This window comes from Cervus elaphus, chromosome 22, assembly GCF_910594005.1.
Source record: "Cervus elaphus chromosome 22, mCerEla1.1, whole genome shotgun sequence".
Classification (NCBI taxonomy): domain Eukaryota; kingdom Metazoa; phylum Chordata; class Mammalia; order Artiodactyla; family Cervidae; genus Cervus; species Cervus elaphus.
Window position 1 is genome coordinate 16,303,195 of NC_057836.1, and position 131,122 is coordinate 16,434,316.

General features: G+C 50.6%; 8 protein-coding genes, 2 non-coding genes and 1 pseudogene across 14 annotated transcripts; 8 read left to right on the top strand and 3 right to left on the bottom strand.

Annotated features, from left to right (window-relative positions):
* The first annotated feature begins 5,045 nt into the window (after positions 1–5,045).
* On the top strand, positions 5,046–12,660 carry LRRC23 (leucine rich repeat containing 23). The gene is made up of 8 exons (XM_043880925.1): positions 5,046–5,268; positions 5,762–5,934; positions 6,019–6,128; positions 6,575–6,828; positions 7,638–7,768; positions 9,299–9,435; positions 11,394–11,691; positions 12,208–12,660. Exons 2-7 carry the CDS (start codon positions 5,812–5,814, stop codon positions 11,665–11,667), a joined length of 1,029 nt encoding a protein of 342 aa, XP_043736860.1. The 5' UTR covers positions 5,046–5,268; positions 5,762–5,811; the 3' UTR covers positions 11,668–11,691; positions 12,208–12,660.
* Positions 12,661–12,785: 125 nt separating this feature from the next.
* Positions 12,786–27,231, top strand: ENO2 (enolase 2). 2 transcript variants are annotated; one of them, XR_006336601.1, is made up of 13 exons: positions 12,786–13,000; positions 14,139–14,238; positions 14,737–14,832; positions 14,964–15,022; positions 15,317–15,386; positions 15,822–15,955; positions 16,178–16,400; positions 17,250–17,447; positions 19,039–19,240; positions 19,502–19,610; positions 19,768–19,826; positions 20,118–20,496; positions 27,219–27,231. XR_006336601.1 is itself a non-coding variant. In XM_043880924.1 (12 exons), exons 1-12 carry the CDS (start codon positions 12,827–12,829, stop codon positions 20,185–20,187), a joined length of 1,494 nt encoding a protein of 497 aa, XP_043736859.1. In that variant the 5' UTR covers positions 12,786–12,826; the 3' UTR covers positions 20,188–20,981. The 2 variants fall into 2 exon arrangements, 1 of the variants encoding a protein (XP_043736859.1); XM_043880924.1 differs by lacking the exon at positions 27,219–27,231 and having other exon boundaries at positions 20,118–20,981.
* ATN1 (atrophin 1) lies at positions 25,169–38,079 on the top strand. Of its 2 annotated transcripts, none has more exons than XM_043880922.1 (10): positions 25,169–25,876; positions 30,812–31,000; positions 31,254–31,391; positions 31,536–31,649; positions 32,350–34,340; positions 34,506–34,728; positions 35,106–35,802; positions 36,682–36,825; positions 37,137–37,317; positions 37,494–38,079. In XM_043880922.1, the coding sequence occupies exons 2-10, from the start codon at positions 30,974–30,976 to the stop codon at positions 37,525–37,527; spliced, it is 3,549 nt and encodes a 1,182-aa protein (XP_043736857.1). In that variant the 5' UTR covers positions 25,169–25,876; positions 30,812–30,973; the 3' UTR covers positions 37,528–38,079. The 2 variants fall into 2 exon arrangements, with proteins under 2 accessions (XP_043736857.1, XP_043736858.1); XM_043880923.1 differs by having other exon boundaries at positions 25,170–25,876; positions 32,353–34,340; positions 37,494–37,671.
* An 830-nt stretch (positions 38,080–38,909) lies between these two features.
* Positions 38,910–38,971, top strand: LOC122680901. Its single transcript, XR_006336817.1, has one exon. It is a non-coding gene; the product is annotated as a U7 small nuclear RNA (small nuclear RNA).
* On the top strand, positions 38,911–40,782 carry C22H12orf57 (chromosome 22 C12orf57 homolog). The gene is made up of 3 exons (XM_043880926.1): positions 38,911–39,296; positions 39,576–39,752; positions 40,552–40,782. Exons 1-3 carry the CDS (start codon positions 39,245–39,247, stop codon positions 40,701–40,703), a joined length of 381 nt encoding a protein of 126 aa, XP_043736861.1. The 5' UTR covers positions 38,911–39,244; the 3' UTR covers positions 40,704–40,782.
* A 415-nt stretch (positions 40,783–41,197) lies between these two features.
* PTPN6 (protein tyrosine phosphatase non-receptor type 6) lies at positions 41,198–57,120 on the top strand. Of its 2 annotated transcripts, none has more exons than XM_043882119.1 (16): positions 41,198–41,492; positions 47,818–47,940; positions 48,122–48,316; positions 50,825–51,014; positions 51,163–51,279; positions 51,365–51,478; positions 51,634–51,730; positions 52,075–52,154; positions 52,319–52,468; positions 53,460–53,591; positions 53,711–53,865; positions 55,765–55,832; positions 55,947–56,098; positions 56,197–56,288; positions 56,609–56,749; positions 56,918–57,120. In XM_043882119.1, the coding sequence occupies exons 1-15, from the start codon at positions 41,479–41,481 to the stop codon at positions 56,721–56,723; spliced, it is 1,794 nt and encodes a 597-aa protein (XP_043738054.1). In that variant the 5' UTR covers positions 41,198–41,478; the 3' UTR covers positions 56,724–56,749; positions 56,918–57,120. The 2 variants fall into 2 exon arrangements, with proteins under 2 accessions (XP_043738054.1, XP_043738055.1); XM_043882120.1 differs by lacking the exon at positions 41,198–41,492 and adding an exon at positions 47,514–47,733.
* A 4,808-nt stretch (positions 57,121–61,928) lies between these two features.
* Positions 61,929–66,538, bottom strand: PHB2 (prohibitin 2). The gene is made up of 10 exons (XM_043881187.1): positions 66,243–66,538; positions 65,994–66,078; positions 65,606–65,685; positions 64,553–64,737; positions 64,004–64,133; positions 63,807–63,910; positions 63,328–63,405; positions 62,945–63,021; positions 62,446–62,451; positions 61,929–62,274 (listed from the first exon to the last, which is right to left on the bottom strand). Exons 1-10 carry the CDS (start codon positions 66,367–66,369, stop codon positions 62,247–62,249), a joined length of 900 nt encoding a protein of 299 aa, XP_043737122.1. The 5' UTR covers positions 66,370–66,538; the 3' UTR covers positions 61,929–62,246.
* Positions 63,497–63,739, bottom strand: LOC122680922. Its single transcript, XR_006336834.1, has one exon. It is a non-coding gene; the product is annotated as a small nucleolar RNA U89 (small nucleolar RNA).
* Positions 66,539–66,591: 53 nt separating the features above from the next.
* EMG1 (EMG1 N1-specific pseudouridine methyltransferase) lies at positions 66,592–72,399 on the top strand. Of its 2 annotated transcripts, XM_043881188.1 has the most exons (6): positions 66,592–66,917; positions 70,828–70,929; positions 71,042–71,183; positions 71,524–71,582; positions 71,666–71,815; positions 72,131–72,399. In XM_043881188.1, the coding sequence occupies exons 1-6, from the start codon at positions 66,750–66,752 to the stop codon at positions 72,242–72,244; spliced, it is 735 nt and encodes a 244-aa protein (XP_043737123.1). In that variant the 5' UTR covers positions 66,592–66,749; the 3' UTR covers positions 72,245–72,399. The 2 variants fall into 2 exon arrangements, with proteins under 2 accessions (XP_043737123.1, XP_043737124.1); XM_043881189.1 differs by lacking the exon at positions 70,828–70,929 and having other exon boundaries at positions 66,605–66,917.
* Positions 72,400–72,595: 196 nt separating this feature from the next.
* On the bottom strand, positions 72,596–105,939 carry LPCAT3 (lysophosphatidylcholine acyltransferase 3). Its single transcript, XM_043881186.1, has 13 exons — positions 105,693–105,939; positions 78,504–78,611; positions 77,634–77,740; positions 76,865–76,958; positions 76,707–76,744; positions 76,154–76,332; positions 75,241–75,349; positions 74,603–74,689; positions 74,280–74,446; positions 73,714–73,861; positions 73,478–73,636; positions 73,241–73,363; positions 72,596–73,000 (listed from the first exon to the last, which is right to left on the bottom strand). The coding sequence occupies exons 1-12, from the start codon at positions 105,835–105,837 to the stop codon at positions 73,247–73,249; spliced, it is 1,458 nt and encodes a 485-aa protein (XP_043737121.1). The 5' UTR covers positions 105,838–105,939; the 3' UTR covers positions 72,596–73,000; positions 73,241–73,246.
* On the top strand, positions 87,476–87,574 carry LOC122680888 (annotated as a pseudogene).
* Positions 105,940–131,122: the final 25,183 nt, after the last annotated feature.

A 131,122-nucleotide genomic window follows, 5' to 3' on the forward strand; every position in this document is an offset into this window, starting at 1 on the left:
GTCTTCCATGGTGATCTTGTTACTAAAACTCTGTGCTCCTAATTCAGGGGGCCCAAATTCAATTCCTGGCCAGGAAACCAGATTCCACATGCTGCAACTGAGAGTTTGCATGGCTCAAATAAAGATCTTGTATCCCCCAGCGAAGATGGAAGATCCTGCCTACCACCACCAAGACCTGGCTTATCCAAATAAATAAATATAAATAAATATTTAAAAAATAAGTCTGGAGATACACAGTTCAAAGCTGGTATGATAGCTTCATAATATTTTCAGTATTATAGTCTGCTTTCCACTTTTGCAGAAGATGCTTAACATCTTTAGTCATCAGGGAAATGCAAATCAAAACCACAATGAAATACCACTTCACATCCACTAGGATAGCTATAATCAAAAACAAATAATAACAAATGTTGGCCAGGATATGGAGAAATTAGAACCCTCAAAAACTGCTGGTGGAAATGTAATGTAGGGCAGCTACTTTGGAAAAAGCTTGGCAAGTTCCTCAAAAGGTTAAATATAGAGTTAACATAAGATCCAGTTACAATTCCACTTATAGGGAAAAAGCTGCCAACAAACTGAGCTAAAATATCTGAGGTCCAGTTCTATTTGTAATAGATTTTTTAAAAGAAAATAGTTTCTTCCTAAGCACTCAATATATATAGTTGAATAAATGAATGAATATATTGAAACTATAAATATTTTTAAAAATTTTAATTATTTATTATTGGCCTCACTAGGTCCTTCTTGTTGCACTCAGACTTTCTCTAGTTGTGGCAAGTGGGGCTGCTCTCTTGTCATGGCTCTCCAGTTCTAGAGCATGAGCTCAGTAGTCGTGGTGCATGGGCTTAGTTGCCCAGCAGCACGTGGAATCTTCCTGGACTAGGGATTGAACCCATGTCCCTTGCATTGGCAGGCAGATTCTTCACCCGTGGACCACCAGGAAAGTCCAAAACTGTAAATATTTAATGAATGAATATTTAATGTGGCAAAGAATCATGTCCTCCTCTTGAATCCACCAATTAAAGCATCAGTTCAGTTCAGTCACTCAGTCGTGTCCGACTCTTTGAGACCCCATGGACTGCAGCACACCAGGCCTCCCTGTCCATCACCAACTCCCAGAGTTTACTCAAACTCATGTCCATTGTGTCAGTGATGCCATCCTACCATCTCATCCTCTGTTTTCCCCTTCTCCTCCCACCTTCAATCTTTCCCAGCATCAACGTCTTTTCAAATGAGTCAGTTCTTTGCATCAGGTGGCCAAAGTATTGGAGTTTCAGCTTCAGCATCAGTCCTTCCAAAGAATATTCAGGACTGATTTCCTTTAGGATGGACTGGTTGCATCTCCTTGCAGTCTAAGGGACTCTCAAGAGTCTTCTCCAATACCACAGCTCAAAAGCATCAATTCTGCAGTGCTCAGCTTTCTTTATAGTCCAATTCTCACATCCATAGAGTTCAATATTTTGATACTCAGTATTATTTTTGTATTGGTATATTTAGGTATATAACTAAGAGAAATGGAAATATACAGCTACACAAAAACTTCTACATGAATGTTCATAGTAGCACTATTCATAATGGCCAAAAAATGGAAAGAACATGTCTATCAACTGATGAATGAAGAAATACAATAAAATCTGGTGTAAACCAGATATACAATGGAATACTGTTCAGCAATCAAAAGGGTTGAAGTACTGATATGAGCTATAATACAGATGAACCTTGAAAACATGAATGAAAGAAGCCAAACGCAAAGAACTACGTGTTGTAAAACTTCATTTATATAAACTATTTAAGAATAGTTCTCTTTTTTTTTTAATGTTGCTCTGATGTTTTATTAGTGGCAGTAAATTGTAACTTATTTCAGCAAGATTTATCATTAATGACAACCATATTACCTAAATATTCTGGATTGAAACAATATTTAAATAATTAAGTTATGTGCTTCATATCTGCACACATTAAAAAGCATTTTATATGATTAAATACAAAAAGACTAAAACAATTTTTCCAGTCAATTTTAAGTAAAGAGACATCATGAGAGCTGAAGAGTTACATATTTTTCCATAGGTAAGACTATTTTTCAATGACCAAGTATTTCTATAAGTTAGGCATGCGTGCTCAGTCACTAAGTTGTATCTGACTCTTTGTGACCCCATGGATGGTAGTGGGTTGCCCTTTCCTTCTCCATAAGAACAGTTCTGTTAGTAAGAAAGAAGGGAAGAATGCATATCAGGTAAGCAACTGTCAGTTTCTACCACAATTAATATTAAAATCATAAAAAGCTCCTACAAAGCAATTTTAAAAATTAGTGAATGACTCAGGAGCATGAGAAAGGACATGAAAAAGCATTTTGTAAAATAAATACAAACAAGGACATAAACATATTAATAAAAAGAAACAACCTCACTGGCAATCAAAAATTCAAATTAAAATAATAATTTTATGGCTATTTGATAATGGCTATTATCAAAAAGGGTCTTCCATGGTGACTCAGTGGTAAAGAACCTACCTGCCAATGCAGGAGACACAGGTTTCATCCCTGGGTCTGGAAGATCACCTGAAGAAGGAAATGGCAACCCACTCCAGTATTCTTCCCTGGGAAATCCCATGGACAGAGTAACCTGGAGGGTTACAGTCCATGGGATCGTAAAGAGTCTGACATGATTGAGCAACTAAACAGCAGCGCTCCTTGGGGGTGGACATGTTTATCCTTATTTCATAAATGTGAAAATGAAATCTCAGTAAAATGATATAATGTGCCGAGGCACCCAGCTATTGAGTGGTAGAGTAAGTTAGGAACCTGGTGTCTCTGACTTTAAAACCTTGCTAGTGCCATGATCATGGCAAACTGTGGAAAGCTCTTAGAGAGATGGGAATACCAGACCATCTTACCTGTCTCCTGAGAAACCTGTATGCGGGTCAAGAAGCAACAGTTAGAACCCTAAATGGAGCAAGTGATTGGTTCAAGATCGAGAAAGGAGTACGTCAGGGCTGTCTGCTGTCACCCTGTTTGTTTAACCTATATGCTGAGCACATTGTGAGAAATGCTGGCCTGGATGAGTTACAAGCTGGAATCAAGATAGGTGGGAGAAACATCAACAACCCCAGATAGGCAGATGATACAACTCTAATGCTACAAAGTGAAGAAGAACTAAAGAGCCTCTTGATGAGAGGGAAGGAGGAAAGTGAAAAAGCTGGCTTAAGACTAAATATTAAAGAAACTAAGATCATGGCATCCGGCCCCATTACTTCATGGCAGATAGAAGGGGAAAAGGTGGAAGTAGTGACAGATTTCCTCTCCTTGGGCTCCGAAATCTCTGCAGTCGGTGACTGCAGCCATGAAATCAGAAGATGATTGCTTCTTGGCAGGAAAGCGATGACAAACGTAGACAGTATGTTGAAAAGCAGACATATTATTCTGCCAACAAAGGTCCAGATAGTCAAGGCTATGGTCTTCCCAGTGGTCATGTACAGTTTTGAGAGCTGGACCATAAAGAAGGAAGAATGCCAAAGAATTGATGCCTTCAAACTGTGGTGCTGGAAAAGACTCTTGAAAGTCCCTTGGACAGCAGGGCGATCAAACCAGTCAATCTTAAGGGAGATCAACCCTGAATACTCACTGGGAGGACTGATGCTGAAGCTGAAGCTCCAGTATTTTGGCCATAGGATGTGCACAGATGACTCACTGGTAAAGTCCCTGAGGCTGGGAACGATGCAGGGCAGGAGAAGAGGGCATCAGAGGATGAAATGATTGGATGGCAACACTGATGCCATGAACATGGACATGGGCAAACTCTGGGAGATGGTGAGGGACAGGGAGGCCTGGCGTGCTGCAGTCCACGGGGTCGCAAAGAGTTGGACAACAACAACAAGGAGTACCATGATACTAAGTGAACAAGACAGGGCAGGAGCTGATATTTCCTGATTTTCAACTCACCACAATCTCCATCAGACTGCTTCTCCTGTTACATAGTCTGTAAGTTAGCAATCACATGATATCTTACCTTGTGACCTTGCCATATCTACATCAGATGCAACAGGATTGATAACATTCCCCCTCCCCCAGGTAGGAATTGTGTCATAAATATTAATCTCCCTGAGCCTTAGTCTCCGTTTCTCCCAAGCAGCTATCTCACAGGACTGGGGTGGAGATTCAGTAGCACTTGCAAAGGCATCTCACGTGATGCCTGGCACAAACGCTCCAGAAATATTTTTTGCATCTCAAGCTCTCTTTGCAATCTCCTTCAACAAGTCACACAGATTTGAGTGGCTGGGTGTGGCTGTATTGGTTCTTGTCAATGATGATTATGATGTTGATAATCTTAGTTCCTGGACCAGGGATCAAACCTGTGCCCCTTGCAGTGGAAGTGCAGAGTCTTAACCACTGAACCACCAGGGAACTCTCTCGATTATTATTTATGTGACTGTGTTGGAAGAGGATTATTATCCTAGGCTCCTGTTGGATTTTCTCTCTTCACATATCACACAAAAGGTTTGCATCAAAGGATGAGAATGGAATGGTCCCACGCTGGATTCAGCAATCCATAGAGCGCTTCAGCATAAGTCATATTCTTACTCCATCTCTGTCGGTTGGTACCCTTAAGCCTATTTTACAGATGGGAAAGTGGAGTCTTAGATAAATTGCTGGTAGGTAAATTGCTAGTAAATTGCAGATCTGTCAAGACTCCAACGCAGGGCTTTAGATAACATTGGGCCTGGGCTCCTTCCATTCCTTGAAGCCACCAGCCAAAAGTCTACTTGAAAATAATCAATGGGTGGGACCTATGAGAAGGTGGGGGAACCAGACCTTGGTATTTCTAGCTCTTGGTATTTCTCCACCTTTTGCTTCAGGGAATGAGTTGCTTTTGAATTCACAGTACTCCTGCTTTGAGGTAGTCTTAATTCCTTAAGGTCTCAGGTGACTTACTGGCTAGCCCCGCCCTCTGCCCCTCCCCTCAGTGTACTAAGTAAGCCACGCCCACTGGCTTTTTAGCCCTGGGCCAATTACCGCGCCCCATCCGGGTTCCTAGGACTAGAAACCTGGGCTTGTCACCAGGCAACTACTGGCCTACTGGCTTCGCGGCGGATTTTCAGTTCGGTTATTCGCAGCTCCCCTCAACGGCTGCCAGCTGCGGGAGCCTAGTGCCCGGTACCCCGTTGCCATAACAGCAGTATACAACGCCTCCTTCTCCCTTGCCCTCTACAAGACAGCCCTTCTCTCTCGGGGTCAGATCTCTCCACGACAGCTTCTGGTTGAGCAGAACCAGGGTCTGTGTCCCTTCTGCCAAAGAGGATTGAGTGGGAGGGTTGGAGCCTGCGTGACCGGCTGGTGTCCAGGAGGGGACAGGGAAACGTGGGATGGGAGAGTTAGAAGAAAGGACTGGAGCAGGGGTCAGGGATGGAAAGGGAGGGGAGGTGTCTGTAGGGGATTCTGGAGAAGAACTTCCAGGCAGAAGTGGGAAGAACTGGCGAAAGGGGAGCCCAGGAAGCTGGACAACTAGCTGCTGGAGGAGTTGGAGCCACTGAGAAGGGCTGAGAAGGGCAGAAAAGGTCGTGGGGGGTCTGGGAAAGCATCCAAGGGGAAGGGATCCTTGGTGGGAAGTATGAAGTGGAGGTTGGGAGTCAAAATGCGATGTTCACAGGGATGAGGTAAGAAGCATGGCCGGCAGGAGATCTGGGGGGTGATAGGGTGATGGGAGGGGTACCCATTAATGGAGGTGAGGGAGGGAGCATTGGCTAAGACTGAGATCATCTCTCTCAGAGTGGGGACTCAGCCTGCTCTGACTCCAGAGCCTTCAGCAGGGAAGACAAATGTCAGATGAAGATGACCTGGAAGACTTCGAGCCAGACCAGGATGATCTGGAAAGGGAAGATGATGAGAAGGATACGGAGGAGTGGGAGGACTACAGGAAAGAGGGAGAAGAGTCCGAGGATGTGAGAACTTGGAAGCGGAGGGGTCTGGGGTTAAGGGCTGGGGTTGGGCTGGAAAGGCATGCCTGAGTCCACTTCCTCCTGCAGTGGATATCCACACCCCTCACAGAGGACATGATGAAGGAAGGGCTTTCTCTGCTCTGCAAGACGGGTAATGGACTGGCACATGCTTATGTCAAGCTGGAGATTAAAGACAGGTATGTTTATGGGGGACCAGAAGCGGGCCGAGGTGGTGGGACCTGGTCTCCTTTCTCACCCTCCATCCTGGGTGTTTTGGCTGAGTTTGGATCTCTGTCATCCTGGGCCAGCTAGGAGGGGGAAGGATAGAGTCTACTTCTCAGGACGCTGTGACCCCCTGCATCAGAGCTGGCCTGCGGCATTGGAGGCCGTAAGGGGATAGGGTTGGGTGGAGATTCCAGATGGACTCCCTTACTTGTCCTTCAGAGTGCTGGTTCTCAGCCCTTCACAGACATAAGGTCCTGCTCACTGTTGAGAACCCACCTGCCTTCTCCTTCCCCTCCCGGACTCACCCATCTGTCAGTCACTCTCCGCTCTAAGCCATCTTCACACTGCCCTCTGCTTTAGCACCTCTGACAGCCCTTGCTGGATTCTTAACCCTGACCTGGCCTCTACCACCTCCTAGGGATCTGACAGACATCCAGCTGTTGCGTTCCTACATCCATCTGCGCTACGTGGATGTTTCCGAAAACCACTTGACAGACTTGTCCCCACTCAATTACCTCACCCACCTGCTCTGGCTCAAGGCCGATGGCAACCAGCTGCGGAGTGCCCGGCTGAACGAACTGCCCTACCTGCAAATCGCCAGCTTTGCCTACAACCAGATCACCAACACGGAGGGCATCTCTCATCCTCGTCTGGCCAGCCTGGATCTCAAAGGTGGGGACTTAGGATGGGCCACGCACAATTCCTTCCTCACCTGGGGCCAGTAGCAGTGGGCAGCATGGCCCTTGGCTGTGCGACACAGCAGCCTACATTCATTCACTCATTCTTTCAGACACCCGTGGCAGTTCACGACGACAGTTCTATGTGCTGGAGATGTAGGAGTGAACCAAAGAAATTCCCTATTCTTGTATAGCTTACGTTCTAGTCAGGGAAGGCAGGCAATCATCAATGATCACAATATTTAATTTTATTTACTTTTTGGCTGCGCCATGCAGCATTCAGGATCATAGTTCCCCAAGTAGGGATCAAACCAGTGCCCCTGAGTAGAAGTGTGGAGTCTTAACCGTTGAACCACCAGGGAAGTCCCAACGATCACAAAAAATAAGTAAATTTTTATAAAGCATGTTAAAAGGAGATAAGCGCTAAAAAACAGAACAAAAAAAGAAAAGTAAAATGAAAAAATAGATCGGGGTAAAGGAAATGGGTGGAAGGAGGTGGTGATTTCAAACAGGTTGGCTAGGACAAATGTCATTGGGAAGTTAACACCTGAGCGAAGACTTGAAGGAGGAAAGGGAGTTAGCTGCATGGATTGTGGGGCACCCCTCATTCATGCCTCAAAGACTTAGGTGGGCACATCCCTTGCGCCCTTGGACTACCAGACCATCGCCCCAAGGCCCCGCGGGTGTTACATCTGGAGCTGGCCCTCCTGGTATCCACCTGGCATTAGAGAGGATGATGCAGAGGCGCTATTGCTGAACACTCGGGGTGGCCCTCTGAACCCTTAACACCCTCCTTCTCCTCAGGGAACCGCATCCACATGGTGACAGGTTTGGATCCCCAAAAACTGATCAGCCTGCACACGCTGGAGCTTCGGGGGAACCAGCTGAACAGCACCCTGGGAATCAACCTCCCTAAGCTGAAGAACCTCTTCTTGGTAGCATCCTGGGTCACAGGGTGGTGGGCGCTGAAAAGGGGGCACTGTCCTGGGGGCCAGGATGCCAGCTTCTAGTAGACGGTGGTTTAGTCGCCAAGTCGTGTCTGACTCTTGCAATCCTATGGACAGAGGAATCCCCCAGGCTTCTCTGTTCATGGGATTTTCCAGGTAAGAATATTGGAGTGGGTTGCCATATCCTCTTCCAGGGGATATGTCCTCCTTCCCGACCCAGGGATCAAACCCTCTTTTGCACTGCAGGTGGATTCTTTACCACTGAGTCACCAGGGAATCCTGGCTTCTAGTGGACTCACCTACTAACTTCATCATCCTTATGATAATTGGCATTATTTCCAAACACTGAGCATTTGCTTGGTGCTCAATGCTGTGAGGATGCAAAATCCAAATAGACAACGTGTTTACCAACTAACAGGGCTAATAATACACAGCGTGTGGATGACATAGAGACAGTTTGCTTTGATATAGGTTGGGACACCATGTGCATAACTGAGGTACAGACATCAGGCTAAGGAGGCCACGTAGGTGTCTAGTCTTTTAATTTTTTTTTTTTTTTGGCTGGGCCATGCGGCATGTGGGATCTTAGTTCCCCAAACTGGGCTTGAACCCATGTTCCCTGCGCTGGAAGTCTTAACCATTGGACCACCAGGGTAGGTCCTGTGTCTAGTCTTTTAGGCCCCTGAGATTCTTCATTCCAAGATGCTGCTGAGGCCATGTCTCCTTGGTGGAGCAGTGAGGCTCTTGGGCTGGGGGGTAGTGGGGGTGGGTTGAAGCATCTCCTTAATCAGAGGTGGCTGTGGTGGGCTGGATAGTAGGGTTTACTGCTAATCTTTGTCTTGGTTGAAAGCTTCTCCTGGATTCTTTATTATCTACATGGATCTCTACTCACCTCCGCTCCCCTTTCGCACCCTCTCTTCCTCTTAGATTTGCTCTTTTGCAAATCTAAGTAAAGAATCTGCCTGCAATGTGGGAAACCTGGGTTTGATCCCTGGGTGGGGAAGATACCCTGAAGAAGGGCATGGCAACCTACTCCAGTATTCTTGCCTGGAGAATCCCTATGGACAGAGGAGCCAGGCGGGCTACAGTCCATGGGGTCTCAAAGAGTCAGACACAACTGAGTGACTAGCACACACATACACATACATATATATAATTCATTATTGGCTGTGCTGGGTCTTCATTGCTTTACTCCAGTTGCGGCGAGCAGGGGCTACTCTCTAGTTGTGGTGCAAGGGCTTCTCACTGTGGTGGTTTCTCTTGTCGTGGAGCACAGGCTCTCGGGTGCCTGGGCTCAGTCGTGGGTCCCAGGCTCTAGAGCACAGACTCAGTAGCTGTGGTAGGTGGGCTTAGTTGCTCTGCGGCATGTGGGGTCTTCCCTGATCTATGTCTCCTGCACTGGCAGGCAGATTCTTTACCACTGAGCTACCAGGGAAGCCCTGCCACATCTCTTTCTGATTTCTCTTCCTTCTCCCCCCGACCCCCTTTCCCCATCTATCTACTGTATCCTGGGTCTAGGCCCAGAACATGTTGAAGAAGGTGGAAGGCTTGGAGAACCTAAGCAATCTCACTACCTTGCATCTTCGAGACAACCAGATTGAGACTCTGAGTGGTTTCTCCAAGGAAATGAAATCATTGCAGTACCTCAACCTAAGGTATGCATCCCTCCAGGCCCACCTCACCCTTACCCCTGACCAGGAGCCACCTTGGACCCTGTGTTCCTCTCTGGTCCCAGTCCCCCAGTTCCAGCCCACTCACAGATTCTCCCCTCATCCTCCGTCCTCACCCCTCCTTTCCTGACTGTCTTCTGCATCAGTCCTAATTGCATGCAGCACTGGAACCTTTGTAGCCTGAGACTCCTGAATCCTATTCATTCCACTCACATACTGAGAACACGCTATGTGCCAGGCCTTGTGCTGTGCTGGGAACCATCTGAAGGAATCAGAGATGGTTCCTGTTCTCAAGGGACTCACAGTCTGGCTCCATCCCATATAAATTTCCACTGCTCTTCTCCATCTCCTGGGCCCCAATTCCCCTTCCAATTTCCAGCCTCTCTTCTCCTGAGTCTCCCCTGTAAGGGATGGCCCCATACTGATTTCAAACACAAGGTGTGCTCAGATATGAGGCAAGGGGAGTCATTAGAAGAAAATCTCTAGATGGAAAGGCACTAAAGATCACGCGAGACTTTCCTGCAGCAGCTCCTGTCTGATGGGGGATTTTATGTGTGTATCTTTAAGCAAAGATGTAAGGAAATTGCCTGCTTAGTCACCAAGGCCAAATCCTCTTCAAGGACGGCAATGGAAAGAGAGTCTCCGAGTAAGGAGTGGTGGTTGTACCTTGAAGCCCAGAGTCCTGCCCTCACTCTTGGATTTAGCTCTGCCACCTTGGTCTGGTACAGTGGAGGGTGTATTGTTTTCCTGTCAATGGTATGCATGCTAAGTTGGTTCAGCTGAGACCCCATGGACTATAGTTTGCTAGGCTCCTCTGTCCATGGGATTTCCCAGGCAAGAATACTGAAGTGGGTTGCCATTTCCTTCTCTAGTTAATGGTATAGATAGGGATAATGGACCTTCCTCAGTGGATATTAACCAGGGGTGTTTGGAAGTAAGTGTAGGAGGGAGGGTTTGTCTCAGTGACTGGGAGGTGCCTCTGGGGCCAGAGACCTGAAAACAAGGACAGTCCAGCATGCAGTGCATGTTGCACTCCCCACGAGAAACACCATGCGTGGTTCAGCCCCTCCCTTGAGATAGGGCTGAAACATTCGAGCCTGATTTCACAAAGCTGTGAGCCAAGAGCATGAAAATAAACACAGAGGACCATACAATGGGGGCTTCCCCAGTGGCTCAGTGGTAAAGAATCTGCACAGGTTCGATACCTGGGTTGGGAAGATCCCCTGGAGAAGGGCATGGCAATCCACTCCAGTATTCGTGCCTGGGAAATCCCATGGATAGAGGAGACTGGTGGGCTACAGTTCATGGGGTCGCAAAGAGTCAGACACAACTGAGTGACTAACACACACTTGAGTTTCCTATAAAATGAAGCTGAGGTTAGGACCTACCCCTCAGGGTTATCGTGAAAATGTCTGTAGCTGAAACAGGGATGGCGGACCACTGAGGGGTGAATAGCTGAAGCAACTGAGCAACGCATGCATGCACAGTACCATGAGGCGCTTTGGGGGGAGCTTACTCTTTGGGCTTCTTCCTGAGGGAGTACCCAGATAGCACCGTCTCCATGAGCTTAGAGTCCAGTTCCGTCTCTGCTGGCTCTGGTCCCACTGTCTAATCTCTCTGGTTAGACAGAAGCCTGTCCTTGTAAGGGAGATTCCTCCCTTGTCCCCAGCTACAAGACAGGGTTGAGACCTAGCTTTGCTGTTCCAGAAGGAGACACACGACACGTTACAGAATAGACCATGGCCCTGAGGGTTCCCCAGGGTGGAACTGATTGGAGCAGGGTTGCCCAGCACTTCTGTCTGCAGCAAATCCAGCCAGTCCATGGAGGCTATGTTTCTAGAGGAACCGGAGTCCCGTGGGAGATTCCCCCGCGGGCCCCAGGCCTGGCAGCTGGCCTCTGACACCCGCATTCCCTGGTGAACCCCTCCTGCCCGCACCGGCAGGGGCAACATGGTGGCCGACCTGGGGGAGCTCGCCAAGCTGCGGGACCTGCCCAGGCTGAGAGCCTTGGTGCTGCTGGACAACCCGTGCACCGATGAGAACGACTACCGCCAGGAGGCCCTGGTGCAGATTGCTCATCTGGAGCGCCTGGACAAGGACTTCTATGAGGAGGAGGAGCGGGCTGAGGCTGAGGAGATCCGGCAGAGGATGAGGGAGGAGCAGGAGCAGGAGCCTGAAGCAGAACCTGAGTCAGAACTGGACCAGTCGTCCACCTAGCAGTTCCCCTGGCCTCCAAAGACAGTAAGGAAGGGGGCGGGGAGGCAGGAAGACTGGCTGAAGAGCTGCTGTAGGGAGGAGGTGGGTGGGGAAGTCAGGGGCAAGGAGAAGACTTGGGGGCACCTGGGTTAGGAGTCACGGGTGTCTCACGGGGAGAAGAAAGAACCAGAAGGGCCTGGGAGGAGCTGAGAGGCAGAGGTGATATATCAGAAAGCCCGAGGAGTAAGCCCCAAGAATGGTGTGGCAGGCAGAGATGAGGGTGTGGCTGGGCAACCACACCTGATGGAAAGGCTGGGTCAGGGGCTTTGGTGGGGTGGAGGCAGCGCCTGAGGACTGGGCCTAGGGAAGAAGGCGGGAGAGGAAAATCCTGCACTAAAGAGCCGAGGCTAAAAATGCCAGGACAGGGGCAGAAGGAGGGCAGAATGAGGCGGAAAGAGACAGAGGCTGTGAGCCCAGGGAAGGGTGGCAGGTGGCACTTCAGTGGGGCAGAGGAGGGGGGTGCGGGTGGCCAGAGGCTCAGCTTCTACCTTCTTCCTCCAGGCGATCAGGGGGATGCTGGCCCCCAAAACTGAGAAGACCCCAGTCAGGGGGTGCCCCACACTTATACCCCACCCTCATCCGGAGACAGAAGATGCCCACTCTTGTCCCAGACCTGCGAATTCATCACAGCGTGCCGCCCAGGCTACTCACAGGCATCTGGGCAGTGATGACTAGGGGGCAAGCAGCCCCCAGGGCAGGTCTGGAGGGAGCCAGGCCTGGATGGGCCCCAGGTGCTGCGTGAGGCATCTGCGGAGGAGCTGTGGAGGCGGTAGCATGGGTGTGAGGAACAGTTCGCCTTTCCAATAAAGAGACATTGGGAAAAAAAAAAGAGAGAGAGACATTGGGATACTTTGGTGTCTGATTCGGTTTGTGAGACCCTTGAGTCCTTCGTGGGCTTTCCTGGCTGATCACTGGCTTGAGACTGACTGTTACTTTCCAGGGGGGTCTGGGTGTGGGTCTGAGCGCGCGTGGGCGGTGGGGGGCCAGGTCCTGGGTGGTCCCCAGCCCCTCCCACGTTGCTCTCCTCTAGCCCTCCCCGCCCCATCCCATCGGCCCCCCATGCGTGCTCCTGCGTGCGCCTCCGCCGGCGGCTCCTGACTCATCGGGGGCTCCGGGTCACATGCGCCCTCCCGGCCCTATCGGCGCCTCCCCCCGCCGCCCGCCGCCCGCCGCCGCCTGCCGCCCGCCGCCCGGGAGCAGCAGCCGCCTTCGCCACTCCCGCTCTCTCTGCGCCGCTGCCACCACCACTGCCAGCCCCGCCGCCACCGCCACCGGCTGGGTCCGCAGCCCCGAGGTGAAGCCCCTCCGGCCCCCTCCCCTCGCCGCTGCGCCCCCGCTTTCTCTCCCCGGGCCTCGCGCATCCCTCGCCCCGCCGCTCTGCGCACCTGCTCCACCACCCGCGCCTCCCCGGCACCTCCCTTCTCGGCCTCCCCGGGCCGCTGCTCTCGGTCTGAGGCCGTCGCCCCGTGGTCATTCGGGCGCCAGGCCTCTCCGCACCTGCGTGTGTCTGACTGCGCCTTTCTCTACCCTTGCGGGCCCCCTCCCTGTATCCCTCTGCCCCTCCGGTTCCGTCGAAGATAAGCGTTCGGGGTCTCCCGGGACTGTGCGTTTCTACCCTGGCACGTCCGTAGACGTGCATCGGGGAGATGTCTTCCCTCACCCTTTCTCAGCATCCCCAGACTTCCTCGAGACCACCGCGGCCCCTCCTCCCCTGCATCGCCCTCTCCCGTTACCGCGCCGCTCTCCGCCGCACGGGGAGGGGTGCTTGGAGCGGAGAGTCTGTCCAGGGCCCGAGGGAGGACCGGCCCAGCTTTGCCCCTCCCCACCGTCTCCCCTCCTTCTCCCTGCCCATGGCAACCCCGAAGACGGAGGATCCTCGCTCCGGACTCGTCTCCCATCTCTCGGGAAGAGGCGGGACACACATTTGGAGGGAGATTGGGACCTCGGAGTGGTGGGAGGGATGTTAGCTTGGGTGGGATGGGGGCTCTGGAGGAAAGGCCCCCCTCCGCTGCCCAGACGACCCGTGCTCTTCTTGACGCCAAAGGAGAAGTGCAAGCCTGGCGGCCGTACCACCCCTAGGAGAGCTGGGGGCACCCCTCCAGCCGGCGGCCGAACTGCTGAGGGGGCGAGGGAGTCACTGCCGCGCCCCTCCTCTCCTCCCTGCAGTGTCCTCCCATCTCGTCGTTTGATCGTACCCCGCCCCCCACTGCAGTGACCTCCCCTTCCTCACTGCATTGACCTTCTCCTCTCCCTACGGGCGGGGGGATCCCTTCTACGGCCGGCGACTGCACCCAGCTCCTCCCAACCCCCCACCCACTGCAGTAACCTCTTTCCTGTCGCTCCCAGCCTCCCAGCCTCTGGCCCCTCCCACTGATCTCAGGCTCCACCCCTCTAAGCCTCTTATCTTTCTCCTTCCTTCCCTGCCACCCAAGGAGATCCTAGGCATCATGTCCATAGAGAAAATTTGGGCCCGGGAGATCCTGGACTCCCGTGGGAATCCCACGGTGGAGGTGGATCTCCACACTGCCAAAGGTAATGGGCACCTTCCCACAGCCCCGGGGCTGGGTGTACCTACCGGCCTGGAATGGGAGGATTCCCAGTGGGGGTGCCCTGCTGGGCCAGGCTCAGGAGCCTGCAGTCGGGGAGTAGACCTTCCTTGTCCAGGGGTGCCGTGATAGGCCAGTCTCTGTGTGCTAGTTTAGTGTGTGTGCTCTGTGTGTGCGCACTGTGTGTGTGTGTGCACCGTGTGTGTGTACCGTGTGTGTGCACTGTGTGTGCTGCCTGCAAAGCTCCATTTCTCTGGTATCCTCCTTGTGTGTGTGGGACCTCAACTGGGTGGATGAGGAGGCCACCGCTTGTGTATCTGCTGCCTTGTGTGTGTGTGTGTGTGTGTGTGTGTGTGTGTATGTGTGTGAAGCAGTGTGGGGAGCAAGCTGGATGTGCCACAGGAGTGCAGAGCTGCAAGGCTGAAGGAATCCCGGGTCCCTGTGCTATCCTCTCCATTCTCTTTCCGCGGCCTTCCCCTCCCAGGTCTTTTCCGGGCTGCGGTGCCCAGTGGAGCTTCCACCGGTATCTACGAGGCCCTGGAGCTAAGGGATGGGGACAAACAGCGTTACTTGGGCAAAGGTGAGGCCTTTTGTCTTTTCCGGGTTCCCTGTCCCTCCGCTGGGGGGAGGGACATGCCCATCCCCAGCCCTCTTCCTGCATGCCTTCCCCTACCTGGTCCCTCCTGGCCTGACCTCTCCGCCTCTCCCCAGGTGTCCTGAAGGCGGTGGAACACATCAACACCACCATTGCCCCGGCCCTCATCAGCTCAGTGAGGCCTGCTCTTTGCTGGGGGTGGGGACAGGGTCCTGGAGGGAGCCCTGGATTAGGGGAGGGGGAAGAGGAGGGAGAAAGGGCCACCTCTGGGGAGTCATGGTTACTGAGGGAAGGGGGCCCCGTTGTTACGGGGGCTGAGTCCCCTAATTCAGACAGGCCACTATCAGAGGAACCTGGGGGAACCCTGGTGGACGTGAGCCTGTGTGTGGATGGGGGAGGGGTGCCTGTCTTAGGTGTCTTAAGGTCCAGCCTCCATCCCGGCTCCCGGTGATGGGGCCTCTGCTATCAGGGTGTGTCTGTGGTGGAGCAAGAGAAGCTGGACAACCTGATGTTGGACTTGGATGGGACTGAGAACAAGTGTAAGCAGGGGCTGGGAGACAGTGGGCGTGTGGGGGGCCGGGGGCGGGGCACGTGGAACAGACTGAGAAATGAAGGAAGGAAGGACAGCTGAGGACTAGCCCTTCTCGTAGCCTCCTCCAGTGGGAGGGAGTGACATGAGACAGAAGGGAGAACTCTGCAGCATAAGGAGGGGGGAGTTGGTGGCAGAGAGTCTGTGGTCTCAGGGATGTTTGCAAGAAGTGAAGCTCACTGCCCTTTCTGATCACACCCCGCCCCCTGCTATTTGCAGGATAGGATGGATGAGGTGTTGCTGGATTGGGGGGGGTCACACGTGTAAAGTGTTTAGGTGACATCGTTAGCCTTCAATAAATGCCAGCTATTAAAAAAAAAAATAGGTGAGGGCTGGAAGGGGAAGAGGACATGTTTGATCAGTGCCTTCCTCTATAATCTCTCAGCCAAGTTTGGGGCCAATGCCATCCTGGGTGTGTCCCTGGCCGTGTGTAAGGCAGGGGCTGCCGAGCAGGAACTGCCTCTTTACCGACACATTGCCCAGCTGGCCGGGAACTCAGACCTCATCCTGCCTGTGCCGGTGAGCACCGTGCCTCTTCCAGGGGTGGGTGGGGAGGAAGCATGAAGCCTTGGGAGACTGATGGGAGAAGAGTGATTGGGGCAGCTCTAGGGAGAGGACAGGGGCCATGGGATGGAGGGTTCTGAGTCTGGAAGCTGGGGGAAGTTTGGGCCCTTGGTTGGCACTCCTGGGGGTGGAGAGGGAAGAGCTCTGTGACTTTTTCTGTCCTCCCGTGGCTCCCAGGCCTTCAATGTGATCAACGGTGGCTCTCACGCTGGGAACAAGCTGGCCATGCAGGAGTTCATGATCCTCCCGGTGGGGGCCGAGAGCTTCCGGGATGCCATGCGACTTGGGGCGGAGGTCTACCACACACTCAAGGGCGTCATCAAGGACAAATACGGCAAGGATGCCACCAACGTGGGGGATGAAGGTGGCTTTGCCCCCAACATCCTGGAGAACAGTGAGGGTGAGACCAAGACCCTACTTCCAGCTCGGTCTTGCTCCATTCCGGGACATCAGGAAGGGCCACATGCTTCACTGGGTCCCCAGGAGGCTGCGTGAGTGTCCTTGAGCTACGAGGTCCCAGTCCTCGGAGTGGGTACCAGAGGGCCTCACAAATTCATGTGCAGGCCTAAGAGGACCACCTTTACCTGTCCAGCCAGATGTGTCAGTATCTGCAAGTTCCCACGGAGCCCTAAAGGATTTGGGGAGGTGGTCCACGTGACCCGTGGGATCCATTCTCACCATGGATTCTAGTTTGATGAGATACCCCGAACTCTAAATCTATCCCATCTCCACCCCAACCTCTTAGGCCTCTAGGATCCCTAATTTTTTTCCCTGCCCTGGCAGAAACCTTAGCGTGAAGAGAAACTATACAGGCAGGTAGTGGCTGAGAGTTAACTTTTGGGGGCCAAATTGCCTGGATGTGAACTTTGACTTGAAGAGTTACTGGCTGGTGATCTTGCTCACTGAACAGTCTCTGTGCTTGTCTTTCTTATCTGTAAAACAAGAATAACAACAGTGTCTACCTCTTAGCATTATTGTGAGGATTAAGTTAGATCATAGGTGTAAAGTGCTGAGGTGACATAGTTAGCCCTCAATAAATGAAAACAACAAACTGTTATTAACAGAATTCCATTCCCCTGCCTTCCTCGAAGGTGGCCTGCTTATCGCAGTCCTGGGAATAACCCCAAAACAACCTTAAGCAGAACTCTCCCCAGCAACAGCCCTCCACCTCTGCTCTGAATTACTTTCTTCCTCTCATTCCTCCTTGGCCACCCTTCCTGCTGATGACCTCACTGTATTCCATCCCCAGCCTTGGAACTGGTGAAGGAAGCCATTGACAAGGCTGGCTACACAGAGAAGATTGTCATTGGCATGGATGTTGCCGCCTCGGAGTTTTACCGCGATGGCAAATATGACTTGGATTTCAAGTCTCCCGCTGATCCTTCCCGATACATCACCGGGGACCAGCTGGGGGCCCTCTACCAGGACTTTGTCAGGGACTATCCTGGTGAGAGCAAGGGCTGTGGCCGGGGGAGGGCAGGCGGCAGGCGGGGGTGTCTTGGGGGCAACTCTGGACCTGGTGAATGCTGACCCAGATGCTAGGTAGAGATGTCCTGAGAAGTGCCTGAGAACCAGGGATGGGGTGAAGGGGTCTCCTGCAGAGGCTGGGCTTTGGGTGTCCTGTGAATGGGCAGGAACCCGTGATGAATCTGTTCCAACTGCTTTGGATCCTGATTAAGGTCACCATCTCTGAAGCTGCTGGGGTCATGGGGCGGGTTTGGAAGGACCGGGGCACAGTAAGGCTTCCCTGGTGGCTCAGTCGGTAAAGAATCTGCCTGCAATGTGGGAGACCTGGGTCCGATCCCTGGATTGGGAAGATCCCCTGGAGGAGAACGTGGCCACCCACCCCAGTATTCTTGCGTGGAGAATTCCAGGGACAGAGGAACCTGGGGGGCTGCAGTCCTTGGGGTCACAAAGAGTCGGATACGACTGAGCAACTAAACACAGCACAGCAGAGGCGCGGTGAGAGGCTAAGACTGGAAGCATCGCAGTTCAGGGTGTTCAGTTGATAAACCGGATGCTGGGGAATTCCCTGGTGGCCCAGTGGTTAGGGCTCTGTGCTTTCACTACCTAGGGCACGGGTTCAACCCCTGGTTCAGGAACTAAGATCCCACAAGTCACCAGCTCAGCAAAAAAAAAAAGAAAGAAAACAAAACTGATGCTGAACGGGGCTGGGCTGTTGTATGGGTGAGGAGGAGCTGAAGTACCTTTCGCAGGCCTCCCAGTGACTCTTATCCCTGGAATGGAAGCAGTTGGTTTCCATTTCCTGAGACACAGCAAGAGAAAATAGGCATAAACTGCAGAATGAAAGGTTTCCAATAGCCATGAGGAGGGTTTCCTGGTAGAAAATAGGAAAATGCAAAGAAAGGTTGTGAGAAAGTTTCTGAACCCTTGTTTTCTTTGAAAGGTTTTGTGAAAAAATCAAGATAAGAATGAGTCAGGGGGAACTTCCCTAGTGATCCAGTGGCTAAGACGAGGTGTTCCCAATGCAGGGGGCCCAACCAAGACCTAGCGCAGCCAAATGAATAAAAAATAAATGTAAATGAAATATTAAGGGGTGGGATGGGGAGGAAGGTGGGAGGGAGGTTCAAGAGGGAGGGGGCGTAGGTATACCTATGGCTGATTCATGTTGATGTTTGGCAGAAACCAATACAATATTATAGAGCAGTGTGTATTAGTCCTTCAGTTGTGTCGAACTCTGTGACCCCATGAACTGCAGCCCGCCAGGCTCCTCCATGTAATTCTCCAGCAAGAATACTGGAGTGGGTGCCATTTCCTTCTCCAGGGGATCTTCCTGACCCAGGGATGGAGCCTGGGTCTTCTGCATTGCAGGCAGATTCTTCATTGTTTGAGCTATCCTTCAATTAAAAATAAATAAATTTAATTATAAAAAATATTAAATAAAAAGAATGGGTCAGGGGAGGCTTATATCAGAGGGGAGGAGGCTGAATTGGCCAGGGAATCTGATCTGTCCATGCAAGGACTCTAAGCGGGGCGTTCTCGCCTGATGCAGAGCCCCCTCACCGTTCTCCCAACAGTGGTCTCCATTGAGGACCCCTTTGACCAGGACGATTGGGCCGCCTGGTCCAAGTTCACAGCCAACGTGGGGATCCAGATTGTGGGTGATGACCTGACAGTGACCAACCCCAAGCGAATCGAGCGGGCGGTGGAGGAGAAGGCCTGCAACTGTCTGCTGCTGAAGGTCAACCAGATCGGTTCGGTCACTGAAGCCATCCAAGCGTGAGTGCCTCTGGGCCCTCCCCCACTCAACCCGTTTCTGCAGGACGCCTCCTGCCAGTGCCCCAGCCCAGCCTTGCCCACAAGTGCAGAAGGAGGCAGGGAGCCCCGAGTCACCTTCATGGCTCTCCTGGTTCTCCTCCCTCCATGCCCCCCGATTCTCTTTCCCCCTCCTGGACAGCTTCCCTCCAGGTGTTTCTTGATCAATGTCAGGGCTGGGGAGAGCATGTGGGCTGGGCTTCACTGCTGCTGCACCAAATGCAGGTGCAAGCTGGCCCAGGAGAACGGCTGGGGGGTCATGGTGAGTCACCGCTCCGGAGAGACTGAGGACACGTTCATCGCTGACCTGGTGGTGGGGCTGTGCACAGGCCAGGTGAGCCCAGGGAGCCCGTTGTGCAATTGGGGGGTTCTAGGCTCAGGTCGCTCTCCTTCCAGGTGTTTGTGGGCATCATGGCAATTTCGAGGGAGTGTAAGTTCTTCATGGGGTGAAAGGGTGGCCACTGAGCTGTTTGTCTTTTGGGATATTTCAGATCAAGACTGGCGCCCCGTGCCGTTCTGAGCGTCTGGCTAAGTACAACCAGCTCATGAGGTAAGGGAGCCCAGGGAATGGAAACCCAGGGCTCCAAGGGTTACAAGCTATGTGTGTCCACCATTTTGTCTCCAGTGCCCAGGGCCTGGAGGACAGTAGATATCCAGAAAGTATTTAGTTTTGAATGATGGCCTGATTGATGACCCATGGAAAGCCAGGGAATGCCCTCACTCAGGCCAGGCCCCAGGAGCACGTGGTGCAAGGGGCTTGGAGGATGTAGTGGGGGAACTCCTGGGAAGAGAAGCAGGGTCCTTCTGCTTGGCCGTTTCCTTTCTGACTCGTCTCTCTCAGAATCGAAGAAGAACTAGGGGATGAAGCTCGCTTCGCGGGACATAACTTCCGCAACCCCAGTGTGCTGTGAGTTCCTCCCTGCCTGGAGACCTGGAACCCCCTCACTCCGTCCTCTTCCTGGATCCTCTTCTTTCCGGTCCTGCTCGAAATTTCCACCCTGACACCGGCTCACCCTCCGCGCTGCGCCTTGGCTGGTCTAGCCTTGCCGTCTCTGCGCTCCCACCCTCTGGGTTCCGCGCTCTCCGCTTCTCCCTCCTTCCTCTTCTCTGTCCTTGAAAACTGGCCATGGACTGAGGACCGTAAGGGCATCCGCAGAAGACCCATTGGGGTCCCTGTGGAGCGTCTGGGTTGGTTGTCGAGGTGTGTAGAGGGGCCGTGTGTGCTTTGCGCTGAGTCCACGTGTTTCCAGGCTGCATATGAAGCAGGAACTGGGCAGTGCTGAGTGTGAGTACTGGGGAGGGCTGGCTGCCTGCTCAGGCCTGGTCTAAGGCTCCACTGTATTATTTATTCATTTATTTATTTTTCATTCATCTTGTTAATCAATCACTTCGCCATTACTCCGGGGCCTGAAAACTGGCCTGACTGGAGTGGGGACCATGTGTCTGTATTTCACGTGACTGTAGGTTCTGAGATGGCCTGGGGTGGGGGTCCTGCTGGAACTGGAAGGGCAGCAGAAAGGGGCCTCAGTGACGGCTCCTGGGCCAGAGGTGGGGCTGTGCGCCTGGGGACTTGTCCCCTGTCCCTCTCCCCCCAGCCCTAGCTTCCCCGTTCTTCCTCCAGCTGCACCCGTGCCATGTTTCACAGCTGCCAGCACCTCTGTGGCGCTGAAATGAACACTTCCATTAAAGTCTGAGTCACCGTGCATTCCTGTGTCTGAGGAGTCTTACTCTAGTCTACATGCGGGGAGAGAAGATGGAGCTCCTAGAAGTGGGGAAAACTGGATAGCAAAGATGACAGGTGGGCTTCCCTGGTGGTTCAGTAGTAAAGAATCCACCTGCCAATGAAGGAGACACGGGTTTGATCCTTGATCCGGGAAGATGCCACATGCCACAGAGCAACTAAGCCCAGTGTACCACAACTACTGAGCCTGTGCTCGAGAACCTGGGAACCGAAACTATTGAAGCTTGCACGCCTCCCTAGAGCCTGTGCTCTGCAACAAGGGAAGCCCACACACCACAAGCAGAGAGTAGCCCCCCAAAAGCCCAAGCAGCAATGAAGACTCAGCACAGCCAACAAAAAAAAAAAAGAAAAAAAAAGCTGGGGAGGGCACAGAAAGAGGAAGCAATCCAACAAATAAGGTCAGGAGGATGGCACTGCCTACACTTCCCTGGCCAGGTGGGGAGCTTGTTGGCCTGCCTTCCCCCTCTCCCCTCCCCGGCGGGGGAGGGGGTGGGTGGGGGAGGAATTAAGATTTTTAGCCTGGGGTCCAAGAATTCATAAAAGTATCAAAAACATTGTGTGTGTGTGCATTTTTGGAGAATGGGATCCAAAGTGTCTGCAGATTCACCAAGGCCCTTGATCAGAGAAGTGATGGAGCTGGTACTGGAACTGCTCTGGTGTACAGGTCCTCTCCCAGATTGAGTCTTGGAGCTCCTGGGATGGGCCAGCACTGTCTGGGCAGTGCCCCCTGCAAGCTGCAGAGGCCTGAGGACATGTAACTTCCAGTAAACTGGAAATTCAGGACCTGAGGTGATCAACAGGCCCCTGGCTGGGTGAGCCTGCGAGCAGGGGGCCAGTGTGTGACTGGAGACCATCACACTTGGGCTCCAGCAGAGCCCCAGAACTGAGACAGGAACGCAGGAAATACCTGGGGGTAGGGGGAGGATGAGCCCCCTCTTTCTATTTTGGTGCCTAAGTGGTGTCTGATTCAGTAACCCCATGGACTGTAGCCTGCCAGGCTCCTCTGTCTGTGGGATTTTGCAGGCAAGAATACTGGAATGGGTTGCCATGCCCTCCTCCAGGGGATCTTCCCAACCCAGGGATTGAACCCACATCCCCTGAATTGGCAGGCAGATTTTTTTTTTTTTTTTTTTTTTAATCACTGAGCCACCGTCTAGGGCTCAGCTACCTGGCCCGAGTGGTGGGGAGCTGCGGCCACTAGAGGGAGCCAAGGCTCTGCAGGAGGCCGACAGCTCCGGCGCCAGAGCCAGGGTGGGAGGAACCGCTAGGCTGCTCCCTCCGTGGGCCTCCTGCTCAGCTTCTACTCTGAGTTCTGGTACCGGGCCCCCTCTGCCATTCTGCCCAGCTCCAGGACTGGAAGAGGATTCCAGCTCTGTATGGGCAAGACCCGTTTCTCTGTTTTCTTTCCCGTATCGCTGACAACTTAGCCCTTTTCAGTCAAAGGGCGAGGTTTCTCGCCCCAACCTCTGTGCCTCTTCGTTCCAGCGCGGGCATCTCAGCTTTCCCTGCTCCTGTGTCTCCTGGCGCCCCTTTTTGTTTCCTTTGGGGCACCCCGCGGTTTACTCTGGGGTCCATTATACGCACCTTTCTTCAGTAACTCCTAGGCTGACTCCTGGCCGGAGCCATGTTTCCCAACCTCTGCCCTCTTTCCTCGATGGGTCACTTTGTCATGCACCCCCGCAAAAAAAGAACCCTCAGGTACTGGGGTGGATTGAGTTACATCTCCCCCTCCCTGGGCCTCCCAGGCCCCTCTCTCCACTTTTCTTATGTGCTGTTGCCTGGAAACGGGTGGGTTGTGGGGAGCTGGGGTGACCAATGATGGTGGGGTGTGTGTGATGCTCCCTGAAGCTGAACTGAATCCGGTCCTCAGGTTGGGGAGGATCTGGAGGGGAGAGGCCCTGGCTTTTCTTTTCACTCTACTTTTCTTTTAGGCTCAGATATATCACCATCCAGGTCAGTGGTAAAGAATCTGCCTGCAATGCAGGAGACATGGGTTCCATCCCTGGGTTGGGAATATCCCCTGGAGAAGGAAATGGCAACCCACTCCAGTATTCTTGCCTGGAGAATCCCACAGACAGAGGAACCTGGAGAGCTACAGTCCATGGTGTCGCAGAGTCAGATACGACTTAGGGACGCAACAACAACATGTCACCATCCTAGCTGAGCCCTTAGTGGTTAAAAAAGGAGGCAGAAGGGCTTAGCCTGGAAGGGAGTTGAGAAGAGCCTGGGCCAGGGCCCAGTGGGGGACTGAGCTGGGCAGTGCAGAGAGAGAGGAAATGCAATGGGGAGGGGGGACCTCAGGGAGAGGAGGAGTCTTGGAGCAAAGTTGGGGGTGGGGAGAAGGAGCTGGGGTCCTTTCAGGGTGCAGTGGGCAGCGGGTGGGTGGGGTGGAGTTGTCTGGAAAACCCTGAGGGATAAGGTGGGCCTGGGGTAATAGAGTGAGTGCCAGCTGATTCAAGAGTCCGAAGAGTGGGAATTCATTCCTAGGCCAGGGAAGGCTTCCTGCTCAGGCTCCCGGTGCACGGAATCCATTTAGCACTTCTGGGTATTCCTAGAGCTTGGCTGAGCTGGGCCTGGGGAAAAGGAGGCAAAATCTACCAGTTGCTCCCTAACCAGTCTCCTTCCTTCTCTGGAGGCTGGGTGGTGGTGGGGATCCCACCTTCAGGGCCCACCCTCAGCCTCAAGCCGGCCTCTGGCACAACTACCCCATCCCCGCCCCAAATCTGGAGTGCTAGCGAGGGCTCCCAATCCCGACTCCAGCTCCAGCTCTTCCCGGTTCCCAGCCTGCCTCCCTCCCATTCTCTGGCCTTCCCAATCTCTGCTGCCAAAAATCACCCAGCGTCTTGGTGTCCTTTGTCCTGAGAGATGTAGCTGCTTGGCGTGGGGCAGGGAGAGAGCCCAGGAGACCCTGGGCGGGGGTGGGGGTGGGGGTGGGGTGGGGGGTGGACTGGGGGTGCTGGCCTCCTGGCTGAAGACTGGGAGTGGCTGGGGGCTGTCAGGGGCAGAGGCTGCCTGGAGAGAGTCTGTGGTGGAATGGTCTCCACTTTAGAATAATCGGGGCACTTGAGGTTGTCTCCACATGGAGCCTAGTCCCCACCCCACCTCCCCCCTCCCCCCCACCAACAAGTACCATGAGTGATGACTTCGGACAGATTTGAGATGGAAAATGGAGCGACCGCCAGCCAGAGGGCCTGGGGAGGGTGTCCCACTTCCATAAATGAACGTCTTCCCTGTGCCGGCCTGTCCTTCTCATTCCTATCGTTGCCTTCTCCTGCTTTTCCCTCCCGTGTCCACCAGCTTGTCCATGGACTTTTCCTCTCAGGGCCACCAAAGGCCTAGACTGCTCTTATATTTCCTCCTAACCGTCTTTACTCCCTCCCCCCCTTCTATCTCCCTTGTCTTGCCCAAAAAACTCTCCTCAGCTCTTTCAGAACCCGCCCCCACCCCCCAATCCAGCCATCCCAGTTTCCCACCTTCCTTTCCCACCCAGAACCCAGTCTCCCTTGGAATCTGCATCTAGCCCCACCTCCTTCATCCTTTCTTAAGGCTCCTCTAGTTTTCCTTCTTTCTCCACAGGACATCGCTAGACTTGTCACTCCCCCAAATTCTTATGTTCTCTGTTCTTTCCCCAACACCCATCACCCCCAGACGCTTCACTCTTCCAGAAACCCATCCTCTCGAATATGTCTCCATCTTGTCAATTTCTTCCCCTCCTTAGGACCCCAAACTTCATCCCATTCTCTCACAACTGCCCCCCCCTAACAAACCTCTTCCGCTATGTGTCTGTCACAGACGCCGTCACCCCAAGCTTCTTTCCCCTGGTCACATCTCATTGCCCCCAAGAAGCTCCATCCCTCCAACCTCACCCCATCCCCGCGGCTTTGCTACACACCCACAGCCTCCCCCCTCACCTCCGCCACACACCCCTAGGCCCCCCAAACTTCTCCAGCCTCCCCCATAACGGCCCGCGCCCCCCGCCCCCACCTAGCCCTCTCCAGCGCCAGGCCCGCGGGCTCCCCGCATTCCGCCTCGGCGCACCCCTCCCCGCGCCCCGGGCCCCTCGGCCTCGGTCTCGGCCAGCTCGCGCGGCGCCTCCCCCTCTCCGGATCCCCTCCCCCCTCGCCGCTCGCCTCGCGCTCCCTCCCTCGCGGCTCCCTCCCGGCCCCTCTCTCCTCCGTTCCTCCGCGCTCCCTCCTTCTCCCTCTTCCTCCCTTCTCCCATCCCCCTCTCCCAAGCTCCCTCCCTTCGCCGTCCGCTTTCCTGTGCGAGTCGCCGGACGCGCCGCCCAGCCCGCCCGCCCGCAGCCCCGCTTCGGGCAGGGGCCTGGGGCCGGGACCCGTTTCGGGGGTACCGGCGGCCTCGGGGAGGGGCCAGGAAGGGGCGAGAGAGACGACCGCCGGGCAGGGGCGGAGGCCGCGGGCGGAGGCCGCCTAAGGGGGTCGGGGATCGCGGCGGTGTGGGCTGCGCCGGGCGGGCGCGGGCGGTGGGCGGGAGGCGGCGGGTCGCAGCCGCGCGGAGAGCCGGCCGGGCCGCGGGGGCGGACGGCGGCGCGGCGGGGGCGGGTGGCGCGGCCCGGGCGTTCCGGGTGGCCGGGGGAGGCGGCGGGCCTGGGGAGGGGCCGAGCGAGAGCGGGGATCGGGATTTGCTCCGGAGGCCGGCGGGCGACTGGGGCCAGGTGGGGTAAGAGGGGGGATGGGGGCCGCCCTCCAGGGGGGTCGGGGCCGCCGCCGCCGCCGTCGCGGCGGCGACTGAAGCCGGGAAGAGGAGAGGGGGGCGGGGGAGCGGCCGCCGCCGCCCCCCGGAGGCGCCGGAGCCCCGAATCCGCTCGGAGCCAGCCAGCCGTCCCGAGCTACAACCAGGTAAGCCCTGCTGCCGCCTGGGCCTCGGGCCCGCCGGGGTTCTGGTCCGCGGCTCCCCACCCCCACCCTTCCCAGTTCCCCCTCCCGCAGCCGCCGCCGCCGCCTCCATTTGTTATTTTTCCGATCTGGTCCCCCACTGCGGGCAATGCCCGGCTTGAGGCTGGGGGCTCAAGGGGTGGGGCCGGCCCCCGAGGAGGGAAGGGGGTCGGGGCACTTGGAGGATCTGGAAGGTAGGGGGAGGTGGGAGGGTCTCAGGAGGAGGGCCAGTGGGGCAGGAGGGTAGGCAGGACCCCGAGACCCAAAGAGGAACCCCGAGGTGGGAGTTTGGCGGAGGAAAAACGGGGTGCCCGGGAGGGGGCTTTGGGCGAAGCCAAAAAGGAATGGAGAGATGGCAGCAAGGTGGAGCATGAGGACTCCAGGAGAAGCCCCGAAGGCTCAGAACCCGGGTGTCAGAGCCCGGGGTTCGGGGTGCCAGGTATAGAAGGGAGGTGGGAAATGGGGAAGGGGTGTGGTAGGTAGATGGAAAGGGTTTGTAGCTGACTGAGGGAGGAGATTGGAACCTGGGGGAAACGGGACTCGCTCCGAGAGGGCTGCCTTTGAGAAGAAAAACCCGGCGTATTCCCCGGGTGGAAGTGGGAAGGTGATGCCTTTGTGACTCAATTTTCTTTCCCCAACTCCGGGTCACCTCTGACCCTGTTTTTCCAATCCCAGGCGTAGGTACTTCTTGGAGAGGGGCATGCTGGGGCCCAGTAGTGTAGTTCCTCCTCCAAGTGATGAGGAAGACAGAACCCCTGGAGGGAAACTTAGGGGGAAACGGTTTCTGGGAGGGTGGACTGGAGCAAACTGGGCAATCTTACAGGCACTCCAAACAAGTTGTGACCCCCACCCACAAATCCCCAGAGCACCCACTGCCCCTCTAGCTGTGGTTTCTTTAAGAGGGGGTGGATCTTCATTACTGTTTTGTGCTCAAAGATTTCCCTTTGTGCACGCACTTATCTCTACTGGGGTAGGTACTCTTTAAGCTCCCTTCCCTGAGGGTGCCATAGGAGGACAGGAGTTGCTTTGGCAACTGTAGGGGGAGTGGCTGACAGATGGACCCCTGGGATGGACTCTTGAGGGGCAGGGTCTGCCATTTTCTTGCCATGGCAATGATCCAGTGGGATGTCCAAGAGATGGGGGCTCAGAATCTTGATGGGGGCCTCAGCCTTTCACTGTGTCCTTGGGACTCTTGGCTGAGTTCTGGAGGATGTTTCTGATGCTGCTGGTGGAGAGGAGGTTCCTCGGAGCCTCCACCCAGCTCCATCCAGCTGTCTTTGGGAACAAGTAGACATATTCCTTGCAGGTCATGTGTGTTTCTTCAAGTCCTTCCCCTTAGGCATGGTGGGAGGATAGAAATGCTCCTGATCCTTGGCAGTTCATTATTAGAGACTTTAAAAAAATGTTATTAATTTTATTTTTGGCTGCTCTGGGTCTTCTTTGTGGCGTGCGGGCTCTTTTTCCTGTACACGGGCTTTCTTGAGTTTCAGGGTGCCCGCTTCTCATTCTTGCTGGCTTCTCTTGTTGTGGAGCATGGGCTCTAGGGTGCTCAGGCTCAGTAGTTGTGGCATACGAAGCTTTGTTGCCTCATATGAAGTTTAGTTGCCCCGCAACATGTGGGATCTTAGTTCCTGGATCAGGGATCAAACCTGTGTCCTCTGCATTGGCAGGCAGATTCTTAACCACTGGACCACCAGGCAAGTCCCAGGGCTTTTTGTTTACAGTAATCTTTTTGCTTCTTTGTGCAGATTTTCTCCCTTTTCTTAAACTTGAGTCTTCCTTCCCAGGTATCCCTTTTCCTTTTCCCCAGACTGTCTCCATGGTGACCCTTTCCCTCAGCCAGCCTTCGACCTTCTATTTCTCCCACCTTGTAAGCATGGCTAGGCCCTCCATGCCCATCCCAGATGACAGTGGCCCAGGGGAGAGGGCTGTGTATCAGCTGGTGTGGTGGGCTTCAGGACCAGAGCCAGGAGACCTGGTTCCTGGCCTAGTCCTGGCTGCACCTCTGAGTAACTGTGACCTTGGGCAAGTCACTTCTCTTTCTTTGAGCCTTGGCCTCACTGACTAAGGGTCACAGATAAGATGGTATCTGAGGTCCCAGTGACAACTGTAGATCCTGAAGCTTAGGCCCTACCTTGTTATCTGCTGGTCTGGGCTGCACTGTTATCTAGGACTGGTTTGTTAGTCTGGAAGTTCTGGAACAATGGTGGGGGCTGGGCCTACGTTCCTGAAATTTACCCTGCAAGCCCATCCTAGAAAGCCTTGTGCCTCGAGTGTATTCCTTCTGATCTCTATTACATTTCTCCCTTAATTTCTTTTCCTGTTCTTACTCTTTTCCCTTATTTTTCATGTTTCCACCTCCCCAGTCTGGCCTTTATAATTTTACTTTTGCAGTAAAGTGCTTGAAGGTGAAGGTGCTTATTTTTTGCAGACACACAGTAAGTGCTTTATAAATTGGAATTACAGTGACGGACTACTAGAGCAGGAAGGAGGGTAGTTAGCTTAGCTTGTAGGTGCTAAAACAGGCTCCTGGATCAGGAATGTATGTATAACCCAACCCTATCTCCTCCTTTCTCCTGCCACTCCTGCTCCCCAGGGTCACCTACCCTTTTATGACTGCTTTTCTTCTTCAGAGCTACCCATTGCTAATTTTATCAGATTTCAACTGATTAAAAGTTGAGGTGGGGGAGGGGCACACTGGGCTTGCTCTGTTCTTCAGGTACATCCATTCCTGCCTTTCCCTGACTCACCTACCGTGAAGATGGTTCTGTGATAGGAAGACAAGTACCCTCCTTTACAGGGGCTGCCAAAAGACACACCAGTCACTATCACCTCTCTTGTGCTTTCCTTAAGATTGTTTCCCCCTTTTGTTATGTTGGGTTTTGTTCTTTGGGTTTTGGTGGGGGTGGGTTGACAATATTAGAAAACCAATTTACACAGCAGCTCAAAAATGTGGTAATAGTTGTAGTGGAAGAGAAATGGCTGGCAGACTGGGCAGAGCATCAGTTGTAAGCTCAGACCTGGGCTTCGACCCAGCTATTTTGTGACTTTAAGTAGATTTTTAGTAAGTTTCCTGGAAAAGTTAGGCTCGCCCCTCACTGCATGCCTCATGAGAGTTCAGTGGAGGTGAGTGAGAAGGTGAGTGAGAAGGAATTACTTTCCCAAGGTATTCCTTGGGAAAATATGCTATAGAATGCAGAAATGCTGTTTCCATAGCCAGGGCTTTCAGCTCAGAGTAGGTGGCTAAGCTTGGTCTGTTCCCACCAAGGCCAGCAGCACTTCATTCGAGACCTGCTAAAGTCAGTGGGTTTAAAGGTCAGTAGCAAAAAGAGATCAGAACACCCATATGTACAGGACATTGCGAGGGATATAGAAAGGAAGAAAACAGTAAGAAGATAGTATTTTGTGGACTTCCTTGGTGGTCTGGTGGTTAAGAATTTGCCTGCCAATGCAGAGGACACGGGTTCAACCCCTGGTCCGGGAAGATCTCCCGTGCCGTGGAGCAACTAGACCTGTGAACCACAACTATTGAGCCTCTGCTCCACAACAAGAGAAGCCAATGTGACAAGAAGCCGGGGCCCAAAAACCCTCCTGCAGCAACCAAAAATAAATAAAAAGAAGATAGTATTTTTGCTCTCAAAAGATCTTATGGTAAGTAACATGGAGAGATGTGACACTTAGCAGGAAACACAAGTGTAAATGAAAATTGCTGACTATGTAGATAGGGATATATAAGGAAACATATCGATGTATATAGATTGGCTATGAGGAGCTGGGAGCCCCTGTCTAAACCAGATGGGAGGACAGGCTTACTTATGTATAAACTCGGAATGTTTGCTCAGTGATCTCCACGGATTTGGTTGGTAAAGTGAAAGCTCTGAGTTTTCCTCCAGCCTTAGGGGACCCAAGCACTAGAGCAGGGGTCTTATGAGACTCAGAACTGAAGTTCGGCACTTTGGGGACACCTCAGTTTGGCCTTCGCATTGGTAGGGCTGCGCGCCTTTGCACTGTTGAATGGGACATTGTTCTACAACCTACTCTAATGTGAAGAAAGATTCTTTTCATATCTCTGAGACTGATCTAGGCCTTCTGAGAATTCTCCTCACCAACTTCTGATGAGAGTATAGCTAAGTACTGAAAAAAAAGCATGCGCTTGGAAGTCAGGGGGATGGGGCTTGATTCTGGCAGTCTCTAGTTCCTCACTGTGTACTCATCGCGTGAAGTTGGGCAAGTCACAATCACAATCTTTGATCCTCAGTCTCCTCACCTATATAATGGGAATAATAAGACTACCTCCTTTATAGGGTTGGGCTTCCCTGGTAAAGAATCCACCTGCAATGTGGAGACCTGGGTTCGATCCCTGGATTGGGAAGATCCCCTGGAGAAGGGAATGGCTACCCACTCCAGTATTCTGGCCTGGAGAATTCCCTGGACTGTATAGTCCATGGGGCACAAAGAATTGGACACGACTGGGCGACTTTCACTTTCAGGGATGGTTATAAATATGAAATGAAATGGGGCTTTATGTCAACTAAGGGCTTGACATAAAGAAGGCACTCAATAAATCAGCTAATATTTCAGGTACACTTCTTTGTGCTCCTTTTGTAAGGCTCTGTGGAATTTCGTGTGCACATATATTTCCATGGGGGAAGTAGTGTGATCTCCTGAATCGGGGCACATAGAAACATCTGCGCTTTCTGCCTTCCCGAGAGATGAAGGGGATGACATTGCCAGCAGAGGTTCCCTCACTTACAGACAGCCCCCCATGGGAGCGGCCCATGGGCAAGTCAGCAGTGTGTCATGGCCGGGCTGCCCACTCAGCCCCTTGACAAGTGCAGTAGTACCTCGTTCAGACTCTGTTCTCCAGTTTGGAGACTTTGATGGTTCTTTTTCCAACAGGCTTCACTGCAGACAGACCCTGCAAGTTCCAGGTGCTGAAAACTTGGGAGAGCCTGCTTCTTGCTTCCCAGGCCGTAGCTGGGGGGACCTTAGGGTGAAGCAGAGAAGTTTCTGTATCCAGCTGCCCGGGCAGAGGAGAATGGGGTCTCCACAGCCTGAAGAATGAAGACACGACAGAATAAAGACTCAGTGAGTAGGAGCTAAAATGAGAGACACAGAAGACCACAGTCAGGGAAGATTCTGACCTGTCCCAGTGCTCCGCTCACCCCGGCCACCCTCCTCGACTCTTTCCTTCCTCCTTTCTTCTTCCCCCGACAGCCGAGCCTGGCTTTGAACCCCATCCTTCCGTGACAGCCACTGGAGGGGAATAGAAAGAAGGCACAGGATGAAATGAGGTATAATGTAGAAAACCGCATCATCTGCTCACTTCCTTCTCCTTCAGATGTCAATGAGGAGTGGACGGAAGAAAGAGGCCCCTGGGCCCCGGGAAGAGCTGAGACCGAGGGGCCGGGCCTCCCCTGGTGGGGTCAGCACGTCCAGCAGCGATGGCAAAGCCGAGAAGTCTAGGCAGACGGCCAAGGTATTCTGTCCCCATGTCCTGCCACAGGATGCCCAGGCACTGGGGCTGACGGTGTATGTTGTGTGTTGGGGGAGCTTCCTGTCTGGCCGAGGGCACTGGTGGAGCTCGGGAGTACAAGATAGGAGTTTTCTTTCTCTCTAACAGAAAGCCCGAGTAGAGGAAGCCTCCACCCCAAAGGTCAGCAAGCAGGGCCGGAGTGAAGAGATCTCAGAGAGCGAAAGTGAGGAGACCAACGCACCAAAAAAGACCAAAACTGAGGTGGGAGACCCTTGTTGCCATCATGACCATTTTCTTGACATTCTTTCACCCAAACTTTCTTTCACTCACAATTCTTACTTTGTCTGCAATATGAAAGAAAAGTCTTATCCGAATGCATATGAAACTGGCCTGTCTGGATGTCAGTCAGATCTTTAGGGCTCTGGCCAGTGTCAGGTGGACAGGCAGGGCCAAAGAGGAATGGGTAGAGGGTGGGGGATTCTAGCCTCTCCCTTTCTAGGGCCTGGTTTTCAGGCAGGGTCTGGGGAGGAGATCCAGGGTGAGAAGTCTCAGTAGGAGGAACGAGTAAGTCATAAAGAACATGCAGAAGTGGTCTTTTTAAGAACCAGTGGTTTCTGCGATGTTTAATTAGAAGGGTAGATGAGATGAGAGGATGGCAGATGGGCTGGTGGAAGATAAGGATTTGGGTTCAGCTGTGGAATGGGAGGAGATGCTAGAGATGGATGCCTGAGGAAGGAACTGGGTTTGCCCCAAGGGAACTTGGATGCCTGCTAGGGAGCAGCGGAGAGACTGTGAGGGTGGAGGATCCCCAGATGGCCGGGCGGTGGGCTTGAGCCAGAGTACTCTTCACATCGTGGTGCAGTGGTGTGCTGTGGATGGGAAATCATTCTGTGCCAGCGAGGCCCCAAATCCCGGGGAGGCAGGAAAAGCAAAGGCCGCCATGGCTCTCCCTCTTGTGCAGCAGGAGCTGCCCCGGCCCCAGTCTCCCTCTGATCTGGACAGTCTGGATGGGCGGAGCCTCAATGACGATGGCAGCAGCGACCCCAGGGACATCGACCAGGACAACCGGAGCACGTCTCCTAGCATCTACAGCCCTGGAAGTGTGGAGAATGACTCCGACTCATCTTCTGGCCTGTCCCAGGGCCCTGCCCGCCCCTATCATCCACCTCCACTCTTCCCTCCCTCCCCTCCACCGCCTGACAGCACCCCCCGACAGCCAGAGCCTGGCTTTGAACCCCACCCTTCTGTGACACCCACTGGATATCATGCTCCCATGGAGCCCCCCACATCTCGGATGTTCCAGGCTCCTCCAGGGGCTCCTCCCCCTCATCCACAGCTCTACCCTGGGGGCTCTGGTGGGGGGGTTTTGTCTGGACCCCCATTGGGTCCCAAGGGGGGTGGGGCTGCCTCTTCAGTGGGGGCCCCTAGTGGGGGTAAGCAGCACCCCCCACCCACCACCCCCATTTCAATATCAAGCTCTGGGGCTGGTAGTGCTCCCCCAACGAAGCCGCCTAACACTCCAGTCGGTGGTGGAAACCTACCATCTGCGCCACCACCAGCCTCCTTCCCCCACGTGACACCGAACCTGCCTCCCCCACCTGCCCTGCGACCCCTTAACAATGCATCAGCCTCTCCTCCTGGCCTGGGGGCCCAGCCACTACCTGGGCATCTCCCCTCCCCCCATGCCATGGGGCAGAGCATGGGTGGACTTCCTCCTGGCCCGGAGAAGGGCCCCACTCTTGCTCCTTCACCCCATCCTCTGCCCCCTGCGTCCTCCTCTTCAGCCCCTGCCCCCCCGATGAGGTATCCGTACTCATCCTCTACTAGCAGCTCTGCAGCAGCCGCCTCTTCTAGTTCTTCTGCCTCTGCCTCCCAGTACCCCGCTTCCCAGGCACTGCCCAGTTATCCCCACTCCTTCCCTCCCCCGACCAGTCTCTCTGTCTCCAATCAGCCCCCCAAGTATACGCAGCCTTCTCTCCCATCCCAGGCTGTGTGGAGCCAGGGTCCCCCCCCACCTCCTCCCTATGGCCGCCTCTTAGCCAACAGCAGTGCCCACCCAGGTCCCTTCCCTCCTTCAGCTGGAGGCCAGTCCACGGCCCACCCATCAGCCCCAACACATCACCACCACCACCAGCAACAGCAGCAGCAGCAGCAACCACCACCACCACATCACGGGGGCTCTGGGCCCCCTCCCCCTGGAGCATATCCTCACCCCCTGGAGAGCGGTGGTTCCCACCATGCACACCCGTATGCCATGTCTCCCTCCCTGGGGTCTCTGAGACCCTATCCACCAGGGCCAGCACACCTGCCCCCACCTCACAGTCAGGTTTCCTACAGCCAAGCAGGTCCCAACGGACCCCCAGCCTCCTCTTCTTCCAATTCCTCTTCCTCCTCTCAAGGGTCCTACCCGGGTTCACACCCTTCTCCTTCCCAGGGCCCCCCAGGGGCGCCCTACCCCTTCCCACCGGTGCCTCCGGTCACCACTTCCTCGGCCACACTTTCCACGGTCATTGCCACAGTAGCTTCCTCGCCAGCAGGCTACAAGACAGCCTCCCCACCTGGGCCCCCGCCTTATGGCAAGCGAGCTCCGTCCCCAGGGGCCTACAAGACAGCCACTCCACCTGGATACAAGCCGGGGTCGCCGCCCTCCTTCCGAACGGGGACCCCACCGGGCTACCGAGGCGCCTCGCCGCCCGCAGGCCCAGGGACCTTCAAGCCGGGCTCGCCCTCCGTGGGGCCCGGGCCGCTGCCGCCTGCGGGGCCCTCCAGCCTGTCATCCCTGCCTGCACCGCCTGCGGCTCCCGCCTCTGGGCCGCCCCTGAGCGCCACGCAGATCAAACAGGAGCCGGCCGAGGAATATGAGACCCCCGAGAGCCCGGTGCCCCCGGCCCGCAGCCCTTCGCCCCCTCCCAAGGTGGTAGATGTGCCCAGCCACGCCAGTCAGTCGGCCAGGTGAGCGCCGGGGCGGGGGTTGGGGGTGGCGGGCGAGGGATGGGCTCCGCGTTCGTTTGATGCTTTTCAAAGTACTCCAGGCCCCAAAATACTCCGGCGGCTCTCGGCCGCCTGTGGGGGTGCCGCTCGCAGGGGCTGAGCGCGCGCTACCTCGGCGCCTGGCAGGTTCAACAAACACCTGGACCGCGGCTTTAACTCGTGCGCGCGCAGCGACCTGTACTTCGTGCCGCTGGAGGGCTCCAAGCTGGCCAAGAAACGGGCCGACCTGGTAGAGAAGGTGCGGCGCGAGGCCGAGCAGCGCGCGCGCGAAGAAAAGGAGCGCGAGCGCGAGCGGGAACGCGAGAAGGAGCGCGAGCGCGAGAAGGAGCGCGAGCTGGAACGCAGCGTGGTGAGTGCGTCACTGCGCGCGCCGCCCGCCTCGGGGCCGCCCTCTACGCGACTCAGGATGGTTCGACGTGGGGGGGTGGTGGTGGGGAGGTGGCGTGCGCCACCTGTCGAACAGGAGGAGCCATGGCAACCCAGGAAATGGAGATCAGAGGATTCCAGCAGCAGGAATTGCATCCCTGGGCTGAAGAAAGGCAAGCTCAGGTCAGAGTACCCGTGGATCGTAGAAAGATCATCTCCGTAGGAAGAGAAGGGGCAGGGAAGTCCCTGGCAGGCCGAGTTACAGTAAGCTGAGGCTTTAGGCATTCAGATGCTGAGACAAATGAGCAGCTAAGGACCCGGACCTGCCTTGTTGACCCCGCGTCTCCCTGTGTCCCACAGAAGTTGGCTCAGGAGGGCCGTGCTCCAGTGGAGTGCCCATCTCTCGGCCCAGTGCCCCATCGCCCTCCATTTGAGCCGGGCAGTGCTGTGGCTACAGTGCCCCCTTACCTGGGCCCCGACACTCCAGCCCTGCGCACCCTCAGTGAATACGCCCGGCCCCACGTGATGTCTCCTGGCAATCGCAACCATCCATTCTACGTGCCCCTGGGGGCAGTGGACCCGGGGCTCCTGGGTTACAATGTCCCGGCCTTGTACAGCAGTGACCCAACAGCCCGGGAGAGGGAGCGGGAAGCCCGTGAACGAGACCTGCGTGACCGCCTCAAGCCTGGCTTTGAGGTGAAGCCCAGCGAGCTGGAGCCCCTACATGGGGTCCCTGGGCCAGGCCTGGATCCCTTCCCCCGGCACGGAGGCCTGGCTCTGCAGCCCGGCCCCCCGGGCTTGCACCCTTTCCCCTTCCATCCGAGCCTGGGGCCCCTGGAGAGAGAACGTCTAGCGCTGGCAGCTGGGCCCGCCCTGCGGCCTGACATGTCCTATGCGGAGCGTCTGGCGGCTGAGAGGCAGCACGCGGAAAGGGTGGCCGCCCTGGGCAATGACCCGCTGGCGCGGCTGCAGATGCTCAACGTGACCCCCCATCACCACCAGCACTCTCACATCCACTCTCACCTGCACCTCCACCAGCAGGATGCCATCCACGCAGGTGAGACTCCCTCGTCCTTGGCCAGGCCCTTTGGGATCCCTGTGCACCCTGGCAAGTCATTGGGCGCTTCTGTTGCTCAGGCCTGGACCTCCCACCCCACGTCTGGCCTGAGCCGGTCTCCTGAGATTGCTGCCCTGGTCTTTGCCTCCCCAGCCCTACTGCAGAGACCCTGCCCCACACCCCAGCCACATTCAGGTCTGCATCTCCCCCCACACCCCAGGTAGAAGCTGGAGGTGGAAACCTTTAAAGGAGTGCGACCTTCCTCCCCTCACAGCCTCTGTCCCTGAGCCCTTCTCATAACTATTTCCTTGCTCCTCTGGGTTCAGCTGTATTGTTTCTTGCCATCTTCTCCATTCAGGCAGAGGTGATTCATGTTCCTCTCCCAATCTATAGATCTGTGCCTTTCTAGAAAGAGCCCTGTGGCTCAGGTTGTGGGATCACAAGGGACAACGAGCTTTACTCACAATGAGTCTTTCCACCATTTTTCTAATTGTCAGAACACTGCCCCATTTAGCCTTACACTCACATTCATTCCAGGCTCCTTGTGTTCTCTCTTTTAAGTTCCTCCCTGTCTCATTTCCTAAACTTCCTTTTCTCTTCCATCTCCTCTCGGTAGTCCACTCCCTTCCTATTCCTCAGGTCCCTCTGAGAACTGGAATCTCCTGTCTTCTGCCATCCGTCACTCTGTCCCTCCTGCAGTAGGGTCTTGCCCTGTCCATCTCCTAGACCTCTAGCCCCTCCATTGTGCCTTTTTTGATTTGCTGGATCACCCTGTTTTGATCGTCCACCTCTCTTCCCAGGCATGGAGCCCTTCACCCAAATGCATGGTTTTCCCCAAACCTGCCTTCTGTTGACACCTTCCTCTTCTCTACCCTCCAGCCTCTGCCTCGGTGCACCCTCTCATTGACCCCCTGGCCTCAGGGTCTCACCTTACCCGGATCCCCTACCCAGCTGGGACCCTCCCCAACCCCCTTCTTCCTCACCCTCTGCACGAGAACGAAGTTCTTCGTCACCAGCTCTTTGGTAAGGATGGAGGTTGGGGGTGGGGACGGTTTCTCGAGAGAATGGAGGAAGTTAGGTGCTGGAATCAGTCTGACTGGGCTTGGGGAGAGATGAGGTGGCGGGAGGAACTGGGAATGGAAGCAGGATGGCTGAGGCCCTGGCTGAGAGGCACAGATGTTAAGGTCAGGCTCAGAGGCCTGGATCCTTACCACCTCTGGCAGCTTGCAGGACTGACTGTCACCTAAGTTGATTCGTGGTGGTTCCTCTGTATGTACAGTCTGGCCACCTGAGTACCTCATCAGTCACGTGGCCCCTGCCCTTCCTGCCCACAGCTGCTCCATACCGGGACCTGCCAGCCTCCCTCTCTGCCCCGATGTCGGCAGCTCACCAGCTGCAGGCCATGCACGCGCAGTCGGCTGAGTTGCAGCGCTTGGCACTGGAGCAGCAGCAGTGGCTGCATGCCCATCACCCGCTGCACAGCGTGCCGCTGCCCGCCCAGGAGGACTACTACAGGTACCACAGGGTGCCCGGGACCCGGCGGAGGGGACGCACCCCAGCCCGACAGGGGTGGGTGTGGCCCCCGTGGGAGGGGACCCATCGGCAGTGAGTGGGGCCGGTCAGGATGGACCTCAGTCTCTCCCCACCCCCACCCCCACCCCGACTCCCTGCTCTGCCTGCTCTCCCCCCAGTCATCTGAAGAAGGAAAGCGACAAGCCGCTGTAGGACCCGCCATCGAGAGAGCACCATGGCCCCTGCCTCTGGACCCAGGAGGCCTCTCTCCCCTCCTGCCACTCAGAGCCTCCCGGTGCGGCTCAGGCCCCAAGCAATCGGGCCTCTGGGCAGGAGGGAGGAAGGGACAGACGCAAGGCCGAGGAGGAAGGGACAGACGCAAGGCCGAGGCTCCTGTGGTGTGCGGAGGCGGGGAGGGGGCGGGTGGGGGCAGAAAGCGCACACTTATCTTGGACCGGGTCCCTCTCCCTTGGCCCCCGACTTTATTCCTCCCCCACGTCAACCCCCCCCACCCATGGCCGCTGCCCGCCCCCCACCCCTGGTGTGATTATTTCATCTGTTAGCTGTGGCTGTTTTGCGTAGCATCGTGTGCCGCCCCTGCCCCTCCCCAGCTGCCCCCCCCCCACCGTGTGCGCGCCCCACTGCGATGTACGCCCCTCCCCCCCACATTAATAATTTATATATATAAATATCTATATGACGCTCTTTAAAGAACATCCCAAACGAAACCAACCAAACAAAAACATCCTCACGACTCCCCAGGAAGATGTCTGTGGCTGTTTCTTTGTGGGCTGTGGGGCGTGGGTGGGGGTGTGGGTCTCCGCACAGTGACACCTCGAGAGAAAGCCGTGCGACCTCCCAGAGCCAGCCCGGAAGTGGGTAGGGACCCTGGCGAGTTGGAGAGGGGACTCACAAAGAGTTCCTGGAGTCCTGGCTCCGCCATAAGGGGGTGCCAGGGCAAGTCCTGACCCTTTCTGCCAAGGCTGGGCAGTCAGGATGCTGGCGGCCCAGGACAGCTCTAGGGAACTACGCAAACTCGGGAGGCGTTTCTGCCACTGGTCCCACAGCTAGAAGCCTCCGGGGACCCGAATCCTTTTGGTTGAGTAGCTAGAAATGGTGATACAGCGGAGGTGCAGGGGGCGTGGCTGCAATAAGTTTAGAACCCAGGTGTCTTAACCACCCTAAGGTCGCGGGGAGAGGGAGTGGGGGAACAATTTCAAACGCCCAGAAGGGAAGAGAAATTACAGGGCGTCAACTCACACCTCGACGAAAGACCATTTTAGGAAAGCGCGGGAGCCGCCGAGCTCTTCTGCGGCGAAGCCCTGTCTGCGTTCTTAAAAACTGAAGGGGGCGTGACTGGCTTCCTACTCAGCCAATCGGCACTGGCTCATTTGCATAGGCCCCCACCCAACGTTCACAAACTCTAGACACGAAGGATTTAAGAGAGTTCCTTAGAACATGGTCTTCCCCTTCGAAAGTCGCAGTGTGTCTCGTTATCTGTACAGCAGTAGGAGCTAGGAACCGGCCGTCGGGGCTCACCCTCACCGACAGCGGGGTTGATGGCTATGCCGCGCTCCCTCCGGCAGCTACGCACGCAGTGTTACAGCTCTTTTAGAATTTGTCTAGCAGGTTTTCCGGTTCGCACCGGAAAGCCCCTCCCACATAAGTGGTTATCAACAATAGACTGATATTTGGGTGGGAAGCTGTTGTTGTTCTCCTGATTCGGTTTTTTTTTTTTTTTTTTTTGGTCTACGTGTGGTTGGCTAGTTGCTGGCGGAGAAAATCCGGGAGGTTGGGACTCTTGTCGGGAAGTTTCCGGCTCTGTCTGATGTAGCTTCCCGTTCGCTTACCCCCTGCACCGGGAGGGCCGCACTAGAAACCGGTTCGTTTTTTGCCAGCTCGTCGCTACCGCACGTGCATCTTTTGTCCCATGGCGTCCGCCTCGGCTCAATCCGCGGCCCTGAGTGCCGAGCAGGCCAAGGGTGAGAAGCCTCCCATTTGCCGGGTGGGCTCTTTTCTCGAGAAGGGCGCTGGGCGAGAGGTGTGACTGCATTCGCTGGGAAGTGGGGGCGCGCGGGACCGTCCTCTCTTCAGAGGGGCCTCCATGCTCTCAGCGAGGAATTCGGGGGCCGAGCTCGGTTATTACGGCTTAGGTTCACTAATCCGCTGCCCTTTTCCTTGCGCTCTCGGCCGCGCGGGTCGGCTGGACTCGGATGCCCACTCGCGGCGGCGACTCCTCCCTGGGCTGCATCTGCGCACAGTGGTCCTGGCCGAGGTGATCCAGGCTTTCTCGGCGCCGGAGAATGCCGTTCGCATGGACGAAGCTCGGGACAACGCGTGCAACGACATGGGCAAAATGCTGCAATTCGTGCTGCCCGTGGCCACGCAGATTCAGCAGGAGGTTATTAAAGCCTACGGCTTCAGCTGCGACGGGGAAGGTGGGTCGGACGGGGGTCGGCGGTGCACTGGATCGAGGAGAGGACGATGGATCTGTTGGGTCCCTGAGCCGTCGTCCCCTTTCTCGCCACACGGCGGCAGCCACAGTCTTAACAGTGTTGGCGCTCAGAGCCCAGGGTCTGCTGTGAACTTGAGCCAAGAGAGGTTCTTAAGTGCATGTTGTAGTTACCATTAACTATACTGTTATTCCGTTTTAAGATGAGGAATCAGGCTCTGCTAGTAAACCAGTGCTGGAGGTCACAGCAGAACTTTCTATGAGTCCCATTTTGGTGGCTTTTAGTGAGATGTCTATATGACCACGCACTTCTGCAGCCCCACCCCCACCCCCCACTCCCCACCCCGCAACGTGTTTCAGCTAATTTGAGGTCTGGCAGTTCAGTTTCTTGGGTGAGATCACCGAGTTCTCCGAGAGTGTTTATTGATTCCGCCCAGCTGGCCCATGATCCTCCTGTGTCCTGGTTATAGACTGGGGACCTCGTTCTGGTGGGTACGCATCCTTTGGGCTCTTGTGACTAAACTGCTAAAATGGTTAATCTGATCCTGGGAAGCACACTGCTTTGAGATGTTGTCATTCACTGCATCCCATCGGGTTGTGCCTGCTGTAGACCAGGAAATAGTTTATCCAGACCACGCAGGGCATTGCCTGGGTCTTGTTTTGGAGACAGCTACCTGGCCCGAGGGGAAGCAGCCATCCACTCCAGCTCAAGCTGCTCCCTCCTGCCATCTTGGACACATCCGTTCCCTGTTGGGTGTGGACTGATGCCTCGTTCCTCTTTGCAGGTGTTCTTAAGTTTGCCCGCCTTGTCAAGTCTTACGAAGCCCAGGATCCCGAGATTGCCAGCCTGTCCGGGAAGCTGAAGGCTCTGTTCCTGCCGCCCATGACCTTGCCGCCCCATGGGCCTGCTTCGGGTGGCAGCGTGGCCGCCTCCTGAGGGCTAGCCCTCCCGTGACACTGCTGGGGAAGGGAAGACCTAATTGTACCGCAGGATAATAAATGTGCCTGTGACTTAGTGTTGATGTCTGTTTTTGTGACCCTGACAACCTCCACGTCCCCCCTGACTCCCTCTTGCCTTTCAGGCTGTCCCATTTCCCTATCCAGATCTTTCCTGTGTTCCTGCCCGGCTGGACTGGCTCCAGGGCAGACTGGGAGGATGGGCCGGCCCCTCAACCCTGCTGGGTGGGGGGCCTGCACAGGCTTCACCCTCTTTGAGCAGTGGGGCTTTCTGGACTTTTCCTGAGGCCCCTGGGCTTCTGTGCCCCTGGAGACTTCCTCATTGGCTGGTGCTCCCTTGGCCAGGGTGACTTCCTGGGTTTTGCTGGCAGCACCCAGCTTCCTGCGGCTCGGTTGGCTGGTGGGCCAGGTGGAGTTGCAGGTGGCTCCTCCCTTCCCCAGGGAGGGAGGCGGGGGACAGGGAGGGAGGCGGGGGACAGGCAGGCGGTGCTGGGCTGGCGCTGGACTGCCGAGTGGGGCTGGAGGGAGAAGCCAGCTGCTGAGGCCAGCTCCGCCCCACCTCTCCCTTTTCCGGGGTTATTTAGTCCAGGGGCTTGTCCCTGCAGTGCCTCTGGCCTGGCAGGCAGCGTCGAGAGGAAAGTGGCTGGTTTCTGAGCATTCTTCCTCACCTGGCTTGGTCCCCTGCACAGCTGCGCCACGGGGCTCGACCCCACCCCCTGTGCCTTCTGCCTGGGACTCCCCACCCCTCTGGGGAAATGCTGTCCCATGGGTAAGTCCCCTGCTCCATCTGGGTAATGGGGCTCCTGTTCATTTGGGAGGGAGGGGCGGGGATCCTGCTCACTCCTGACAGGTGCATGACCATGAGTGCGACCCGCCCCTGCCCCCTCCCTGGGTCACTTTCCCCACAAGATGCCAGAACTCCAGCCTCGTTCTTGACCTTCTGCCCCACCCCCCCTTCTCTAGTACTTTCTCCCTGACAGATGCATATTTATTCTCACCAAATTTCTCTCTCTGCCCTCTGGTCCCCTGCTTCTGTCTTCTGCTAAGGACACACCCCCTAGGGAGCTGAATGTCACCTGAAACATTACGCATCTGAAAGGCAGACCTGAGAAAGCTCCCCTATTTCCCACTAAATGTCCCAAATCCTTCGTTCTGATCTCCCGCAGTTTCCCTTCACTCCTGTGCATCAGTTCGTTCAGATACTGTTAAGTGTCTATTGTATGCTGGTGCTTTTTAGTTTTTAAATTTTTTAAAAGTTTTTTTTAATATGGACCATTTTTAAAGTCTTTATTGAATTTGTTACAATATTGCTTCTGTTTTATGTTTTGCTTTTTTGGCCCTAAGTCATGTGGGAGGGATCTTAGCTGCCCAGTCAGGGACGAACCTACACCCCGGGTACTGGAAGGTGAGGTCCTAACCACTGGACTGCCAGGGAAGTTCTGCCAGGTGCTTTTTAAGGTGCTGCCAATACTGTAGCAAACAAGAGAGACACAGTTCCTGCCTGCATGGAGCTTCATGCGCGTGGAAGGGGACAGACTGCCCAAGGAACCCATTAAATAGGATAATTGCAGGGTCTCAGAAGTGTTACCCAGAAAATAAACCAGCTTCACATGCTAATAAGTGACTGTGGTGCCGGTGGCATCACTGGCTGGAGGGGCCAGGGAGGGCTCTCCTGAGTCGGAGATGCAGGAGCTGAGACCTGGATGAGGAGGAAGAATCAGGCTCCAGTGCTGCTGGCAGAGGGAATGGCCAGTGCAAAGGCCCTGCTGTGGGAATAAACTGAACGATGGTGCTTGGGGGCAGAGTTGGCCAGTGAGGACAGAGGAGGGCTGGGTCATGTGGGGCCTTCCTGGAGTTTGGATACTACAGTGAGGACCTGCTGGGCGTCTTGGTAAGTTGCTAGGTTGGTCGCCCCAAGTTCAGTAAGTTCTTGCTTTTTATATTCACATCTGCTCTTGGGGTGTGCCTGCCTTCTTCAGTGCATCCCTTGTCTCCTTCAGCCCCAGTGTCAAGGTTCTTTTAAAAAAAAATAATTTATTTAAAAATTTTATTTTTATTAATTATTAATGTATTTAGAAATAAATTATTTATTGATAGATTTATTTATAAATAAATTATTGATAGATTTATTTATAATTAAATTACTTAATAGATTTATGTGTAAACAAATGATTTATTGGCAGATTTGTTTATTTATAAATAATTTGTTTATTGATAGATTTATTTGTATATAAATACATTTATTTATTAGTTGTGGCATATGGGATCTAGTTCCCTGATGAGAGGTTGACCCCGAGCCCCCTGCACTGGGAGCAAGGAGTCTTAACCACTGGACCACCAGGGAGATCCCTGCTGTCAAGGTTCTCACTGGGGCTTCTGGTCCCCGATCCCTTCCACGCTCCTGTCTGTCATTTTCCTGCCAGATGGTTGGCAAGTCTTTTCCTGCGAAAGAATCCTTCCTTGGTTCCTCAGCCTGGCCCCATGAGACCCTCTGCCAAGGGTCTCAGCCTCTCAGAGCAGCTCAGCTCAGCCACAGGGCCCAGCTCATAGCTGGTGCTATGCTCGTGGGTCCCGTGCCAGCCCCCAAGGGGCTCCTGAGGGAGAAGCGCCCTGAACCCGGCCTCGACGTGCGCTGTGCCCACGCCCTGCCTCCTCCTCCCACGGTGGCTGGTACAGTGGGAAGGACAGTGGACTCGTCAGACGTCAGACGGCCTTGGTTTCTTGCCTTCCCCCTTCCTAGCTTGTGACCTTGGTCAAGTTACTTCTCTGAGCCTTAGTTTTTGTTTCTAAAGTTGGGCTAACATGGACTTCCCTGGTTGTCCAGTGGTTAAGAATCCACCTGCCAAGGCAGGGGACATGGGTTTGATCCCTGGTCTGGGGAGATTGCACATGTTGAAGGGCAACTAAGCCCTTGGGCCACAACTACTGAGCCTTTGAGCCCCAGAACCTGTGCTCTGCAAAAAGAGAAGCCACAGCACTGAGAAGCCCATGCACCTCAACTAGAGAAAGACCACAAGCAGCAGGGAAGACCCAGCACAGCCAAAAATAAATAAATGAAAATTGGGCTAACAGGACCTACTAAATAGGGTTGGCATGTACATTAATAACGTCACATAAAAGCTGTTCATACTAAAAATCTACAACATATCAGCTTTTTATATCAACATTTGGGAAATATTGTTAAGCCCATTTATCAGGTAGGGGTACTGAGGCCCAGGGAACTTCAAGAGCTTTCTAGAGATTACTTTGTTTGCTCTTCCAGACTGCCTGTCTTTCTGCATCCCCGTTGACCTTCATCTCTGCCTTTGTCTCCTTGCTTCCCAAGTGAGTAATTTTCTCTTCTGAATTAGTAGGCCCTTGCTTTTTTAACTCTCAGCTTCCTTGAACCTGTTTACCTCCCTTAAAAAAAAAAAAAAGAATGGATGGAGAAGGAAATGGCAACCCACTCCAGTATTCTTGCCTGGAAAAGTCCATGGACAGAGGAGTCTGGCGGGCTGAAGTCCATGGGATTACATGACTGAGCGTGTGTGCACGAGGGTGGAGGGAGATGGGTTGGTAGCAATAAAGTGGTAGAACTAAAAAAAAAAAAAAAAGAATGGGGAAAATAATTCCTAGATCCGGTGTTCCAGCAGTTAAGAATCCACCAGCCAAAGCAGGGGACACAGGTTTGATCCCTGGTCCGGGAAGATCCCATTTGCAGAGGGGCAACTAAAACTGTGGGCCACAACCACTGAGCCCTGAGGGATGCCTGAGGCCCAAATGGGAGTGTGGGTGTGCGTGCACGCGCACGTGCTCTGTGAACTCCAGAGCACTTATGCCAAGGGAAGGGCAGTGCTTCTTATTTATTTTCCTGCCAAGGGACAGTAGAGACTGTGCATACCCTCCTAGTGCCTGTCTACCTTCTGACTTGACACCCTTCAAAGAAATTCCTGTCTCTTTCATGGTCAGGAGTTTCTGGGTGCCTAGTTAGTTTCTTTTTTAAAACTCCCGAGGGAGAGTGGTTTGTGGCCACAGTACAGGGGGTGTTGGGTGCTACGTAGTGACCTGCAAATTTGTGGGTGGTTGGGATGCTGTGTCCACGTGTGGGTGTTTGCACCTAACTATGTACGTGTGTAGATGGACGTGGGTGATGAGGTTGCTTTTAGTGGGACGGTGTGTGTGTAAGTGGATGCTTGTGTGTGTGCATGCACGTGTGTGTGTGTATACTCATCTGTATGTGACAAGCAGGGTGTGCATGGGTAGGACTGGACCTGGGCTTGTGGCCATGTACATACATGGGTCTGGATGAATGTGGTTTGACACGTGCTCTGTGTGAGACACGGTGCTAAGTTTTAACTACTTGGAGGTGAGCCAGACCAGCAGTGGACGTCCTGTGCTGGAGGTGAGGGCCCCCTGTAGTGGAGGTGATGGCGTCCAGTCTCTTCCTGCCCCCTGCTGTGAGAGAGTTCATAGTCTTTCAGGGCTACTGTCTAAGATAGATGTAGTCAGTGTTAGACCATGAGATAAACAGACCAAACAGGGTCTCCAGAAATCCTTTCTGGGGGTGGGGAGGGCGGAGAATTGATATTCAAAAAATGATAAAGTAGCCAACATAAGAAAATAGACTTTTATTGCTTGAATAGTTTGTTATTTATTTTTCCTTCTGTTTTGAGGCATAGCATACATAATGTGCTTGAATACTGAACATCACATTTACTTCATCTGTGTACACACCTCTCAGATCTGCTATCCCAGAAATTGCCATCTCCCAGTCAGTTTACTTATTTTAATGAAGGGACTACATGCCCATGCTACAATCTTCAAAAAGGTAGACTGAAAGGACTTCCCTGGTGGTCCAGTGGTTAAGACTCCAGGCCCCCAAGAGAGATGCCTGCTCAGGGAAGTAGATCCCACATGCAGCAGCTAAAGATCCTGCAGGCTGCAATGAAGCTCAAAGATCCTGCATGTCACAACTAAGACTTGGTGCAGCCAATTAAATAAGTAATAAATACAAAAATATTAAAAAAAATAAAGGTGGAAGGAGGGAGAAGGAAAGGTCCCTCCCAGCTCTTTCCTCCAGCTACCCGCTCTGGTCCCTTCCCTAGGGAAGCCACTCATAGGGTTTCTTGTGTATCTTTTTTTTTTTTTTTTTTTTAATTTTGGCTGTGCCCCAGGGCTTGTGGAATCTTAGTTCCCTGACCAGGGATTGAACCCTTGCACTCTGCAGTGGAACAGTCCTAACCACTGGGCCCCCAGGGAAGACCCCTCTTGTGTATCTTGCATTGATTGGGCTTCCTTCCTCTTGCTTTGGATTGGCGGTATGTTTGTATTTGGAATTAGATGGAGCATCAGAAGCTTTTAGTGTTTAGGGCCTCCCCAGGTGAACGGGTCCTGAGACTAGGCCATGGCAGGGTCTGGGTGCCCCGCTGCGGCCCAGGAGACAGGCCCCTGGGTCAGAGTCCTGAGCTCTGTCGGATTCAGACCAGACCCCCTCAGCAAGAACCTACAGTTCAGACTCCGGTGGATCCATCCATAGGGCTGGCGGCTCTGGCCCCACCTGCTTCCTATTCCGCTTCTCACCTGACTGCAGGGTTGGGGCACGGTGGATGGCCCAAAGGTCGAGGATAAGAAGCAGAGAAGGTGCCAGTTGGACAGGGCTGCTCCAGGGTCATTTTGTCCATCCCTCTGTCCCAGGGCACCTATTCAGATGTGTGTGTCGAGGGAGGGTTTCTCTCCCTCTAAGAGGCATCTGCCCAGCCTAAACAGTTAGGAAACTGCCCCCTCCCACCTTGGCCTGAGTGGAAGAGACTCTCAACCTCTGTTCGGTTTTTTTTTTTTTAATTATTTATTTATTTGGCTGCACCGAGTCTTAGTTGCAGCATGTGGGATCTAGTTCCCTGACCAGAGATCAAACCTGGGCCCCCTGCATTGGGAGCAGAGTCTTAGCCACTGGACCCCTAGGGAAGTGCCCCCCTCCCCAACCTTTTTAACTTTTTCTTTTCTTTTTTAAAATTTACTTATTTATTTGGCTGTGTCCAGTTTTAGTTGCAGTACACAGGATCTTCCATTGTGGTACACAGATTTAGTTTTGGCATGGGCTCAGTTGCTCCACGGCATGTGGGATCTTAGGTCCCTGCCCAGTGATCGAACCTGTGATGCCTGCCTGCATTGCAAGGCAGATTCTTAACCAGTGAACCACCAGGGAAGTCCCTCAACTTTTTATTTTATATTGGACTGCAATTCCAACCTCTGTTCTCTGAAGCCCTGAGCCCTGGCATATAGTAGCTAAAATCACTAGCTTTGGAGCCAGGCCGTCTGGTTTGCACTCTGGTTTGCCATTTACTGACCGTGTGGCCCCAGGGGGGAGCTCCCTTCACACCCAGAGCCTCAGGTTCCTTGTCTGGAAAATAGCAATAATGAAGGTACCTGCCTCACAGGGCTACTGTGAGGACATATCAGATAAGGCAGGTAAATACCGCCCAGCACAGTGCCTGTTGTCTAGGCAGACTCCGCTAATGATAGTTGCCACCCTCACCATTATTATTGGTTTGGACCAGGGAAGGCTGCATGGAGCAGGAAGAGATGGCGCGTGACTGTGTGGGTTCCCATGGACCAAGCATGAGCTGGCCCGGGGCGCTGGAGGCTCACGTGTGTTCTCATTCGGGTGGTCGTGTGTGGAGGGCCGCCCTCCCCAGGCCTTCGATGGCAGGCGTGTGGGAAGTGGGTCCTGTCCCCACCCCCACCGCCACCCCGTGCTTCTCCCCGCTCTGCCCTAAAACGAGAAGTGAGTGAGTTCCCCCAAGGGGTCGGCCGCGCCCCTTCCTGTCCCCGCCCTGCCGGCTGCCCCAGGCCAGTGGAGTGGCAGCCCCAGAAGCAGGACAGGACCGTGCTGGGTGGCGAGGTGGCCTGGGCGCTGAGAGCCTCCAGAGCTTAGCCCCAGCGTCCCCCGCCTGCCCAGACTCAGCGGCACCACCCCGTTGCCTGCACGCCTTCACCCCCCTCCCCACCCCGGGCACTCCCAGGATGGTGAGGTAAGGGCCGGGCACCCGTGGTAGGCAGGAGGCAGGGAGCCCCATGGCCCTGGGGCCTCTTCTCATCACCTTCTTGGCCCCCAGGTGGTTTCACCGAGACCTCAGTGGGCTGGATGCGGAGACTCTGCTCAAGGGCCGAGGGGTCCATGGAAGCTTCCTGGCGCGGCCCAGCCGCAAGAACCAGGGCGACTTCTCCCTCTCCGTCAGGTAGGTGGCCTGCGGCTCCAGCCAGGGGTGGGGTGCTAGACCTGGGCTGCTCATTTCGCTTCCCTAGGGCCCTGGGTGTATCCACCCCAACCCTACCCGGGACCCCCACCCACCCCCTACCCCCACCCGACCTCCACTCTCCCACCCACTGGCCTTACCACCGCCGCCGGGTGCCCTGCAGGGTCGGGGACCAGGTGACTCATATTCGGATCCAGAACTCTGGGGACTTCTACGACCTGTATGGAGGGGAGAAGTTCGCGACGCTGACGGAGCTGGTGGAGTACTACACGCAGCAGCAGGGAGTTCTACAGGACCGAGACGGCACCATCATCCACCTCAAGTACCCGCTGAACTGCTCAGACCCCACCAGTGAGAGGTGAGGGGCTTCGCTCCCTGGCCCGCCCCACTGAGAGGTGGGCTAACCTCCCCGCCTTGGGCCTCTTCCCTCTGTGTGATCTGCGGACCCCCTTCCCATCAACCCCTAGGAAGCAAGAGAAAGTTGCCTGGCCCTTCTCCAGGGTCCCTGTCCACCCACGCCCCAGGCCCTACCAGTGCCAGAGAGGCCTCTCCTCGTGGCCATGTCTTCCAAATGGCTGGCTCTGTTGTTAGAAAGCTCTTCTTGCCTGAGACAGAATCTGACCTCTTGTAACTGTTCCCTCCCCAGCACGGGTTCCTATGGTTGAGGAGGAGCGTAGGGGTCAGCGTGTATGAGGACACGTAGCCTCATCTCAGTGTCCCCTGAGAATGGGTCTGCCCTCTGGGGCTGGCTAGCGCTGGACTAGTCCCTTGACCAGACCCACATCGTTGAAAATTGTGTCATAGGGGTGCAAGGGCCTTGTAGCTGGGCACAGGACAATACTCTAAGCATTTCCCGCCCATCTTTCTGGTTTCAAAGATATGGTCCCCAGAACTGGGCTGGCTACTCCCCAGGTGGTCTCCCTAAAGTGTGGGCAGACCCAAAAACTCTGCATTTTATGGGTGGGTTGGGGGGTGTCTCATTTTCCAGCTGTGTCTCCATGATAGCTTCTATAATTAGGGGAAGGACAGCTGAAAAACTCTGGGTTGTTATGGGGGCTTTTTCTGGCACACTCCTAGGGCCAAGCCAACTTATCCTTGTCCTGTATTTGTGCATCGATTGTTGAAATGATTCTGAACCTGGATTCTCTCAGCTTTCGGTCTTTCTGAGATGCATGCCTCCCAGCTTGCATCCATATTTTGTTCGTCACAGGTTGAGACTGAGATCTAGATGAGGCTGGGTAAAGGCCCCAGACTCACCCCTGGAGACCCTTTTTCCCGTGAACATGCAGCCAGGGATCCATTTCTGGTGAAGCCGCCGCTCCTAGGAGGGAAGCACTTGGATGCCCTTGCTTGCGTCTGTCCTTCCCTGGTGTTCACCGCCTCTCACCCTCTTCCTGCACCCCACCTGCCACATTCATGGGGATTTTCTGCCCAGCCAGATCCTCATGGGCTCTTCATGACCTGGCCTCCTCCTTGTCCACAGCCAGGGTCCGGCCTACTGGCTGCTGCCAGAGGATGGGTGGATGCAGGGGTGGTTGAGGATGGAGCTGGAAGAGGGATGGAGCTGAGAGGACCCCCTGGGGCCTGGGGTCAGGGTTCAAATTGTGGCTGGAAGAGGTCAGGGAGAGAGGGACTCAAGACCAGGGCAGCTGACTTAAAGAGGGGCTTCTGGCTCCCCATGCCAGGAGGCCTGGATTCACCCTTGACCCTGGGAGCCTGTGGGGAAGGCTCTTTCTCCCAACCTCTGCTCTGGTTTGCTCTGGTTCTTGGCCTTGGCAGCTGCCCCTCCTCCTCTGGGGGGAATTTGCATTTGTCCCCTCAATGGCTAGCTCTTTGCCTGTGGTCAGTCTGACATTTGCATGGAGACTTCCTCATCCTGTAGGGCCTGGGGAAAGAAGGTTAGCCCCCTCCCCACTGCTTGGGGGCCCTGGCCTATCCCTGAGCCGTGGGATATGGTGGCCCGGGGGTTCTGCACTGGGCTGGGGACTCTGGAGGTGTCTGAGCTGCAGTCTCCTCCGGGCCACAGTACGATGGGGTGGGACAGACTGGCCCCCTCCCTCCTTCCCCCCATTCCTGCGGTTGGAAAATGCCCCCCTTCCCCTGTCCCTGGGCTGAGGAAACCTCACAACCTCACTTCTCACTCTCTCCCCAGAAGGAGTTTTGTGTTTTTTCCATCACGTGGTTTCCTGTGGGGCTGGGCATTGCGGGGCTACAGTTTCCTCCTGGGAAGGGGGTGTGTTTTGGGGAAAGGTCCTAGTTCTGCTTTCTGCCCCTCTGAACCCCTTGAGCCTCCCCCCCAACACCGAACCCCAGCAGCCCCTTCAGTGACACCACCTGGGGCACCCCAAACCACTCTTCACCCTGTGGGGCTTGTCCACCTTCCCGGACCCCAGGGGGACTTCTCCCCATCTCCCCTCCTTTGTGACTTCCGTTTCTCCCAACCCCATCGCTGTCTGTGGTTTGGCCTCTGTCTGCATTTCTGCTTCCCTTGCCCAGCTCTTTCATGGAGACCCTTCCTGGGTTTCTCCCCTCTGAACATTTTGGATGTGGCTGCCTTTCTCCCTGTGTCTTAAACTTTCAGAGGTGGGCTTGCTTAGAAGTCCTGAGGCTTGCCACTTATCAGCCAGGTCCTTGGGCCAGTGTGCAACTGCCCAGCCTCAGTTTCCTCATCTGCAGAATGGGTAGTACCTACCTCTCATGTTTCTGTGAGAGTGACGGACCTACTCATAGTGGTGGATTTGAGAGCGTGTAGCAGAGCTCAGTTCGGCACATGGCAGGTGCCCAATTTCCCTGCCCCCTCCCTGAGCATCTGCCCAGCGCCCGCCCCCGGCCTCAGTCTCAGCTCCCCAGATGCCGTCTTCCCTAGGTGGTACCATGGCCACATGTCTGGAGGGCAGGCGGAGACGTTGCTGCAGGCCAAGGGGGAGCCCTGGACCTTCCTTGTGCGTGAGAGCCTCAGCCAGCCTGGAGATTTTGTGCTGTCTGTGCTCAGCGACCAGCCCAAGGCTGGCCCCGGCTCCCCGCTCAGAGTCACCCATATCAAAGTCATGTGTGAGGTAAGGCCTCTGGGCACCAGGGAGGCACCCCGCTGGGGGTCCTCTCTGGGTCCACAGCCTTGCCCGTGGGGAGGGGCAGCCTGGGCTTTGGTCCGAGGCTGGGGGTCTGGGCAGGGAGACTGAGGTGGCCTGACTTGGCACCCCTCAGGGCGGACGCTACACAGTGGGGGGTTCGGAGACCTTTGACAGCCTCACGGACCTGGTGGAGCATTTCAAGAGGACGGGGATCGAGGAGGCGTCTGGCGCTTTTGTCTACCTGCGGCAGGTGAGGGGTGGGCCTGGCTGCCTCCTCCCATTCCCTGAGCCTCTGAGCTCTAGAAGCGGCTGACTTCTGGCCTCCCCCACCCCAGCCATACTATGCCACGAGGGTGAATGCGGCTGACATTGAGAACCGGGTCTTGGAACTGAACAAGAAGCAGGAGTCAGAGGAGACAGCCAAGGCCGGCTTCTGGGAGGAGTTTGAGGTCTGTGATGGGACCAGCAGGGTGAAGGGCATGGGGTCCCAGGCAGACCCTGTCCCCTCACTCCCCTCCCTCACATTAGTCTGCCCCACCACCTCTATACCCATGGACACCCCTCTTCTGGGCCTGGGGCTCCATTTCCGTGACTCGTCTCACAGAGTCTGCAGAAGCAGGAGGTGAAAAACTTGCACCAGCGGCTGGAAGGGCAGCGGCCAGAAAACAAGAGCAAGAACCGTTATAAGAACATCCTTCCGTGTGAGCACCCTGGGCAACCTCCAGCCCGCCCTCAACTCAGGCAGCGTCCACTCACCCAGGAGATGCCTCTCCCCTAGCTGACCTCCCCCCATCTCAGACGGTCTCCTTCCCCAGCTCTATGAGGGGCCCCCACCCACAAGGGTGCCCCCCCTTCCTCCAGGCTCCCAGAGGATCCCCTCATACCCCACCCCACCCCCTTCTTCCTCTGAAACCTCCAACCCACACAGTTTGAGATCCCTCAACCCATGTGGGTCCCCCACCCCAGCCTGCCCACAGGGCCTCTGGGCAAGGATGGCCTGGGAGCTCAAGAAGGCCCTTCTTGCTTCCTTTCTACCCACTCCCAGTTGACCACAGTCGAGTGGTCCTTCAGGGACGCGACAGTAACATCCCTGGGTCTGACTACATTAACGCCAACTACGTGAAGGTCAGTGTGCTCACCAGTCATGGTGGGGTGGGGGCGGGAAATGGGCCCCGGCTCCTGGGGATGCTGGGTCCAGAGACATCGGGTGAAGCCAGAGCTGTTGCTATGGGGGTGTGTGTGGGTGGATGAGGGGCTCACAGCCCTGCTTATCTCTGCACTCTGTCCAGAACCAGCTGCTAGGCCCTGATGAGAACGCTAAGACCTACATCGCCAGCCAGGGCTGCCTGGAGGCCACGGTCAACGACTTCTGGCAGATGGTGTGGCAGGAGAACACCTGCGTCATTGTCATGACCACCCGGGAGGTGGAGAAGGGCCGGGTAGGCTGAGCCCCACGCCGCCCCCACCCCCAGGACTGCTCCACCACCATTAAGCTGGAGAGACACTTAGGGCCTCCTCAGAGGGCAAGGGCCTGACCTCCTTGGGGAACTGAGGCAGAAATCTGAGTACACAATGACTTCTGGGTCTCTGCTTCCTATCTGGGACTCCCCTGACCATCAGACCCAGATTTCCAGAGGCCTCCATCCCTTAAGTGTCCCCCCACCCAGTGCCCACCGTCCCCCTCGGGGTAGTAGCACCTCCTCTCCACTCAGCCTCATTACTCTCTCTGAAGTCAGCCCCAAACCCTCACCCCATGGTCAGGCTGCCCCCTCGCATGGCACCCTCTGCCCTGGAGTGGCTGTGACCTGTGCAGAGGTGTGTGACTTCTGCGTCAGGCTGTCCCCCTGAGGACCCTGGTACTCAGGTCTGGTGGCTGCCCTCCAGCCCTCACCTCCGACCTGCCAGGCTCCTTCAGGTTTCCGTGCCTCTGCAGGAGCTCATTTCTCCTAGAAAGTGACTTCATCTCTCCTCCCTATCTCTGCCCGACAGACTCCTCGTTTTTTTAAAGACCCGGCTCACATGCTCTCTCCTCTGTGAAGCCACCCCTGATTTCCTCCATTACCTAGAGGGAGAGTTAGCCTCTTCCTGCCCCCCACCCCCAGCCCGGGCTCCTCAGTGGCTCAGTTCCCTGGCTTACCCTTCTCTCTGTGAGCTCCTGGAGGCAGTGCGCACCAGGCTGTGTCTTACTTGTGTCCGTAACTCCAGCCTGGTTGGCGTGGCTTCAGGTGCGAGGTCTATACCGGCCCGCATGTGCGTAATGACTTGTTGAGCAGCTGGTCAGGCCTCACCACCTGGAGCACGCTGAGCCAAGACCTAAGCCTCTGACTCTCAGCCAGGTCACCTGTTCATCCATCAGAAGCTGCCGGACCAGCACCGGGCACTCAGGCCCTGCCTCTGTGCCTCACGTCCCTCCCCACCCTCTCTTTTCAGAACAAATGTGTTCCATACTGGCCAGAAGTGGGCAGTCAGCGTGTTTACGGACCCTACACTGTAACCAATTGCGGGGAACATGACACAACTGAGTACAAACTCCGAAACTTACAGGTCTCCCCGCTGGAAAATGTGAGTGTCCCCTGCCCCTGCCCCAGGCTGGGGGCTCTGCTCACGCTCGTTCTCCTGGGTTGGGTAGAATGAAGCCACGCGGGGGAGCAGGGTGCACTGACCCTATGTCCTCCACCCAGGGGAACCTGATTCGGGAGATTTGGCACTACCAGTACCTGAGCTGGCCTGATCATGGGGTCCCCAGTGAGCCTGGGGGTGTTCTCAGCTTCCTGGACCAGATCAACCAGCGGCAGGAGAGTCTGCCTCACGCAGGGCCCATCATCGTGCATTGCAGGTGAGAGTGACAATGATCATGATATCGGTGATAATAATCCAAGTAGTTGCTGGCAAGTGAGTACTGCCAAGCGTCCTGCACTGTTGTAAGCAGTTTACATGTGAACGCATTTAAAGCCTCCTGGGCCCCCCACCTCTTCTGGGTTCCCTGATGGCTTCCAGACCCATGGGTGGAACTTAACTTGAACCAAGCCCATGGCTTGATCCCCTGCCTGGAGTGGGGAGTCCCCGTAGAGATGTAGTGTCCGGTCCAGTCTAGTTCAACCTGCCATGTGCAAATGAGGAAATGGGTCAAGCCTCTTGTCAGGTCACCTCTGGTCCATGGGGGGAACCTGGAGCAGGGCTCATGGTAGACCCAGATCCTGGTCAGTCCTGTTTTTTCACACATACCTACCCACGGTGTTTCTCCTTGGGGTCGGTGTGGCTCCCCATCTCTTCGCTTTACCGTCTGCAGCCATGAGGGGGAGGGGTGCTGAGGCCTCTTCATGCCGCCCCTATTTCTCCCTTCCTGCCAGTGCCCCCAGCTCAGCCCCTCGGCTCATGCACCACTAGGTCCACTGGAGCTTCCCATGTTCATGTTTGGGAGACCCTGCTAAGCTGGGGAGCTGAGGGGTCAGCAATGAGCAGCAGGGCCCCAGCAGGCTGCCTGGCCTGGGTGGAGAGGAGGGGGTAGGCAGGCGTTGCTGGACAGATGTAGCTTCCGTAAATTCCAGCTCCTCCACTCCCTGGCTGTATGATCTCAGACAAATGACTTCACGTCTCTGATCCGGGTTCCTTATCTGTACGTGAGATCCTCACACTGTGTCTGGAGTACAGTAAATGCTCCAGAAGGGGGGATCATTCATGTTTTGATGTCTCCCGTGGAGGGGACGGAGGTCTGTCTCCTTCCCTTCCCTTCCTGCTCCCTCCATGTGACCCAGGCTCTGAGGGCCAGGACTTCCTCCTTCTGCCCACCAGCTCTTGTGTGTCCTGGGGCAGGGCCGGGTGGGCTGAGCCTGGAGGTACCCTCCACGTGCCGTCTCAGGGACTCTACCTCCAGGGACAGGCTTATCGCCAAGAATGACCCTGCTGCCCGTGACCCCCCCCCCCCCTTCTTGAAATCCCCATGGCCTTAATTTAGACGTTACAGGAAGGAAGTGGGTGAGAGGGTGTTATTTTTAACAATCTGGGTTTGAAATTAGACAGTGAGACTTGGGGCATCGGCCTGACTGGCCTAGTGGTGGAGGTGAAACTGGGGTCTCTGTGGGGTGTTGAGGTTGCTGGGGTCTGTGTGCCCAGGGGGTGGCGGCAGAGGGTGGGAAGGAGGGGAGACCTCCTGTGAGCTGCTCCCCCAACTCTCCTGAGCCCAGTGGCCTTGTGGCACGCCGGCGGGGGCACTGTCTTCACCCTGCTGTTGGGATCTGAAGAAAAAGGGAGATGCAGCCTTGCAGAAAGATGGTCCTCATGCGAGGAGGGCAGCCTGGCTCGGGCCAAGGCTGTGGGAGAGGGCCGGGGGGCCAGGGTGCCAGGGTAGTAGGCAGGACAGGTGGGATGGGGTCCCAAGTCTCCTGGGGTGGTGGGGGGAAGGGGGAGAAGTGGAAGCAGGCGGCGGGGCTGGGAAGAAAGTCTGGGAAGGGCATCGGGGAGCAGCGTCTTAGCACTTGAGTGCAAGGCTCTCCCCCCAAATCCTTTGGCTGGAGGGATGAGCATGGGTGCAGAGTTGGGCAAACCCATGCCCTGCCTGCTCCACCCCCACCGCACTAACCCAGCCAGGTTCCTGCATCTTGTTTCACTGCCCTTACCCTAAGCCCCGCCCCTGCCTTCTGCCCGCTCCCTAAGCCCCGCCCCTGCCGGCGCCGTTTGAGCCCCTGGTTCGCGGCCTTTGCGGGCTGGACCTCTCACGCGCCCCTTCTCTCCCCAGCGCCGGCATTGGCCGCACGGGCACCATCATTGTCATCGACATGCTCATGGAGAGCATCTCCACCAAGGGTGAGGGTGACCGGTGGGGGACGCTGGGACTGGTGGGTGAGCAGCGCCCCCCCCCCCCCCGCCCCCGCCTCCTTCTCCGCTCGGGGCCTGACATCCGGCTGCCCTCTTGGCTAGGCCTGGACTGTGACATCGACATCCAAAAGACCATCCAGATGGTGCGGGCCCAGCGCTCGGGCATGGTGCAGACGGAGGCGCAGTACAAGTTCATCTATGTGGCCATCGCCCAGTTCATCGAGACCACCAAGAAGAAGTTGGAGGTCATGCAGGTGCGGGCAGAGCAGGGGCCTGGCTGGGCTGAGGGGGCCAGTGGGCATCATGGGGTGCTGCTGGGACCACCGGCCTCCCACCACACCTCTCCCCGCAGTCCCAGAAGGGCCGGGAATCGGAATACGGGAACATCACCTACCCGCCAGCCATGAAGAACGCCCATGCCAAGGCCTCCCGCACCTCCTCTAAGTGAGTGGCCCCTGCCTAGCCCGACCTTCCTTTCCAGGGAGGTTCGGGTTCAAGTATAAGCTTGGTTCTTACAACCTGTATTCACAAGTGTCTCCTGAGTGCCCTTCCACGTGGGGCCTGGGCTGAGTATACTGATGTGTGAGATGGCGCCTCTGCCCCTAGGCGCTTCTAGTCTAGTGTCAGGACGCTGTCAGGGCTGGTGTCCTTGCTTTTCTGGCCTCAGTTTGCTCACCTGTGAGATGGGGTGACCCCATGTCACCCCAGGCTGGTGCTGGGGAACCCTGCCCCTGTCTCCTGACCCGCTGGCCCCCGCCCTGCAGACACAAGGAGGACGTGTATGAGAATGTGCACAGTAAGAACAAGAAGGAGGAGAAGGTGAAGAAACAGCGGTCAGCGGACAAGGAGAAGAACAAGGGCTCCCTGAAGAGGAAGTGAGCCGGGCCTGTCCTGGGGCGGCCATGGTACGGCCCTTCCCTGGCCTGTCTCTGGGGCCCCCCAGCTGGGCTTTCTGCCCCGGATAGAGGGGGCGGCTGTGGCCTCACCCTGCCTTCCCAGCCCCACCAGACCTGCGTCTTGTCTCCCACTCCAGGTCCAGCCTTGCCTTATCCTTTCCTCCCTTCCCTTTGCAGCCTCAGCCCTGTCTCTGCAGAGGCCTCCAGTGGATGACCCACAGCCTGAACCTGGAGCAACACCCCCCCCCCCCCCCATTCTACTGTAATTTAAATAGCCGTGTCCTCACCTCCCTCTCCTGGGATCCTGTATATAGCCCAGCGAGGCCCCAGGCGGGGCCAGGCTGTTCTCCTCTTGTAAATAAAGCCTCTAGGTCACTGTGTGTGGGTCTCTAACTCGGTGTGCCTGGCGGGAGGGGGAGGCAGGCAGGGAGCCTTCACAGTCTAACAGGCGAGTGTGAGCATGAGCCAGGTCTGGCTGTCTCTTCCTTTTCTTTAAAGTGGAGGGTGATCCTGCCAGGGTGGTTGTGAAGATCACTGAGGTCAGGGATGATGATATAACTGGCAACCATAATTCATCACACTTTTTTTTTTTTTTTACACATTATATTTATTGGATTGCACTGGGTCTTAGTTGCAGCATGAAGAATCTTTAGTTGCATTAGGTGAACTCTTAATTGCAGCAAGTGAGATCTACATCCTTGACCAGGTATGGAACCTGGGCCCCTTGCAATGAAAGTAGGAAATCTTAACCAACCACTGGACCACCGGGGAAATCCCAATTCATTACACTCTTGCCATGTATCAGGTCTGGTGTAAGAGACTAAAAGCATTGTGGACTTCCCTGGTGGTCCAGTGGTTAAGACTCCGAGCTTCCAGTGCAAGAGGTACAGGTTAGATCCCTGGTCAGGGAACTAAGATCCTACAGGTCATGTGGCATGGCCAAAAAAATGTAAAAAACAAGACCCCCCCAGAAAAGAACAAAACCAAGACTAAACGTATTGAACCGAGGTACCTGTATCAGTCCGATTTTACAGTGGGACAGACTGAGACACAGAGAGATTAAGTAACTTGCTCGAGGCCACAGGACTGTTTGTTGAGCAGTGAAACTAAGATTTTAACTCTGGCCGCTGGGCCCCAGAGCCTGCATTCCTGGAAATGCAGCCGGGGTCACCCCGAGGGGGACACAACCACATTCTCTGGCCTGACTTCTGGGTCCAAGCGCTAAGAAGATGGATCAAGGCCATTTAGCACAGGCCCAGAGCCACCCTGCCTGCTGTCCCTGCCCTCTGGACACCTGGTGCTCTCAGGACCGCCTGGCTCCTCCCTTCCTGTGGCCACTGCTACCTTTAGGCTCTTGATCAGAGTCTTAGTTTTTTAAAAAAATGTATTTATTTGATATCTGGTTGTGCTGGGTCTTCATCACTGCTAGGGGTTTTCTCTAGTTGTGGCGAGTGGGGGTTACTCGTTGCGGTGTGTGGGCTTCTCATTGTGACAGTCTTCTTGTGAGACATGGGCCCTAAAGCGTTTGGGCTTCAGTAGTTGGACCACGTGGCTCATGGGCTCTAGAGCACAGGCTCAGTAGTTGTGGCACATGGGCTTAGTTGTCCTGTGGCACGTAGGATTTTCCTGGTCCGGGGATCAAACCTGTGTCCATTGCATTGGCCAGTGGATTCTTCACCGCTGAGCCACCAGGGTTCCCTAGTTTTATTTTTGATCACTTTCTGTGTGTCTGCAGTGGACAACCATGATTCCTGCTTTGTGTTAAGGCTTTATGTTGATTGAAAATGCTGGTCTCCTGGGGAGTTGAGTCTCAGAGAGCCCTACTCGGTAAGGCCCGGTTCCCTGCCGCTGGGCTGGCTGAGACTGGCTGGTCATTTGCTCAGTGGACACTTTCTGTATTGAGTGTCCTCATGTCCCTGGCGCTGGAGCAGTGCTGGGGCGAGGTGGTGGATCCGATTGTTCCTGTCATTGTGGAACTGAGGAGACTGGTGGGAAAGGCAGACCCAGAAACAGTCCACAAACAGAGAATAAATACAGACAAGAATTAAGAAGGGAAAAAAAAAAAAAAGAATTAAGAAGGAAGCAAACAAAGGTGGGCTTCCCAGGTGGTAAAGAACCCACCTGCCAGTGCAGGAGACATAAGAGACTTGGGTTCGATCCCTGGGTCGGGAAGATCCCCTGGAGGAGGGCATGGCAACCCACTCCAGTATTCTTGCCTGGAGAATCTCATGGACAGAGGGGCCTGGCGGGCAACAAAAGAGTGGGACACCACTGAAGCAACTTAGCAGGCTCACAAACAAGTGTGGAGGTAGAGAGCTGGGATTGGGCAACTCGGCAGGCATCTCAGCTCCCTGGAGCCGTCACCCTCCAGGGGGTGCGAGGGTGGAGCATCACCTGTGGGCCTCCGGGCCCCTCTCCCAGCAACCCTTTCTTCCCAGCTGAGCTGCACAAAAGAAAGGCGGGTCCCACCCCTCGAACTGCCCTGGGCTAATTGCTGGAGGCTGGGACTTGGCTTCTCCTGGGCTTCGAGGTGGGTCCAGGGGTGGCTCTGCCTGGTGAGGTGCCTGGTCCTTCTGAAGAGTGGAGACGGGGACTGCGGCCAGGGCTTCAGAAGCCCTCAGAACTCCAATCGGCCGGGTCAGTGCAGAGGTTCCTGACCAGGAACTCAGGACTCTTGGCAGGGGCCCCAACACTAAGGGTGAGGACAGGGAGGTGCCCCTCGGAGATCCCCGTGCCCTCCGCAGGCTGGGATGTTCTGGGCGGGGGTCGAACTCAGTCCCTGCTGAGCTGAGCCCCCACTGACCTCAGGATCTCTGGCAGAGGACTCAGAGGGAAGGGCTAGCGGACAGGGGGCAGGAGCGGCTGTGGGGTGAGGCCCAAGGAGGAAGGCGAAGGGGCCCAAAGGCAGCCCTGTCCTTTGTTCCTCTGGCGACAAGGCCTCCCTGGCCTGGGCCCCAGATCCAAGGAGGCAGGTAGCAGAGGACAGACTGTGGCAAAGGCTGGGGGCCTCCGGTGGGGTGACTAGGCCTTGGAGGAGGTGCCTGTGGCTGGCACTGGGAGGGAAGGGGTTAAGGCAGCGGGGTGCAGCCTATGGCGGGAGGACACACCTGTGCGCAGGGGCGGCGGGCGGGGCCCAGGTGAGGAGCCTGCGCTGCCCTGCAGGAGAGAAGGAAGAAGGAAGAGTGGAGGCCAGGGCGGCTCCGAGGCCTTGAATCCTGGGCCTTGATTCCCCTTGCTCTACATGGCCCATGCTCTCTGGGGGCCAGGCAGCCTGGTGACAGGTAAAGACCACTGGGAGAGGGGTCCTGGGGCCAGGCTAGGGATTGCTGAAGGGGTTTGAGGGTGGGAAGCTGGTGTGTGGGGGCAGAGACTGGCTTTGGGGGTGGTGGGGAAGGGGCTCTGGGTGGAGAAGAGATGGTCAGGGGGCTTCTGAAGTTCTGCTTGGGCCTCAGTGGATCAACAACCCAGGGTGGGGCTGGTGGCCGCTGCAGGCTCACCCGGAAGTGTCCCCAGGGACGCGGGTGGTGGGGGATGGGGGCCTGGGCCTAGGACTGGCCCTGGATGGGCGGAGGGGTGGGGGCCCCCGTCTTACCCAGCAGTGTTTGGGTGCTGGTTGGGAGTCTCTAATACTGCCGGGTAATGATGGAGGCCCCTGTCTCAGTGCCAGCGACGTCCACGGCCTCACGGGCTCCCTGCGCACAGCTGCTGGCGTCCCCACTCCCAAACCTCCCCGCCCCAGCCCTGGAGGCCCCCTCTTTTTGAGCGGAGGGTGCTTCAAGAGAGGTGGCTCTTGGCTGGCTGGCTGCCCACAGAAGGGACACAATGGCCCCAGCCCCTCCCCCAACCCAGTGGGATTTGTCATCTGGAGGATCTAGGACCCACAGCTGACGTGGAGTTTAGGATTGGCTAGTAGACCTTCAAGAGACCTCAGCTGGCCCGCGGCCAGGGTCCCTGGAGGGACTGGCCAGCTCCAGCCTGGATGTCTGCGACCGGCTCTGGGTCCATCTTCCAGCACAGTGTTGGATGGTCTAATGGTGAAGCTCCTAACACTGTCTGGTAAAGATGGCCCCCGGCTGGTGCCCTCGGCAATGACCTTCAGGGAGGCCTGAAGACTACGGAGCCCTCCGGACCAGCAACCTCTGACCTTTACCCTTGGGGAGGTGGGGGAAGTCACTAGGAAAGGGAAACAATAGGAGGAATCAAAATGGCTGCCTCAGAGCCCCAGGGGATCTGGACACAGGCTGGTTCTCTGGGCACCTCCATTCCCTTCCTGCCTCGGGGATGTGAAGGAAATGAAATTGTGGACCTGGACTCTGGCTCATTCACCTCTCCCCTGGAGCTCCCAGCTCCTCACATGTCCTTTCATGACAGTGAGCAGGGGCCAGTTAATCTGATTTCTTCAGAAGCCGCCAAGCAGCTGAAGGTGAGCCCCGGCTCTCTAACCCCGTCACCAGAACTCCCTGACTTCTGCACACACTTCCGCCCCAGGTGCCGACCATCCTCCGGTTCCCACCCTTCCCTGTCTCCCTTAATACAAGGGACGGGACACGGGTGAGATGGCACGTGGGCACAGCCAGTGGGCCCCTTTCTCTGCCCGCTCAGTGAGGGCGGCATCGAGGAGGGAGGAGGCGACTGGTCTGCGGGGTAGCGGTGGGGGCAGGGCTGTGGGAGTTAAGCCCACCTCCAGAGGGCAGGCCCTGGCTGAGAAGTGGGGGCAGCCTGGGCAGGTGACACGATCCGCAGGGCGGGGGTTTGAGCACGAAAGCCCTCCGGTGAGCTCAAGTGGTCTCCCCACAGTTGCGTGGAGTCTTGTTACCAAGGAAGCAGCTCCTGTTGGGATCATCAGATTTTTGGTCTAGCTCAGCAAAGCCACAGCTGCTCCGGCCTTAGAAAAGGAGATGTTGGTAAACAAAGGGGAGATGCGGTTTAGGAGGGCGGGGCGGGGAGTGCAGCTGGGCCTGGACCCCAAGGCCCGCGGTTCCCACCCTGGTCCTGTTTTGGATCCGGCTCTGCGGGCTTCCAGGGTGAGCAGCTGGCCAGGCTCTCCCGACTTGCCTCCGCCGGCGTCCTCGCGCCCCCTGCTGGCAGAGAAGGGGGAAGGACCCGGGAGTGCGCGGTGTGCGCGTGCGCATGTTTGCTTCCCCCTGGGTGCCTCCCCGGCCGCAAACACACACCAGGAGGCTTTGACTTCAGCTTCAGTAATAAAAATTTATTGAGAATTCCTGGGGTGGTGGTTATCGTCTCCGGACCACGAGGGAGGAATCAACACCGTAGCAAATCACTGAGAAATCACACTGTCCCAACACCCCTGGCCAACACAGGGAGGAAAGTCATTGCCCCAGAAGTGGTCAGTCTTTGTTCATCAGAAGGGTTGAGAGGAGCGATGCAGAGGGACCATCTCATGATAGCGGGGTGGGGGTGGGGTGGGCCCCAAGGTGACTCCTCAAACACCAGGGCAGAAACAGATCCACTTCCTCCCTGGAGGCAGAGTTCTTGGTCACCAGGCTCATTTCTTACCCTTGATGAGACTGTCACTGTGGAAATGAGACAGACGGTGACATGATTAGGGGACACACCTGTGAGAGGCAGAGCACCTCCCCCTCCTCCCTGGTGTGTGGGTGGGGAGGTCAGAAAGGGGAGCTGGTGGGGGAAAGGCAGGTACTGGGAGATAAACCCCACAGCCCAACGCTGTGTCGACTACTTACCTTCCCCTGTGGACACCAGATCACCACATGAACAGGGAACACAGAAAGACAAGAGAAAGGCACATGTGATTGGTAAGTTTCAGGCCCCACCCAGCTCTAAACCCCTCCTCCCTCCCAAGAGAAAAAGGGGAGCCTGCTGGAAGCCGGAGTCTCTGGCTCTGGGAAGGAAGAGAGTTGCTCCCGTGGCCACTGCCAGGTCTCACCTCTGCCTTCCTAGCATCTTTCGGTGACTCAGAGCAGCTCCCCAAGACAAGGACTGAATATCATCTTTCACTGCTTTTCAGTGGAAGGGAACTTTACAATTAAAGCCTTTACAGGAACAATGCTATTTGATCTCATAAAATCAATCCCATGAGACTCAAGGTCGGAATTATTAACCACCCACGTTTCTAACTTTGATCCAGAGAAATGGTGTTTTCCAGGGTCATATGAATAGGCTAGTAACAGGCTCCGGCCCCTGATCTGTGTGGACGACCCACGTGAAGGCCCTGTCTCTCACCGGGTGAAACTTTCATCCTGTAGGTTGAGCACGAGGTTGTCAGCAGTGAGATAGATACGATTCTGTGAGGTGGCGATCTACGGGGCAGGAAATGAGACAAATGTTTGCATCAGGCAAAAAAGACCTTGATTCCTACCTGTACAATTCAATAACCACTGACAGAACACCTGGGGGTTAGAACAGGGATGCTGGTTTCCGTGCTCACTCAGGGATCCAAAGCAACAAGCAACGGTGATGGGTTAGGTCCACAAGAGGCATGAACAGAAGGTCAGGGGAGCCCAGGGAGTAATTTTTGATGAGAGGAAGTGTCAGACAAGCCAATTTGAACAGAAATCTGAACAAGCAAGATTCTACTTTCCTCCCTTCAGTGTGTGCACACTCACCGTCTTGGAGATGTTCTGGGCTGCCCGGATCTTGCGCAGCTTGATATAACCTGGGTTTTTGCTCAGGGCCTCTCCCAGGTAAGCAGGATGCGGTTAAGGGGCCACATGAGGCCAGATCTCAATCAGGGCACTGTTCTAACTACTCCCCAGGCTCGGCCCTCCCGTGGGCTGTCAGATCCAAGGTTGCGCTCACCGGGCTCGTGCCCAGCCCCACCTGTTGGCCTCCCTGCAGGCTGCTGCCAGGAACTGGAGGCAGCGGCGAAGTGAGGCAAGGCCAGCTGTGCTGTTGATCTGCCTCATGGCGGGGAGCCAGCCCTCGGGTGCCCCACCAAGTTCTCAGATCCCACTTGGAAACCCCGCCCCCAGGGGTCGCACGGCACGGGTCGCATTCGCCTTAAGTCTCATCAGCCAGCCTACGGGGGAGGATGTGGAGCCGCATGCCCCCGGCCTGCGCTGGGAGCGCTTCTGCGGAAGGATATCATCCGTGCTGCCTCGGCCTCACCCTCCGCCTGCACGATCTTCTGCCGCTGTTCCTGCTTCGCTTTCTCCACCAGGAACTGGGCGCGCTGGGCCTCCTGCTGGGCTGTGGCGGGAGAGAATCAGGGTCACGGGGATGCGAGGCGGCGGGAACGCAGTCGCACCTGCCTGCTTCCTCAGATGACCTCGCCCGACTCACCCACTTGTTTGGCTTCCACAGCAGCCGTGTACTCGCGGCTGAAGCTCAGCTCGGTAATGGCTACGTCATCCAGAATGAGGCTGAAGTCCTTGGCCCTCTCTGTCAGCTCCCGTCGGATCAGCAAGGACACCTGGGGGGAGGGGGCGGACGGGAGAGGGGAGTTGAGGGGGCCGGAGAACTGAAAGGAAGGCGTGCTGCCGTGACCACGGGAATCCCAGATCTCCGGAACACTGCAGGGGCACACTGATGCTCCCCGAGTTCCTCACTGGGCCCGCGGGCCGAGCTGGCGAGGCCTCGGTCACAGGGACTGCTAAGCTCGATTCCTTCCAAAATCGTGTGTACGGGTCTAGGTCATGGTTCTCCCTCCCCACCTGACACTAACCAGGCCCGGCTCTCGTTCCCCACACTGGCCATCAGCACGGCTTTTTGGGTGGATGGGACCTCAGGTTACAGTCCTTTCCTAATGGGCTGTCTTTCCTAAAAGCCCATCCGTGGGGCTTCGGAGGGAAATGCTGACGCTGTGGGAGAGAAAGGGAGCTGGAGTCAGACCTGGGCCCGCTGGGTGATCAGCTGGGAGGCGTTGAACTTGGCCACCACGCTCTTGAGCACCTCGTTGACAATGGACGGCAACACTCGCTCCTCGTAGTCCAGCCCCAGGCGCTGGTACATGCTGGGCAGCTCCATGGCATTGGGTCGGGACAGCACTCGCAGGGAGATGTTCACCATCTGCAGGTCTAAGAGAGAGGTCAGCAGTGGCTGGGCAAGGCTATGGGGGCTCACCTGGCTTCTCTGCAAAGCCGCCCTCCCCAGGCATTTCTCCTGTGCGCACTCCCCTGGCTACCTAGGGCAATGCCCTGTGGCCCAGAACGGCCTTGGGCAGAGGAGAGTGAGGAGGCTGAGGAGAAGTGACTCAGCACAGGCCAAGTGCATACTTGTCCATGCTCAAATCTTCTCTGCCCATGGCCCCTCCTCCAGAAAATGATTTTTTTTTTTTGACGCTTCACTGAAAGTTGTTACACTGTATCGTTATCACCAGTCTCCTGAACTAGACAGTAAGGGCTTGAGAACAAAGACTGTTTTGTGAATCCCAGGGTTTTGGGAATTTAAGCAACCTTCACTAAAGATAATGCAAAAAATTACATTACAGGTGAGCTACTTGCCTCATTGTGTGTATGTGTGTGTGTGTAAGGGATGATCTGGGGAATCTCAAAGGCACAACATCTGAATGGTCTAGGCAATAGGTGCCCTAGGGAATAGGTGAAGATTGGGACCAAGTTTCCCCAGAACAGAATGCACCAGTAGATTAACAAATCAAACAGTGAAACAAAGGCTTTAAAGCGAGGCTCTGACCTAGGTAGTGAACAAGACGAAAGACAAACAGTGCTCTTACTGAGCTTACAGTGGGGGGAGGAACAGTTGGAAATGAGCAAATGCACAGCATGTCCAGAATGTACTGCTTTAATCCCTGGAGCAGGTGCTTTTATTACTCCTTGTTTGCAGAAGTGGAAGCCAAGGCCCAAGAGATCTGACACTGCCATCTTCCCCAGTCTCTGACCAGGCTGCCGTTTTTACTGTCAGGGACGCCCCAGTGCCCAGACCTACCTTTGGAGCCTGTGGGGGAGGAAATTTTTCGGGGTCTGGCCCGAATGTCATAGATGATGGGGTACTGGAACCAGGGGATCCTGGAGGGGAGGGAACAGGGATAGGGGTTAGGAAGCTGCGATTTCACTAGTTCTGCCCGGTTTTCCGTCACCACGTGTTTCTTGGCCTGCTCCTCCTCTTAATGACCACGGTCAAGGAGAAATTCTCTTCTCCCTTCAGAAAATAACAGTATGTGCTGCTGGAGATTTGGGCAGCACCACTGTTCGGGGAGATGGGGTGAGGAGGGGAAAGGGCAGCGCTGAATCTCGCTGTAAGTCTTACTACAGGTACTGGTGGGTCGACGTTCAAGGGTGAAGGGTCAGGGTCAGTCAGCTCTGCCCGCCATTACCTGAAGTGAAGGCCCTCGGCCAGAATGGTGTCCTGCTGCACGCCTCCGATCCGATTAAAGAAAATGGCTCTGTGCCCTCCTTCCACTGCAGGGAGAGGAGTGGGGGGTCAGTCCAGGCCGGGCTCAGAGTACGTGCCAGCTTCTGGTGGGGCGGGGTGAGGGGTTGGGTGAGCGCGGGGCCCCGGCGGGGCTGGGAAGGGGTCTAGGGAACGTTGGCGGGAGTCCGGAAAGCGGGCGCAGGTTGCTCACCGGTGAACACCGATTCGCGGATGCCGTAGGCCACGGCGCCGGCCCCCAGCAGTAGCTTCAGCGCCGTGCCCATACCCCGGGGCCCGGAGGGCAGCCGTCCCGCCAAGTCCTTCAAGTTCTGGGCCATGTTCGGTCCTGAGGCCCGCGGCACCAATGGTAAGAAGCGGGTGCCGGCCCGCCTCTACCGCGCTCCCCGCTTAAGGATGGCCACACGAGGGTCCGGGCCCCAGGAGCTCGCGGGAGAAAGGGCACCGGAAGTGCGCTCCTTTCTGAACCCTCCCCTCAGCCCACGGCGGACCGGAGCTGGGCGCACAGGAAGTACGCATCCGGAAGTCCAGCCCCTTTCTGGAACCCTGCCCTCCCAGAGAGGCTTCGCGAGCGCCAGACCCGGAGCCGTCGCCATTTTCGAGCGCCCACTTTCGAAATGGCAGACGGAAGGAAGCTGGCGATTGGGGCGAGCTTGAGGCCAATTTAAAGGCGTTACACAATTTCCGATCCGGATGCAAGATGGCTGCGCCCAGTGGGGCATTCCAACCTCGTGAGCGCCGGGCTGCGGAGCAGGAAGAGGACTGGGATGCTGTGGCGCCCAAGCGGCCCCGACTTGGGGCGGGAAGCAAGATCGGGGGCCGTAGGCTCATTGTGGTGCTGGAAGGAGCCAGTCTGGAGACAGTCAAGGTAGTCTCGGGCTAGGAGATGAAGAGCTAGTGGATCGATAGAATGGGATCCGGTGTGGTGAGGGTTGTGGGCTCAGGGGGTGATGGATGGAGAAAGCAGAGACGGGTGGAACAGGCTTTTGGAGAAGGAGTGGCCTAATCCGACTGCCTCTTCGTTTAACATCCTGGGTTGGCAGTACTCGTTTTCTTTGCTATTGAATCTCTGTGCCGCTCACATCCTTGCTTCGATTGATTTACCAGGATTCTGTGATAACCCTAACCCCAAAGTCGTCTTAGGGGAAAGGTTTCGTCCCTCGCGTCGTTCCTCGGTTCATCCCAAGACAAGTTTACTGGGCAAAGGGGAAAGGTAGTTACTGTAGCTCAGTCAGTCAGTTCAGTCGCTCAGTCGTGTCCGACTCTTTGCGACCCCATGAACCGCAGCACGCCAGGCCTCCCTGTCCATCACCAACTCCCGGAGTCCACCGAAACCCATGTCCATTGTGTCGGTGGTGCCATCCAACCATCTCGTCCTTTGTCGTCCCCTTCTCCTCCTGCCCTCAATCTTTCCCAGCATCAGGGTCTTTTCAGATGAATCAGGTCTCAGTATCAGGTGGCCAAAGTATTGGAGTTTCAGCTTCAACATCAGTCCCTCTAATGAACACCCAGGACTGATCTTCTTTAGGATGCACTGGTTGGGTCTCTTAGCAGTCCAAGGGACTCTCAAGAGTCTTCTCCAATACCAGGTTCAAAAACATCAATTTTTCTGCGCTCGGCTTTCTTTATAGTCCAACTCTCACATCCATTCATGACTAGGGGAAAAACCATAGCCTTGACTGGATGGACTTTTGTTGGCAAAGTAATGTCTCTACTTTTTAATATGCTGTCTAGGTTGGTCATAACTTTCCTTCCAAGGAGCAAGCATCTTTTAATTTCATGGCTGCAGTCACCATCTGCAGTGATTTTGGAGCCCAGAAAAATAAAGTCAGCCGCTGTTTCCCCATCTGTTTGCCATGAAGTGATGGAACCGGATGCCATGATCTTAGTTTTCTGAATGTTGAGCTTTAAGTAAACTTTTTCACTCTCCTTTTTCACTTTGATCAAGAGGCTCTTTAGCTCAGTCGGCTCACCCTTTTATTTGTAAGGACTTAGTGTTTTGATTCACTGAAACGTGTCTGTCAGTCTCCTTTATTACTACTATATATTTCAAAACACTGCCTGGATCAGGTTATCATTAATACATTCACGTCTTTATTTTTACCTATCATTTGGCTCTTCTCCCAAATAAATCCGGCAGTTCCCTGTCTTAAACTTTATGCAGTGTTCTCATTCCTTTTGACATTGTTTCTCTTGCCCTTTAGAGCTAAACTTGTTCACTGAGTAGAGCCAGAAGAAATAGCACAAGTTGAGAAGTCAGACCTGAATTTTAACTCAGGTTCTTACACTTGTTTTAAGCATCTGATTCTTGAGAAAAGTTTGTAGTCAGTTTGTAGAACGCAGTTAATACCTTGCAGGGGGATTGTAATGAATGTGCTTTAAAAGTAGTACATTTCCATAGTAATCTAGGTGCAATTCTTTTCCACCTTTCCTCAGCCACTGTGGCACTTTATTAAGCTTGCAGTTTAGAAAACCTTTTAAATGACCAGCTAATCAGGTTTCCTTTCATTTTCTTCTATAATTGATATTTCTAACCTAATTATAGGTTCATATATTCATCCCTCCAGCCGGTTAGTTCTCAGATTCACTTAACCACTTCATTTCCTGGTATGTTCTGTGGGGGTGATGGTATTTGTACCTGTTTTACTGGATTGTTGGGAGGATTAAAGGAATTAATGTGTGTAAAGGATTTAGAATAATTTTTGTCACTTGGAATTAGTTGTTACTGATTCAGGTTACTTATTAAGAAGCTGAAAAGGTTGTGGCTAAATTAAAGTTCCTAGAACATACTCCAGAGTAAATTAGGCCAGTTGTCATTAATGATACTCCAAGGGTGATAAATCCATTGCTGAAGTTGAAGCTGAAGGTTGAAGTTTTCTGTACTGTTAGCTTTTGTCTTCTTTGTGCTGGTACCTCTTGCTTCTGCCAGCCTCATCAGCCTGCTCTATTTCTTCTTTTTTTAAAAAAATATTTATTTGGCTGTGCTTGGTCATAGTTGTGACACATGAGATCTTCATTGTGGCATGCTGGATCTAGTCCCCCCCGCTACCAGGGATCTAATCTGGGCCCCCTGCATTGGGAATGTAGAGTCTTAGTCACTGGACCACCAGGGAAGTCCCCTCTCCATTTATTCTTTGTACTCCAGCCTCACTGGCCTCCTCTAAGCTCTTTGAAAGCACTAAGTTCTCTTATACCTTAAGGCCATTGCAGATAAATGTTGTTTAACTGCAAGCACCCTTTACTCAGCTCTTTGCCTCATTAATTCCTACTTAATGCTTATTCATTGGACAATTATTGAGTCTGTTACTCATTCTTCAGTTACTAAATGTTATTCTATCTCATAGAAATGATTTCATTCCTGGTATAAATCAGGTCCTCATAATCCTTTAGTGAACCATTTAGTTTTCCTTCATGTTTATCACAATTTGAATTAAATATTCATGTGGTTGATTGTCTTTGCCACTAGAAGGCTATAAAAAGGACAGAATAAGGTTTTAAAAATTCTTGTATCTCCAGTACCTACTACAGAATACACATGGTATTCATTCTTTGATTATTCTAATTAGTGGTTTTCAAGCTTATTAACCACAGCCCACAATAAAAAGAAAAAAATTACACGGTGAGCCAGTGTGTACACTCAGCTATATGAAGGAGAAAGTTTTGTAGTCCTTTATCTACCATGACTGCATTTGAATTACTCTGATGTTTTTTGTTCTATTCCATTAAAAGAACAAAACCTTGGTTATAACTTACTAATGAGTCAAAACTAGATTCATCTATTCAAAAGGTTGTTTTTTTTCTATAACTTAGAATGTCCTTGGAATAGGAAATGGCACCCCACACCAATATTCTTGCCTAGGAAGTCCCATAGACAGAGGTGCCTGGTGGGTTACAGTCCACTGGGCCACAGAGTTGAACACAACTGAGCACGCACATACATACAAAAGTGTTCCATGGACTTAATTCTTGGCCCTTTGGTTTTGTTCTCTGACATTTTTATGTCACTTACTCAGTTAATTTCAAAGTCTACATGCCTCTTCCTCTAAACTTTTTGGAGTCATATCTCAAAATGTTGCCAGACATACAAATGTTGTATTGATACATAAAAACTTAGCCTTTCAAAACTGTATTTGTACTTAAAACTTCTTACTGACCACCCTAATGCTCCTCAGGGCTCCAATTTGCAATTGTTTGTTTTAGCTATTGCTCATACACCTTAAACCTGGAGCTATCCCCTTTTCTTTTACTTCTGGGAATGTTCCTTGGTTACACTACCTCTGGCCTCATTAGTTTTCACACTTCTTCCTGTTCAGATTTGCAGCGCTTCACATTTTGCAAGCTTGTTTTAAGCAGACTGAGGGTAGTGACCATGTATGTTTTGCCCAGTGTGCACGTAATGATTTTGTGGTAAACAAGCCTTCAGCCTTGCTCACTAACCTAATTTTTGCCTGGTTCCATCACCCCTCACTGGCTTTGCTTGATACCCATAGGTTTTAAAATTAGATCCAGTTTAGAGTGTGTGGAATCACAGGCTGCCCTCTTCCTCCCTCTTCCCTCCAAGATCAGTGATGGGGGTGGGGGTCGGAAAGATGTGGGCACAGAGGATCCCCTGCAGGATTTGGGGGCCCCACCCCAAGTGTCTGATGTATAGATCTGGGGTGGGCCTGAGAATCTGATTGTTCACTAGGTTTTCAGATGCTGCTGGTTTGGGGACCCCTCTTTGAGAACTGGCATCCCAGGGAAAAGCAGCTTATGTAGCTCTTGTTCCCTTTTCTCAGGTGGGAAAGACATATGAGCTACTCAACTGTGACAAGCACAAGTCCATGTTGTTGAAGAATGGCCGGGACCCTGGGGAAGTGAGGCCAGACATAGCTCACCAGGTAACTCCAGGGGCAGAGCTCAGGCCCTGGGGCCTCTGGATGGAAGGTAAGGCAGCTGTGGGGCTTCTCTTCCATCCTGACTGTGCCCTGGTCTCCACCCCACCTCCCTCAGAGTTTACTGATGCTGATGGACAGTCCTCTGAACCGGGCGGGCTTGCTCCAGGTTTACATCCACACGCAGAAGAATGTGCTGATTGAAGTGAACCCCCAGACTCGAATTCCCAGAACCTTTGACCGCTTTTGTGGCCTCATGGGTGAGAAACTTGGCAGAACTGATGGAGGGAGGAAGATGAAGGGTTGAATAAAGTGTGGCGTTTTTAAGTGGGGGAGGGGTCACGTGACTGATCTCAGCACCAGCGGTCTGCACTTTCTTCCCATGCTTGTGGGTTCCTGGCTGCAGAGAAGGGGCGGGGGGGGGCGGGTGCTGTCACTGCACAACCAGCCTGGTGCTCGCAGCTACTTGTTGAGAGCATCTCAGTTGTGTGGATGCACGGGACACGTGGAACCCAGCTCACCTAAGGGTTTTCTGGTTGAATCACTGGGCATGAGAAGCCGGGTCTCCACCTAGCTCTGAACTCTGTTTTTCTGTCCTAGTTCAGCTTTTACACAAACTCAGCGTTCGAGCAGCTGATGGCCCCCAGAAGCTCTTGAAGGTGAGGTGTTGTTACCTACTGGTTGGAGGTGGTGTTCTGGCTATGTTTCTGGGGCTGATTTTTATTTATTTATTTTTCTTTAGGTGATTAAGAATCCAGTGTCAGACCACTTCCCAGTTGGGTGTATGAAAATTGGCACTTCTTTTTCCGTCCCAGTCGTCAGTGATGTGCGAGAGCTGGCACCCAGCAGTGACCCCATTGTCTTCGTGGTGGGGGCCTTTGCTCACGGCAAGGTAAGGCCTGGGCTCAACTCTCAGATTCTTCACGGAGCTGAAGCTTAGCACAGAGTCCCGAGAGCACTCAGCATTTTGATGATCCTTAGGAGTTGGGAGGTAGAGGGTAAGAAAAAAGCTGAGGGGCTCCACCTCCTGCCCCGGGCGCATCCTGTGAGGAACGCTGGGGTGTGCCTCATGGTTGGAACTAGGCCTTCACCATCCTTTGCCCACACTGGTGGTAAACAGTGCTATGAGATGGCAGTTTTTCTGCCCTAAAGAAGGGCTGAACCTGTGATGGAGTGAACGAGCCGCTGAGAGATGCTCTCTCCTCAGGTGGACGTGGAGTACACAGAGAAGATGGTGTCCATCAGCAACTACCCGCTCTCTGCCGCCCTCACCTGTGCAAAAGTCACCACTGCCTTTGAAGAAGCGTGGGGGGTCGTCTGACAGCAGGGCCCGGTCCCCCGACAGTGCGGACGTTGCTTCCTGCCCCTGTCCTCAGTCGACTGTTGGAAGACCCTCCCTGCACCCAGACTGGGGTCTGCAGAAGTCCAGGCTGTACGCCTGCTATTTGTTTATTTTATAAATGTTGTTCTTGTAAACCTGGTTGTCCTCTGAGAGTTCCTAAACTCGGCAGCATCTGATGGTGTGACCTGGTGTAACCCCTCAGACCTCAGGAAGACCCGTGAGGTTATGGTATTTGCAGTCTGGCGCCCTCAACGAGGGAGCCCTGATTGTTTCAGCCATGGCACGCGTGGAGGGCTGTGTTTGAAAGAAAGTAGCCAGGGGTGCCAGCCGTGAAAAACCAAACAAACTGAAGTGATTTTATGTGGTACAGTCAGTCCAAGGTAGAAAAGTGGGGCAGGCGGGGCCTTGCCCCTCCCTTCCCCCCATGGCGGGGGGCGGAGGCAGCGGCATGGATACAATCATAGTAAATTGGCAGAAGAAAAACACAAGTTCCTTGCTAGAGGGGGAAGAGATAAGGCAACGTGCATGGGGGAGCCCAGAGGAGGGACCTGGGCCCCTCTGCTCCTCCCATGAGAGTTTCCCCTTTGGCCCCAAATGGAGACGTGGCCAGCGGCAGAGGCACAGCTGGGGAGCCCCGTCTTCCCACACCCTGGCTTCTGGTTCTCTGTGCTCCAGGGCAGAGGAGTGCTGCGAAGGGAGGCAGGTCGTTGGTGTGCCAGTCCTGCAGTGGGCCACCTGCGAGGGGAGGCAGCGGGAGGCCAGTTGGCGTCACTTCCTGGTCCCCGGGCCCCAGCCCTTCCAGCTCCCTCCGGGCACCTCTCAGAGCAGTCAGCGCCTCATACTGTGTTTCTGGAAGCCAGGCCCGGTGAGGTTCACACCATTTTCCCAGGACCAGCCGTTCCCCGCCCCATCCCAGTCCACGGCTGTCTTCTGTGACCTAGTAGTTTATGCTCAGTTGTAGGGAGGTGTACTTACCAGGGATTACTCCATTTTCTTCAACTTCTCTTTCCTCGGCACCATCACTTTACGGACGTAAGGCAATATGAATAGTAGACTCAAGAAGAAGACGTGGCCAAGGAAATAAATGGACTTGTACACCTGTGGGGACACGCAGCCTCCGTGGTAGATGATAGCCTGGAACTGTCCCCCTCCCCACTGCCCGCCTGACCTCTCAGCAGTCCCTTCCCCTCTGGCGGGTAGGTCCCTGGCTACCTTCATCCACTTGTCCCATGTGAAGAGACAGAAAGCGGTCATCGAGTAACCCATGAAGAGCCAGTGGATGGTCTGCTGCACCAGATAGTAGAGGGGCTGCAGGACGGTGATGGAGGCCAACCTGCTTAGGACTGGGCTGTCTTGAATCAAGCTGGCAGCCTGGGGAGGAAGGAATGGGCTCACTCAGCCTTGCTCCTCTGCTCAGGTCCCCTCTGCCCGCCGTCCTGAGGGCTCACCTGTCGCTCCACGATCACAATGAGGAACTCCATCTGAAAGCAGACCAGGTACCCTGAGTGCAGGCCGTGCCAGAGCGCCAGGAAGAGCAGCGAGAGGCCCTGGGACAGAACCTTATTTCCCAGGAACTTGAGTCGTTTGAAGAAGTAGCTGGAGAGAAGGGTGAGAGAGGATGAGCCTCAGACCCATCCTGCCTCCTGGCGCCCACACTGGGGTGGGAAGGCAGTGTGCGCGGGTCACTTCAGAATGAAAGGCAGCCAAGCTGATGAGTCACGGTTTAGACAGAACGGACTGAATGAAGACTCAGCTGGGGCCCCGCTTGGTACCGTGGACGATGACGGGTGGCCTGCCTGGTGCCGAGGCTACAGCGGAGAGGGGTGGGCTAGCCTGTACCCAGGCCGCTAACTACCTTGTTTCTGTTTTTGAAACATAACAGGGATGGTTTTGGGGGTGTTGAGTTGGGGACGAGAGTGGGCATGGCTGGGGGTGTCAGAGTGCCTGGAGGGGTCCGCCTGCAGTGGGGAAAGGTGAAGAAGTCAAGTGACACATCCCTGCCCTGGGCGCTTACCGGGCCACCCAGGCGTTGGTGTTGATGTTGAAAGAAGCAATGGTGCCTGTGAAGCGGGGGTTGGTTTCAAAGAGCCACACCTTCATGTTGGCACAGGCATCCCACTTGGCTGTCCCATACTCGTCGAAGCCACTGAAGCCCAGCCCCGTCAGAATGCACACGCCTTCCTGAGGGAGCCAGGCCATGAGTGTCCCACCGCCACCCGGCTCCCACTCCAGGCAGGTGGTCTGTGATCCCGCCCCTCTACCCCCCAACAGGTTCATCCCCTGTGAGCCCGCCCCCTCTGCCCCCCAGCTGGTCTGTGAGCCCACCCCTCTCCTCACCGTGACCAGCCAACAGGTGACATATTTGTACAGCACGAACTTGCCCCAGAGCAGCATGTACATGCAGCGGAACCAGAAGCTGCCGTTCTTGAGAGAAGAGAACGTGGGTGGGTTAGGAATGCCGCTAGACCAGGAGCCCTTCCTCGTCTTACCTCACATATGCGGCTGACTACTCTGCAATAGGCCAAGGGGAACCCCTCGGAGAGGCCCCGAGACAGCGGGGCCTCACCTCCTCTCCTAAAGTGGGGGGCACTTGGGACACTGGTGCTGGGGGCTTTTACGTCCACATTCATCGTCAGTGAAGGAAATGGGGCCGAGCCAGCAACTCTCCCCGGGTCCTGGGCTCCTAGTGCCCGTCTGCCCAGGGCTGGAGGGGCTTGGCCAGGTCGCCCGGCTGTTAAAGAGAATGAACCCAAGCTGAGCTGCAGGGGGAGGTCGAGGTGCCGATGCGTACCCGGCATGGCCCTGTGCCCGCGAGGTTGTGCAGCGCTGGCTGATGGGCGCCAACTCTCAGATCTAGAGCAAGACCAACAGGCAGTTGTAGGTGGTGCTCCCACCTCTCAGCTATCTACGGGGGTCCCGGCCTGGCCACCGAGTGTCTGGTGCTGCTGTGCCGCGGCTGCTGACGAAGCACTCACGTGGTAGTCGTCGCTGAGGAGATAGTCTTCGGTGATGTGGGGGCTGAGCAGGGTGTAGCCCACTAGGTAGACCAGGCCCAGGGCCAGGCGCCGGAGAGCAGGTATGGTGCTGGAAAGGGACAGGCGGGGTCATGGCGGGTGATGGCAGAGGCCCCTCCCTCTGCTCTTCTTGAGGGCGTGCGCTGCCTCAGCTGGGCAGGGGAATGGAGCATGCAAGTCCTGAGTCTGGGTGCTTCCCCTCAGGTCCGGCGGACCTCTGGGTCTCCCCGGTGTACGCAGGCTACGTGGGGACTGAAAGCCCGATGCAGAGCTCAGCTTTGGATCTGCTCTCTTCTCTCCTGGCTGGATCGATGCTCAGACACAGGCTGGCCAAAGTTCTCAGCAAAGGGATCTGCCTGGTAACTTGATCAGTTTCCTGATTCTTGGTGGCTCAGATGGTAAAGAATCTGCCTGAAATGTGGGAGACCCAGGCTTGATCCCTGGGTGGGGAAGATCCCCTGGAGAAGGAAATGCACCCCACTCCAGTGTTCTTGCCTGGAGAATCCCATGAACCGAGGAGCCTGGTGGGCTACAGTCCATGGGACTGTGAAATATATAGATTTTGATATATTAACATTTTTTAAACTGGGAAAATGGGTTTTAAAGGCAGGGACATGACTGCTTCAGGCAAAATTCTATGGCATAAAAGTGTATTTTGATGTTTGTACCACAGGTTCGGGAGGGATGGTGGGAAGTGACCCAAACTGACAAGTGCCCACTCCCCGCCATGAGCAGGCATGCAGCGCTGGTCACAGGGCAAGAGCCTGGGCCACAGCAGACAATGCAGCTGGCCGGCCTTTGGGAGGTCACTTCAGAAGCGCCTTTGTGTCAGGTGAGAGGCCTGAACGGAGGTCTTGATGAAGGGGGTGATTACCTGTTTGGTATCCTCCCTGGGACGTCGGTCAGCTCTCCCCGCACCAGCTTCATGTAGTGGTTCATGGAGAACTGGGGCCCCACCAGGAAGGCTCCGTAGAAGTAGGAGAAGCCGGCGACTTCCAGCAGGGAGGGGACACCCCGTATGGCGTATATCTGCTGCTCGGAGGACAAGGATTTCTGTGCCAAGAAGAGAACAAAGAGTTCAGGACCCCCAAGAGCCAGTGTGAGGGCTCCCCGCCCTGGTGCCCCACTGAACTGGGTTCTGCAAACAGAACCTCTTTGAGGGGATGAAAATATGGAGGGGAGTCGGTGCTTCAGGGGGAAGTGGGTGTGTCGGGGGGAAGTTCAGCCACGGCCAGCTGCAGCCCTCTTCCCAGGGCTTGCTGGCTGGATCACTGGGCTGTGAGCAAAAGCTGGACCTGGGCAGTCAGAAATGGTGATCATACCACCCGGCCCGAGGGCGGGAGGGAGGCCCCACCCCTGATGATAATAGCCATCCTCCTCCCTTTGGGTTAAACTCCTTCACCTCTCTGCAGAGGGAGGGTACTTACCTGATCCTTCCCTCCGTCATAGTAGTCTATGGCCAGACCTGAGCAGAGAGAGAAGGTGTGGGTGGAGCGGAGGGAGGGGGCACACGATGCGGCCTGTGGACCGAGGGTGGGTAGGAGGATGGGAGGGGCGTGGGTGTCAGAGGGGACCCACCACTCACCGATCAGCTTCAAGGTCAGGACACAGTGTGGCATCGTCCACTTGATGTCATAGGTGCCGGTGGCTGTGCTGTAATATCCGGCCAGAAGGTAGCCCTAGGAGAGGGGTGAGTATTTATTTATTCCACCATCACTACAGTGCATCTCCCCCTGCTCTGAAATCCAAGGTATTCTTTCACTTTTTCCTTTCTCTTGCTCTAGAAAGTGAACCTGTAAAGGGAAACGGACATCCTCAAGGTTTCTCAGCAAAATGAGGGCTAAACTGAGCATTTAAAGGATTAAAAAGTTAAAAAAAAATTTTGTTTTTTTGGCCTCACCGCATGGCCTGTGGGATCCCAGCTCCGTGACCAGGGATTGAGCCTGGGCCCCTGGGCCCTCGGCAGTGAGAGCTCAGAGCCCCAACCATGGGACCGCTGGGGACTTCCCCAAACTGACAATGTAGATGCTCACATCCTGCAGCTCATTCCAAGTGGGTCTCCCGCCTTGACTTTGAGGGACTCCCCTCGTGGACGGATGGCTGCACTAATCCCAGCAGGCTCAAGAACCCTGATGGCGGGGTCCAGGGCAGAGGGCCAGTGGCCACCCCTCGGTGAGGCAGGCAGCCGGCAGGGGACGTTCCCGGGGCCTCTGGACACTGACCCAGAGCCTCGCTGCTGAGGGTCGCTGTGGATCTCCCAGTCCACGGCTTCTTCTCCACCCCAACCCTCGTCCTCCCCCTGCCCCCAGCCCGGCCAGCTGTGACCCGAGCTGCCCTGGGAGAGACACGTTTACCATCTGGACGCAGAAGGTGGTGAGCACAGCGGTGACAGTTCGGCCCATCAGCCGGAGGATGAGGAACTGCAGCAAGATGCAGAGCAGGGAGTGGTAGAACTGGGTTCCTGGGTGTGGAGCAGACAGCACGTTGTTGCCTGTTTTCCCCCTACTGCCCTTACCTTCCCACCCTTCCTGACACTTCTGAACACAAGGAGGATATATACAGAAGAAAAAAAAAAACTTTGGTATCTGGATCTTTCTTCTTTTTAAGGAGCCTCCTGATTTGGAGGAAGGGAAGGAAATTAACTGTATAAAAACACAGGACTGCCAGGGAGCTCCTGTATTTCTGGATGTTGGGCCTAAGGGATGCTCCTGGGGGTACTGCTTGGGTCTGTCGGCCAGTTCCAGCCCCAGCAGAGACAAACTGGTGCCTCTCTGTGGATGGCATCTGGTAAAGGTTGTTTTGTTGTTTTCGTCACTAAGTTGTGTCCAACTCTTTTGCGACCGACCCTATGGAGTGTAGCCCACCAGGCTCTGTCCATGGGACTTCCCAGGCAAGAATACTGCAGTGGGTTGCCATTTCCTTCTCCAGGGGATCTTCCCGAACCAGGGATGGAACCCTCATCCCCTGAACTGGCAGGCGAGTTCGTTACCACTGAGCCACCAGGGAAGTCCCTCTGGTAAGGGTAACCATTCTCAAAATGCTTTTATTTGGGAGAGAAATGTACATGAAAGGAGAAGCTAAGCTGTGTTCCTGCCCATAAAACCCTCTCTTTGCTCCCAGAGCATCACAACTTCACTCTCCATCAGATTCCCTCTAGGATGTTTTGTTCAGGTCTGTTCCTTCTCAGGCTCCCTATAGTTGTGGTGCTAACTCAGTTCACTCACCAAAGTTATAATAAGCGATTGAGAGGCCCGTAAAGGTGTGGAAAAGGTGGATGAGGTAGCTGTCCTTGTAGAAAAGGTAACGCCGATAAAATAAAGCCAAGGGGTAACCTGGATGGGGAGAAAGAGAAATAGAGGGTTACTCATGGCTGGTGCCCAGATTTGTTCTGGAAGTTGATCTGGCATAACACCCAGCCCAGAGAGGAAAAAAAAAACATGCATACTAAGGATGTCTACAAAGACAGCAACAGCATCCCTAATTATCAAAAGAAGCCTCTTTGTAAATACAAATTTAACACGGGAGATATTAATTTTATATTGAGGCAATACAAACTAGGTCCTATGATGAGGTTTCCTTTACTGCTTATTAAATATTGCTAGGAACTTTCTCTTGCATTTTTCTTAGATGATATAAGGGACTGAGGGTGCCCAACTGTGCCCAGAAATGCCATTTTACACCTTGATGATCTATTATAATTCCATCACCAGCAGAGTATTGTCAGTCACATTATTAAGAGGATAAATACAAATGATCCCTGGCAACAGACAGGGTTGCTGTCAGCATACACAGTTGCACGGCAGTTAGTAGGTGGGTACTCCTCACACACTTGAGGTCTGGGCACTGCCCAAGCTAATAAATCCATTTAGGTATACTGGAAAAATGTCTTCTGAAGCCATGATTCAGGGTATGGTCCCAGGGTTACGACTGAACTACAGGGGGTCTCTTGATGGCCGTGAGCTGAGGATGCAGAGCCAAGGGTTGCTGACGGAAAGGGCCAACACCACTGGGTGTTCCCGGACTAAAATCAGCACGTTGCCTTGTTTCACTGCAGACTCACAGCCAGGGTTCCTCACATCAACCATCATGAAATCTGGCCGATAGGCTTGGCAGCGTTCCTCCTGTAGCGCCTGAGCAGAGAGTTGAGGCCCCTCCTGTTTTTTGGAAGGATGCTTTACCCAGTCTATCATTGCATAATTAGTGTTCTTGAGTTGGTCATGGTTTATAGCTGCTGCAATTCTTGCAATTTTGGCTGTACCTCGGGGCTTGTGGGATCTTAGTTCCCAGACCAGAGATTGAACCCAGGCCCCCAGCAGTGGAAGCTTGGAGTCCTAACCACTGGACTGCCAGGGAAGTCCCTGCAATTCTTAACTTTTCAATTGTAAGTTGCAGGTAGTTTATCACTGGTGATATAGTTGTGAGTTTGGTTAACTTCAAGGCTTAGATGAGTATCATACATAAAATGCTGAATTAAGTGAACGAGTAACTGGATAATCATGTTATATGTTAGCTGATGTTCTCCTAGTTATTTTTCCCATAACCTTTTTTTTTTATACTTATGATCACAGGGACTTCTCTGGTGGTCCAGTGGCTAAGACTCTGTGTTCCAAATGTAGGGGGCCCAGGTTCAATCCCTGGTCAAGGAACTAGATCTCACATGCTGCAACTAAAGATGCTGTGTGCTGGAATTAAGATCCAGCACAGCCAAATAAATAATAATAATAATTAAAAAAACAACTTATGATTGCAACCTGTATACTTATGTATCCTAGTTTTTTCACACAACAATGTATCAGTCATTTATCTTCTTCGTGGTGGCAGGATCTACTGGTGTCCTTTGAATGCTGCTCTCATAATGGGCTATATATTTATCAAATATATAGCTTCATGCAAACAGTCGATGTAGATAATTCTGTGGATGACTGGCTCATTTGCTCATTCATTCATCCGACAGATGTTTATTATGTGCCCACTACATGCCAAGCGTTCTGTTTATGGAGCACAGAATGACGGAGGGGGTGGCGTGGAATGGTTTATGTTCTAGCTACCTAAGGTGAAGTGATGCAGGGCTGCTAGTCGAGGGGAGGGGGCAACTGTGACCCTTTCACAGTCAGATGAATGAGTAAAGGAATACGACAAGCCTCATACGTACCGCGTGGGCAGAAATCTTGTGGGACTAGCAGCAAGTATTGCTAAGAACCAGAGCCAGGTACTAGAAAGTATATGTAAACACCAAATGCCTTACATCTTTTGTCTTTAATGTTTTAGGAATAGGGGCATAAATGAACAAAAACAACAAATAGGGTGGATCTTAATTACCTAGAGTACTCATAAAAAAGTTTCGGACAGCTGAGAGTTTACCCTTTAAAGCACTTAAAGGGTTAAAAACCTTTAACCAATTGAAATCACTGAAACCCTTCATCATTTGGGATGCTTGAAGTTAAAAAACACAACACACATCACGCCGCCTCCTTAAATTGAATATAACTGGACATTTTCTTGGTGATCTGGGTCATTGTTCTAAAGGCATGATGGCTTTAGGACCTATTGGGGTGTGCCCACACTGTCCTACATTCTGAGTCCTTATATCTATTTCCCATACTTTTCTGCCCCTTTCTTTGCTATTCAGGGATCTACAGTCACTTCTTGATCTTTCAGTGCCAAGAATAGTCTCTCTTCCTACTTCTAATTTACAGCAGGCCTTAGAAGTCTTAACTTTGTTTTAAAGGTGCAAAACAAACAGACAGACAAGATCTAACACAAGAACAAGGGCCTTGGTGTCTTCCTTGCAGACTTAGTGCGCAGCCCTTGTAACAGCTGTTCTGGCATTCAAGGCCCTTTCACTCTCTCCTATTTTCAGGTGTATTTGGGGGGGCGTTGAATTGGGTGAGGAGTTCCATGCAGGTGAAGTCTGACTGCGCACCAGGAAATGTACCGATAAGGAGATGGAATAATTGGGAGAAAAAGAAAAAGAGCGCAGCAGGCCAGGTTACCAAGGACAGGAAGATCATCAGAGAGAACAGCGGAGCCTCCAGGCTCTGGAAGCCGCCAAGGGGAGGAAGGAGCTGTGCTGGGCGAGTTGCTGTGACAACCCGGAGCTGGTTGTCAACACGGTACCCTGCTCCCCGCTGCTGCTCAGCTCGGCAGGCTTCCGAGCCTGGCTGCCCTTCATCCTACTGGGGATGTGCTGTTTGGGGGGCGGGTGTCATCCTACAAGCTGCTTCTGAGTCTCAGTGCTGCTGTGTGGGAGCCGACGCTTGATACAGTGGCTGCAGTCACCTGAAGAATCTCTAAAATAAACCAACAGAAGCAGCTCCCACCCGCACACCCGCCCGTCAGTCTGCAGTTAGGTCTGGGTGGCCCTAATGGGCAGCCGGGGCTGAGGAGCTCTGCCTTCCTAAACCCTCGTGCAGGGCAGGTCCTGGGGAGAAAACCCTGAGCTCGACGACCAGGGGCTGCTGTTTTCCCTGAATGGCACCCAATAGGCAGAGGTTTGCTCTCTAAATCCGGTCTGGAGGCTTTTTAGAGCTTGTGTGGCCGCCACACTGGAACAGTTTCTTCTATTTGATTGTTTGCTTAAAGGGGGACCCTGGGGACTTCCCTGGTGATCCAGTGGCTAAGATTCTGTGCTCCCAATTCAGGGGGCCTGGGTTCGATCCCTGGTCCGGGAACTAGATTCCACAAGCAGCAACTAAGAGATTGCATGCCACAACTAAAACCCGGCACAGCCAAATAAATAAATATTAAAAAAATAATAAAGGAGGACCCTGCAGAAACTTATCAGTGGATGAAGGCTGAAGATCAAATCTGCACCCTAAACCCGGGATTCCCAAGCAAGAATGGGTATAGGCCAAGAGCAGACTGGAGGGCACTCACTATGCCTACACCCTACAGCGGACTGCTGGGAGGCACTGCACTTGGCCCTTTCAGGCAGGGGTCCCCAACCTCCGGGATCCAAGGATCTGAGGTGGAGCTGATGCAATGATAGTATTAATGGAAATTAAACACACAATAAATGTAATGTGCTTGAGTCAGCCTGAAACCATCCTCTACCCCTCACTGTCTTGGTCTTTGGAGAAAACTGTCTTCCAGGAAACTGCTCCCTGTGTCAAAAAAAGTTGGGGACCATTGCCTTCAAGGATCCCAGTAGTTACAACATGGAGTGTGTGTACCCCGCTGGTCTCCCCAGCTCGTCGCTGGATGTCTCCTCAGGCCCCACTGCTGTCTTGAGTCAGAAACTTGGATCTATTAACTGAGATCGCTAGTGGAGTTCCTCCCTCTCTGAGATCTAAGACTTGTGAAATTACTCATTAATCCTAAAAGGTCCTGAAGTTCCATGTGAAGAAATAGAAATGGACTGCTTTCATTCAAGTCTGATGAATTTCTTTGTCTCTCATCCCATATCGCTATTTCTGGGCTCTGTGGGAATATGATATGACCCCATTTGATCAGGCAATGGTTCATGTGACCTTGATGAAGAGAAAACAGAGCATGTTTTGGCAGGTGTGAGGAAGAAGACAGAACTAGAACTGCTGTGTGTTGTCTTAGCCAGGTATTGACACTGGTTTTACCAAAAAGAAGACAACCACCTCCAACACCACACCAAGAGTTCAGAGGACACCCTTAGCACATATACATTAGTGGCTGTCAAACATTTTGGTCTCAGCACTGCTGTTTTAAAAATCATTAAAAAAAAACTGAAATAGAGTTAATTTACAATGTTGTGTTAGCTTCAGGTATACACAAACTGATTCAGTTATATATATGTGTGTGTATGTATATATATTCTTTTTTAGATTCTTTCCCATTATAGGTTATTATTAATATAAGATATTAAATATATCTTCCTGTGCTATACAGGAGGTCCTTGTTAATTAGCATCACTTTATACTCTTAAAAGCCTTCCACTGCAGGGGCCATAGGTTGGATCCATGTTTGGGGAACTAAGATCCCATATGCCATGCGGCACAGGCAAAAGAAAAAAAAATTAAAAGTTTTAAAATTATTAATTCATGAAAAAAAAATAAACCTATTACACATTAATATAAATAATGTACTCTTAATGAAAACAGCTATATTTTCTAAGTTAACCATTTAAATAAAAACAAAACCACTTAATGAAAAGAATGGGATTTTTTTTTTAACAAATATCTGGCCTTGGCTAAATAGAAGAAGGCTGGATGCTCAAAACTGCTTCTGAATTCAGTTTGTTGTAATATGTCATTTAGGCCAAAATATATGAAAAAAAATCTGGCTTCACAAAGATATACAGCTGGAAAGAGAATCTTAATAGCCTTTACAGGTAATTTTGGATATTCTGTCTTTGATAACATACAGAAAATCAAAACTCAGCAAATAAGTAGTTTCTTAAAGGTTAGTTGTAACACGGAATCTGAAATCATATCAATGAGCTTTTCACACTGTTACATTAAAATCCACAGGTCTCTCATGAGCTATAAATAGATATTAGCCAGGCCTGGGTTTTTAACAGTGTGCATTGGTCATTGGGAAAATATTGGTTCACTGAGTTAGGGAGATCTTTCAAATCTTGAGACATCCTTATAATACAATATCCCAAAAAAAAAAAAAAAATCACATTTCTTAGTATTACCATTGATTTTCAGCAGAGAAGTCTTTATAAAATGGGAAGTTGTCTAGCTCATGGTAGCAAATATAAGTTTTGCAAAATTCAAATTTTCACTTGAAAGTTGAAATTTATCACTAATTACAAACACTGTCAGTAATGTTCCTTGAAGTGACAGGCTCACTTTGCACATTTCCAAGAAGCTATCTGCCAAATGCCCAGTCTAAACAACCAGTTTGTCTATCAGTCATTTTTTCACGTGAAAATGGTCTTCTGTGTAAGAGAAGCTGTCAATTCAACGTGCAGTTTGAGCCAGGGCACAGGTGCTTTGCTTTGAGACACTTCTACTTTGGGACAGAGGGTATTCCATGCACGTGTCTCAGTTCTTCAAACAGAATGTTAAAAAGACATGTACTCAGGGTTGAGATTTTATGCTTCATCCAGGACACTCTTTGGTTGTTGTTCAGTTGCTCAGTTGTATCTGACTCTTTGCGACCCCATGGACTGCAGCACGCCAGGCTTCCCTGTCCTTCACTATCTCCTGGAGTTTGTTCAAATTCATGTCCATTGAGTCAGTGATGCCATCCAACCATCTCATCCTCTGTTGCTCCTCCTTCTCCTCCTGCCCTCAATCTTTCCCAGCATCAGGGTCTTTTCCAATGAGTGGACAGTGGATGGATTTGTGCACCCCCCGCCTTGTTTTTTTTAGCATTTATTTTTTGGCAGCATTGGATCTTTGCTGTGGCACTTGGACTTAGTAGTTGCGGCTCGAGTCCTTCTCTACTTGTGTCACATGGGCTTAGCTGCCCCCAGGCATGTGGGATCTCAGTTTCTGGACCAGAGATCAAGCCTGTGTGCCCTACACTGGAAGGTGGATTCTTAACCACTGCATTGCCAGGGAAGTCCTGGATCTGCCCTTTCTCGACCGACTGCATGGTGGTGAAGAATGTAGGGTATGCTGGTTCAGTTTGGTGTCCTCACCTTCACTCATGCTTAGGGACCAGCAGAGTTTTACCCACCATTGCTTCTGCACTGTCAAGTGCCAATGACAAAAGCAAATAACATTTTAATTTTATTCTGAAAATAACTTTAAAGTTCTCAGGGACCCATAGGAGTTCATGGACTACACTTGGAGAAATGCTGACACGGAATGGTGTTTTGGCTTAATCTTCCGGGTTAAAGCACCCTAAATCAACAGGCTTTTCTTCCTCCCTCCTTTCCTCAACTGCTCCTTCTTTTTTTTTAAAATTTATTTATTTGGTGGCACTGAGTCTCAGTTTCAGCATGTGGGATCTAGTTCCCTGACCAGGGATTGAACCCGGGCCCCCTGACCAGGAGGGCAGAGTCTTAGCCACTGGACCACTAGGGAAGTCCCTCCTTCTGTATTTTCTTTTTTTGGAAAGTTTCTCTGTCCTTGGTTTTGAGATGATCAGTTTCCTCTTTTTTTCTTATTCTATTGAGATGTATTTCACACACCATCAAATTCATCAGAGTGTAGAATGCAGTGGTTTTTAGTACATTCATAAGGTTGTATAATGTCCCCACTGGAATGTCTAAATTCCAGCATGTTTTCACCCCCTGCTCCCCGCCCCCAAGAAACCCCATCCCTGTTAGTGGTCACTCTACAGACCCTGGTGACAAAGTCACTTTCTGACTCTACAGACTTGCCTGTTCTGGGTATTTCATAAAAGCGGAGTCCCACCACACATGGACTTTTGTACCTAGCTTCTTTCACTCAGCGCCCTGTTTCTGAGGTTCACTTACGCTGTACCATGTAGCAGTACTCCATTATTTTTTTATGGCTGAATAACATTCCTTCGTTTGGACAGATCATACTTCATTCATCTAGCCATCAGTTGATGGACATCTTGGTTGTTTCCACTTTGGGGATATTAAGCAGAAGGCTGCTGTGAAGATTCCTGTATCACTTTTTGCACGGTGCATGTTTTCCGTCCTCTTGGGTATGTACCTAGGAGCAGACTGTTTGGCTCATTTGGCTGCTGAGCAGCACTTCTCGGTTGGTGGTACAGATCAGTTTTTAAAATTTCCCATCTGCTGCGAAGCGATACTTCAGGAAAGTACAAAGTCATGGGCTTGGATGATGTGGCACTATCGAACTGCTGTGAAAATCCCTAAATGTTCACTCTTACTCTCCACTTGCTTTGAGCTTTGATTTGTCAAAGGGTGGTGACAAATTGCACCAACCTCTCCTTTGCCTCTTTCACTGAAGGCTTTTTCTTCCGACTCCTAAACATGGCTGACCTCCAGTCAGTCCCAACCCTCTGCTATGCTCTCTACACCATCTCATTGGACAGCCCATCTACTCTCATGTAACTTAACGTGATCTTTATGCCAAAGACAACCTCACATCTTTAATCCTGACCTCTCAGGTTTCAGTTCCACATTTCCTACTTCCTGGCGGGGCATTTTCAGTTTGATATCTTGTACCATCTCTATCTCTGTGTAAATAAGACATGGGCTTTCCCCTGATTCAGGCTTCTCTTAGCTTCTTCTTTTGTTGATTAATGTTACTGCTCTCTGGGCCACACAGCGACATTCAAAGGCGTGAAGTTGTCTCTGCCTCTTCCCTTTCTCCTCAGTGCCCATATCTAATCACCAAATCCTGGCTTGTTTTTGTTTTGGCCGCACCACAAGCCTTGCAGGATCTTAGTTCCCCAACTAGGGATTGAACTCATGCTCCCTGCAGTGGAAGTCCAGAGTTCTCAGCCATAAGGACTGCCATGGATTTCCCCCACCAAATCCTGTTGCTTCCTCCTTTCCAAAGTCTCTCGCCACCATCGCATCCCCTTCTTTCCCACGTTACATCCGCAGGGAAGGCCCTCAAGTGCTCCCGCTTCAAGTCTTGCCACGACCTCATCTCTGCCTGTAGCTGCCTCCTCTGACATCCTCCACCAGGGGGCTCTCTCTGCCACTCCTGCTCAGAAGCCATCAGTGACTCGACCTGACCACTCCACACAGCACCAGCTCCCAAGTCCAAGATTCAAGATCTACCTTCTTTTTTTTTTTTAAGATCTACCTTCTAAACTACATTTCTGGGCAAAGCCTCCACCGTCTTCCTCCAGCTAACTGATATGCTAGTTTCTGCTCAAACATGCCTTGTGTCAGGAATTCCACAGTGGTCCACAGGTTAGGACTCTGCGCTCTCACTGCCGAGGGCCCTCCAGGGTTCAATCCCTGGTCAGGGAACTAAGATCCCACATGTAATGTGGTGTGGCCAAAAAAAGAAAAATCCAGCCAAACACACAAAACCACAACAGCCCCCCCAAAAAACCAAACAAAACATGTCTTATATCTTTCATCTCTAGACCTTCACTCATACCAGTCTCTTTGGGTGGGACACCTTCTTCAACCACTCCTCTAACCAAGTGAAGTCCTACCCATTCTTGAAAAACACTCAGTTCAAGTGTCTCCTTCTTTAGGGTTACTGTAGACCACAATTAATTCATGACCCTGCGCTTTGGACTCATGCCTTAAATACATGGTGCTTAGGACAAAGACTCATTTGGCAAAATCATTATGTAATACATGTTGCCATTCCTTATACTTCTGTTCCGAATTAAAACTATCACACGTGCTCGCTTCGGCAGCACATATACTAAAAAAAAAAAAAAAATTGGAACGATACAGAGAAGATTAGCATGGCCCCTGTGCAAGGATGACACGCAAATTTGTGAAGCATTCCATATTAAAAAAAAAAAAAACTATCACACGTTCACAATGTCTTTTCCTAAAGTCCTTCTGTGTCTTTGGATCTCCCATAGCATGCTATCCTGTGTACTTCATTTTCTGATGGGTTGACCTACAGTAATTGACACTTAATACCAGTTTGAGTGTAAGTTTCCTCATCTGTAAAATGGGGACAGGACCTGCTCCAATGATTATTGTAAGGGCTAAAGGGGATAATGCATATAAAGTAGTCAGCACAGCCTAAAATATTGTAAGCAGTCACAAAGTCACACACACACACATGCAGATTCACATAGAGGGTGTCTATAAACTAGGTCTTATCTGAGAAATTCTGATGAAAGTGGTATCAGGGGTTCTGAATCTAATCTTCATTCCATGTGACAATCAAATGACTGAGGGATTTGCTTCTCATCTTCACTTTAAAAGGAGAGTCATTGTCTATTTATTTTAGAAAGATACTGACTCTGGCTTGCCAAGAGCACTTTTTCTAAAATGTAACGTACGGTTAAATTAAGGCACTGGATGGTTAGAAGAACACCAACTCTGAGGTTAAGATGAGATTTGACAGCCTGAATCCCAGTTCTGCTACTTACTAGCTGTCCCCTTAGGCTGGTTGATGAGTTACTGCTTTTGGTCCTCAGTTTCACTAATAGAGTATCTAGGTCCTGGCTCATATTTCAACCTGGTCCATATCAGATGCTCAGTAGTGTGAGATGGGATCAACCTCTCCTTTAACAGAGGCATGCCCAGCGACCTCCACCAGTCACCTGGCTTCAAACACCGTGAGTGCCGACGGCTCCTGTATGTCCCCCTCCCGTCGAGGCTCTCCGCCGAACTTCACACTCATGTGCCATGTGGAGTCGGCACCCACCTAACGGACACCTCAGACGTAATAGGCCTCAAACTCAACTGCTGATGTCCCTCTCTCAGCAAGCCTGCTCCTCCCCTGGCTTCCTCATTTCAGCAAAGCCTTCTGCTCAGCCCTTCTGCTGGCGCAAGGCTGAGGCCCTGCCACCTTCCCCTCCTCCTAATACCCTCCCCTCCTACAGGCAACCCCATCTGTCAGCAAACCCTGTCTGTTCTACCTGCAAAGTGAACCCAGAATCTGACCACTTCTTCCCCTGGTCCACGTGGGTGCCATCCCTGGCCTGTGTTATTACTGTCGTCTCCTGACTCATCTCCCCCAGGGCCTTCAGTCACGCTCTGCTCTGCAGAAGCTGAAGTCCAACCAGAATGCCAGACGGAGCTGCCCGCCCCTCCCCCACCGCTCTGACTCATCTCTGACTCTGGGCTGCCCTTCCTGGAATGGCAGGCTTGTGCAAACCTTAGAGCCTTCACATTAATATGTTCCTGGCCTGGGATGCTCTTTCACTGATGAGCTCAAGTCCCTCCAGCACTTCAGGTTTTTACTGAAATGTCACCTTATCTGCGGGGCCTTCCCTGACCCCGTATCTTGAGATTGCACACGTTGCCCCACCCTGTATGCCACCAACGCACACTTCCTGTTTTTCTTTCCTACTTCATCTTTCCTATTTTCCCCTGGCACTTACTACTCTTCCACATGCTGTATATTCTACTTATTGGTCTTTGAAGGCAAGATTTTTGTCTCCCCCCCCCCCCACCCCCACACTGTACAGCAAGTGCCTTATAGAGTTCCTGGTACAAGAAAGTTCTCAAAAATATTTGTTGAATGGATGAGAGAATAAAAGAATGAATGAACAAATACTCTGTATCCTAGGGAGTGAATAAAATATGTATTGAGCATCCATTATGTGGTCAGCAATGCATTAGGCAAAAGGAGACTATGGTAGATTTGTAAGAGATGCTTTCAGACTCTGAAGGAGCATTTTAGAGAGAAAAGAATACCAAGCAATGATGTTGTGTAAATGCTAACTGATGGAAAAGCCAATGTTGTAGAGGTTGGAGAAGACAAGAGGTCAATAATGAACAGAGCAGTAAGGATGAGCAGAGACGAAACAAGGGAAGGGAGTTCCAAGGGAGAATGATGTACTAAAGACCCAGAGGCAGGAGAGGGCATGGAGCAGTCATGTCACAGACCGGGCTGACTACCAGATGGGGCAGGAAGGTTTGCAAAACCAGACAGAGTCAGAATTTGATATAATGGGGAAAAAAATCAAGAGGATTGGACTTCCCTGGTGGCTCAGAGGTAAAGAATCTGCCTGTGCCAATGCAGGAGATATGGGTTTGATTCCTGGGCTAGGAAGATCCCACATGTTATGGAGCAACTAAGCCCATGTGCCACAACTACTGAGCCTGTGCTCTAGAGCCCCAGAGCCACAACTACTGAGTCTACGTGTCATAACTACTGAAGCCTGAAAGTCCCAGAACCCAAGCTCTGCACAAAAGAAGCCACTGCAATGAGAAACCGAGAAATGCAACTAGAGAATAGCACCCGCTCACTGCAACGAGAAAAGCCCGTGCAGCAATGAAGACCCAATGCAGCCAAAAATAAACTGAGCTCATCACCTCTTTTTCCGGTCTACCCATTTCTGCCTTGGCCCTCAGCAATGGGGTAACATACCTCCAGCCCAGGCCAACTCACCCTCACCTCTTGTGAGAAGATCTGGTTCATAGGGTCAACAGGCTTCTTAGAGTAAAATGACTGAAACTGATCTCAAACTCAAAATTCATGCTTATCGTTGGACATAAAGGGATGGAAGACAGTGGATCCCCCCCAAAAGGCTATGTCTGTCCATCTCTGCTCTTAGGGATAGTTCACTGACAAAATTATGGAAACTCTGGAATTTCTAGCTAAAAAAGATGGATGGAAAAACCTGTTCCAGCCTTATATCATCTGAATGCTGAAATTTTTCTAAATTATGAAATGTTCCCACAGATAATGGGTATTTTGCTTTGGACAATGCAAAGGCCAACTTTCATGATCAAGTTTCAGTTCAATTTTCCTAAGGATCACAGACTAGATTATAAAACAGGACTGCTTTTGAACATGGCTTATTTGTATTATTTATTTATCTTTGGCCATGTGGCATGTGGGATCTTACCTCCCCAACCAGGGATAGTACCTGCGCTACCTTAACTGGAAGTGCAGAGTCCTAATCACCAGATGGCCAGGGAAGTGGCCGTCTAATGGCTTACTGGTAATGACAGTTTATTTTTTATCACATATTTCCACATGCTAGCTTTATCGTGATTATTTCCACTGTGAAGAACTGCCACTCACATTTCTTTTCTTTCACCAAAGCGGAAATTCCTCATACTGAAGAACTATACAGAGGAAAGGAAGACAAATGGAGATAGGAAGGAGAGTGAAGCCCTGTGTGACTCTGGCTCTTTGCGGTGATAGGTAACTGATTGGTTACTGACCACGCTGTCAGCTGGGGGAACACTGGGACATTATGGACCTGGAGGTGGGGTGACACTCACCTCTGGAATTTGTTCACAATGGTCCTGTCTCTATTCGGCAGATTAAGCCTTGTTGATGGTATGGCCAAGGTGTCAACACACCTGCCCCACTCCGACAGTCCTCTACGGCTCAGGCTGAGTCACATGCTGAATGGTTATCCATAGGATTCAGATTCTCTGAACCCATGAAACTTTATAAATCACTGACTCCAAACCCTTGATTAGAGAGAGAAGAAAGCAAAGCCCAAAGGGGCTAACTGGCTTGCCTCAGGTTAATAGAGCAGAGCCCCAGTTAGAACCCACATCACTTGACTTCTATGCTGATACTCCTGTCACATGCCCTGGCACCTTGGCGGTGGCCGGCAAACACATCACTAGTCACTGTGGTTGTTCAGGCACTCAGTCATGTCTGACTTGTTTTGACCCCATGGCCTGTAGCCCGCCAGGCTCCTCTGTCCATGGGATTCTCCAGGCAAGAACACTGGAGTGGGTTGCCATTTCCTTTTCCAGGGGATCTGCCCGACCCAGGGACTGAACCTGCATCTCCTGCATTGCGGGTGGATTTGTTACCTCTGAGCCACCAGGGAAGCCTCACTAGTCACTAGCTGTGCACTTTTAAAGCTACGGCTATGTTATTCTCTGATTCTCTGTTCACAGACACACGCATGCCCATGTCTGCTTATCATCCTATCTAAAACCATTTGAAAACTTTATCTCTGCTAAATTTAGGTACTCCTTGTTCTTTCTTTCTTCATCAGTTCTTGGGGACGCCCCCTGCCTATCTTCTTAGGGTGCAATTCATTTCTGAAAGGGACCTCCTGCTGAGTATCTTAAACATTTTGATGACTATAGAATAGAATTCAGGTATAAATGATAAAAATGTCCTCGGAATAAGAACAGAAGGGGCATTTTAAGGGTAAACTAGTAAATGACTGTTATCTGTGAGAAAGGAAAAAGGCTCTTATGAAGGTTAAAAAGTTTTTTGTTTTTTTTTTTTTAAATGGGAATTCCCTGGAGGTCCAGTGATTAGGACTTGGTGCTCTCAATGCTGAGATCCCAAATTCAAACCTTGGCTGGGGAACTAAAATCTCATAAGCCAAGTGGAATGGTGTGAACAACAACAAAAAAAGGACATATTAGTTTTTTCAGTCACTTAACCCAAACAACCTAAACCTGAATTGCACCCAAAGTCCCATCAAAACTCAGTTTTTTATTGTTCCACTCAAGCCATGGGCTCTTAGCAGTTCACAGGCAAGGCCATGTTAAGGTTAGCGCCAATGATACAAGCTGGCAATTGTGTGTGCAAACTGGTGCTGAGGCTGAGAAGTTATGATGTTATGATCAGACAACAGACTGACCCTGAAGCCACATTCCCTTGTATGACCCCACTGGGAAGAGGTACTCACTGGCTTCTTAGCCTAGGAAAAGTCAGCACCACTTCCCTCCACCCCCGCCACCCTGGGTCAGGGGCCAGCCCTTAGGACTACCTCAAGCCTGATCAGATGCTCGGAACTATTTGTGAATGTCTGTCTGCACTATTACAGTCTTTTCTGTACTATTACAGATTGTGCAAATGGTCACATAGTTTTTTTGTTATGACAAAAATTTATAGACTGAAAGAATGTTAAGGCTGTTTGCTAGCAGGTTAGTTGCTAGTCACTGTTGACTTGTGGAACAGGACAATAAAGGCTGACCAACCCTCAGGCACGTTAACACACAGAAATGCTAGCAAAGATAGCAGCCTGAGGCTTACAATCAGAGAGTGCTTTTTTATCACATTGTAAATCTCTGTAAATTAGCGAACCACATGGTGGCCAACTTCTAGCCAAATTATCAAAGCTAGACTCAGGAATGAAGAGTAATCTGGTTGAGAAATTCTGCTTTGCCGCATGAGCAAATCACTTAGATTCTTTGTACCTTGATTTCTTCACGTCTAAGGTAGTGATGTAAAGAAAAGAATGTGGCCCGCCCATTCCAGTTCTTCAAGGACCACGCCAGCGGCCACTGCAGCTGCCCACCAATGGCGCACCTAGGGGGAACTTCAGGATGGAGAAAAACTGGAAGGATTCTGTGCTTTGGATACTGGTCTAGATAGTTCAGATGTATATCTAAGGGACAGTTTCAACGAGTCCAGATTCTGGCATCTTCACATAACACAGAAAGGCACTAAAATCATTAACTTGAGACGTCTGCTTTTTGTGACTGGCAGTAATCTTTTGATGCTCAAAGTGTGTGTTAGCTACTTAGTCGTGTTCAACTCTTTGCGACCCTACGGACCGTAGCCTGCTACAGGCCGCTCTGTCCATGGCATTCTCTAGGGGAATCTTCCTGACCCAGGGATTGAACCTGGTCTCCTGCACTGCAGGCAGATTCTTTACTGTCTGAGCCACAGGGAAGCCTCTCTGAAGCTCAACTACATGCTTTTTTCCAAGCAAAAAAAATTCACATATTAATATATCCCTGATCTCTTTGGAGCCTTCCTCAGAGCCATCCAAGAGGCTGTCTTCCAGGCTGTATTCCTCAGTAAAGTCCCTGAATAAAACTTAACTTGCCATTTTTAGGTTGTGTGTTTTTCTTTCAGTGAAGAGGGAAAATACTAGCCATCTTGCAGGCTGTTGTGCAGATTATAAGAGAAAATATCCATAAAAAAGCATCAAACATGTACTTCCTTGAGGCCACTTAAGAAATATTTACATATGAGCAAATATTTTATACAAGCATATCTATACCTAACTTCTTAAAATCTGTGTGAGATCTTTTAACCAGTTTTAAGACATACACTCTCAGGCTCAAGCCTCTAGCCTTGAGCTAGGGGTGGGAAATTTTGGTCTTCACCCATCTTGATCTGATTTTAACTAAATTAAGTCTATAGCAAGTTTCAAAAATAAAGCTCTGAGTTGACCCCAGTACTCCCAGGAAGAAGGCAATTTGCCACGAAGTTCATCCAGCTTCATTCAGTCTGAGGCCCTTTCTCTACACGGGTCTGTTAAGGCCTGGGTGGGTGTGTGTGTGTGCAGGGGTGGAGGTGGGAGCTAGTAACGTGCTCACGTGATCATACATCTAGCAACATGCTCACGGGGTCATACATTGTTATAAAACGTGTAACATATTTTTGAATTCTTTTTCTTAAAGAAAGTCACCAAGATTAGAGAATTTTCAGGTCCCACAAATCCTGGATTATTAAAAAAAAAAAAAAAATCAACCACTACAACACAACTAGGCATTTGTTGTCATTGTCATTCAGTCTTTAAGTGGTGTCCGACTCTTTGCAACCCCATGGACTGCAACACGCCAGGCTTCCCTGTGCTTCACCATCGCCTGGAGTTTGTTCAAATTCATGTCCATTGAGTCAGTGATGCCATCCAACCATCTCATCCTCTGCCCTAAGATCTTACAGAAAAACCTGAACGAACATTTGGGCCAACTCAGTATTTCAGACCCAGGATGCCTGTTTAAGTCCAAGAAGGGAAGGAGTGCTGACGTCACCTACCAGAGAAGTCTACCACAGAGAAGTCTACCAGCTGCGAGCACAGGCTCAGCACAGGTCAGGGAGAGAGGCCAGGCCTGCAGAACCCCAGACTCATCTTCTCTGCTCGGTCCTGTCTGCCCCTCCTCTCACTTCTTTTCTTTCTTTTGTGCCTTGTGTTACTGCTTCCTCCTCTTCTTTCCCTGATATAAAGGCCTGAAGTCTTCTATTCCCTGCTTCTTGGCTTTTACACTTCATGGTTCTCTCTCAAAAAGTCTTGAACTAGTGTGTGGCAGCCTGAGTTGTTTTCCCCCTTTTGATTCCTGACACTGGTTTTCAGTGGAGAAACTGGAGTTCTTCACTCCTGTTGTGACTTGATCTGGCCAGGGGTTGCCCCAAGGCTGCCAAGTGGCTGCCCCAAGGCAGCCAAATGGCTAATTAGCTTTACACAGCCCTCCCAAATAACTTGTCTTGGTAGTTTTTCTTCCTCCTGTGAAGAGTTGCCAAATCTAGGCTTGCAAGTACAAACAAAGTAGGTGAGACTTCCTTTTTGCAACAAGTATTCCAGCAAGTGAAACAATAAACTCTTGCTGAACCAGCTGGGATTCTAACAGGAGAAAAGACAAAAGGCATCGCACCCTCTAACTGAACCTGTGAATCTGAACGGGTGTGGTTATTTGTTGGGTTCTGTTTCTCTACCTTTGTGAGCATACGTAGTCACCCTTTATTCTTCAGGTCTGCGGATTTGGTGAATTTTAGTACATTCGCAATGTTGTGCAACCACGCCCACTACTAATGTCCCAATACCTCTATCACACTAACCAGAAACCCCACACCTCTCAGCCGTCACCCCCAATTCAACCCTCCTCTCATTCCCACCAACCACCAATCTACTTTCTGTCTTTATGGATTTGCCTATTCTGGGCATCTCACATAAATGGAAGCAGACATTACGTGGCCATTTGTGTCTGGCTTCTTTTGCTCAGCACCATGTTTTCAAAGTTCATCCACGCTGTAGGAAGTTATCAGTACTTCATTCCTTTTTACGGCTGAATATTCCATTTTATGAATATTAATATTTTATCTATTTGTCAGTTGGGTCATTCACTGTTTGTCAATGATAATAATGTGATGAATATGTGCATACAGGTTTTTGTGTGAACATATACATCAACTCTTTTGAGTAGATAATTAGGGGTGGAACTGCTGGGTCCTACTATAACTCCTTAACTTTGAGAAACTGCCAAACTGCTTTTTTCAGGGGCTGCCCTGTTTGACGTTCCCACCAACCAACCACACATGAGGATTCTAATCTCCCCACATCTTCACCAACATTTGTTTACTCCTTTTTTTGGTTACAGCCATCCTGGCAGGTGTGAAGTGGTATGTCATTATGACTTTGATCTGCATTCCCAAAGACTAAAGATGTTGAGCATCTTTCCACGTGCTTATTGGCCATTTGCATGTCTTCTTTAGACAAATGTCTATTCGTATTCTTTGCCCATTTTTAAACCGAGTTGTCTTTTTATTGTTTAGTTATAAGAATTCTTGATATATTCTGGATACTAGACCCTTACCAGATAAATGATTTACAAGTATTTTCTCTCTCTCTTTCTTTTCTGTTTCTCATTTCTTTTCACTTGCTTTATAGTATCCTTTGATGCAAAAAAGTTTAAAATTCTGATGAAGTTCACATTATCCCTCACCATCCATGCTGAAAAAAAAATCCAATTTCTTTATCAGCATCTCAATATTACTTGAAGATTTGGGAAGAACTTTAAAAACTATTTAAAAATTTTGTATTTTATTTATTTATTCTGGCTGCACCCTATGGCATGCCAGGATCTTAGTTCCCCAACCAGGGATCAAACCTACACTCCCTGCATTGGAAGTATGGAGTCTTAACCCTGGACCACCAAGGGAAAGTCCCCAAGTTAGGTATTTTAGAATGTAATAAAAGCACATATACCTTAAAAATACAAAGCGAGATTAAGACTTGAAGAAGTTGGAAGCTTCTGGTGAGATGATGACCTGGCTCCCTATAATTACTGTTAGGTTCTTAGTATAAATAATACAAATGCATGTTATCTAGGGGGGCTTCCCAGGTGGCTCAGCAGTAAAGAATCTGCCTCCAATGCTGGAAACTCAGGAGATGCGGGTTCGATCCTTGGGTCAGAAAGGTCTCCCAGAGGAGGGCATGGTATACCCACTCCAGTATTCTCTCTTGGAGAATCTCCATGGACAGAGGAGCCTGAGGGGCTACAGTCCATAAGGTTGCACAGAGTTGGACACTGAAGCGACTTAGCACGAATGCTGTATAGGAATTCCTAGGTTTTGCTTTTGTTTCCTTCTTTCAGAAGAACTAAAGAAGAACTAAAACATGGGGTCAAATTATTCTTTAGCTAAAGAATGAGGGTTTCTAGTAGCCCTTCTGGTTCAATATTTTTAATTGAATATTCTTAATTTTAATATACATGTATATTGTATTCCAACTATAATCAATCTTTTCCACCAGAGCCTGAGGTATATACCATGGGAGCCTTAAAGGGCACTATGCCAGCTAGCCTCTGCTTGCTGGCTGGCAAACAGAAGTTTTATATTTGCGGACAGTAATCCAGAATGGTGTCCAAGTCCATCTGAGTTTAGAATCGCTATCACAGCAGAAACTGGAAACCTCAAGGGCTGTAAGCCATTGAGCATGTCTACATGGAAGCCACTTCTCATTACAGCACATACAAATACACAGCGACCCAAGCTCAGCCTTCTGGGATCGCATATCCTCCTCAGATTTGCACACAACATACTCACATGAGTTCTTTCTCTTTTTTTTAATAGTGAGCTCTTAGTTGCCTACAAAACTACTATCTTACCACTTATAATTTTGTGTAGCAGGTATGACCATGTATGCTTTTTTATCAAAATGCCATAGCAATATGACAGATACTTGATACTGAAAAGCATCTTTAACTGACAAAAGCTTTTTATTTTTAATTTAAACTTAGCCTGTGGTTGGTGTGGGGTATTTAAATTGTCCACTTGACTTCATGTGAATCAAGAACAAAACGTGAGTCTTATCACTTTTGTCCTGAACTTCTCTCCGCTTTCTGACAAACGGTCCCTACAATTAGAATGCAATGACATTTCCATCAGAAGTCTCTATCGCTAACAATTATGGTACATGAGGTTCTCAGATAGAATCCTTCGTTAAGGGTGTCCAGAGTTTCATGAATCTCATTTATGTTCAAAGCCACTGCTTGAACAGGGAGGAACTCAGATTTAAAAAGCAATCCAGGGACTTCCCTGGTAGTCCAGTGGTTAAGACTCCATGCTCCCAATGTAGGGGGTGTGGATTCAATCTCTGGTTGGGTAACTAAGATCCCACATGCCCCACATGCCGCAAAATGCAGCCAAGAAATAAATAAAATAAAAAACCATCCATTTTAAGCCAAAAGGAAATCCTTATCCAGAAATTACTCATCCTTAATTTTCGTGTCTTACTTGCCACCTTCCACATTCTAGCTTTGAAAACAGGGAGAAATAAAGATGTATACAGCACCTTTTGGGATACACAAATCTTAAGCTTTGAGGTCTCTAGGAAGCTATTATTGCTTCACAAAGAGAATTTTAGGTGGACCCTAAATCTCCCTGCCCTTGACTTCAGTAACTGCAGGGGAAATGTCAACACCCTTCAGCCCCCACCTTAAAAACTCTCTGCTTCAGGAGGACAAATCACTTAGAATTGCATGAGGGCATCTAATTTTTGTTAGAGCTACAGGTCACAACAGAAGGCCTGGAAAGATTATCATCTCTATTACCTATCTGATAATAGACAGATTATCAGATATCTCATGTTCCTAAAGACCTAAAATTTTACTAAAGATGAGGTAATGAGTTAAGCACTGTATCTGATAAATAATTTTTAAAATTATATTTAATTCATAACAAGCGGCAATAGTTTGAAACAGAATACAAAACTTACCTGCATTTAAAAAAATAATATAGTCATCAAAGAGCTTTCTTATTTGATAAGAAATCAGAGCTTATCTATCTGACAAGAGATGATAATGATATAATAATGTCATTAGTACATTAATCCTATGATTCAGTAATAATAATAATATTTGGAGATGTTAGCAAATGGGGAAACCTAAGCTATAAAGAATCTGAGAGCATTTTGTTTATCCCAAAGATCGTAGGGTACAAGTTTAAGGTACTATGGGGGACATCAACTGTTACAAAAAAGGGACTTGAAGCCACACATTAAGCCCGCAGTCCTCAGACAAGTGGGGAAGTGTATAACATGGAGAGCTGTTAAAACACGGATCACTGGGCCTCATCCTGAGAGTCTCTCATTTAGTCCCTCCTGAGAACCTGGTTGCTTAACAAGTTCCTAGCAGGTCTGATGCTGCTGGTCCCAAGACCACACTTGGAGTCTCCCTAGAAAGGAAAGAGATGAATATCTACTGAGGGAAAGGAGAGAACAATTATTTAAAACTATCCTGGGTCAGGCTTGGCCAAGGATTGATACAGTCCATCTCACCTGGTCCTCAGAGCTTCCCCAGAACAACGCTTCTTTCTCACACTTGGCCAGAGCAGAATGAGAGCGAAGGGTCTGCCTAGGCAGGTCTCTAGAAATAGGCAAGCTCTTCGACGACTATATCATTTTAAAAAATGCTGGTCAATCCTGTATTCTGTTTCAAAATATTGCTGCTTGTTATTAATTAAATACAATTTAAAAATGTGTATCAGATACAGCGTTTAACTCTTAACCTCAATTCTTTACTCAAATTGGCCTTTGGGAACATGAGGAAAAGGAAGGCTAAAGCTTAGTAACTAGTCGATGGTGAAAGAGTTGGCACATTATTTAATCTTATTATAATTATTTTGTGGCTGCAATTATTTTAGTGCATGTGTGCTTAATCACTGGATGGCCAGGGAAATCCCCAAATTTAATCTTAATTAATTTTAGAAACCTGCACCTAGGCCTGCAGGTCTGTAAAGATGCTTGTCCTGCCAGCTCACTCTGTCACATCACACCCCGCCCCCTCCATCCCTGTCCCCTGAAGACTCAATCATGCTTTCCTCTGCGGCTCCTTTATGGAACCTCTGGTGTCCCAGCCAAGCTGGACTGCTTGCTGTTCCTCAGGTCTTCCTCACTTTTCCTACTCTCCACATACATGCTCATTACCCTTTGTTGTTGAAAAGTTTCCCTTTCCATCTCCACCTGACTAGAATCTTCCATGCCTTTTAAGGTCGAGCTGAAATGCCATTTCCTTTTTGAAGACCGAACCCCATTTTTAAAAGGCTGCTGGACAGAACTCCTTCAATGAGTTCCCATGACTGCCCAGACAGATTTCATGTCAGTGGGCATGTAATTGCTTTGTTAAATTACCCTGTGCATAGAATCTCATGGGCCCTGTTTTACACATGTCTCTGCAAAGAAATGGGCTTCCCAGGTGGCGTAGGAATAAAGAATCTACCTGCCAATGCAGGAGACACAAGAGACGCAGGTTCAATCCCTGGGTCAGGAAGATCCCCTGGAGTTGGAAGTGGCAACTGGCTTCAATATTCTTGCCTGGAATATTCTATGGACAGAGGAGCCTGGTGGGCTACAGTCTGTGGGGTCGAAAAGAGTTGGACACGACTGAGTGACTGAGCACCCATGCATACTGCAAAGAAATGGTTCTGTTTGACATTAAAGTTATATTGCCATTCAAACATGAACTTTTGTGCAATGTATGATATTGGAGTGTGGATTAAAAAGTTGGAAAAATATAGTTAAAAGAAATCCCAACAGGAAGCTTTAGGTTATGATGAAATTTGTGGCCATGAATTAGAATAAAGATAAAAGTCTAAAATGAAGAATGGACCTAGCCTTTTGGGACGAGACAAGGCCTTGAAAGTCTTTAGGACAACCTCCTCACTTCACAGTCATAGGATTTTTGGACCGTGCTTTGTATTACGGTCAGAAGTCTCATTTGTCTCATTAATGTTGCTCAGTTTCCACTGCGCCTAGCTGTGGGCTCTTCATTTTGCTACTTGAAAGAAAAAAAAGCTTTTTGCCCTGAATGACGGATTTAGTTGTGAAGGGCCAGGCCTGACTCTGGTCCAAAGGGAGCTGAACTGTAGGACCTCCTTTGATTTTAAAGGTTGCTAACCATAGTGGTGCTGATTCTGAAGCTCCAAGGAAACAGTCCTCACCCTCAAGTGCCACTTTAGACGAGTCTACCAGTCAAGCCGTAGTCATGGTCAAGCCTGAAGGAGGAGCTTGTGCTAGGTGGGGTGGCCATCTGCTCCATTTGGCTGATGCCATCTTTGGCTGCTGAGAGTTACCTAACATGCTGATTACATCTTGGTTCAGCCATGTCGAAAGTAAAAAGTAGAGGATACCAAGGGCCTTTGTCTTTCCCATCCCACACGCTCCTCCCAGTCCCGAGATGGTAAAGAGCAGGGGTTTCAGAGGTGGGCAGAAACGGGTATGAGCTGGAGGTCACAGCTTCCTATCTGCACGAGGCAGCTAATAAGAGGACTGTACATAACTTAGGGGTAATTGGCAGGCCAGGCGGGGTACTGTTGAGCACTTTATAAATGTCAGCTACCAATGCCATTATCAATACACTTTATTCTCTTCCCTCTCTGTAAGCATCTCTGTGGCATTTCAGTCCCTCCCTGATTCAATTATGATACCACTGAAAAGTGAAATGTGTTAGTAGGGTCGTGTCTGACTCTTTGTGACACCATGGACTATAGCCCCCTAGGCTCCTCTGTCCATGGGATTTTCCAGGCAAGGATGCTGGAGTGGGTAGCCATTCCCTTCTCCAGTATTGACTTCTAAAACTAACTGTTATCAACCCTTATCAACAGTTTTCAAGCTCAAGACTAGGCTTCACAAGACAAGCCGGAGGTGCCCTTGGAACCTAAAAGCCAGTCCCCAAACTAGGTCATTCCCTGGCACTGAACAACATCTAACTCTCACTTGACCTCTCCACATCTGTGAAAGTCACCGTCACCTTTTCAGCTCCCCTGGCAGAAGAACTGAGCTTGTTTTTTTGTTTTTTCCCAACTATTATACTTCTTTCTCTTTCAGGCAATCAGTTGTCAAGTCATTCATCCACACTTTCACTTATTCAGCAAATATCTATTGGGCCTTTTCCACAAGGCAGGTACTGTATTCAACTGATGAACAGAACTTAAACGACTGCTGCCCTCATCTGCAAATACATAATCATGTGTTGGCATGTGTACTCACTCAGAAGGGGATTTCAGTCTGGAGGAGAAAGTACAACAGGTCACATAATTTAAAATGAGAGGCAGGCAAGGACTCTGCGAGGAAGTGACAATCTGAACTGAGGCCCGAAAGAGGAAAAGGCTCGGTGAGGTGGGTAATGAGCACAGAGTGCTCTTGGCAGCCGGATCAGCAGGTACCATGGCTCAGGTGCAAAGGGCCTGATGCCTTTTCTGAGGAGCTGGGGCAAGGCCACGTGGCCACAAGGCTGTGAACTTGCTCGGGTTGAAACTGGAGTGGGAGATTCCCAGGGGTATATGCAACCCCTGGTGGGGGCTCAGCCAAGAGAGGGATGGGGACGGGTCACCCTGGCTGAGCCAGGGAGAATGGACTGGGTGGACAGGAAGAAACTATAGAGACCTGTCCAGGGGCTATTCGGGCAGTTTTGGTGACAGATGGTCAGTGGCTGTGATGATGGAGGGAAGGAGTGTATCTGAGGCACAATTTGGAGGTGGTGCTGATAGAACTCGGTGATTGGGGTGAGGGCAGAGTGAGGGGGGTGCTGATAAGCCTGGTTTCTGGTGCGTGCAGCTGTGTAGATGAAAAGTAGTCACGGAATCTATCTTCCAAACTACTCTGTACTCCTGGATCCGCTCCCAGGACAGTGCTGGCCCATCGCTCCCCTTTCAAGTATCTGCGATGGCTCCTGATCACCCGCTTCAGTAAGCACACACGTCTTCCCTTGGCTTTCAAGGATCCACAACCTACATTTCCAGTCTTTCCTGTTCCTGGAATGTGTCACCACACATCCTTGCCTTAGTCCCTATTCCTCACCATCTCAGTCTGCTGAAACCCTATTTGACTTTCAAAGTTCATTAAAGGTCCAGTCGTTAAACCTCCTAAAACTCTGGGAAGCTCTGCCAGCACCTAGAGTGCCGCCTGTTATTATGGTTACGAGAGTACTTCTCGCGTGCCTGTTCCCTGCCCCCAGCAGACCACAGGTCATACCTTCGGGTGCCCAGCCCCATTACTCATCCTGTACCACTGCCCACTCCTTTGCAGGGCCAAGCACAGTGCTTCACCCATAACAGGTACATCTTGCTGAATTTATTTGGAACAATTCGTGTTGCTAATTATGCTGAGGAACGAGGAGACCTGAGTTGTTGAACTGGAGATGTTTTCCAGTGGCATCTGCCAGCACCAGAGCTCACAGCAAAATTTATCTTCCACCAAACTCCTGGCAATCAGACGCAAGACAGACACACACATGCCCCTCTTGACAGCGTCCTCTGCCTGTTTGAAATTCTCCAGTGCAGCAGTGCTCATAAACCCACCCTTTCCTTGCAGCACCTAATATCAAAAAATTACAGCCTCTAACTCAGGAGTTTTAAAACTGCTTGCTGTAATCCATTAGTGGGTTTTGAAATCAATTTAGTAGGTTAAAAATGATACTAAAAAATAAAATAGAAAATAGCTAAGCACACTACTTATATTCAGGATGAGTAATGTTTCCTGAAACTTCTGTTTCCAATGCAAGTATACATCTGTGTGTTTACTGGGTCATGATGTAAAATGTTATTTCTCACCATGGGCCCCAGTTCAAAAGGTTTGAGGGCTAATGCTGGGTAGATCAAGATCAGCACACAACTCAAACAGGGAAAGATGTTAGGGAACCAGTAATGAGACTATCTAACTAAAACAGTGAGACACTCATATTTTATCCCTTTAAAATGTGAATGTCTGATATACCCTACTCTTCCTTCAGGGGACCTGCATTTCAGTGCTTTTAACCAAAATTAATCTCGTTAGTAGAAAGTGAGTCAGAAATTGTTTCCAACTACAGGCCTTTCGGTACCTCAGACAAGGATTTCCTCCAGTATCCCAGTTCCCCAGGAGAGGTGGTTCAGGAACTCCATTGCTGAAAGGCTACTGGTTTCTAGGTTACAATACACAGAAGTGATGATACTTTTGTAGGAGAAGCATATTTACAACCAGAAAAATGCACCCTTTCTTCCATGTACTTGTCAACAAGCTTATCAATGTATGTTTCTGTATATGTATGTAACATAAACCTAGAAAATACAATCCTATACATCCATGTGTGAAACTTAGGCCTGATCAATTTGGGGGTCAATGTGAACCCAAATTGACCTAAAAATTAGATATACTATGAGTTACTGAAGGCAATGACACATGTGGGCTAGGAAGGGGGGATGTGGGCCATGGTAGGATGGGCAAAGGGGCTCAGGAGTGTGATGGATGTATTATACTAAGTTTTTATTACCTTGATGCTTGGTGGTAATGAGAGGATGAGGTTAGAGGGGTAGGCTATGGAGAAAACAACTTTCTAGACAGGTGTATGCCCCATGATAGTACACAGTCGTCCACTACAAGTGTGTAGGCTGTATTTGATTATGTCACCACTAAAAAGACAGATTCCAAGCCTAATTCTAGCCGCAGCTCCATTTAACAGGTTGTCCCTTATAATTTGTTGCTCCTTGTGTTACAATCTCCATTTATAGTTGAGACATCAACAGCTGACTTCCTAATGAATGAAATGTAAACACTCTTAATTGTCAATTATAATCCCAACAAATAACTGGGCCTGGAAACAAGGGTGAAGAAGTAGGAAGTTCAAAGCTGGTGTGGTGCAAAGAACCCTAGATTGAAGTACTAATAAATTTGGGTTAGATCTGGGTGACAGCAAATAAGTTCCACAACCTAATGTTCCTGCCACCTCTAAAATTTTGTAATTCTACAAGAGAAGGTAAAGGTGATCTTTATCTGGAAGACAGAAATAGTATCTTGGCTTGATGTGCTATGGGCAAATGACAATGATATTACCCAAGGTTGTTTAAATATGAATTAATGCCTTTCCCATTATCTGGATCGTATTAGCACCCTTTAGGTGATATTACATACCAGCATTTAAGGCTTTCCACATCTGCCCAAATTTATCTCAAATTTCTTGTGGTTCAGACCTGCTCCTGCACCCATCCTCCCCCTCAAGTCTGGTGTGTTTAATTCTTCACCACCCCTACTCTCCTAGCTAAAGTTCCGTAACCTTCATAAAGCCTTCCAACTACTCAAATATTTAATATCAGCTTATGACCTTTGAATTCCTACCAGACTTTATAGCAGTCCTATCAGATAGGCATTATTATGCTCATTTCATCTAAAGGCCCAGAGAAGTTAAGTGGTTTGCCCAGCATCCCAGTTTGTGCGCAGCAGGACTGATTTTTTTGCCCTCCAAGTCCACACACTTTTTTTTTTCTTACCATGCCATGCTGCTTGGCTATTAAAAAAACCATAGAGGAAGGATGCAGTAAAAAAGCCCATAAACCAGTTACAATAGGGTTTGTTGGGACATAAATGCAAATACACCACATCCTTTGAACCACGTGTGTAAAACACGCTTGGGGTAGCGTGAATAGTTTTTAAGGGCTTGCCAACCCTGTTTTCCAAGCCCAGTACTAAAATGATATTCCACGGTAAATGACAGGTGGGTGGCTAATGACCAGAAAAAGCAGTATGGTTAAAAGAAGAAATTAGAAACGGGACAAAAAGACGAGAGTGTAATACAAGCTGGCAATGCACACAAGAGACACAGAATATGCAAGCATGGAGTATGGGGCTGAACGGGTCCATAGGACTAAAATATCTAAGTTAGGAAGCCTATACCTGCCAATGAGAAGCGCGCGTGTCTGAGGGTTGATATTAATAACAGCAGTACACATGGACAGAGAGTAGAACTCAAGAGAGAGACAAATAAGGACAGGTCGTGGGGACACAGGGCAGAGCATGACAGGATGAGGGTGGTGGCGCCCAATGAGGGGCCAGAAGGGTACAAGAGGGGTCGAAGGGAAAGGAGAAGAGGTTCAGAGGGTACAGTGCCCCCAGACTCCAGAATAGTGTCATCTTCCTCTCCACAGCTGGTTGGTGTGTGCGAGGATTCACATCCGCACCCCGAAAAGCCCTCCCCGTGGCTCCGAGAAGACGGTGAGGTCACATCCCCGTCTCCCGGGGACTCTGCGAGGGGTCCTTACCTAGGAAGATGGAGATGATGAGCCGCAGCGCCTGTTCTGACGCGCCCAGGGACGTCGCCAACTTGTTAAGGCTCAGGTCTTGGAAATCCCACCGCAGCCCCCTCGTCAGCTCCGCTTCCATGTCCCCCTCGGCTGCGGACGCCATCTTAGCTCCGGGCGTCCCCCAGGGACCCCTCTGCTCCGCGCGCCCCGAATGTGGGCACAGCGCTTGAGCTTCACCCCCAATTCCGGCCCGGAGCCCGCCCACGGCGTGCGCATTGGCTGCAGACCCGCCCAGAGGCTCCGGACTCAGCCGGTCATTGGTCAGCCCGGGCCGGGGGCGGGGCCTCACGCGGCAAGGTAGGCCGGGGGCGGGGCCTCATATTTGTAAGGCAAAGGTGACTCGGCCCGGGAAAGAACGCGGGGCAGGCCGGGGGCGGGGCTTGGAACAGGGAACCAGACCCGCGATTGGAAAAGTAAGAAGCCGGCGGCGGAGGACTGTACAACTCAGTTCTAACAGCTCGGGGGAGGAGTCGGGGCGGGCGAGAGTCCGGCCGGCTCGTGCGCTGCCTCTCTATTGGCTGAGACGGAGCAGGCGAGAGTCGGGTAGGGGGGGGCTGTCACCCGACCGCGAGGTTACTCTCGGTCGCAGGCGCGCCGGGGTTACTGGGGCATGTAACGGGAGGGCGCGAATTCCTGCGGCGGCCTCGCGAGCGCCCCCTAACGGCGCCGCGGCTGTTCTTGAATCGTTAGACAAGCCGCCTTCCCTCCCAGACCGAGAGGACCACCCCGGCGCCCCCAGCACTCTCTACCTGCTCCTTTGATTTCCTGTAACTTCCTATATTAAAACGTTGCCTTCCTCCGAGAGGCGATGAAATTAAGCTACGCTGATTTAATCATTCAGTCAGTCAGTCAGTTCAGTCTCTCAGTCGTGTCCGACTCTTTGCGACCCCATGAACCCCAGCACGCCAGGCCTCCCTGTCCATCACCAACTCCCGGAGTCCACCCAAACCATGTCCATTGAATCGGTGATGCCATCCAACCATCTCATCCTCTGTCGTGCCCTTCTCCTCCTGCCCTCAGTCTTTCCTAGCGTCAGGGTCTTTTCCAATGAATCAGCTCTTCGCATCAGGTGGCCAAAGTACTGGAGTTTCAGCTTCAGTATCAGTCCTTCCAATGAACACCCAGGCCTGATGTCCTTTAGGATGGACTCGTTGGATCTCCTTGCAGTCCAAGGGACTCTCAAGAGTCTTCTCCAACATCACAGTTCAAAAGCATCAATTCTTCGGCGCTCAGCTTTCTTAATAGTCCAACTCTCACATCCATACATGACCACTGGAAAAACCATAGCCTTGACTAGACGGACCTTTGTTTGCAAAGTAATGTCTCTGCTTTTTAATATGATTTAACCGTTAGGCTTTTCATTTAAAATTGAACTAATTTGTCACTAAGTAATACAGGTTCAAGATCAAAGTGCAAAGAGGATAGAAATTGGAGACAAAAGTCCTTTTGTCCCACCTTGCTTTGCATTCTTACTTCCAGTGTTCAGATCAGACTAACAAAAATGTGCCAAGGCCTGTGCTGGGCTCTGAGCCCAAAGCTATGGAGTGGAGATGGTGCACGGACATATAAGGTATTAATGATGTGTAATTAACTGCAAGGGAAGGCAAGTGCTCTGAAGGAAAAGAAGAATGTTCCGTGAGAATATGTAACAAAGGAACACCAAGTTTTCAGTGATCACTGGAATTCGTGGAGCATTCTTGCCCGAGTGCAGCTTATACTTCTATAGCACTTTGCACTTTATGCAGCACTAATAGTCATATTATTTCACTTAACTGATTATGAAACAGGTTATTTACAGACACAGAAGCTTGGAGAAATTAAGCAACCTGCAAAGTTCCTTCCCTAGTAAGTGGCAGAGACAGAATGGAAACCTAGGTGTGTTAAAGTTCACCTCTCTCCTCTTCAGGGGGAGACAAAATGAAAGAAAAACAAACAAACAAATGGAGAAGTCAAAAATAATATAACTTCCCCCTTACAGGGACTTCCCTGGTGGTCCAGTGGCTAAGAAGCTGCCCTCCCATTGCAGAGGACCCAGGTTCCGTCCCCAGTCAGGGAGGTAGATCCTGACTGCCACAACTAAAAGGTCCCGTGTGTCCCAAGAAGAATAAAAGATACTGTAAGCAAAAAAGACCTAGTGCAGTCAAAAAAACAAACATTTGCACAGCTGAGTCTGGTGTATTCCTTCCTGTCCTTCAGAGGTCCTCTTCTTTGGTACTTATCAATCCCATGCCTACTTTTATACTTTATACAATGTATATATCCAGAAACAATTGTAATACAGTTTTGCATGCTTTTAAACTTTATAATTGGCTGATTCATGTCAATGTATGGCAAAAACCACTACAATATTGTAAAGTAATTAGCCTCCAATGAAAAAAAATAAATGGAAAAAAATAAATAATGAACTTTATAATTACAGCAGAATGTATCATTTTGCAACTTGTTTTTATGATTAACATCTTTATTGAGGCAGACTCATGTTTTTATAGGTAACTGTAATACAGTCATTTTAATTGTGATGTAACATTGCCTGGTATGATTATGCCACTTTTTCATGATCATGTTGAGAAATACTTGGATTGTTTCCTATTGATGTATTTATTTTATTACAAACATTGCTGCTGTGGACATTCTCCTTTAAGCAAGAGTGAAAGCTTCTCTAGGACTGTAACTCCAAAGTTTTTTTTTTTTTGATTAACTGGGATCTATTGCTCAGTGCTAAAGAATCCACCTGTCAGTGCAGGAGATGCGGGGTTTGATCCTGGGCTGGGAAGATCTCCTGGAGAAGGAAATGACAACCCACTCCAGTATTCTTGCCTGGGACATCCCATGGACAGAGGAGCCTGGTGTGCTACAGCCCATGGGATCACGTAAGAGTTGGACACAACTTAGCAACTAAACAACAACTACTGTAGGAAACATGTTGCTACCCAGTATACACGTGTTCATACACTACATAACATATATGTATAGTACTCACACTATATGCACACATCACACACTGCCTTGCTATGTATATGTTCTCTGATACTTTCTGTTCTAATTCATTAAAAAAATAATCAGGATCCACTAACTTGATATCACTACTTGCTAGTAGTTTATGATTCTCAGTGTTAGAAACACCCCTTTAGGGATTATAACCAGGAGAGGAATCATGAGTGGTAAGGTTTGCTCACCTTCAATTTTACTAGATTTTGCCTAATTGAAGTGTTTGGCTAAATTTTAAGGCCCTTAAAACCTTTGATTTTCTGAATAAGTAAAACATATTTGTTAAAGCATCCAGTCAGCTAGACCCTGTGTAAAAACAGGAGTCCGTTTCTTCCTTATATCCAACTCAGTAATATGTCTGCCCTTTCTCACACCTCTGGTGTTACAAGGCAAGGAACAATGTGGCAGGAGGCTGTGTCTCCCTTAACACAACAGGTGCCTGTTTACTTTCTCCCTCAGGTACTTGATGGGCTGCATTCCCTTCATTCTTCCTACTGTTCCAAGGAAGCACCTGGTCCTCTAGTTACACTGGCTGATGAGCTGCTGACTGGGAGAAGATTGGGATTCTATGACCTCTTACTTTATAATTAAGCACATTCGTGGGAGGCTTAGTAAGTCAGGTTCTGTGCTGGTCCCTCGACGTAAAGATGGCTGAGACAGCCCCTGCCCACAGGAAGTTCTGTGTCAAGACATGGAAAGATAATTAGAAACCAGAGTGGAAGTGTTTGTATAGAAATAAGCATAATGTATTAGTGAAATTCCTCATTTCTTATGACTGTTTTCCCCTGGGCCCCCCTTCCCTTTTTTCTTTATCAATTTCAGTATTTCCTTCTACTCCCTTTCCTCTGGCTCCTTGACCTCTATTATCTATAACTATCTGCAGGTCTTCCCATCCTAAAGTTAGTTAGCCGCTCAGGCTCAGTCGTGTCTGACTCTTTGCGACCCCATGGACTATATACAGTCTGCCAGGCTTCTCTGTCCATGGGATTCTCCAGGCAAGAATACTGGAGTGGGTTGCCCTTTCCTCCTCCAGGGGATCTTCCCAACCCTGGGATCGAACCAGAGTCTCCCACATTGCAGGCAGATTCTTTACCCTCTGAGCTATCAGGGAAGCCCTCCCACCTTAAAACACCCTCCTTTCCCCTGAGGTATCTGCCCTCTTTTCCTTTCCCTTCCTACCTACTTGTAGAGAACCTGTCTTTTTGGAGTTCATTCAATATCCGGGTATGGATTTATAATCTCTCAACCTTTGGCAGTAAGCTTGGGACCCTGTGACTAGTTATGGCTGATGGACTGTATGCAGAAATGAAGTGTCATTTCCCGGCCAAGGAGGTGAAGGATCAGGATGACTCCGAAATTTCTCTCTTCTCTTGATAGTAACACATACGGAGGACAAGTGTTCTGAGATGGAAGAAACCACCCAAACTGCTTCTTTCTCAACGTTTAGCTTGAATGAAAAATAAACATTTGTGAAATCCGAAGATTTAAAGTTATTGCTTTAACTTGCCCGGACTAATACATGGGACTAATACACCAGTCTTTAACCCCATTAGAACTTGGTGTTCGTTTATGAAACTATTCACTCAAAGACCAACTATTCCTTACTAGTTATGTGTACCTTCCCTCTGAAACTGAGCTGGACATTGTGGGGCTCCCTGGCATGGCGTGGTGGCCTTTCTGTCCCCCATTTCTTTTTTAAAAAATAATTTTATTTATTTATTTTCGGTGTGCAGGGTCTTGGTTGCTTTCAGGACTTTTCTCTAGTTGCGGCAAGCAGGGGCTACTTTCCAGTTGCAGTGGGCGTGCTTTTCATTGTGGTAGCTTCTTTCCCTGTGGAACTCAGGCTATAGGGCACATGGGCTCAATAGTTGGTGCCTCCTGGGCTCTAGAGTACAGGCTCAAGAATTGTGGCACATGGGCTTCGTTGCTCCGTGCTATGTGGGATCTTGCCAGATCAGGGATCAAATGGAAGGTCTTCCGCAGTGGCAGGCAGATTCTTTCCCACTGAGACACCAGAGAAGCTCTGTCCCCCATCTCTTGTAGGTAAGACTCTAGCCACCATGACCTTCCCTGAGTTCCAAAAGGTGGATTCAAACAATTTCTTGATTGAGGGAGAAGCAACTAAGGAAACAACCTGAGGCCAGATCAAACAGATCAGAGAAACTCACCAAGATTAGGAGACCCACCACCTGAGATGAGATTAAGGGAGTGAAAGCCCTGCTCACATTCTAATCTTATCAGACACCCCACCTTTGACCCACTGTCATAAAAAGCCTCCTCCAGTTCTCTGGAGTTGAGACACCTAGTTTTTCAAGGCAGAACCCCAGTGTATCTCCCTTTGCCCGACAAACAATAAAGCTATCCTTTTCTATTTCATGCAAAAGTCTGCCTCCAGGATTGATTTGGCACCAATGTACAGAGAGGCTGAGCTTCTCTGTCTCATATTTTTAAAATAACTTTTCTTATTTTTTGGCCTTGCTATGCATCATGTGTAATCTCAGAACCCCGACCAGGGATTGAACCCATGGCCTCGGCAGTGAAAACTCAGAGTCCTAACCACTGGACTGCTTCGGAATTCCCTGTATCATATTCTTTTTTCCCCCCAACAGCATTCTTGATTTCATGGATGAACTCTGCTATATTAACCTTCTGAGAACATGATTTACGGATTTGGGGGGATTTTTAAAAATTGTTGTTTATATTTCTTCTTTTATTCTCAGTACTTTCTTTTTCCCTCTGGGGTTTTGTTTTCTGTTTATCTCTTTTAGGGCTTCCCTTGTGGCTCAGCTGGTAAAGAATCTGCCTGCAATGTGGAAGACCTGTGTTCGATCCCTGGGTTGGGAAGATCCCCTGGAGAAGGGAAAGGCTACCCACTCTAGGATTCTGGCCTGCAGAATTCCAAGGGTCCATGGGTTTGCAAAGAGTCAGACAGGACTGAGTGACTTTCACTTTCTTTCACTTTATCTGTTTTAAGATGCTGGTCATCCTTTCATATACAAACAAGGCATTACAAAGTTGTTTGGATGTATGGGCTGTGAACAGGGCTTGTTGCCTGGTGAATTTCCCTGAAATTGATTGGGCTGGGTGTTCCCCTTTTGACTGAGAAACTTTGGAATGTCAGTAGGTGGAGGGTTTATTCTCTAGGATTGTTCAGCCTCTTCTGAGAGGAACTTGGGTATGGCATAAGCCCTCTTGGAGGAGGTAATCATTAACCCCACCATAGAGCTGCCAGAACTCACACAGGACTGGGACATAGACTCTTGGAGGACACAAACTGAACCTGTGCACCAGGACCCAGGAGAAAGGAGCAGTGACCCCACAAGAGACGGACCCAGAATGGCCTGTGAGTGTCCAGGAGTCTCCAGTGGAGGCGTGGATGGGTGGTGGCCTGCTGCAGGGTTGGGGGCAGTACATGCATGGGATCTTTTGAAGGAGGTCACCATCATCTTCATTACCTCCACCATAATTTGGCCCCAGGTAAATAGCAGGGAGGGAACACAACTCCACCCATCAACAGAAAATTGGGTTAAAGATTTACTGAACATGGCCCTGCCCATCAGAACAATACCCAGTTTCCCCCTTAGTCAGTCTCTCACATCAGGAAGCTTCCATAAGCCTCTTATCCTTCTCCGTCAGAGGGCAAACAGACTGAAAACCACAATCACAGAGAAATAACCAATCTAGTCACATGGACCACAGCCTTGTCTAACTCAATGAAACTATGAGCCATGCCGTGTAGGGCCACACAAGATGGATGGGTCATGGTAGAGAGTTCTGACAAAATGTGGTCTACTGGAGAAGGGAATGGCAAGCCACCTAAGTATTTTTGCCTTGAGAACCCCATGAACAGTAGGAAAAGGCAAAAAGATAGGACACTGAAAGATGAACTCTCTGGGTCTGTAGGTGCCCAATATGCTACTGGAGATCAGTGGAGAAATAACTCCAGAAAGAATGAAGAGATGGAGACAAAACAAAAACAACACCCAGTTGTGGAAGTGAGTGGTGATGGAAGCAAGGTCTGATGCTGTAAAGAGCAGTATTGCATAGGAACTTGGAATGTTAGGTCCATGAATCAAAGCAAATTGGAAGTGGTCAAACAGGAGCTGGTAAGAGTGAACATTGATATTTTAGGAATCAGCGAACTAAAATGGACTGGAATGGGTGAATTTAACTCAGATGATCATTATATCTACTACTGTGGGCAGGAATCCCTTAGAAGAAATGGAGTATCCATCATAGTCAACAGAAGTTTGAAATGCAGTATTGGATGCAATCTCAAAAATGACAGAATGATCTCTGTTCATTTCCAAGGCAAACCATTCAATATCATGGTAATCCAAGTCTATGCCCCGATCAGTAATGCTGAAGAAGCTAAAGTTGAACGGTTCTATGAACACCTACAAGACCCTTTTAGAACTAACACCCCAAAAAATGTCATTTTCATTATAGGGGACTGGAATGCAAAAGTAGGAAGTCAAGAAACACCTGGAGTAACAGGCAAATTTGGCTTTGGAATACAGAATGAAGCAGGGCAAAGGCTAATAGAGTTTTGCCAAGAGAATGCACTGGTCATAGCAAACACTCTCTTCCAACAACAGAAGAGAAGCCTCTACACATGGACATCACCAGATGGTCAACACCAAAATCAGATATTCTTTGCAGCCAAAGATGAAGAAGCTCTATACATTCTGCAAAAACAAGACCGGGAGCTGACTGTGGCTCTGATCATGAATTCCTTTTTTCCAAAATCAGACTTAAATTGAAGAAAGTAGGGAAAACCACTAGACCATTCAGTATGACCTAAATAAAATCCCTTATGATTATACAGTGGAAGTGAGAAATAGATTTAAGGGACTAGATCTGATAGAGTGCCTGATAAACTATGGACAGAAGTTCTTGACATTGTACAGGAGACAGGGATCAAGACTATCCTCAAGAAAAAGAAATGCAAAAAGCAAAATGGCTGTCTGAAGAGGCCTTACAAATAGCTGTGAAATGAAGAGAAGCAAAAAGCAAAGGAGAAAAGAAAGATACACCCATTTGAATGCAGAATTCCAAAGAATAGTAAGGAGAGATAAGAAAGCCTTCCTCTGTGATCAGTGCAAAGAAATAGAGGAAAACAATAGAATGGGAAAGACTAGAGATCTCTTCAAGAAAATTAGAGATACCAAGGGAATATTTCATGCAAAGATGGGCTCAATAAAGGACAGAAATGGTATGGACCTAACAGAACCAGAAGATATTAAGAAGAGGTGGCAAGAATACACAGAAGAACTGTACAAAAAAGATCTTCACGACCCAGATAATCACGATGGTGTGATCACTCACCTAGAGCCAGACATCCTGGAATGTGAAGTCAAGTGGGCCTTAGGAAGCATCACTATGAACAAAGCTAGTGGATGTGATGGAATTCCAGTTGAGCTATTTCAAATCCTAAAAGATGATGCTGTGAAAGTGTTGTACTCAATATGCCAGCAAATTTGGAAAACTCAACAGTGGCCACAGAACTGGAAAAGGTCAGTTTTTATTCCAATCCCTAAGAAAAGGCAATGCCAAAGAATGCTCAGACTACTGCAAAACTGCATTCATCTCATACACTAGTAAAGTGATGCTCAAAATTCTCCAAGCCAAACTTCAACAGTATGTGAACCATGAACTTCCAGATGTTCAAGCTGGATTTAGAAAAGGCACAGAAACCAGAGATCAAATTGCCAACATCTGCTGGATCATCGAAAAAGCAAGAGAGTTCCAGAAAAACATCTATTTCTGCTTTATTGACTATGCCAAAGCCTTTGACTGTGTGGATCACAATAAACTGCTGAAAATTCTGAAAGAGATGGAAATATTAGACCACCTAACCTGCCTCTTGAAAAATCTGTATACAGGTCAAGAAACAACAGTTAGAACTGGGCATGGAACAACAGACTGGTTCCAAATAGGAAAAGGAGTACGTCAAGGCTGTATATTGTCACCCTGCTTATTTAACTTATATGCAGAGTACATCATGAGAAATGCTGGGCTGGGTGAAGCACAAACTGGAATCAAAATTGCTGGGAGAGATATCAATAACCTCAGATATGCAGATGACACCACCCTTATGGCAGAAAGTGAAGAAGAACTAAAGAGCTTCTTGATGAAAATGAAAGAGGAGAGTGAAAAAGTTGGCTTAAAGCTCAACATTCAGAAAACTAAGACCATGACATCCGGTCCCATCACCTCATGGCAAATAGATGGGGAAACAGTGGAAACAGTGACTGATTTTATTTTTTGGGGCTCCAAAATCACAGCAGATTGTGATTGCAGCCATGAAATTAAAAAACGCTTACTCCTTGGCAGGAAAGTTTTGACCAATCTAGACAGCATATTAAACAGCAGAGACATTACTTTGCCAACAAAGGTCCATCTAGTCAAGGCTATGGTTTTTCCAGTGGTCGTGTGTGGTTGTGATTTTTGGACTATAAAGAAACCTGAGCACCAAAGAATTGATGCTTTTGAATTGTGGTCTTGGAGAAGACACTTGAGAGTCCCTTGGACTGCAAGGAGAGCCAACCAGTCCATTCTAAAGGACATCAGTCCTGGGTGTTCATTGGAAGGACTGCTGTTGAAGCTGAAACTCCAATACTTTGGCCACCTGATGTGAAGAGCTGACTCATTGGAAAATACCTTGATGCTGGGAAAGACTGAAGGCGGAGAAGAAGGTGATGGCAGAGGATGAGATAGTTGGATGGTATCATTGACTCCGTGGACATGAGTTTGAGTAAACTCTGCAATTTGGTGATGGACAGGGAGGCCTGGTGTGCTGCAGTCCATGGGTTACAGAGTCAGACACGACTGAGTGACTGAACTGAACTGAACTGAGAGGAAGCTGCTAGTCTCCTGCCTGGAGGATGTATGTCCAGTTTTTGGGTCCACATCTCTCCCTTGTTTCTTGCAATAGTGTTAGTTGCTCAGCCATGTCTGACTTTGCGACCCCATATACTGCAGCACACCTGGCTCCTTTGTCCATGGGATTTTCCAGGCAAGACTAATGTTTTTAGGTCTGGAGTTTTTCCTGTCCATTTTCTGGGTGAATATAATTCTCTGCCTGGTAGTGGTGGGGTTGGCTACTTACCTGACCTTGATGGTGGGAAGGGAGCTTGAGGGTCCAACTTTTTGGGTTTTTTTTTTTTTTTGGCTGTACCTCTGGGATACAGGGTCTTAGCTCCCTGACCAGGTTTTGAACCCATGCTCTCTGAGGTGGAAGCATGGAGTCTTAACTGCTGAGGGGTCTGACTTTTCGGAGTTTAGGCTGTCAGGCTAGTCCTCCCATTTGGGCTCTTGGTCAGCTGCCTCCCCTGGCCTGTGTCATCACTACTCCCCCATCTTCTTTCCATTTTCCAAAACTGAATTTAAATTTTTCATCTGCTTTTCTTCCATTCACTTCGTTCCTATAGATTAATACCTTCCTTAGAAGGAAATGGCAACCCACTCCAGTATTCTTGCCTGGAAAATCCCATGGATGGAGGAGCCTGGCATGCTCCATGGGGTTGCAAAGAGCCAGACATGACTGAGCAACTTCACTTCACTTTTACTATGTTTTACTGGGATTTTAGGCACAAGAGGCAAGTTGATTTGCCATCTTTATGAGAAATTTTCCTCTTTTTTCTTAAAAAAATTTTTTTCTTTTTAAAAATAATTATTTATTAGTTTTTTAATTTTTGGCTGTACTGGGTCTTTCTCTGTTTTAAGCGAGGGAGGGCTTCTCTTCCTTGATGTGTGTAGGCTTCTCATTGTGGTGACTTCTCTTATTATGGAGCACGGGCTCTAGTCGTGGGCTCAGTAGTTGTGACTCTTGGGCTCTAGAGCACAGGCTCAGTAGTTATGGCGCTCAGAATTAGTTGCCCCATAGCATGTGGAATCTTCCTAGATGAGGAACTGAACCTGCATTGGCTGGCAGATTGTTATCCACTGCACCACTGGGGAAGTCCCCTCTTTGTTTTAAAAGTATTCTTCTATTGGTCTACTTAAAAAAATTACTTTTAGGGAATTCCATGGTGGTCCACTGGTTAGGACTCTGTGCTCTCACTGCCAAGGACCCAGGGTTCAATCCTTGGTTGGAGAACTAAGATCCCACATCCCATAAGCTGCATGACCAAAAACAAACAAAAAAACTTTTAGACAATCTATTTTTTTGGGAGACTTTTATGTCTTTAAAGAACATGCTTAAGCTTCTATATTAGCCTGGGTTCTGCTGAGAAACAGAGCTAATAGAATATATATATACATATACAGTTAACTCTTGAAAAACAGACGTTTGAACTGTGTGGGTTCATGGCTATACAGATTCTGTTTTACTGTATACATACTGTAGTGCCACATGATCCACAGTTGGTTGAACTAGTAGATGCAGAATCACTAATAGGGAGCATCGACTATATAGTTACACACAGATTTTCAACCGCCTAAGAGGTTGGACGCCCTAACCCCCATGTTGTTCAAGGGTCAACTATATATTATATGTACTAAAGCACTAGCTCTCGTGAATATGGGGACTGAGAAGTCCCAATATTCATACTTGGTAAACTGGAAGCCCAGGAGAGAAAATAGTTGAGTTCCAGTTTAATTCTGAAGGCCCGACAACCAGGCAAGCCGATGGAGTGATTTTTATTAATAGTCTAAGTCCCAGTCCAAAGGTAGGGGACTGATGTTCTTGCTCAAAGGCAGGCAGAGAACAAATTCTCCCTTACTCAGCCTTTTATTCTGTTCAGGCCTTCGAAGGATAGGATGAAACCCACTCACTTTGGGGAGGGTGATCTGCTTTTCTCAGTCTTAATATTCCAACATTTATCTCATGCAGATAAACTCTTCAGACACACACCAGAATAATGTTTAGCTAACTATCTGGGCCCACATGGCCCCCAGGTAATTGACACATAAAATTGAGAATCACAGGTCTACCCCCTGTCAACTTGCACTCTTTTGCATCTCCTGAAGCCATTCTTATTCTCCAAATAAAAATAGCAACAAGGTCATCATTCCACCAAACATGATATAATCATCCTGTGTGCAACTGAAAATGCAACCAACCCCTTCCCCAGAAGAAGTAAAGCCCTTGAGTGATGTTTGCTCTTTTCCTTGGTCTCTCTTAACTTAAATGAAAGTGAAAGTGAAGGTGAAAGTCACTCAGTCATATCTGATTCTTTGAGACTGTATAGTCCATGGAATTCTCCAGGCCAGAATACTGGAGTGGATTGCTATTCCTTTCTCCAGGGGGTTTTCCCAACCCAGGGATCGAACCCAGGTCTCCCACATTGCAGGTGGATTCTTTACCAGCTGAGACACCAGGGAAGCCCCTTAACTTAAATACTATGATGTAAAATTAAAAACATATCTGGGAATTCCCTGGTTATGACTCCATACTTTCACTGACAAGGACCCAGTTTCCATCCCTGATTGGGGAATCAAGATCCCACAAGCAGCATGGCATGGCAAAAAAACCAAACAACCCTAACCTCTCCCCCGCCAAAAAAAACCCAAACACATAAATTGTATGAGAGAAAATCAATGTATATTATGCTACATGAAAAGGAATAAGGGGAAAAAGCCCAAGATTTTATATATATACAAAAGTAAAATTCAGAGTGTTAGTAGCTTAGTCGTGTCCGACTCTGTGACCATGTGGACTGTAACCCACCATGCTCTTCTGTCCATGAGATTCTCCAGGCAAAAATACTGGAGTAGGTTGCCATTCCCTTCTCCAGGTCGTATTCCCTACCCAGGGATCAAACCCACGTCTCCTGCATTGCAGGTGGATTCTTTACCATTTGAGCCATGAGGGAAACCTTGAAACCATATGTGTGTGTGTATGTGTGTGTGTGTGTGTTATGTGTGTTTCACATAACAAAATGAAATGGAATACTTGTTATAATTACAGTGTTTATATAACTGGTCACATGGTCATAGCTGGTAATTATCACTAGCTTCTAGTTGCAGTGGGCAGGCTTAGGTGCCCCACAGCATGTGGGATCTTAGTTCCCCGACCAGGGATTGAACTCATGTCTCCTGGTTTGGAAGTTGGATTCTTAACCACTGGACCACCAGGGAAGTCCCTATTACTCATTCTATTGATACAATCCCTTTGCAAGCACCTCAGTTGGTTGTGATTCTTTTCTTGGTGGAGTGACTTGAACCTTCATTCCTGAGAGGTCTGAATCATTAATAGTCCTGCCTGGCTTGGACTGCCAGTTTTCACTGACCTTCATCCCAGGGCATGTTAATGGGAAGAGAAGCCCTAAAGGGCTCTTTGATGTGGTCGGCTTAGTCTCCCTTGTGCGCAGTGTGGAGAAGCAGTCCAGTTTCCCCTTGGAAGTCAGGGTCACTCAGTCCAGCCAGCACAGTAACCCCCTTCTTTGAGTCTCTCATGCCTCTAAATCAACAGGCAAAGTGGCCGGGCAGCAGTCTTAACTTGCAGTTCAATAGAATCATTGTTATGTCTCCTGGTGGAAGCATTCCTTCCTCTGAACTAAGACCTCCAGGCCAGCAGAGCATAAGGACACAGGGACAGGAAGCAAAAATTTCACTTGTGGGTTCTAGGGTTAGTAGTGATCACCTATTTCTACTCCTTGATACCTGGACGCTTGAATCTTGGCTATGGGATGAATAGCGCCACATGTTAGATGCTGATTCAGAGTATAAACAACCTTCTAGAGAAACTTGCCCCAGCCCTGCAAGGTATGACCACTGTAGGGAGCAAAATTTGCCACCCTAAAATGTCTCTTTGGTATGTGGATTATCTTGAGCTGAAGATAAGGAATGAAAGACTCAGGAAGAACCTTTGACCTTCTTCCTAACTGCCTAAAAGAATTCAGACAGAGGTCTTGTTCCTAGAAGAGACCTATCACCAGAGATATCTGGGGCCGTGGGGGGTGGGGGTGGGGTGGGGTGGGGAAGCTCCAGGCAAGACCTAAGATCAGGGTCTGCTTTGGGTCCAGTGTCTCTCCATATCCCAGCAAACATTTGTTAGCCAAACACCTGCTTTTTTAAAAATATGTTTTTCTTTATGATTTTTAACTGTGCTGGGTCTTCCTTGCTGTGCAGGTTTTCTCTAGTTGTGGAGAGTCGGGCTACTTTCTAGTTGCGATGCTCAGACTTCTCATTGCAGTGGCTTCTCTTCAGGCTCTATAGTGAGAGGGCTTCAGTAGTTGCAATTCCTGGGCTCCATAGCATAGGCTCAATAGTTGTGATGCACCGGCCTCTGCTGTGTGGCATGTGGGATCTTCCTGGATCAGGGATTGAACCCATTGGCAGGCAGATTCTTTACCACTGAGCCACGAGGGAAGCCCACCAAATACTTCTTCATCTCCATATGTATTGCCTTCCTCCCCTTTGAGGTTCCAAAACCATTTTCCCATCATTTTATCTTTCTTTTTTTTTTTCTGGTGTGGACCATCTTTACAGTCTTTATCGAATTTGTTACAATACTGTTTTTGTTTTACGTTTGGGTATTTTGTCCATGAGGCCTGTGGAATCTTAGCTCTTTGACCAGGGATTGAGCTCAAACTCCCTGCATTGAAAGGTAAATTCTTAACCACTGGACTGCCAGGGAAATCTCCCCACCATTCTCTTTTGTCTTTAGCTGAAGATGCTATTAAAGATTAAGATTTTGTCTGTTTTGTTGCTCAGTTTTCCTGGGTCTCTCCTATGTAGGCAAGTTACTTTTATTTGATTTTCTCCTGTTATTCTGTCTCACATCAATTTAATTTTTAGACCAGTCAGAGGAACCTAGAAGGGTAGAGGACAATTTTTTCCTCCTCAAAAACACTGTGAGAGAGGGAAGTTGCTTCTTCCTCCTCTTAGTTCTTTTTGGTTGACAAATTTAAATGGCATAAGGCAGATGAACAGGAGAAAATAAAATTTATTACGTGGCCTGAGGAATCCACATAAGCATGAAGAAGTCCAAAGACAGCAAGGCAAGACAGAGAATATATATTATCCTTACACTTTCCTGGCAGTCCAATGGTTAAGGGTCTGCCTGCCAATGCAGGGGACACAGATTCAATCCCAGGTTTGGGAAGATTCCATGTGCCTTGGAACAACTAAGTTGCAACTACTGAAGCTTGCACAAGAGAAGCCACCACAGTAAGAAGCCCGAGTACCTCAAAGAAAAATAACCCCTACTTGCTGCAACTGGAAAAAGCCCGGAAGCAGTGAGGAAGACCCAACATGGCCAAAAAAAAAAAAGAGAGCGAGAGAATATGTATTATCCTGGACTAAGGAGAAGGAGCCCTGGAGAAGGAAATGGCGACTCTCTCTAGTATTCGTTCCTGGAAAATTCCATGGACAGAGGAGTCTGGCGGGCTATAGTCCATGGGGTCAGAAAGTCGGCTATGACTGAGCACATCAGTACAGTAAGGAGAAGGAGGCAGGAGCATGATGCTTCAAAGGAATGTAAGGTAATTCACAGGAAGATTAAAAAGAGTTAATATTTGGTAAATAAATCCAAAGACAATGGGACACAGAGAGGACTTTGATCAAGGGTGCCTTGCTAGGTTCCTCCCTGCTTACCACACCTAAATTTACACTTTGCTGTAGTTATCTATCCTGATAACTCCTTCCTGGGACAGGCAATTAGCGAGGATGTTGTTCAAAGGTTCTTTCTGAGTCTTTCAGGCCTCGCCTATTTTCGGCTCAAAGTAATTTGCATGCCAGCATGGCACATCTTGGGGTGGACTGGCCTGAACCCCGTCATCACTGTAACTGAGTCTTCGGAAGTCCACAAAAACTATCTAGCCACTGCCTCAGAGTGGTGAGGAACATGATGCAACCAGTGAATTCCATGAACAGGGACTCGTTGCTGCACTTCTTTAACTGTGGAGTGAGTTCCTGGATGTTCCTGGAAGCTTGGCCTCTCTGTAAACTGGTGTCGAATCAAATCCTGGAGACAGTGTTTTGTATGAAGTAGAAAAGGATATCCTTATTGTTTGGCATCACTGACTCAAAGGACGTGCGTTTGAGCAAACTCTGGGAGACCATGAAGGACAGGGGAGCCTAGTGTGCTGTAGTTGACGGGGTTGCAAAGAGTCAGACATGACTGAGTGATTGAACAACAAAATTGTTTTGCTGGGCAAGGGGAGACACAGTGGGGTTCTGCCTTGAAAAAACTAAGTGTCTCAACTCCAGAGAGGGCTTCCCTGGTGGCTCAGCAGGGAAAAAAATCCACCTGCAATGCAGGAGACCCAAGTTCAGTCCCTGGGTCAGGAAGATCCCCTGGAGAAGGGAACGACGATCCACTCTAGTATTCTTGCCTGGAAAATCCCATGGACAGAGAAGCCTGGTGGGCTACAATCCATTGGGAGTCGGACAAAACTGAAGGGACTAAGTGCTCATGTGTGCAACTCCAGAGAACTTGATGAGGCTTTTTATAACAGTAGGTCAAAGGTGAGGTTTCTGACAAGATTAGAGTGTGAGCAGGGCTTATACTCACTTTATCTCATTTTAGGTAATCCATCTCCTAATGAGCTTCTCTGCTCCCTTTAATCTGGCCTCAGGTGATTTCTTGGTTGCTCCTCCCTTGACTAGCAACTGTTTGAATCCATCCCTGGGAACCCAGGGAAGGTTATAATGGCTGAAGTCTTGCCGACAAGAAATGGGGGACAGAAAGTCTTCCATGTCTGGGAACTCCCCAGAGCCCCACTAGATTTCACTAAGAAGAAATGTCATCCATCCATGATGATGAATAAGGTGTTCTGTAAGTCCACAGATGGTAGGTTGACAGAAACATTGCATGTGGGGAAGGTGAAATCATATCTGAAGTGTCTAAATGCATTAAGAACAAAGTGCTGGCTTTCCATGATGGAAGTGAAATAGAGAAGAGGGCAGGGCACAACCTTTAAAAGAATGATGTTGCCATTGAGGTCATGACACAAACTGATTAGAATCATCCTGGGTGGCTCAAACAGTAAAGAATCTTCCTGCAATGAGGAAGACCTGGGTTTGGTCCCTGGGCCGGGAAGATCCCCTGGAGAAGGGCATGACAACCCACTCCAGTATTCTTGCCTGGAGAATCCCCATGGACAAAGGAGCCTGGTGGGCTACAGTCCATGGAGATGCAAACAGTCAGACACAACTGAGCGACTAACACTCACTTTCTACAGGTCCAAGACGGCTGAAGATTTGACGTTCAGTAGAGCTTGAGCCTCATTTACACTCTTTGTAATGCATCAGCATCTGAATGACACACCCGCGGGCACCGTGGTAGTTCCCAGGCTAAGCATAAAAGGCCAAAGAGCGGGCAGTGGCCCAATACCTGGAAATCTCTGTCCCTTCTCCAAAATAGTTGGAATAATCCTCCCACTTGTCAGTCTATGAAATTGTTATCGATTGTTGCTCAGTCACTAATTTGTGTCTGACTTTGTGACCCCATAGATTGTAGCACGCCAACCTCCTATGTCCTCTACTATCTCCCAGAGTTTGCTCAAACTCATGTCCATTGAGTCGGTGATGCTATCTAACTATCTGATCCTTTGCCGCCTCCTTTGCATTTTGCCTTCAATCTTTCCCTGCATCAGGGTCTTTTCCAGTGAGTCAGCTCTTTGCATCAGGTGGCCAAAGTACTGGAGCTTCAGCTTCAGCATCAGTCCTTCCGGTGAATATTCAGGATTGATTTCCTTTAGGATTGACTTGTTTGACCCCCTTGCAGTCCAAGGGACTCTCAAGAGACTTCTCCAGCACCACAATTCAAAAGCATCCATATTTCTACAAATGACCCAATTTAATTTCTTTTTATGTTTGAATAATATTCCATTGTATACAAGTACCACATCTTTATCCATTCTTCTGTTGAAGGACATGTAGATTGTTTCCATGTCCTTGTTATTGTAAATAGTGCTGCAATGAACATTGGGATACATGTGTCTAATTTGTTTTTTAATCTTAGTGACTAATTAAAAAGTTTTAAAAGTGCTCTGTAGGCCAATACCGAAAAATGAAAGTGTTAGTTGCTCAGTTGTGTCTGACTCTGTGATCACATGGACTGTAGCCCTCCAGTCTCCCCAGTCCATGGAATTCTCCAGGCAAGAATACTGGAGTGGGTTACCCTTCCCTTCTCCAAGGGATCTTCCTGACCCAGGGATCAAACCTGGATCTCCTGCATTCTAGGTAGATTCTTTATAATTTGATACACCAATAAGCCAATACTAAGAAGCAAGAAGCAAATCAGACACATTTGCTGGCTAGGTTTGGCATATTTTCTTTCAGCAGCCTTATCCTCTCTGATCAGTTCACCTGTGTAATGAGAGACAGAGGATGGTGGTGCAGCCTGACTTAGGATTCTTAGCTATCTGGCTCTCTCTGGGGAATGGGCCAGGTGAGTGTATCAGAAACCTGCTTGGTTGAGGAGCCTCTCCTCAGGAGAGAACTTGACCACAGGCAAGGGGGAACCTGTTCTGATATGCTCAGTTCAGTGACAAAATCTCTGGGTCAGCACTGATGCGAGACTCCCCACACTGGACTGTGACTCCTGTGAGGGCAAGGGCCGTGTCACCACTGTGCAGTCAGAGCTTAGCGGAGCCTGGCACGCAGTAGATAGTAAGTGTTGACCGACTGACTGACTGACAGCATTCTTATTACTGCCCACTGCGTGTCACTCAAGTCGTTTTTCACATCAGCCCTGATCGGTTCCTATCTGGATCCACGAGACTGTGTGTAAACAATGCAAGAACCACGTCACTGAAAACCCCACAAGACACGGGAGCCCCGACACTCTGCCCTGGTGCTCCCTAAAAGAAATAACCAAAAAGCAAGAAAGGGGATTTCCCTGGGGGTCCAGAGGTTAAAACCCTGTGCTTCCATGGCAGAGGGTACAGGTTCGATTCCAGGCTGGGGAGTTAAGCTCCCACAAGCCACAGGGCATGGTCTATATATATATATATATATATATATATATGTATGTTGTTGTGTTCAGTCACCCAGTCTTGTCTGACTCTTTGCGATCCCATGGACTGCAGCATGCCAAGCCTTCTTGTCCCTTACCATCTCCCGGAGTTTGCCCAGGTTCATGCTCATTGCATCGGTGATGGCATTCAACCCTCTCATCCTCTGACACCTTTTTCTTCTGCCTATATATACATATATATATATATATATACACACATATAGGCTGGCAGTTCCCAGGTGGCGCTAGTGGTAAAGAACCCACCTTCAGTGCAGGAGATACGGGACATGGGTTTGATCCCTGGATTGGGAAGATCTCCTGGAGGAGAGCATGGCAACCCACTCCACTGTTCTTGCCTGGAGGATCCCATGGACAGAGGAACCTGGCAGGCTACAGTCCATAGGTCGCAAAGAGTTGGACATGACTGAAGTGACTTAGCATATATATGCTATATATGATTTAATTTATTTATAATTTATATTTATAATTATAACATTTATATTTTATAAAAATATTTTATAAAGTAAACATGAAATATATATGTATTCATATAAATCTATATTAAAAATTAAACTCCTAAGTATTGTGCTCTAAGAAGCCTTCTTTGAAACTTCAAACTCATTAAAATTAGAAAAAAGGCAAGAAGGCAGTGTTTGCCTCTATGTTACTTGTGGTGTGATTTTAGCCTGTAAAGGGCTTCCGAGTGATAGCAGGAGCTCCCTTCCAGGCGATGGCACTGCTGGGTTGTTATAGTCCCCACAGGCTGGTGAGGAAGTTGCCAGGTCATAGAGTGTTTATGAACACGAGGATCCTGTGTACGTGGGGAGAGGGTACAGGAAGCAAAATTTGCCACCCTAGAGTGTATCTCTTTGGCATGAGGATTCTTTTAGGTTGGTTATTTGTAAGAAATAGAAGAGTTAGGAAGTCATTCTTTTACTTTCTCTGCCTAAAAGAAGTTTCTTTTTATTTGAAAAGATTTTGAATTTTATATTGGATTATAGCTGATTAACAATGTTGGGATAGTTTCAGGTGTAGAATAGAGTGACTCAGTCATACATGTACACGTATCCGTTCTCCCCCTAACTTCCTTCCCATCCAGGCTGTCACATGACATTGGGCAGAGTTCCCTGTGCTATACAGTAGATCCTTATTAATTATGCATTTAAAAACACAGTAGTGTGTACATGTCAATCTCAAAGTCCCTAAGAATTTATATAAAGGTGGGAACTCCCTGCGGGTCCAGTGGCTAAGACTCTGTGCTTCTAATGCAGGGGGCCCGGGTTTGATCCCTGGTTGGGGAGCTAGATTTCACATGCCACAACCAAGTGTTCCCATGCTACAATGAATACTGAAGATCCTGCATGCTGCAACTAAGACCTGGCATAGCCAAATAAATAGATACCAAAAATAGAATCTGAATGAAGAGCTTGGTCCAGGAAGAGCACTCTTACCAGAGATGTCTACAGGGAAGAGGGGCTACGTGTCTGGTGGGGCCGAGATCAGTCCTCCCTGTGTCTCATTGTCTCTGCACGGCCCAGCAAACATCTGTCTAGCAAGCATTTGTTATTCCATATCCACATGAATTGGCTTCTTCGCCGCTGAAGTTCAAATTCCCTACCCCCTTCTACTTTCAGATGGCATGTGAGCCTCAGTTGCCTAACTTGGACCCCACATTCTTTTCTAAATTTTTTAAAAAATTAATTAATTAATTAACTATTTTTGGCTGTGTTGTGTCTTCGTTGCTGTGCTCAGGCATTTTCTAGTTGCAGCCATCCAGGGCTACTCTCTATGGTGGTGTGCTGGTTTCTCATTGCGGTGGTTTCTCTTTTGCAGAGCACAGGCTCTTGGCACTCAGGCTCAGGAATTGCCAGCAGTTGCAGCTTGAAGGCCCTGAAGTGTGGGCTTCATTCGTGATGGTGCAGTGGCTTAGCTGCTCCATAATGTGTGGAATCTTCTTGTACCAGGGATCGAACTTGTGTCCCCTGAGTTGACAAGCCGATTCTTATCCACTGGACCACCAGGGAAATCCCTATCATGTCAATTTAATTATGAGATCAGCCAGAAGAACCTAAAAGGGTAGAGGAAAGTTTTTTCCCTCCCCCAAGTAGAAAAGCCCAATAAATATTTAAGGGCTTTTATTTGTATCCACAGCTTGGAGAAATATAGGTTACATTTGGAGGTTGTGGCAGACACTAATAGCTGCTAACCAAATCCTCTTCTTTCTGGGCACACACTCACAGTTAGATGTAAACTCATGGTTGACTTCTAGCTAATGGAATGTGAATAGAACTTGTATGTACCACACCTAGCCCTGGCTCATAGAAATCTCCCACTCTCTGATCCACTATGTTCTTTTTTTACAGTGGCCCTGGAAGTAATGTGTGGAAGATGGCAGGCCTTTGCTGTTCTGCTGACTTTTAAAAAACTTTTTGTTTTGTTTTTAATATTTATTTATTTGGCTGCATTGGGTCTTAGTTGCAGTTCAGTTCCAGTTATCTATTGTTAAATAATGTGTGTGTTTTCTCAATTGCTCAGTCGTGTCTGACTCTTTGTGACCCCATGGACTGTAACCCACCAGGCTCCTCTGTCCATGGAGTTTTCCAGGCAAGAATACCGGAGTGTGTTGCCGTTTCCTTCTCCAGGGGATCTTCCAGACCCAGGGATCAAACCCAGGTCTCCTGAGTTGCAGACAGATTCGTTACCATCTGAGCCACCAGCGAAGCCCTAAATAATGAAGTCAGCCCAAAACTTAATGACAATACTTACTGTCATTATTTCTTTTTCTCTGGCGAGTGGGATCTTGTTCCCCAACCAGGGATGGAACCTGTACCCCCTTCAGTGGAAAGGAGGTGGAGTCCTAACTACTGGACAACCAGGGAAGTCTCTTATTATTATTTCTTTATTATCTCTCATGGTTCAGGACATTCACTGGGTTCAGGTAGGCGGCTCTCACTTACGGGTTTCCTGCAGTTGCAGTCAGATGGGGATGGAGTCATCCTGTGAGCACTCCCTCACTCACAAACCTGGTGTTGAGATTAATGTTGATTGACAGCTGTAAGTTCAGTGGGTTCAGCCAGCACATCCACATGGCCTGGTCTTCCCCACAGCATGGCATCTAGGTTCCAAGAGTGAGTGTCCTGTGAGTACGAGGATGGGGCCTGGGCTCAATTCCTGGTAGGGAAACTATTAATAAGGTCCTGCAAGCTACACAGTATGGCCAAAAAGCAAACAAATGAAAAACAACCCCCACCCCCAAAACCCCCACAAAATAAAAAAAACTAAAAATAAAGCACTCCTGGGCATACATCTGGAGAAAAACATGGTTCAAAAGGGTATACACATCCCAGTGTTTACTGCAGTATTATTTACAATAGCAGGGACATGGAAGCAACCTAAATGTTCATCTATGGAAGAATGGATAAAGAAGATGTAGTACATATATACTATGGAATATTACTCAGCCATGAAAAAGAAAGAAACATTGTCACTTGCAGCAACAAGGATGGACCTGGAGAGTACCATACTAAGTGAAAAAAGTCAGAGGGAGAAAGACTAATACCATATGATATCACCTATATCTAAGAAAAATTGTGGAGTTGAAGTGATACAAATAAACTTATTTACAAAACAGACTCACAGACTTATGGTTACCAGGGGGAAGGATGAGGGGAAGGGATAGTTAGGGAGTTTGGTATGGACATGTACACACTACTATATTTAAAATGAACAACCAAAATCCATGGCTGATTCATGTCAATGTATGACAAAAACCACTACAATATTGTAAAGTAATTAGCCTCCAACTAATAAAAATAAATGAAAAAATAAAATAAAATGAATAACCAGCAAGGACCTATTGAATAGTCCAGGGAATTCTACTCAATATTATGTAACAACCTAAATGAGAAAAGAACTTAAAAAAGAATAGATACACATATAATGGAATCACTTTTGTTGTACACCTGAAACAAAACATTGTTAATCAACTATATTCTAGTATAAAATAAAAATTAAAAAGATAAAAATAAAAGCTACTATAATTATTATTGTAGGAATTTCACACGATTTTCTTTCTAATACTAAAAATTTCCTTGAGGGACCTGGGCCTTCATATTGGTGTTTGGATGTAGCTATACTTCTTTTTTAAAACTGATTTTTCTACATCAAAGTAGTATATCAATAAACAATCCTCTTTTAGTGCTCCTGAACAGTACATGAATCGGAATTTTGGCAAGCATGGCTTCTATTTGACCATGGTCCAGATCCCCTGTATGTTGTGGAACTAGGATTCTCCTTAATCCCAATGTTTCCTTCTAGAAATACTTCCTGCAGGGAAGCGAAGCTCTGCAAGTGCTGCATGACTCAGTGGAGACTGCAGCTTTAATCTGCAAGGGCCTGGCTAAGGTTCAGAGTGCTAAATTATCCAACTCCATCCTTCATTCAGGGCCAAGGAGGAAATTGGAAAGTCTGACCTTGAATTCAAGTGGTTTGTTCAAAGATTTAAGAGTGGAAAATTCTCAAAAAATTACTCAGTGGGTTTCCAGGTGATATACTTATTGTAGGTGAGCTTGCTGGCATTACCTGTACCCTGAAGTCACCCTAATTTGTTATTGAAATTAAAAAGTGGAAGAAAGACTAGTATCAGGGCATCTGATAGAGGTATTATTCCTTAACTAGGCTCATAGGCTTCAAAAGAGTCAGGGCCTCAGTTCAAGAATCCACTGAGGGTTTTTTTTTCTAGCTGAAATAAGCGTGGATTTGAAGGGAGAGTCACACCTAGGAGAAAGGCGTTTCCCGTCTTAGTGATTACAGAGTCAAAAGACACAGAGGCCCAGGGTTGAAAACATCTGCCCTCTTTGCACCATTGAGGCTGAATTACCAGACAGAGCTCATCTACCAATGCAGCCTTGAGAGCCAGAAGCTTGGGTCTCCAGAGGAGAAATGGAAATGAAAATTTCTGCATAGGAGCACCCCCACCCCCACATGCTAAGTACAGAATGCCCAAACGAACCCTTTTCCAGATGATTTCTTCCGATCGTGTAACATTGCACGTGTGATTTGCTGTCTCCTTGAGAGTTAGAAAATGAAAATGTTTCACTTGCATGACAAAATTGAAAAAGAGAAGACTGAACACAGTGTGCATCAGAGACAGTCACCAACTTTTTGGCGAGTGTTGAATTCCACAGGATGAGAAGGAATCACGGACAATTTGGTGACATGTTCTTTTTCCTTCTGCTTGTGTTTGGAGATGAAGTTATTGCTGTTTATTTATTAAGGGCTTGCATGCTTAGTCACTCAGTCGTGTCCAACTCTTGTGACCCCATGGGCTGTAGTCTTCCAGGCTCCTTTGTCCATGGAATTTTTCAAGCAAGAGTATGGAGTGGGTTGCCATTTTCTTGGCCAGGGCATCTTCCTGACCCAGGGATGGAACCCTCGTCTCCTGTGTCTCCTGCATTGGCAGGTAGATTCTTTACCCTGTGAGCCATTGGGAAAGCCTTATTAAGGGCTTACTGAGTGCAGAATATATGCTGAATGCCTAGCATACATGATCTTATTTAATCATGGTCATAACAGGCCCTGACAATGACAGCTGTTTTTGAGCTGGTGATATTATTCCAGCTGTTTTTCAGGTAGGTGATATTATTCCCATTCTACACATGATTAAGCTCAGAGAGGTTAAAAAACTTTTCAAAAGTCATGCAGCTAAAAGCAGCTACTAAATGGTCTGAACTCACTGGTGCACTCATGTAGTCATTCATTTCTCAGGTACTCACTGAGCTTAGTTTTTTTTTTTTCCAAAATTATTCTATTGAAATAAAATTGATATGCAATGTTGTATTAGTTTTTGCTGTACAGCACAGTAATTCAGTTATGTGTATATATATTCTTTTTCAATTCTTTTCCATTACAGTTTATGACAGGATATTGAATATAGTTCCCTGAGCTATACAGTAAGACCTTGTTGTTTATCCACTGAGCATTGTTCTTAATTGCAAGAAATAGAAACCAACCCTGGTAGATTGTAGCAGAAAAGGAATTTATTAAAGGGATCCTGGATTGCTTGCAGAAATGCTGGGAGAGCTGGGGAGCCGGGTGTGGACACGTAACAACAGGAAGAGTGGACACAACGTGGCTGCCACTGCCCCTGCCATGTCCTAGACACTTCACCTTGTGAGGTTCACCCACTGGGGCAGGATGCTGGGTGCTGCTTGCAAGCCCCAGCTCCTCCTCCATCTTAGGGTGGCTACCACTGTCCCCAGAGGTACTGTAGTGTCTGCTTCTTGGCATTACTGCTTCCGGATTCAAAGTCTAGACAGTGCCTCTGATGAATGGAGTGTGAGTATACAGTTTGCTCCAGAGCTGATAGACTGCTAAGAGACACGCTTTCTGCATTTGCATTTACTCTCCTGGGAGATGGGCTCTGTTCCCAAGACTCACAATGAGGAGCTCCCCAAATGTGGTAAAGATGTTCCGATGCTGGGCAGCCAGA

Bases quoted from the DNA above. Each gene is read 5' to 3' on its own strand.
- PHB2 (XM_043881187.1), bottom strand. From the start codon at position 66,369: ATGGCCCAGAACTTGAAGGACTTGGCGGGACGGCTGCCCTCCGGGCCC. The intron at 65,686-65,993 runs GTAATGGCGGGC...CCTCCCCTCCAG, and splicing joins GCCGAGGGCCTTCACTTCAG to GATCCCCTGGTTCCAGTACC. The intron at 64,738-65,605 runs GTAGGTCTGGGC...CCTCTCTCTTAG, and splicing joins CTCCCCCACAGGCTCCAAAG to ACCTGCAGATGGTGAACATC.
- LRRC23 (XM_043880925.1), top strand. From the start codon at position 5,812: ATGTCAGATGAAGATGACCTGGAAGACTTCGAGCCAGACCAGGATGAT. The intron at 6,129-6,574 runs GTATGTTTATGG...ACCACCTCCTAG, and splicing joins AAGCTGGAGATTAAAGACAG to GGATCTGACAGACATCCAGC. The intron at 9,436-11,393 runs GTATGCATCCCT...CCGCACCGGCAG, and splicing joins TTGCAGTACCTCAACCTAAG to GGGCAACATGGTGGCCGACC.
- C22H12orf57 (XM_043880926.1), top strand. From the start codon at position 39,245: ATGGCGTCCGCCTCGGCTCAATCCGCGGCCCTGAGTGCCGAGCAGGCC. The intron at 39,297-39,575 runs GTGAGAAGCCTC...ATCTGCGCACAG, and splicing joins GAGTGCCGAGCAGGCCAAGG to TGGTCCTGGCCGAGGTGATC. The intron at 39,753-40,551 runs GTGGGTCGGACG...TCCTCTTTGCAG, and splicing joins CTTCAGCTGCGACGGGGAAG to GTGTTCTTAAGTTTGCCCGC.
- ATN1 (XM_043880922.1), top strand. From the start codon at position 30,974: ATGAAGACACGACAGAATAAAGACTCA. The intron at 31,001-31,253 runs GTGAGTAGGAGC...CTTCTCCTTCAG, and splicing joins CACGACAGAATAAAGACTCA to ATGTCAATGAGGAGTGGACG. The intron at 36,826-37,136 runs GTAAGGATGGAG...TCCTGCCCACAG, and splicing joins TCTTCGTCACCAGCTCTTTG to CTGCTCCATACCGGGACCTG.
- LPCAT3 (XM_043881186.1), bottom strand. From the start codon at position 105,837: ATGGCGTCCGCAGCCGAGGGGGACATGGAAGCGGAGCTGACGAGGGGG. The intron at 76,959-77,633 runs GTAAACGTGTCT...CCCCTCTCCTAG, and splicing joins CCACCTTCTGCGTCCAGATG to GGCTACCTTCTGGCCGGATA. The intron at 73,364-73,477 runs GTAGCCAGGGAC...GTGTCCCCACAG, and splicing joins CATGGGACAAGTGGATGAAG to GTGTACAAGTCCATTTATTT.
- EMG1 (XM_043881188.1), top strand. From the start codon at position 66,750: ATGGCTGCGCCCAGTGGGGCATTCCAACCTCGTGAGCGCCGGGCTGCG. The intron at 66,918-70,827 runs GTAGTCTCGGGC...CCCTTTTCTCAG, and splicing joins CCAGTCTGGAGACAGTCAAG to GTGGGAAAGACATATGAGCT. The intron at 70,930-71,041 runs GTAACTCCAGGG...CACCTCCCTCAG, and splicing joins GGCCAGACATAGCTCACCAG to AGTTTACTGATGCTGATGGA.
- ENO2 (XM_043880924.1), top strand. From the start codon at position 12,827: ATGCGCCCTCCCGGCCCTATCGGCGCCTCCCCCCGCCGCCCGCCGCCC. The intron at 15,023-15,316 runs GTGAGGCCTGCT...CTCTGCTATCAG, and splicing joins CCCCGGCCCTCATCAGCTCA to GGTGTGTCTGTGGTGGAGCA. The intron at 19,611-19,767 runs GTGAGCCCAGGG...GGGATATTTCAG, and splicing joins TGGGGCTGTGCACAGGCCAG to ATCAAGACTGGCGCCCCGTG.
- PTPN6 (XM_043882119.1), top strand. The intron at 51,731-52,074 runs GTGAGCACCCTG...ACCCACTCCCAG, and splicing joins TTATAAGAACATCCTTCCGT to TTGACCACAGTCGAGTGGTC. The intron at 56,289-56,608 runs GTGAGTGGCCCC...CCCGCCCTGCAG, and splicing joins GCCTCCCGCACCTCCTCTAA to ACACAAGGAGGACGTGTATG.